At 36.4% G+C, this 144179-nt stretch overlaps 2 protein-coding genes and 1 long non-coding RNA gene across 4 annotated transcripts; 2 read left to right on the top strand and 1 right to left on the bottom strand.

The window, feature by feature from the left end:
• The first annotated feature begins 27516 nt into the window (after positions 1–27516).
• On the top strand, positions 27517–28207 carry LOC141582170 (uncharacterized). Its single transcript, XM_074389748.1, has one exon. It carries the CDS (start codon positions 27881–27883, stop codon positions 28205–28207), a length of 327 nt encoding a protein of 108 aa, XP_074245849.1. The 5' UTR covers positions 27517–27880.
• A 15478-nt stretch (positions 28208–43685) lies between these two features.
• On the bottom strand, positions 43686–48050 carry FOXG1 (forkhead box G1). The gene is made up of 2 exons (XM_010334975.3): positions 47417–48050; positions 43686–46253 (listed from the first exon to the last, which is right to left on the bottom strand). Exon 2 carries the CDS (start codon positions 46088–46090, stop codon positions 44612–44614), a length of 1479 nt encoding a protein of 492 aa, XP_010333277.3. The 5' UTR covers positions 46091–46253; positions 47417–48050; the 3' UTR covers positions 43686–44611.
• A 128-nt stretch (positions 48051–48178) lies between these two features.
• On the top strand, positions 48179–94340 carry LOC141583564 (uncharacterized). Of its 2 annotated transcripts, XR_012516220.1 has the most exons (5): positions 48179–48291; positions 76680–76715; positions 82454–87324; positions 87952–88072; positions 93163–94340. It is a non-coding gene; the product is annotated as an uncharacterized LOC141583564 (long non-coding RNA). The 2 variants fall into 2 exon arrangements; XR_012516219.1 differs by lacking the exons at positions 48179–48291; positions 76680–76715 and having other exon boundaries at positions 78143–87324.
• The last annotated feature ends 49839 nt before the right edge of the window (positions 94341–144179 follow it).

The raw sequence follows: 144179 nt of genomic DNA, 5'->3' as shown, positions 1-144179 counted from the left end.
TTCTAATTTATCCTGAAGCCTGTGTCATCGTGCCTCCCTTCTCAGAAACTTTCAATGGCTCCCAATTTTCCAAATGAATTAGGTACAAACTCTTTAGTTTGTTTGAAAATTCTTCACAGATGAAACTGGTAACTTGTATTGTCTCTGGAGGAAAACTGGTCACTTGTTGGGGAGTATGGGTAGATATTTATACCAGATTCTGTGTCTCAAACATTTTGGAAGGTTTCTAAAAAGCTTATAGGACCTACAACCTGTGCCTTATTGGGCTAATGAAGTTAAAAATACACTGCTCAACTTATTTTCAACAACCATACGTGTCTCTCACTTCTTACTATCACTCCAGTGAAATTTATCTCATTTTGGTCAGCTAAATCATTCTAGACCTCACTTTTCTTGACCTCATCATGGTTAGGCTAATTAACCTCTTATTTTCAAAATTCTCCATTGGCCTTGGAATCCATGTTTCTCCTGCCATTCCTCCTACACTCTAACTACACTTTCCTAGCCTCTTTCATAGGCTCTGCTTTCTTTGCCCACCCTGTAATTGGTACTTCTTACAGTTCCATCTTAGGTTTTCTTGTTTATTACTCTATTTTTCTTTTATATCTTAATTTGGATTCCACTATAGCAGACTCTAAGTCAACTACCTATAGGCAAACAAATTATTTTGTTAGCAATGCCAGAAAGCACAAATAAAAAATGGGAAAAGCATAACATAAAATAATATGTTTGTGAATGGGTTTCCACTGTGGGAAATTGAAGCTGAATCCATTAAAAACTCTTTAATGTATCATGTAGATTATGTCTCAGAATTGTTCAACTGATAGAGAAACTGAGCATTTATCCCATGCCTCCTGTCCTCATTGCTTAAGGTTGCCTATAAGGACATTAAATTCCTGCTACCCTGTATGATGTCTGAGCAAGCTCTTGTGGCATTGAAAAAAGCTCTTGGTCAGAGAAGCAGAGATTCAAGAGCTTGAAGTAGAAACCTGTCAGTGACAATAAAAACTATCCATTGAGACTACAAATGAATTCAGAGATGAAACTGGAGAATATGAAGTGGAGTGTTACAAAGCTTGCTACATTGAATGGTCTTATCCATACTCATAGCTTGATATACTTATTTACTAATCACTACCAAATATTCATCTTCAGCCTAGATCTCTCTTTTGAGTTCAAAGGTTCATTGGTTTTGACATCTGAATATCATAAAGTATCTCAAAATCAACCTCATAAATCTAAATTCATAATATTTTATTTATTTTCTTATCTCTAGAGACCTCTTCCTTTCCCTACCCATAATGCATAAAATCAAAATGTTACCATATCTTTTTTCTAAATTTCTTTTTAAGTGCCTTTCAATACCCCCATTGCCAGCACCTTAGTTTAGGGCCTCATGAAAAATGTTTAGCCTAGCCTACTACATAAGCTATCTAGCTTGTTTATCTGCTTTGAATCACCTCCTAGCAAATATCCACACCATTGCCAGAATTATTTCTATCGAGGATGCAAATTTGATCTTCTGACTTTGGCTCAAAATACTTTAATAGCTCATCATCTTCTCCAAGAAAAATCCAACCTTTTAAAATGTCCTCTGTGGCTTTTTGTGATGCTGCATTTGACTACTTCTCCAGCTTCATCTTCTGCCAAAAGCTCTTACATTTCTGCCACTTTGCATGTTCATCCCTATATCTGGAGCTTTCTTACTCATCTTGTCTACCTCACTAACGTCTCCTCTGATATTAACACCTAGTTCACTTCATCTTCTTTGGGAAGCATTCCCTGGTTCTACCAAGTAGTTCAAGTTTGACAAACACAAGACCAAAAACGGCATGTTAAGAAAGGCTGAATAGAAAATTTGAAATCCAAAGGAGCCTGGTTATAAAATCCAACACTTCAGTCAAGCAAAAGGAAAGGAAAACAGAAAGAAGCACGTGCCCTCAGAACCCTCCTGCTTTAACAAACTTTACTGGAAGCCTCACTCTACTGACTTTATTACTTAAATTTATTTGGCCACAACTGTGTCACAAGGTAACAGATAGCCGTAAGGGACTATGAGATTATACAGATTGTTTTTTTCTGTGTTCTTAACCATAAGAAAATCAGGACTCTGTTAATAAGAAATATGATAATAATGGATTTTTTTTACTGTTAACTCTCAGTGTCCTTAGCAATAGGTAGCATTAATACATTCTCCTTATAAATGAGTAAATTAAGATGTAAAGAGCTTAAGTAATCTGTCCAAGATCACAATTAATAATTAAAGATTAAACCTAAACAGCCTAACTCTAGTATCACTGCTCATAACACTCATATGTTTACTTATTGTAATTACTTAGGTTCTAATACTTTGGTCATTCTAATCCTTAAAACAGGGATGATATGTTTGTTCCTTAGCATCACTATATTGCCCAGAACATAATTTCACACTCAGAAAATTTTCAATACATATTTCTGAATAATGATGATGATGTTCAAAATGGTTTCATTTCTTAACATAACTGATAACTTTCATGTTAACTCATGCATGATTCCTTGATTGAATTCATGTGTGTATTTCTGCTCCCTTCAGAAACCTTATTAATGACAAGAATAATGGGATGGGAAAAGAAATAAGATAAAACATGTCAATGAAATTAGAAGTTGCAGATAGACTACGATGGTAGAAACTGACTTGCTAGACTACATGCAAGGACATCCAACAGAGCCAAAGGCAAGATGAGTTGCTGAACTAAAAAGAGAATGGTTAATTTAAACTTTGCATACCTGCTTCCTTTTCTTTGCTGACAACCCACGTTGGTCCCTTCATGTAGGAGACTGCAAGCTTTCTCCATAAAGAATACTAAAATTTGGGCATCTCCCACAGAAGTGCCCTAATTCCTACATTCTCAACTGATGTGAAACTCACTACACAGTACTCCCCAGACACAGTTTTCAAACAGCACTTTGGTGTTCGTTAGTTCTCAAATATTAATGAAAATCTTCTGATATTAAATATGAGAATTACAACAAAAAGATAAAAGATATTACTAAAAGAAAACAAAATGAAGGAGAAGAAAATTTTACTATAATTAATATCCTGAGAAAGATGAGTGAATATTTGCACCAATGAAGCAGGAATGAAACATTCAAAGACCAAGAAAGAGTTCCCCGAAATATTAAGAGTGCCAAAATAGACTATCATAAGTTAAAGTTGGGCTGTACGTGAAATAATAAAAAGTCTTTCAGAAAGCATAACAAAAAGGCAAAGAGATAGAAAATAGTTTTAAAAAAGGAATCCTAAAATTAAAGTGTCAGCTCAGGAAAGTCAAAAATCAAATACCAGGATTTCTAAAACAGGGGATAAAAAAACATGAGAGAGGAAACTCATCAGAGCAATAATACAAAAATATTTCCCAGTCCTAAAACACATGAGATTCCAGATTGAAAGTAACAACCAAGAATTCAGCAAAATTAATGAGAAAGTCCCACACCAAAGATGCATAGCATCACAGGATTTTAAAATCTAAACAATAGACAATATGGCTTACCAGAGAATGGGTGGGGAGCTGGGTTAAAAGCTACCTATAGGGTACTATGCTGATTCCTTGGGTGACACGATCTGTACTCCAAACCTCAGCATCATGCAATATTCTCATGTAACAAATGTTCACATGTACCCCTTGTATCTGAAAACGGAAAAGAAAAAATATATATACCACAAAAAAGATTAAAAAAAATCAACCCTGAGAAAGAAAAAGAGAAAAAGCAGACCATATACAAAGAATCAAGAAACATAATAGTATCTAACATCTCAATAGCACCACTCTTAAAAGAAGGTGGAAAACAATGGAGCAATAATTTTCAAATTCTGTGACAAAATTATTCCCAACCAGACTAACAGTCAAGGCTAATAGTAGAATACAGTCATTTTTAAGTAACTCCTAAAATAATTTTTATTCTATGTAGCCGTTCTCAGGAAGGTATTAAAGGATATACTCCACCAAAAGAAATAAATCAATGAATATCAAATTCAGGAAAAAGGGAATCACATTTAGGAATCAGAAAATAGCAATTTCCTGGATGATGAAAAAATGTTTGAGGAAAACAGCTACACAGTAGGCCTAAACTAAACTAAACTAAACCAAACTAAATTAAACTAAACTAAACTGCCATAAGGTAGTCTGGGTTAGAAGAATAGATATATTTAGAAAACAATAATAATAAAAGTAAATACCTATGTTATCTAATTGATTTGAGTATAAAAAACAAGATTTACGATTTTGGTAAAAAGTTTGCTCTGAAATAACAATGGTCACTTAAAAAAACTAAACAAATATAAAGTAATGTAATTATGAAACACGTTCTAGGAAAAACAAATGTTATATTAGAAAGTTAATGCAATCAAGGGGGCATACACTTGTAAGCTATACACAGTATTTATAGTCAAAACATATAACCACAGAATGTTGTTTTCAGTAGCTTTATTGAGATATAATTCATGTATCATAAAATTCATCCTTTCAAACTGTACAGTTTGCTGTTTCTAGTATACAAATAGGGTTGTGTGCAACCATCCACCACTATCTAATTTTAGAACATTTTCATCACTCCAAAAAGAAACCCACACCCACTGGCAGTCACTCCTCATTCCCTCCTCTTCCAACTCCTAGCAGCCAATAATATACTCAGTATTTCTACAGATTTATCTATGCTTGACATTTCTCATAATGGAATCATATAGTATGTGGTCATTTGTGGCTGGCTTATTTAAGCACAATGCCTTTATGTTCACACGTGTTGAACATTGAGACACTGATACATAGCTTCTATCAGTGCTTCATTTATTTTTATTGCCAAATGTTGTTTCTTTGTGTGAATATACTGTATTTTATTTATTCATTCATCTGTTGATTAACATTTGTGCTGTTTCCACCTTTTGGCTAGTATAAACAATGTTTTTGCATGAACATATATATGTATATATTTTTCACTGCAATCTAGAAGTAGAAATGCTGAGTTATATGGTAATTTGATTTTTAGTATTTTGAGACATTTTCAAGACATTTTCAAGCTGTTTTACAAAGTGGTTGTACCACATTACAATCCCACCATGGATGTGTGAGCTTCAGGCTCTACTTCCTTCTTGATACTGTTATTGTTTTATTTTAGCCATCCTTGTACTGTGAAGTGATAATTCATTATGGTTTTGATTTGCATTTCTCTAATGACCATTGATGTTGAAGACTGAGGATCTTTTTTGTGCTTATTGCCCATCTGAATATCTTGTTTGGAGAAATGTCTATTCAAATATTTTGCACATTTTAAAATTGAGTTACTTATGATTGTTGAGTTGCAAGAATTATTTACATATTATGGATGCATGTCCCATACTGTATATGTAATTTACATATCTTCTCCTGACCTGTGAGTCAGAATACACTTTTAACCTAAAAATTTGATATAATTTTAGAGTAGAGCTGTAGGAAGTGATTGTGTGTGTGTGTGTGCAATGTTTGTATGAATGTAAGGAGGATGTTTATTCATCTGGCAATTACTTGCACTTGAGAACAGAACAACAGCAAATCCAATACCTGCAATTGAGTGCTATGATGGTTCTCATATTATGCAAATAACAGGAAGTTGGTGAAAGTAAATTTTTAATGCCACTTAGTTTCTCTTGATTCTCTACTTTGTCTTCTTTACTCCTTACCCCTTACTCTACAGATGTATAATAGGTAGCTAAGAGAGAAAAAAATTGGATGTTTCTTAAAATGCTACAGTAGTGACAAAATAAAAATTTGTCTACTAAAACTGAAGAATTAAACAAGTATACTTGACAAAAAATCAGCCTTTTTCATATGAGCCTTTGGGAAAAGGATTTTTCTCAAAATGTCCTAGAAGAATACAACTTTTCATGAAAAGCATTCTCAGGCTCTTAGAAGGAAACAAGAATAAAAAAATAATTTTTTTTATGATGGAAACTACCAAAAATCTAGGCCAGTGTGATTTGGCTACTTCATGTTAACAGAATATGTTTATTAGATGATGGTTCTTGAAATCTTCTTGAGTCTTACCATTAAAGATTATAGGAAGAAATAGCATGTCTGTATGTGCTAAATAGTATGTTTTCATTTTTAGTTTTACAATGTAAAATTGCGTTTATTAAACATCCATGTATTAAGTATTTATTATGCACAAGCTCAAAATAAAAGCATGAACAAAGTAGACACAGCCCTTTTTCAAGTCCCATCCCTGGGGTCAGCCTAGCATAGTAGACACTAATGTTTGTTCACAGCTTGGGGACTAAGTTATACGATGCATATAGAAAACAGAATAACACAAACACGCTGCCTGCAATAAATTTAAAATCTCCTGTAATGACAGGCTGAAAAATAAAAAGATATTTTTACAATGTATGGTAAGTGTCAGAGTAGGTGTAAGTGTGCCACTTAACCAAGCCTGCAGTTGATGGAAGTGGTCAGAAGACTTTATTAAGAAAGCGACATCTGGGCTGAGTCTTCAAGGACAGAGGCTGAAAGTTGAAAAAGGAGTAAAAGTACACGGCACCAAGGGAAAAGTAGGTGCAAAGGTCTAGACGGGAAAGACATACTCACACATTCCTTCCAATTATGATTTCAAGTATTTTAAACAAGGAAGTTTATCACTGACAAAATAAGATTTAAAAACAAAATTATTGACATCATGGAGAAGGCATTATAGTGGGAGAGACAAAAATAAACAAGATAAATTTAAAATATATATGTTAGTTCAATGGTGAGAAGAAAAATAAAACAGGAAAGGTCATAAGGAGCATGCAGGAGTGGTTGAATATTTGATAGTGGGTCAGGGAAAGATACATTTGTATCTACATAAAGGAAAGGAGGCATGTGTGTATGTTGGTATGGCTGTAGAAGGGGAAGTGTTCCCAGCAGAGAAAACAGGAAATGCACATTTCCTGAGGCATCAACAGTTTGAGTATCCTTGAGAAACAGGAGGCAAAAGTGCCCAGACCAAGCAGTAAAGGCACAGAGTAAATGAATCCAAAGTCAGAAAGGTAAGTAGGATCTTGCCTATCTTTGCAATGAATTTGGCTTCTAGCCTGAGTGAGATGGAAAAAAAAAAATGAGAGGTCAAGCAGAAAAATGAGATTACCCATGTTAGATTTGAACATACACTTGCTACCAGTTGAAGAAAAGCTAAAGAAAGACAAGGGCAGAAAGTAGCCTGTTGTAATAAACCAGAAAACCTGAGTTGTGGCAATAATAGTGGTAAGAAGTAGACGAATTTGAAAACAGCACGAACAAAAGCTAGTGATAAAGTGGGTGTTTAAGTGAAAGTTAGCAGCCAAAGATAAGTCTAAAGAATTTTGGTGACTGGGCATGGTGGCTCATGCCTGTAATCCCAGCACTTTGGGAGGTCAGGATGGGCGGATCACGAGGTCAGGAGATTAAGACCATCACTGCCAACATGGTGAAACCCCATCTCTACTAAAATACAAAAAAAGTTAGCCAGTGTGGTGGCACCTGCCTGTAATCCCAGCTACTGGGGAGGCTGAGGCAGGGGAATCGCTTGAACCTGGGAGGTGGTGGTTGCAATGAGTCAAGATAGAGCCACTGCACTCCAGCCTAGCAACAGAGCAATATTCTGTCTCAAAATAAATAAATAAATAAAAATTTAAAAAAAAATAATAATAATATTGGTTAGAGCAGTTGGACGACAGGAATTGCCTGTCCCTGCAAAGGAAAAGACTAGGTGAAGAACAGGTTGTGGGAGAATAACAGAAAGTTAATTCTACACATGTTGAACTTAAGATGTATATTTGCTATGCAAGTAGAGATATTTTATGGGCAGCTATAAATAATGGAATTTAGAAAATAAATATGATGGGCCAGGTGCAGTAGCTCACACCTGTAATCCTAGCACTTTGGGAGGCCGAGGCAGGCAGATCATAAGGTCATGAGTGCAAGACCAGCCTGATCAACAGGGTGAAACCTGCGTTTCTACTGAAAATACAAAAAGTAGCTGGGCATGGTGGCGCTCACTGTAATCACAGCTACTCAGGACATTGAGGCAGGAGAATCACTTGAACCGGGCAGACGGAGGTTGCAGTGAGCCAAAATGTCTCCATTGCACTCCAGCCTGGGCAACAAGATTAAGACTCCATCTCGAAAAAAAAAAAAAAAAAAAAAAAAAAAAGAAAAGAAAAAAGAAAAAAAAAAAGAAATATGATGACATTTATATATGTATAGATTTATATATACTATTTTATATTTCTATATTTTATATAAGGTATGTGTATATTTTATATATTATCATGCTAAATATACTTACATATTATATCAGAAATCAGTGATAATTAAAGCCTTCAGAGGGATGAAATTCAACAAAATAATTGTTAAGCATAGAAAAAAGAATTGATGTGAGTTCTGAGCCTAGAGATACTATGACATTTAGAAGCCAAGGAAATTGGGGGAAACTACAAAAAAAAAAAAAAAAAAAAAAAAAAAAACCTAAGATAGAGCATCCAAAGAGATAGGAAAAACATACAAACACAGTAAGTTTATTGTTTTGGAGGCCAAGAAAGTGTTATAAGGAGACAGTAATCCATTTTGTCAAACGTTAACATGGGTTCAAGTAAGATGGGGACTGAGAATTGATCACTGAATTTAGCAACATGGAGTTCATGGCTAACCTGGATAAAAGCAGTTTCAGTCAAATTTTGGTGCTAAAAATTTCTTTGGAATGGATTCAAGAAAGAACAGAAGGAGAGAAATTAAAAACTGCATGTAGAAGAATCTTGTTATGGGATGGCTGTGTCCCTACTCAAATATCACCTTGAATTGTAATAATTTCCATGTGTCAAGGGTTGGGCCAGGTGGAGATAATTGAATTATGAGGGTAGTTTCCCCCATACTGTTCTTGTGGTCATGAATAAGTCTCGAGATATTGGATGGTTTTATGAATGGGAGGTACCGTGCACAAGGTCTCTTGCCTGCCACCATGTAAGATAAGACTTTGCTCCTAATTCACCTTCCACCATGATTGTGAGAGCTCTCCAGCTGTGTGATAATGAGTCAATTAAACCTGTTTCCTTTCTAAATTACCCAGTCCTGGGTATGTCTTTATTAGCCATGAAAACAAACTAATACATATCTATTTTCAATAAATGTTGTTGTAAAAGAAATTCGAGAACAGGAAAGATTGTCAAGGGAATAAGTTGGAATGGGAAGTAGAGTCAAAAGGGAGGCTTTTAGAAATGGAGGTGACTGCAACATGTTTATGTGCTACGTGTGGTGCAAGAAAGAAAAATATGTGTAGGGCAAGAAAGAGAGTTGCTGGAGCCACATCTCAAAGTAGGTGGGAAGAGAACTGAATCTAGCACAAAAATTGAGGGCTACACTTTCCTAGGAGCATGAAAATAAAAGTTCAAGTAAATTAGCACAAATACACTTAGGTCGATAGATGTTAGTAGAGAAACTCACTCAAAGTCTCTTCTGTTTACTTCAATTTTCTTAGTAAAGTGGAAATCATGGTCAACGACTTAGGATAAGAATGGGGAAATAATTGTGGGAGATTTGATGAGAGAAGATATAAAATAATCATCTAAGTTTTAGGAAGGAGCTCGAAAAATATAGTGTGATTGCTAGACAGCATAAAGGAGCCACTTGTGTGATCCTAAATTTAAGGTGAGGTCAGCATTGTTTTGTATTTTTTTTCTCCGACTGCCTTTAGTTGCAAGTGTGCAAATGCAGAGTAGGTTGAGGGTTTGGTTTAACAAAAGTTGTATTTTATCCAACTGATCATAATGAAGCAAGAGTAGAGCAAAGAGGTAGGTGGTGTTTCCAGGGAAGTGATTATCATTGACATAAGGTCTTTAGAAGGTCACATCACTTTAAAACCAAGACACGTTTTTGGTTGTCTTTGTATTTCATCAGTTGCTATGTTTTATGGTGTTCCTTAACAGCATAGGGGGAAAAACAATTTTATGTGAACCTTTTCATTTTGTGGTTCTAAAATACTTGCTTTATTCTCTGCTGAGCTTTAAATTGATTCATTTGAAAACCAGAGTCCTCCATTATCAATAAAAGTATTATGATATGGGCTGCTCTAGAATAGCAGAAAGTTAAAAAACAAACTTAAAGTCAGACAACCAGTAATATTAAATTATCTCTGAGTACACATTATTTAGTTCCTCATTAACTTAATTGTTTTCCAGTAAAAGAGAAAGGCACAATATGAAAATTAAATAACATTCCATGTCAGAGTTTAAAAGAAATATTCATTTAACATTGGAATAGTTTTTTCCCCCAAGAAATCTTGTTCATTTATTTTGTGAGAATTTTTGTTTGTCGCTATTTGTTCAAAACATAATACAATTGTGAGACCCAGTGCCTGCTGGCAAAGTTGGAATAGCTGTCAGCAGGAAATGGCAAACTAATAATAAGTGCTGGTAAAATATTTATATTATAGTTTACTGGGAAGCTGAGTGTAGTTTTTTATTTCATTAGTGCTTGAGGCAGTACATAGTAACATTTTTTTTCCTCCAAAATAAGTGGATAGAATTCTAAATGCTGTAGTAACTTATCTTTCAACTATCTGCTGGGTAAAAAATTAATAATAATAAAGTCTTTTACTTGTTGAAATTTAAGAAATTTTAAATGAGGACTATAGAGAAGTAATTAGCAGCATCTCACATTCAGTGTTATTGGACACTAGGCTGCTAGATCAGCCACTTCTGTATGCGGACTAGTAATTTAGCTCTGTTTTATAATTTTCAATAACAGAGCTATTCAAGAGGGAGGGGTGGTCTTAGACTACCAGAGGACTCAGAAGTATGGTGATGTTCAAGTACAACACTGTGTTTATGTACTCCCCAAAGTGTATCAAAGCTCAGATCCAGAGAAATAAAAGAAAAGTCAAACAAAACAAGCATTAGACTGCGTAAAATAAGGTATGGACAAGGCAAACAGGTGAGGCATTGTTTAGGTGGCTAAGGTAGATCAATATCAATTCTTACAAGCCAGGAATCCTGCCTGCTTTCCTCTGGCGCTCTGCAGATCATCTTACGGCTTGCAGACAGACTGTCGCCTAACGCCAACTGACAGACAACCTATTTCACCTCTGTACAAATCATACCCATCTTCTTTCTTTGTGGTTCACTGAGGGGAGAAAAAAATATAACTGCCAACATAAAATAATACCAGATTGGTTTTACTACCCTTTAACATCCCGTTCATTCACTTAATTTCAAAAAGACCAGTTCCCAATTTCTCTTTTATATATAATTTTAACCTACTGAGTAAAATGCAAGTATATTGCAAATATAACAATGTGTGTGTGTATGTAAAAGGTGAAGTGACCAAATTTATCCAAATAGTAAGCATATGTAAGTGTCTGGCACATATTAATCGCTAAATAAATATTAGTTTAAAAATAAAATAAATATTAAATATATCAATATTTCTATCATAATAATTTTGAAAACCTAACAGAGGAATGCACAGAGATTCAATTAGAGACGGAGGAAATAAGTGTTTATACACACCTCGTATTTCATAGAACAGGGAGCCAATATTTCAACAATTTTGAAAACATGCTTAATAAGCTCATGATAGCTAAATTTTGAATAAACATGAAAAAGTTAGATTGTTGGCCGGGCGCGGTGGCTCACGCCTGTAATCACAGCACTTTGGGAGGCCGAGGCAGGCGGATCACAATGTCAGGTGTTCGAGACCAGTCCGGCCAACATGGTGAAACCCCATCTCTACTAAAAATACAAAAATTAACCAGTTATACTGGTGGGTGACCATAATTCCAGCTACTGAGGAGGCTGAGGCAGGAGAATTGCTTGAATCTGGGAGGTGAGTTTGTGCTGAGATTGTGCCACTGCACTCCAGGCTGGGGGACAGAGTAAGACTCTGTCTTGAAAAAAAAAAAAAAAGAAAGTTGGATTGTTTATGTTTTGTGACATAGTAACATCAATATTTCTTGTTCTGATAAACTACAAATTTATGTATAACTTTTTGTATACTTTTGTTTTTCTATACAATGTTCTAATTCCAATGGGAAAATGAAATACAGAAAATTGCTCTCCAAAAATATATAATAATTTAGTTATATCAAAAATAGTCAAAACAAAAAATCTGTTTTCTAGTTCTGTCAAATTTAGATTATCCAAACTTCCATGCAAATTAATCATTATGTAAATATTTTACTTTACATATATAATTCTTATTGAGTTTTCTTTTCACTTTGCAAGTTTAAAGAGAAGAATACCTTCTACTGATGTAACAGCAATGGTAATTGATATAAAAGCAAAAGCATGTGGAAAGGAGAAATCAAAACAAAGGCCACTTATTGAAATAAAACCTATTAAAAATGTACGTTATCCTCTTGATTCTGCTTTGGCAAATGGGAGGCATTGTGTATATTTCATTCTTGAGCATAGAATTTACTGAGACAATTTTTCATATAAGTATAATAACTTGATTTCAGTGTATTCAGATTTTCGTAAAGAAACTCATCCTGTTCTTTTTTTGTCCTCTGAGATGACTAATGAAAGAAATGGCAGTTTTAACATCATAATAAAAGTACTAAAAGCCAAGACTAAGATCCTTATTTTAGTGGTTGTGAGAACTTTGGCTGCCTTGAAATTGAAAAAGGTCATATTTTGCAGAGTGGTTGCATATCATATCACTGGATAATAAGAATATGCCTTTGCACGGCTGCTACAGCTTTCTGCTTACCTTTTTATGGTGGAAGAAACGTAATTTACTTGTCAGACTGGAACCTTTGATATAAATTCTTATCCTATCTTTTGAACTAGTATTTCTGAAATACTACATTATAAACAAATATCATGTTTAATTAAACAACTACTTTACTCCTAACTGAACAAGAGAGTATGATTATATTAATTTAATAGCAAGCCTTTGGCTAGAATTTAAAGAAAACATTTCAACTCAGCAAGAAATATAATTATATTAATTTAAAATTGAGCCATATGACCAGAATGTAAACAAAATATTTTAAGTTCCTGTCTTCGGGACACAAAAAATAGTTTTCTTTTAATAGAGAAAACTAATATGATTTAGAAAGTATTCATTTGCATTAAAATTTCTTCTTCAACCTACTAATCTATATGCAAAACTAAATTTAAAATTCAATTAACAATTTGCTATGATGCTAAAACCTATTTTAAACATAAACAATTGTGATTTTACCAAGAGATTCATTATTCTTTTGTATGTGACTGATTTTTTATAGCTAAAGCTTAGCAATTTTGAAATATGTTAGCTCAATTCTAATAAGAATAAAAATAAGGTGAGGTAAATTTAAGTGAATAATTAGGCATACTATACTGTATATGATTGTGTGTGTGTTTATGTGTGTATCCATAAAAATATATTTTTAAATATACAATGTACATGATTCTTTGAATTCCAGGGATTAATTTTACCTTCGGATTTCAACATATAAAATAATAGATTTACTGTAATCAGTTAAAGGCACTTGATGCTGAAGGTCAATTCATTTTTACAAATTTGTGGGAAAAAAGAAAAACCGAAAACTGGGTTCTGACCTAATCAAAGCCATAAGTTGTTTGTTAAAACATGCATTGCTAGCATCCTAATTATCTCTATTTGTGTTTGCTTAGTTAGATAAACAAATGAAACATTTCTGATCCAGATGTGACTATCTCAGCGCTGTCATTTACCTTTCAAGGATCATAGAATTTTTGCTTTTAACACATTCCCTTGAGTACCTACATGTTTTCATTATAAACCAGTAGTTGAGAAAACATGTCAGATGCTAAATTCAAAATCCACCATGCAGGAAACGTGGAGAAATGTAACAACTGTTTTGGAAGAAAATGTCTTGAAGTCAGCTTACATAAAATCTTAAATGATTTGCCAATGAATTTTAATTAACATTTACATTACACAGCTTCAAATGCTAAAATAATTTATGCATAACTACTATAGGATTGAAATTATTTTTGTCACATATGCATAAAACCTTAAGCTAAAATGTCTATGTTCTGCAATATAAAAGTTTAATGATAAAAATGTAGAATTTATAATATCGATTTAAGATCTGAAACAAAAGGAATAAAATGGTTTAAAGTCTAGAGCATTTAAAACCTTTTAATACTTAATACATGATATGAAATCTCATACAGAACATAGAGCACTCAAAGTAATAATTTTGTAGATGAATATTTAATAACTTGTATGTCCAAGTAGACTGAAAACTTCAAAATTCTTTAACAGGCTCACATTCACTAGAGTAGATGAAAATGAAAATTTTAGAATGATTCTGTAAAGGGTAAAATAATTCAAATTGTTTTCTCAGTAAATGCCACATCTTCATCAATCAACTGTTATTCTTAAATATCAAGAAAATGATTTACATAATACAAACAATATAGTCAACAAAAAGCTATATACAAAGATAGCTGATGCAAGATGACTGAAATTAAAATGCATAAGGTCAAAAATATTTCATCCCAGTTCTTCTTGTCTGTTTGTTTCTGTTTGAGAAGAAGTCTCACTCTGTCTCCCAGGCTGGAGTGCAGTGGCGAGATCCCAGCTCACTGCAACCTCCGCCTCCCGGGTTCAAGTGATTATCCTGCCTCAGACTTCTGAGTAGCTGGGACTACAGGAGCATGCCCCCATGCCTGTCTAATTTTTTTGGGGGGGCGGGGTGGGAGTTTTTAGTAGAGTCGGGGTTTCACCATGTTAGCCAGGGTGGTCTCAATCTCCTGACCTCCTGATCCGCCGCATTTGCCTTCTAAAGTGCTGGGATTACAAGTGTGAGCCACTGTGCCTGGCCTCATCCCAGTTCTTATGTGGCTACATACTTAATATATTTCTACTTAACAAAATAGTAAAATGTCATTTTCTACTATTTAATGTATATTTGCAAACATTTTATCTCACAGAATTGTTCAATTAAAAGCTATGCATTTCTAATTGAATATCTAATGTGTTTATGAACAGTCATTTAAAGTATTTATTTATTTAATACAGGCCAAAGTTGGTTAGGCTGGCATACAAACCAAAATTATGATGTTACTTTGAACTCTCTAACTTCCTTTAATTTGCAAACAGGTAATTATATGAAAAATTATAAAATGCATGCATTAAAAAGCAGTTAGAAAACAAGTATTTTATATAAGAATTAATAGTTGTTATAATCACTAGAAACAGAAGGAAGCAGAAGTATGTCTATGACTATATAATCATCTAAGGAATGTCAATCTTTTTTTTTTATTTCAGGAGGCCATAATCCTAAACAAATTAATGCAGTAATAGAAAACCAAATACCTCACATACTCACTTCTAAATGGGAGCTGAACATTGTGCACATGTGGAAACAATAGACAAGGTGTGGATGAAAAAACTACCTATGGGTGCAATGCTCACGGACTGGATGCAAAGACTCATGTCACAAACCTGCAAATGTACCCTGTACCTAAAATTGAACTTGAAAAAGTCAGTCTTTAACTTTGCTTAATAGCTAAAATGGCCATTTACAACTGTGTCTAAATATGTATCGCAAATATGTCTTTTATTAAATATGGATAATAAAGGATATTTTGATCTCTACTAAAAATATCAAAATATAATGCCAGTTTCATATATGCATATTAACTATGAGGAAATAATTAAAATAGTGATTTTTTACAAAGTAGTATTAATATAATTGAAAAGACTCTCAGTGGAAAAAAAAATCATTAAATATACACAACCAGTTTCTAACAGATTATTGATATTAATAAATAGTTTAGAGTGCTATTTGTTATTATTTGGAATTTATTAGGTAAAATGTCAAATAAGCAGGAAATATGAATCTCTTTCTTTAACCATAATGAGTAAACACAATCATGGAAACATTAAAACTCTTTCATTTGGAAAGATCCCGAGATTTCATGTGATGAAAAGTTTTTAATATAGCGAACTTTCATCAGTAAAGTAGAACTTTAGAAAAAGTGTATTTTGGAGTATCATAGCAAAGTTTACATTGTGTGTTAAGTTTAACATCACAGCAATTCTTCATAGAAAAAAATCTGAAATCTAAGGTTTTCAATCCACTTTTTTCTGAGTATTATAGTCACTTATAAATGGCAGTTAAAATTGAAAAAAAAAAAAAACACTTAAAAGCATTGACTTTTATACTTCATGCCAACAAAACAATTCACTATTTACTTATTTCACAGTTAATCTCCATGCTAAATCTGAAAGTATGCTCTCAATAACAACTATAATAAAAGAATGTTGGGATAATGACACAAGATGATAAAAGCAAGGAAATGCTCATTTAAGGATATAATCTCTGTCATATATACGAGCTTAAAGTAGAAATGAAGTAGGATAAATGCTTCACAAAAAAAGTTATTGAGAAAATTCCTATAGAACAAAGACTTATCAAAAGGTGATAGTTTCCAATCCTGTTGACAAAGATTTTCTAATACAAGGTATATTGTTCTATAAAACTGTGTGGAAATTAATTTCATAGGTAAGAGTTTCTCATCATCTTTAAGTAACTGAAAATTTAGAGAAGAATCCTAAGATTTAGTTTTATTAGGGTCAGTGTTTGGTTGATTAGCAGAAGAGAAGTAATTGCTATGTGTTCAGGGAACTCATTTTTTTCCCTTGAGATAGGGTCTCACTCTGTCACCCAAGCTGGAGTGCAGTGGCATTATCATGGCTCACTGCAGCCTTAACCTACCGTGCTCAGGCAATCCTCTTGCCTCAGCCTCCTGAGTAGCTGGGACTACAGGTGCATGCCACCATGCCTGGCTAATTTAATTTTTATTTTTTGTAGAGACATAGTCTCCATGTGTTTCTCAGGCTGATCTCAAACTCTTGGACACAAGGTATCTTACTATCTTTGCCTCCCAAAGTGCTGGGTTTACAGGTGTGAGCCACCGTGACAGCTCATTTCTTTTTCCTCCAAAATACATAGCTAAATTACATTCACAAACCTCCTTGCAGTTATGTTGGGCCACGTGATTGACTTCAAGCCAATGAGATTAAGGGATTATCCTGCTGGTTCTCCAATAAGCTTTCTTCCCTCCTTACTCAATGTTGAGTATCCACTGGATGATACCAAAGCCCTAAAGAATGGCAGAGTCACTTTCAGGTTCCTGAATGACTAAATGAGGCTGAATGAAGCAGATTCACCCCACTTTTCCCCCAACTTGCACTGGAATGTGACATGAAAGAGTAAGAAATCTTGATAGTATTAAGCCATTGAGAGAGATTTGGGAGAGTCTACAGGATTATTCATTCATTTATTTATCTCGTCCTCAAATATTATAAATGATAAAGAATTATAAAGAAAAAATGTAAGATTTGATACTTCAGAGGATGGCAAAGGTGGGACCATACTGGATCTAAATATTAAAGTAGAAATAATTTCTAGAAACTGTATGATCTCAAGTATTCTGCAACTGGTCCCTGTCAAAATTTTGCTTCCCAAATCATATCCTGAATCAACATCATCTTATTATAATAATGTTATTACTCTTAGTGATAAATGTTAAAGCATTATTTTACATTCACGTTCATACTCTGGGCACGGTGCTAAGCATTTATGTGAATTATGTATTTTAATTTTGAAGTGACCCTGTGAGGGAGTTTTAATAATATACTCTTTACACAGAGGAAATTGATGGTATAAATGTAAAGGTGATCTCACAGCAAATAAATAGGGAATCTAGGATTCCAAAGGTGTTTTTTGACTCTGTGGCCACTCTTTTAAGGTAGACAATTGCATTGTGGGTGATATTTGGTACCAATAAATTATTGCTTGAACTATGGTAACTTACTTCAATGATTCCCCTGCCCATGTAGTTGTATGTGCACTTTTCATATCACAAGAAAGGCTAACAGGAAAACCTGAAGTTGACAAATTTATTATACTCCTGGATTTGCCCCTCATAATGGATACTTTACACCCTGATTTTATCAACATGCCAAAAAAAAAAAAAATACCCTTCTATTAAAGTGGATACACAGCAAGGAAATCATAGGCTGGGTTCCATGGCTCATGCCTGTAGTTCTAGCACTTTGGGAAGCCAAAGGTGGCTGATTGTTTGAGCCCAGGAGTTCAAGGCCAGCCTGGGCAACAGGACACAACCCAATCGCAACAAAAAAATACAAAACTTAGCCAAGTGTGGTGGGGCATATCTGTAGTTCCAGCTACTCAAGCGTCTGAGGCTGGAGGATCACTTGAGACTGGGAAGTGGAGGTTGCAGTGAGCCATGATGATGCCACTGCACTTTAGCCTGGGCGACAAAATGAGAATCTGTCTCAAAAAAAAAAAAAAAAAAAAAAATGGAAAACAAAAGAAAAAGAAAGAAAAGAAGAAAAATGTTTTACCCAGAAATTAAATTATTCATTCATGACAAATAACTGTATGAGTAAAATCTCACTAAAGGCCTAGAACATTGCTCACTAAAATAGTATATTTGAAATTTGTGTGATTAGCATATTTTCTTTTAATCTTTTCTTTTCTGAGACAGGGTTTCCTTCTGTTACATGAGCCAGAGTGCAATAGTGTGATCAGCTCACTCCTACCTGAACTTCTAGGCTCAAGCAATCTTCCTTCCACAGCCTCCCAAGTAGCTAGTACTACAGGCACATGCTACTATGTCTGGCTAATTTTTGGGGGGGGGTGGCAGAGTGGGGTAGAGACAGGGTCTTGATACATTGACTAAGTTGGTCTTGAACTCCTGGCCTCATGTGATCCTCCTATCTTGGCCTCCCTAAGCGCTAGGATTACAGGCAGTAGCCACTGTACCCATCCCTGATTAATGTATTTTCTAAGCGCATAGCTACTTTGACAGCTAAATAATAATCCAGAATATTTCTTGAAAAACATGAATTCAGAATGAAAATATTTTTATGAATAGAAAATTTAATAGCATCAAGTTTAAATAGCCTGATAGGAATTCACAATCATAGTGGCCTTGTGATTCGGACTGAAGTCCAATGGAATAAAGTCCCCACCCTAGACTGTGAACCATATTTGAGCAGGGTTTTCTTATGCTGTTTCTGGCTTTCCTTTAATAGCTTTCATGGTTAAACTTCTCTGTTTCTGTAAATATGTAATACCTTCCATTAGTTTTAGTCAAAGCCTGACGGATAGGAATTAACCTGATAAAATAACTTTGCACATATTGTGCTGATTTATTTTTTGTTGATCTGCAATTTTAACAATCTAAGGGCAATCTCATTTGATGTTCTTTATTTCAAATTTCTTGCTGGTGACTTTCTCATTATAATCTATAAGGACCAACAAGAATTGAAAATAATTCCAGGATACAAGAATGTACACTGAAAAATCCTGGCTATCCACAAGAAATGAGTGAAGATAAATAACAGCAGCTGTTCTCTTTCTTTCACTTCAGGTAGAAACAGTGTGTTCACAGAATTCAGTTAATTATTACAACACACATCTTGATTACCATAGCAAAACTCTCCAAACTCTTCCTATAAGAGGTACTGTGTTTCTTTATAATGGTATCAAACTGGTACCAATGATAGGCGAGGACTGCTGCATTGGAATGAAGTAGTTCAGAATAACTAAAAGCTGATATATGGTGTTGGAGAAAGATGATGCTATATCAGTTGCACTCCATCAATAAAAAAGCTAACTTTGTTGATGCTTTATGCTGCCACAGTGCCATGAACTTCAAGAGCATTATCCAGTGGCTACAGTTTTAGTGTTCCTTTTTCCAACTAGGCAAATGCCAAGAGGAGTGCCTTCCCACAAACAAGTGTGTAGGAGATAGTAAATGCAATAAGACTAATTAATCCACTGGGTGCTTCAAAAGTGGAATGAGTCAGCCAGACAGAAACACATAATTTTATTCCTTTATTATTACTTCTTCTTTACCTGTGAAGCCAGAGGCAAGGAAGATGACCAAGAATTCAGACATGGGAGAGATCTGGATAAACTTAGGAACCTGTCTAGTAGTTTAGAGCCTGGAAGACACTGTAGGGGAATGTTGTTTTTTGTTGTTGTTGTTTGTTTGTTTTTTAATGCTGAAGTAACTTTCTCTGGAGACATGATGAGCACTGTAAAGAATGTTCCAGCTGAGTGCAGTGGCTCACGCCTATAATCCCAGCACTTTGGGAAATGATCCAAGGTGGGCAGATGAACTGAGGTCAGAAGTGTGAGACCATCCTGACCAACATGGAAAACCCCATCTCTACTAAAAATACAAAACTAGCTGGATGTGGTGGCACATGCCTGTAATCCCAGCTACTCAAGAGGCTGAGGCAGGAAAATTGTTTGAACCCAGAAGGCAGAGGTTGTGGTGAGCCAAGATCTCACCTTTGCACTCCAGCCTGGGCAACAAGAGCGAAATTCAGCCTCAAAAATAAATAAATAAAATAAAATAAAATAAAATAAAATAAAATAAAATAAAGAATGTTGTTCCTCTCCAAATGCCTTTCTTCCAGGATCCAGCTACTTTTCTTTGAGTTGGAGAACTCACACTTGAAAATCTCTGATTGATAACAGCACACTGATGAGTAGATATTAATTGATGCGAAGCTGATGATCATGCCAGCCTTCACTGTATTGACTAATGAAAAACCTCTGAAAATAACAACATGAAAAAAACAGGGAAAAAGATTATCAATTTAGAAAAGGCAAATTTTCTTAATAAGATAAACAAAGATAAAAACCAGATTACCAAAGCAAAAACAATTTTAAAGTATATTAATACTGTGTTTGTAATTTTAAAATTGTTATGGTGATTTACTATGTTGTTAAGTTCACCAAGTTTTACTTTTTTATTATAGAGTTAATTTAATTGATAGTAACATGTAGGAAATTCCATTAAAATAAGTATTGTCTATCATGTCATCCTAAAAACTTGGTAAGATATGAATAATCAAGCTATTTCAGTAAAGCAAAGAAAGGTGAACAACTCGGGCATATGTGAGCAATACGCAATGTTATCCTACAAAAAGTATGACTAAAGAAATAAAAAGGGCCCAGCGCAGTGGCTCACATCTTTGGGAGACTGAGGCAGGTGGATCCCCTGATGTTAGGAGTTTTGAGACCAGCCTGGCCAACCATGGTGACACTGACACACACACACACACACACACACACACACACACACACACACACACACATACACACAATTAGCCAGGCATGATGATGGCGGGTGCCTATAATCGCAGCTACTTGGGAGGCTGAGGCAAGAGAATAACTTGAGCCCAGGAGGTTGAGGTTGCAGTGAGCCAAGATTGCGCCACTGCTCTCCTTCCTGAAAGACAGAGCCAAACTCGAAAGAAAGAAAGAAGGAAGGAAGGAAGGAAGGGAGGGAGGGAGGAAGGGAAGGAATTTGAAAAAGAAAATTCCAAGTGAGTTTTGAAAAAAAAAAAAATCTTACAGATCCTAAACATCTAAAATTGTATTACTCTATTCAATTCTTAGCAACTGTACGACTATAAAATTTTGGAAACCAAATTCAGCAACTATATGGTTTCACTTGATTCTGCTTAATAAGTTTCCATAGTCAGCAACAAGATGAACCATAGTAATGGAGACAACTCAAAAGAAACATAAAATTCTAAAATAAAAAATATGTACACTCCAAAAACACTGAAGAAATACCTGATAAAACACTTGAAATAAGAAATCTTTGCTATCTGGCAGAACTAATGAATGGGAAATAACTCAAAGAAAAATGAAAACTTCATTTTTGTCTCCACTACTAATGAACAATATTATCTAAAAACTGTACCTTTTTTTTTTTTTTTTTTTTTTTTTTTTTTTGAGACAGGGTCTCTGTTACCTAGGCTGCAGTGGAGTGGCACAATGATAGCTCATTGCAACCTTGATTTCCAGGGCTCAAGTGATCCTCCCACCTCAGCCTCTGGAGTAGCTGGGATTACAGGAGCATGTCACCTCAAAATACTGTACTTTTGGACAGTGACTTTTCGTTAGTGGTTTTTTGAACTCTGTAACTTAACAGTATGTACGTAATAAATAAATAAGTAATGGGCCATTAAACTTTTCCTGATTACTTTCAAGAAAGAATCTCAAGCGTGATTATAATGGTGAAGAAAGCTTCCATTTTAGAGAATAATTTGTTAGTCCTATGTAATTATATTCTGAGAGACAATATTTGACTTTCAAGTCTTAAAAAGTCATTATCATGATGCTGTACTTTAGTCATGTAACTGCAAATTTGTAAGGGTTTTCTTTTCTAAAAGCATGAAATCAAAAGGAATAAAGCACTAGCCAAATTGACAATGTTTTCTTTAAATTTACGGGAAATACAGTGCCAGTAGTGCATTATTTCAGTGAGATATTTTATTAAATGGGGGTAATATGTAAAGATGAAGAAGCATTTAAGCTTTTTCAATCAGTAAAAGAAAGTGCATATATCCTGTAAATCACCTGTACTGTTTCATGCATAGCACCTGTTTTACTGCCACACATCTGTGGAAGCACAATATCAGCCAACTGTTAATCAAGGATCACTTCCCTTCAAAGTGGCTGATGATCCACTGTTAAAACAGTTTATAAAAATAACTTCTTTGAAAAGGTGCTTCAGGGTTTTCAGACACATCTTACCAGTCCTGCTAGTTTAATGCATGTTTGAAAGTTAATTTCTCATTAATATTTAAAAAAGAAATGGCTTCAGAAAAAAATTTTTAAATCCATTTTATTTTAGAAATACATTATTGGCATTATTTTCAATACAAGGAATGATAATGTCCAGGATTGGCTTTTAAAACTGTTAATGAGCCCTGGCAATGTGAAAAAGATATGGATTAGGTAGATGTAATGAGATATGATTAAAGGGTGCAGGCACTGAAGGGTGTTGGAGAAATTCTATTCAGAAAGCATATAATTAGTGTCTGATAAAAGTACTTAGTAGATAAGATTTTTGAAGAAGAAAGGTTAAGATAAACACATACTTTATGACAAACCTGCTTAATTTTTCCCCTTTGGTTCTCTTACATACTCAATATTATGTTGAAGTTTCATACATAAATAATGTTTGTCGAGTACTTGATGCAATTCTACCAGACAATTAGAGTGTTTTAATTGCCAGACAGGAGAGAAGAAAATGTGTTGAAACATCTTGTTCCGTTTTCAGTGTACATTTCTTTGTTGATTTATGTAATGTAGCTAATAATATGCAACCTACCCAGGTTTTAAACAAACAAATGAACTTCTAAAAAGCAAGCTTCCCATAAGTTGCTAAGCAACTCCAAAGGCACATCTTATTAATTTAATAAATAACATTTAGATGATGACAAATCCTTAAGGAAGATTTCTAACTTCGTTTTATAAAAAGAGAATCCAAACAGGTACCCTTCTGATTTTTCTTGTTTCTAAGGCCTCAGGGGTTGGCAAAGCTACTGGCATATTCAGAATTATATTAGTCTCACTAAGCAAAACACTTCTTTGACTGAAATTGTTGCCATAATAGAAGTTAAGACCTGGGACTCAGTGCAGCTCTCTAGACTTGGAGTTCATGCTGCGTTCCCATAACTGAGGGTTTTTCAAGCTCCAAACAACTGACATTTTGGACATGATAATTTGTCATCGTAGAGGTCTGTCCTGTGAATTTTAAGATGTTCAGCAATATACCTGTCCTGTCCTCTATCTACTAGATGTCAATAGTGGCCCCACAGGTGCTGTAACTAAAAAATGTCTCCAGACATTGTGAAAAGTCTTCCGAGGGACGGAAGGGACAAAATCATCCCAGTTGAGAACCACTGCAACTACATAATGGGTAGATATGCTAAATGCAAAAAACATATCTAGAGGTTAACTGGTGATGATATTTTGTGGTTACTCTCCATCTCTCAATGTCTAACATCCCCTGTCACTAACAATAATGAAGAATAAGGGGGCAGTACTGATTCCAGGAGTACTCTGGCTTTTGTTCTATTCAAGATTCATTCTTGATTTCATCATTTCAATATAATTTCAATTGTATAAAAATTGTGGAGAACGGACCTAATGATAGCCCAGACTATAGCCATTTTCTAGCACTATCACATTCCAGAACTGCACCAAAATCTTTTCTCCTTTTCTCTTGAAGTTTTCCCTATATTCAGTGGCTGGTTAGAATGTTCTTCTTCTTTTCTTCTTTTCTTCTTCTTTCTTCTTTCTTCTTTCTTCTTTCTTCTTTCTTCTTTCTTTCTTCTTTCTTCTTTCTTCTTTCTTCTTTCTTCTTTCTTCTTTCTTCTTTCTTCTTTCTTCTTTCTTCTTTCTTCTTTTTCTTTTTTTTTTTTTTTTTTTTTTTTTTTTTTTTTGAGATGGAGTCTGGCTCTGTCACCCAGGCTGGAGTACAGTTGCAGGATCTCGGCTCATTGTAGCCTCTGCCTCCTGGGTTCCAGCGATTCTCCTGCCTCAGCCTCCTGGGTAGCTGGGATTACAGGTGTATGCCACCAATCCTGGCTAATTTTTGTATTTTTAGTAGAGTTGAGGTTTCACCATGTTGGTCAGGCTGTCTTGAACTCCTGACCTCAGGGGATCCACTCGCCTTGGCCTCCCAAAGTGCTGGGATTACAGCCGTAAATGACCATGCCTGGCCTAGAATAATTTTTAAAATAAAACTCAATTTTAATCATGTCTTCCTCTGCTCATAGGGCCACCATGAGTCGTTATCATCTCTACTATCAAATGGAAACTCCTCTGGTCTTTAAGTTTTTGTACAATTTACCACCAAACTCCATCTCAGCAAATAGCTTTCTCATCTTATGTCCCCTTTACTCGCTCACACACAAACAGCTTGCATATTCCAATCTCCATGTGTGATATATACAGGACAAATTCGTTTCCTATAGTTTTACTAATTATTTCTTCTTCTTATCAATGTCATATTCTAGTTTAAGAATGGCAGGACTGCAATTATTGTGAGGTAATTATTTACTGAATGCCTTTAATATGCCAGACACTGAATATTGTTTAGTAGCTGTTTCTGTCAAGTTACATTTCATTATTTTGCCCAATCAGATTGTAAGTTCCCAGAGGACAGGAGCAGGTCTTATTTGTGTCCCTCTGAAATCTCTTAATAATGATGCTAATAAACACACTAGACCAGGTGCTGTGACTCATACCTATAATCCTGGCACTTTGTGAGGCTGAGGTGGGCAGATTGCCTGAGCTCAGGAATTAGAGACCAGCCTGGACAACACAGTGAAACCCCATCTCTACTAAAATACCAAAAAAAAAAAAAAAAAAAAAAAAAAAAAAAAAAAATTAGCTGGCATGGCAGGTTGTGCCTGTAATCTCAGCTACTCAGGAAGCTGAGATAGGAGAATTACTTGAACCCAGGAGGTGGAAGTTGCAGTGAGCCGAGATCCTGCCAGGGTGACAGAGTGAGACTCTGTCTCAAAAAAAAAAAAAAAAAAAAATTACTTTATATTGACTTGCAGCTATAACATTTCAAATTACTGTCATAATTACTAGCTCACTGACTATGTTTTCAGTATTTTACCGTCAATGAACATGGGTCATCAAATGCTCTAGGAACCAGACTGCTGGTTACAGAACTGGTACTCAGTAGATAATGCATTTAATACATGATGAATGACTGAATTCAGTCTCACAACTTCACAACTTTTAACTGGTTACAAAAAATTATTTTGGCATATAAAAACAGAAGTTATTGTAGAGGGCAAAAACTGAGAAATGATGCAGAAGACACAACACAGAAGTGAATTAAAGTTCACAATGGTTAAACTATAATAGAGCAGGAGCAAAAGCAAAAGAGGAATCTCAGTTTCTCCCTCAAATGCACTATGAGAATTTAAATTCATTTCAAAAGGTCTTGACCTCTTATCAAATAAAACTGTTTTAAAAGCAAAATATTGGGCAGGGTTGCTCATGCCTATAATTTTAGCACTTTGGGAGGAGGAGGCGGGAGAATTACCTGAGCTCAGGAGTTTGAGACCAGCCTGGGCAACACAGTGAAACCCTGTCTCTACTAAAATACAAAAAATTAGCCGGGCATGGTGGCACACATGTATAATCCCAGCTGCTAGGGAGGATGAGGCAGGAGAATCACTTGAACCTTTGAGGCAGAGGTTGCAGTAAGCCAAGATGGCACCACTGTATTCCAGCCTGAGTGACAGTTGATAAAACCCAGTATCTAAAAATCACAGCATTTTACCTCATATGTATAAAGAAGTTCAAGAAAATATTTTCAGGCTGGGTGCGGGTGGCTCAGGCCTGTAATTCCAACACTTTGGGAGCCCCAGGCAGGCAAATCACCTGAGGTCAGGAATTCCAGGCCAGCCTGGGCAACATAGTGAGAACCTCTTTGACAAAAAACTAGTTGGATGTGGTGGTGGGCACCTGTAACCTCAGCTACTCGGTAAGCCGAGGTAGGAGAATTACTTGAGCCTGGGAGGTGGAGGTTGAAGTGAGCCGAGATCGCACCACTGCATTCCAGCCTGGGCAACAGGGCAAGACAAACAAACAAAATAAATTCTAAAAACCTATATATATATATATGTTTTTAAAATTATATATATATATAGGAGCAGCCGGTCTGCAAGGCCTCCACCCAGATTTGCATCACTGACATGTTCTGTCTGGTTACCAGCCTGATGAAAGGAAAGGAGGGGATGCCTGTGAAGGTGACAATGGTGCGGTGGGGGGGGGGGTTGCGGGGTGGAGAGGGACCGTTTGTCATGAAGAACCCCTTTCACAACCACTGGTATCAAATGGGCACTGTCTCTTGGATTAAAAGCTGTGACCGGGATGGGAAATATGGCTTCTACACACATGTGTTCCACTTAAAGAAGTGGATAAAGAAGGTCACTGACCAGTTTGGAGAATAGAGGGGCCACTCATATTCTGGGCTCCTGGAACCAATCTAGTGAAAGAATTATTTTTGTGTTTCTAAAATTAAGGTTCCCAATAAAAGTGACTCTCAACGAGCAATATACATATTTCAACAGTCTTTAGAGATCCCCAACACCTGTTTGGGGGAGTCCCTAAATAAATAATACTTAAGTCCCTGTAAAAACCCATGTATTTATCAACTTTTCAACTAATTCAGCAAAAAACAGAAGTCAGCTGATTTGAGGACTCCTACTAACCCTAAGCACAATATGCCTGAAGACAGAATATCATTTATCCAGTAATTCCTACAACATACATTGCATGCCTACTAAGTGCAGACACTGGCCTCACCCTGGAGGAGAACAAAGAGGCCTAAATCTCAGTTGCTGTATGAATTTGTACAGTGAATTCAGAAAGGCACAAGTGATCTGAAAATCCAAAAAATAATTGTCGTCAATGGCCCTTTTCTCTCCACTTCCGGCTTTCTGCACCCTCAAATTTAAGGAAGCAAAAAAAAAAACCCTCAAGGACATTCAAGATAAAGAGAAATGAAAGAAACAAGTTAGGATCTAACCAGTCACCTGGAAGATACAGAAAACAGCTCCCAACGCTCTCCGTCATCCATGTGACTGGGCGGAAGTGCAGGAGAGCAAGGGGGCCGGAAACGCAGGGCCCGGCGCGGGGGAGGGGAAGAGTCACGGCCGCGAGGGTTGGAGACCGGAAGTACAGGCTCCCCTTGCGCGGGAGAATGTCCCCGGGCAGGGCGTGCCTCTGAAATCTCAGGCCGCACGAGGTCTCTCCGAGGTTCCTCCCACCGCAAAGCCCCATCATGATACAGAAGGCTTTTTTGCAAAATAGGGATTTCTCAGCTTTTCCGAAGAGGCTCCTAAATGTGGCTGTAACTTTGACAGGAGGTTTGTCGTGAAGGGGCGCGCTCTTTTCCCAGGGTTTTCTTAGGTGAATTGGCGTCGCCCAGACCGGACGGGGAAGAGCACGGACCCCGGGTCCTGGAGCCACGCGGGCGGGGTCGGGGCTGCTGAGCTGCCCGGAAATGCGGAGCGGCACCCCCTCCCTGAAGACTGACGGGGAAAGGGAAACGGGGTTCCGGCGGACGCGACCGCACAAAGAGGTCACTCGGGGGCACCGGAGCTCCGGTGGGGGCGCCGAAAGTGTGTCGTTGGGGCTGGCAGTGGCGTTTTTGGAAAGAGGGGCGCTTTCTGTTCGCCTCCCTCCTCCCCCGAGGCCGGGGCGGCTGGCGGCGCTCCGGGCCTCTGCGGACGCCCGAGGCTCCCGTGGCGCTCGGTCAGCGGCCGCCGGGGCAAAACGGGTGCGGGCACGGACGCAGCGGCCTCTTTTCAAATTGAGTCGCTCGGAATAAGGTGGTCTTCCGTTTTTCATCCGAGGCATAGAAAAGAAACTAGAAACTCGGAGTCTCTCTGTCTCTGCCCCAAATTAATGGTGAAATTGTCAGCCCGTCCTGAAAATGCGCTTCTCTTTCTATCTCTGTCTTTTCCTCCCTCCTCTCCCCGCAGCCTCGCCCTTCCTCTGCCTTCATCCCACACACTTCAGGAGTCCCCTACGTATTCCACAAAACCCGAAACAACCCTTTGGGCCACTTCACTCCTTCTCAGCTTTAGGTGACTGACATACATCCGAATAAAACTAGAGTTTTTTGCTGTAATTAAAACGTACCATCCCTATGTCTTCCCAAAGTGTTTGGACAGGGGACTGGTAGTCAGTAGGTCTTCACGACGTGGTTGATAAGATCACTTTTAAGCTCTCCTCCACCTGGTTGTCACTTGAGAATTCGGTTTGAGAGGAAATGGTTTTCTAGATGATTTTTTGTCTAGATGATTTTTCATCATATTAAACTTAAGAGTTTTTCTTATCCTCTAGCTCTGTGAATGTCCAAAGATGTAATACAAACTCTGCATTGATTTCCAAAGGTCTGATTTCCACAGTAGCCCTAACTCTCCGGTCCTGCCTGCAGTGCCTGCCCTCTGACATCCTGGGAATGGGAAGAAACACTGGGATCCGTGATGGCAGAACTGCGGACCCTGACAACTTCTGATTGTTGAAAGGGAGAGGGGAGAGTGGAAGAGAGGAATGGAAAGGCAAAAGAAAAAACATTTGTGTTCATTTACACATTTCCTGTGCAGAACAAAAAAGTCCCACCATCAGCAAAAGAAGTCTCTTCCTCCAAAATAGCAGCCAAAGAGGGAAAATTAGAATATGCATAAAGTCTTTCATTTTCATTCGCACAGAGCACGATTTCCAATTTCCGGCAGATTTGTATTTAAACTGCTCGATTAATCCCAATTTCAGAACAGCATTTTACTTAGCATTTTCCCAAAACTTACCTAAAGAGTTATTACTCCCTTCCCATCACCCTGTTTTGGAGCCTTCTTTTTCCCTATTCTCCAACTGCCGATAAGAATTTCATTGATAAGACTGTAACTTTATTTTTCCGGTCCATTATTTTCCTTTTAAAACTAAACTGATGCATTGGACCACACTTGAATGCAAGCTGGCTGCTGTCTGTGAAGCCGCAACTGCAAATGAGAGCCCACTGGAAAGGATGTGTTTTTGAAATGTGTATCTAAGAGAGAATAAACATGATAGGGCCAATAAACTCTTGCAGATCCTCTCCTGTCATCAAAACCTTTCCTGTTCTCCCCAGGTCATATCTTTTCACGACTAGCAATAGCTGAGATGCTTGGACAAAATCTACCCTCCAAACCTTTCCTTCCCTCACCCCTTTTAAGGAGTTTTATAGAAAATCATACAATCCTCTTCAAAGGAATATTACTCTTCTTAAATATTCAGAGTGTCAGTCCATTAAATTCCCCTACAGCCCATTACTAAAATATTTTGCTTTGCCACTTGTGCAACAGATCTGGCTGTATCTGAAATTTCCTTTGTTGGAAAAAATGTTAGTGAGCATCATTTGAATATCTTCTCTGAAATATTGTCTCTTGACTTGAGCTTACGGCTCCTACTTTTGAAACTGTGTATGTTTATTTTACTTAGTAGTAGAATGTTAAAAGAATAAAATTACTACATCTTGACTTACAGGAAAAATATATATCCTAATTCCATCCACTCCTAAATTCATCACTCTTGCACATCCCAAGACAGAAAGAACCTTTTATTTGATTCGTAATGTAATCTAAGCAAAATGTAGTGGTTCTGGCTTTCCTTCAGTGTTTATAGATCCCATGTAAACCCCAATTATGAGTAGTAAAAATTTGGAAAATACTAACATTTGTTTAGCTTTCAGTTTCTGTAAAAAAAAAAAAAAATACGTATTTGAACCATATGCAGCATGGTGTGTAATATAGGTGCATAAGCATTTAAATATGTGGGTTAAATATCTGGTTAGATAAACAGTCATTAAGATATTGGGATATAGATGCATATTAATTTTGTTAAATGGGTGCATAAACTGCATTTGTGATAGGGTCTGCATGACTTACTACCTTGAAGTAACTGCTTTTATTGTTTTCTTTCTGTCATGACAAAAGTATTACACAACTTTAGTTATGCGTTTTTCTGTTGACTTGGAGGTTCTCAGTTAAATACTATTAAAACCAAAATGTTGGGAAATAAATTCTCAAAAGCCATTCGGGAGTAAAGGTAACAGGATTGAAAGCCACTTTTACTAGCAGTGCTGATTTCTTTTCATTTTCTTATTGAAATAAATGATTGTTTCTTAACCAAAGGGACCATTTAAACAAATAAGAAACAATCACAATAACCGAGTATATTTCTTAAAATTTTATTTTAATTAGAATTTCCTTATATATGGAAAACTTCTGTTTGATTTCAAGTTGCAGAACTACTTCCAGAAGAGTTTGAGGGAATTTAATAGTTATGATTAGTGCAGTGAGAAAGCCTGAGGTACCATTGAAGAGTAGATTGATATACAGTTACAGCCAGAGCTGCATTTCTCTCGTTGCAGTCTTAGGCAAGATAAGACTGAACATCACCTCAGAGAATTTATCATCAGAAATGAAATCTCCTCATTCTTTGCTGATCTTTAGTGAAATAATATTCTCATGAACTGGAATTTTTTCATACTTTTTACAATGAAAAGACTAGAAAGAAATGAAAAAAAAAGATCATGCAGCCTCCCTGCAGTGAAAGGTTAAGAGACAGAAGCATGGTACTACAGCAGGGAAGTTGCATCCTTTTTTTTTTTTTTTTTTTTTAATCCCTCCCTTTCTTCCATCAATTACTGTTTGGTTTTGTGATAGTGTGTATATGTGAGTTTGACGACAATATCTTTAAAATTTTCTAAAGGTTAAAACTTGATATTTATGTCTTTCTTTTTGTTATTTTTAAGGTGTACAGCTCTTGCTTTTACATGCATTACTAGGGCTATATTACTTTGCAAGAAAGCAGAACAAAGAAAATATGTTTAACGGTTAATCTTCCTTGATCTAAAATTGTCCTTCTATAGCTAAGATCCTTTTCCATTTGGCCCTAGCTGCTGGACTGCCAAAGAATTTCTGTCATGTTCTCTGTTCTCTTCTGTAATCATGCTTCCTTTCCTAAACAGCTTTCTTTTCCCCTTCACAAAAGAAGGCAGTTATAAAACAACTTGCTTTCACCTCAATATCTGCCTGATAAATATTGAGTCTAATTTTCTCCCAATTCACTTTTTAATTTTCATTCATTTTCTTTATGGGGGGATAATGGTGCCTGGGGGTTCCTAAGATGTGAAGAACATGGGGCTGAGAGGAGAGTTGGATTACTGCAGACACAGACTCGCTGGCAGATACTTTCAAGCTTAGTCCAAGGAACTAGGGCTGGTCTTTCACCTAAACAATAAACCTTGGGAAGTTTTCAGTTCATAAAAGCATTTTTCTCTTCTTCTGAGGCAATGGGCTTAGCTTTACTTGCCAGACTACCACCAGTTACTAATATCTTTAACCTGCTCTCTTCCCTCCAGGTATACTCCCTTCACTTCATTATCCTCTTTGTGTCTTTCTATCTCTAAAGGAATCAAAAGAGTTCATCTTGGGGAGCCTAATTCCTACTTCTTGTTTCTTGACCTATGGGCTGGCTTCCTTAGGGCCAGTGAACTCTTTTGAACTCTTAGGAACCTCAGTGACTCAGCCCTTCTCAAACTCCTCAGCTTTGTGAACTTGCATCTCAAATAGGACAACTTACCCACTCACCAGCAGAGCTCCATCCGGAAGGCACCTGAGAATCCTTTCTACCCAAGAATTCCTTTACATACCTGCCTCTGAACCCAGTATTTTTTTCCCCAGGTGGGTTTATTTGGGATTGTCATCTGCAGGGCTGCATGTCCATAGCAATAAAGGGGAGTGGATACAAAAATACTCGGTGCCATTAAAAAGACCTACGATATTAGACCAAGGGAGTCTCTATTAGGAAACTTGGGTTGGAATAGATCATCCAAATAACCAGTGAAACGAGAAATCAGAGAAATGCCTGACTGCAGCTGTGAAACACAAATTTCAAACTGAAATGGATTCCATCATCCTGTCAGCCAGATAAATTATTTTAAAATTGTTTCTGCTATTGTTTGCATTATTATTATTAACAGTTTATTTTTGTCATTATTGTAATTTTTGTTATTTATTTTTGTTGTTGTTGCAGCTATTATACTATTCAACAGAAGTTTAGAAAGATTAGTCAGATTAATTAGTTTATTGGTAATTTAAAGCTGAAAGCTAGTAATTAAGCCAAAAACTAAAAATGATCAGGGATGATTCATACTAATGTAGGATTTGGGAGAAAGAGAACCTAAATTTTGGACATAAAATTTGGCAGCTGTGAAATAAATAGGACTTGGGGATAAAAAATATGATAACTGAAATTTTCTGTCATTCAACCACTTCCCCTCCCCCAAATTCAAATAAGATTATTCTGTGATTTGCTTGGTAGAGGGAAAAAATATCTATTTGTTTTTGTTGACAGGGAACAAAGATCCCATGTATATTCTTCTTGTGATTTGCATTTTCTTGTGGATACCCTCTGCTCAGGACCAACCAAACATTTAAGATCACTTCCCTCCAAGTTTGACTATTTCATCTCTTTGCTCTTATTATGCACCTCTCTGAAGAGGGTGCATCATGTAAGACAGGTATAGAATTTCAGCCCTCTCAGACAAATTCTGTGGAATGTAAATTCAATAATGCAATTCTCCTCACAACAGGCTCTGTTCTCTTTCAAATATAATTAATGTTTTGATAGTGTAGTTCTTTAACTACATATATACACACAAAAACAGACATACCCTCTAGCTTTGCTGTTTGTGTATCTAAAGCAGAAATGGATGCAGTTCTTTGAGTGACTCCTAAAATTCCTCAACTCAGCCCATAGAGAAGAGATCTGTTTAGGTAAAAACTGCAGTCTGTTGCATGCCCAAAAATATTTAAAACAATTAAAAAATGAAAGTTTCTGGTTTTTAATACTAATTTTTCTGTTAAATTTCATAGAAAATAAAGGATATTCTGAATTGATATTCTGATACAGACATTTACTAGAGAACAGTTAAAATAAACAAAAACACTGTCCTAAAACCCTGGTTGTCTTTTCCAAGTTTTGATGATGGAAATTGAATTTCAATCTCTTCCATTTTACCTAATTGGTGCTAAATTGACACAGATGTATAAAAACTAGCAACCATAATAACATAAGTACAATGACTTACATAAGAAATTGCTTACTCTATCAAATACCTCAGCTGTATGTTTTAGATGAATTAACTCTCTTAATTGCTATCAGTTGAATATAGACATATTTGTATGTGAAATAGATGGTCACAACAGACAGACACAGATATGTAGGCAACATTATGGCCAATAGGAGGTAAGTGAGCAGATGCTGAGCTTCCACATTCAAGTGTCTTACACCCCCAATATTTCATTTCTCCAAATGGATTACAATTATAAGAGATAAAATAACCTTGCAGATTGTAGGACATCATATATGTTCTGTCTTTCCTATAGAAAATACATAATACATAATAATCCAATAAAAATATCAACCTTGTTCTCCCTATATTGTTACTGAGTTGAAGAAGCTAGATCTGTGGCACTAGGACACTGATTTCCAAGCGTCATGGTCATTTTGTTTGAATTGTGAATATATAAAATATGTTGGTAGGGGAAATATTTTACACATTTCTCCTTTCCACAGGTTTTTTTAGAGGTAATGTGTAAAAGATTAAAAAAAATTTTTTTGAAGTTTTTTCTTAATCTTCATGTGATATTTAATGTTTGGAATTGTGAAAGAAGATAAAAGAATCAACAAAGAAGGGAGAACATGTGACTGATTTCAAATAGGCCTTCTTGCTAGATGAGAAATAAACAAAATATTTTCCAGTGCAGTTTTGCAAAAAAGGGGGAGGGTATAATTTGTGAAAATCTCATTTGAAATTTTTTGTTATGATTTTAGATAATAGCCAGCTAGGGTTCTTTTTCCATTACTTTCCTCCAAACTGTTTTCCTTGAAAGCATAAATGTGCAAACGACTTATGCCTTCATTCTCTCACAGGCTATTATACAAACAACAAATATTTTCGTTAAATTTTTGATAGTAAAATCCTTTACAGGTCTACAAATTCAATCTTAGTGCAAGACTAAATTACCAGTCCAGTTGTTTACATACAAGTAAGCTAATATTTGTCTTCAGTGAGCGAAGTAATCTATAAAAGGATGATTTTTACAACATTGATCAGCAATGATGTGTGAGCTACCAAGAAGAAATTATCCCTCAGACATTTTATATTTGTTCTGATTTCTTTCTCCTTATTCCTTTCTTCCGATTTGTTCTTTGAGACAGACACGACTAATTCTCTGATTCTCCAAATGAAGTTTGGTTTGGCTCAGATTAATATTAAAGAAGATCACATACACGGTCGAAAAATATTGTTATTTTTCTTTAATGGGGAAAATTGGACTCCCGCGTGTCAGATCTGTGGATTTCCGAAAGGCAATGGAAATGGTACTGACATCACTTTGCACTTTAACAATCGGATTTGGTCAGGGTACAAGTTGTTTGTTTAACCCGACAGCTCGGTGCACCCCGTCGCACGCTTTGCACACTCATTAAAACGATTATTCACGACCTGTCGAGTGTTTTCTGGTTCATTCACAGGAAAGGCTTGGAGCGAGGGAGAGCAATTCAAGTCAACACTGTCCACTACCCTGATGCACGTGAGGACGAGTTGCTGTGTGCGTAAAAGGACTGAGGGAGGGGTGGGTGAGTACGCGTTAGCTATAAGTCCCCTTCATCCGATGCTCTGGAACCACAATCTCGACACAATGCCAAGAATGCTTGGTCCTACAAGGACCACGTCGCTGCTAGGATAACTTCAAGGGCTTGGCATAAGACAAAAAAAAAAAAAAAAAAAAAAAAGGAAAATAAAATAAAATAAAATAAAATAAAACTCTCCCTCTGCTCCTCTTTTCAACCTTCTGCAAAACTTGTTAAGTCCCAGGACTCGCCCACTTTCTGCCTGCAGCCAGCTGCGGGACTGAGTGGTTCCACCTCTCACAGTGCGGATGCTAAGGAAAACTCGCCAGGGTGAGACGATTAATTCCTTTTCCATCTCCCAAGGCCCTATCATTCTTAAAAAAAAAAAAAATGGTTATGGTTATATTCCTTGCACAGACTGGGGGCGGGGGTTGGCGCAAAAGATGAAGAATAATAGAGTTGTTAACAGTATTTGGTAAATGTATTCCAAACTGTTAACAAGGAAGAATTAATCCTCCAAACTTTAATAAAAGTCCTATGAAATGAGGATTAAATAGCCCTCAATAAATTAGGTCACTTTTTTCTCTCAATTTTCAAGTAATCTTTCAATATTTTGTAATGATGATAACAGAAGTACAGATACTAACACATCTCAATATCCCACTGTTGCTCTGTACTTATAAAAGGCACACTACCAGGTCTTTAGTTTTCCTATTTGTTCAAATGAACTCTGATATGTAACATTCCTGTGAGATATTAGTTCAAGAGAAATGTCTATCTTTGTAAGTTATCATCACACATAATGCTAAGTAATACAAAATATGAGTACATAAACTATATACTAAAGAACTCCAGATTGTATCATTCAGCCTAAGTACTCCTGGCATAATTTAGAATTAATAGATGTTTTAAAACACAAGTATTATGTCTATATTCAAATGATTGCTACTTGATTTTTCATAAACAGCAGTAATAAACCCAATGGCCAGCTTATTGTTATGAGGGTAACTTCATCATGCCAATGAAAAAAGACAACAAAGCTCTTTAACAGTTTCATTCTATTATATCTGACATCACAAATCATCTATTTTTCTATTTTATTGAAACACATCAATACAAAGTATGAAGAAAAGAATGGACGTTTTCAAGCAGCATGAGGTTTTAATCAGAAACATATTCCTAATTGCTAAAAAGCAAGTATGAATAAGTAATTTCATAATCTCCTTGGGTTGCCATAATTCACTATCAGGTTTACTTAAAATGGATCTGTCAAGTGTGTTTCAATTCCTATATAAGCTCTTTCATTAAAAGCAACCTACGATAATAATCAAGAGGCAGATGCTGAAATATGTAAGTAAATAACTGAAAGCCTCTGCATAAATAAACACAAATCAATGTAGTAATAAACAACACTATTGATGTAGGAATGATCGATTTTAGTTTTCTAACCTGCAATCAGAGCTTGCAATGTATAATTAAAAGTATATTTTTCAACTTCCCTAATACTACTACTACTGGAATAAATAAATAAATAAATAAACAATTCTTTCTACCAGTTCTACCTAATCTACTTTATTCCTTCTAGAGTATTTCTGATGGGATGGGAGAAGTACTCTGTTTTTTTCTAAGAAAGCTTTGCCAAACTTTAAAATGACATTATTAATTATAGAAATTATAAAAGTATCAAATAATAAAATTACCACCTAATTCTTCCTCTGAATTTTTCAACCTTTATCCCAGCCTCTAATTATTCATTCAGTACATTTTAATAGGAAAAACACACAATGGTGCTTATTAATTTTAAAGATCTTTTTCAACGGCTGTAGTACATTTTGGTTTAAAGATTATTTGGGCCTTTTATTAAAACAATAAGATGTCATTTCCTCAATACACTTCGGAAGCTCTCACACCTATACTTGCATATGGAGGCACCATGAAATAGGCAAGGAGAAAAAAAACCTGCATTGTGTTAATATTATTTCATATAATGATTGCAAAACAAACTAGTATCTGACTCAAAGAAATAAATATACTTTGGATTTCTAGAAATTCACATCTAAAACAATGTTTTAGATTTTGCTAAAAGTTAAATTTTCTTCTTGAGAATATGTATCCCTGGAAGGCCGAATTGATTTAGATTAGCAAGCACCAGTATGTGATGAGTTTGAATATTTAGATTCTGGAGAGTAATGAAAATACAGTGTTCATATTTTTTCTTCATCAACAAAGATGCTTATTTACATTCATTCTTGAATCCAGGCTTCTCAAGCACAAGCCTTTAAAAGAATGTCTTCTTTATGAAATTCAACTACTTTGAAAGGGATTTTTTTTCCTGTGTGATATCACTGGCACACAAATATTGATTTTGATTATCTTTATAATATCGTATCACAAAACACTCTCTCAGACTTCTCTCCTATCCAGGGCCAAGAATTCAAGGGCAACCAAATCCAAAAGGAAAATATCAGTTATTATTTAGGGCTAATTTAACAGATAATTTAACTTCAAACAACAATGATCAGGTCATTAAATTTCACAGCAATGAGAAAATGAAAGAACTGAGAGACAACTCTCCATAACCCCATTACAGTTTTTAATCTTCGTGCTCAATCAACGGAATCAAAAACGTCTACGCAGGAAGATATGTTTGCACCTTAAACGCATTGATTCAAAGAATGACACAATAGGAAGAGGTGAAGAGGAATAAAATTGAAGACGACGACTACAGTTTCTGGGAGTGACAGTGCAGTAGGCAAATTCAACCAGAGCCGAAAATGAATACCCAAATATGTTTGGTAACTAAACACTCCCTTTCATTCCAACACGAATCTCAAATCTGTAAACGTCCAACATGCTTTCCCCCTATGGGGCTTTTCTGCAAGATAGGGAAGATACGACCGAAGATAGGGAAAAAGGTTTTGTGCTAAGCAACAGACCACGAAAAAGACGTGGGGCATTTTATCTTAACCCGCACCCTCACAAACATAATTTGTGAGTTATTTGTTATCATTGTAAATGCCTGTTGTGATCACAACACTTTCAGAATGTCTGCCTACCTCAAGATTTGATAGAAGAGCGGGTGAAGACGGTGTTGAATTATAGAAATTGAGTCGACTTGCAGGGGAGGGCGGGTGAGGGGGAGTCGGAAGTGAACCACCTCTGTTCTGCGTTGCCCTTCCTTCCCATCACCTTTCCTAGACTGAAGATTACCGCCTGAAATCTACGCATTGGCGGAGTACTCTGCCTTGCGGAGCCCCTACCTCTCGGCAACGAGGGTCCGCCCTCAGTGCTATGGGAATTCTCACCAGAGGCTACTTCTTTTCCTGTAAGACCCCTCCACCTTGGACCACAGCCTTGGTCAGAGAGAAGCAAAATGGGGTAGGAAGCGAAGGGGGAGTCGGGTAGCAAGTGGAGAGGAGAAGAGATGTCCATTACAGAGCAAATAGTTTTATCCACTAGCCAAGAAGTGCCGAGATCTGAAACTGCACCGGGTAAACAAAAGGAAACAACTTTGGGAGGGGAAAAAAGTGGTGGAGGTGGTGGTGGGGGGGGGGGGGGGAGGATGGCACACAGAAAATGAAGAAGAAAGGGAAAAGGTAGGGAAGTGCGCCAGTCAAGGCTCTGAAGTTTCTCTTCCTGGCATCAGCCAATGTGAGCTACCAAACGTTCAGCTCTGCTTGTCCTGGGCAAGAGCGCCCTCACGTTGCTGCTCCTTGCACAGCGCCCGGCTTCGCCTTCTGCGGGGATCTCTGCCGACGCGTCCAGACAGCGCCTCTCCTTCCCGGCCACCGCGCCGCCAGCGAGGCCCCAACTCAGCAGCCTAAGTTACTTCTCCACATCGGTCCAAAACCCGAGAAAACAACGCCGCCGGGTCCCTACCCCAACGACTTCAAGTCCCACTATTAAGCCACCTCTCCATCTTCGCCCAGGAGTCCCTTAGGCTCCGGGAAGGCCAATTAATTGGACACCGCGACGAGAGTCCCAAATTCGCTTCGGGCCGAGCCAACCTGTATCTGGCGCGTGCTCTCAGCCACTCTGGGACAGCGAGGCTCTCGAGCGTACACTGACGTCTCCTAAGTGTGCATTAAGAATCAATTATTTGCCTGAGATTTCCAAAGCCAGGAACTGGGATACTCCCAGCAGGGACAAAGTCAAGCCCAGAACGGTGTTCATTTCCCTAGTCTTTCGAAGAGACAGAAGAGAAGACTCCCACACGCGCCCACTGCCTCTCCCGACCCAGAGAAGCCGGGCTAAATCCGACTGGGAGCCTGCTGTGACCCATGCCAAGGAGCTGGGGGCCAGGGCGAGCTCTAGGGAAGGTTGGCCTTGTTAGTGCAAATAGAGATAAGGGCTATCCAAAGAAGAACTTTAGAGAGAAGCAGGTTCCTGGCTCTGGAGCAAAGAGCTTTAACTGAAATAGGGGTAACTAATGACTCTGTGTTTGATCGCTAAGAACGTCCCGGAGTTCCTGCAGCAACCATAAGAATTAGAAATCATATTTCCACACAATGAATTAATTTACAGTTTGGGACCTATTTCAGTCTCCCAGTACCCTTTCTCCGTACAAGGGTGTCTCGTTTTCTCTCCATATTCCTTTGCCGTGTCTACATCCTTTTGACCTGGGGATTCACTGTGATTTCTGTCAACGTGGAAAACATTATGCATCCTTTCAGCTACATCTGTTGGTAGCGCGCCTGCTAACAAACATTTTCCAAGAAAAGGTGAACACTTAAGCCCAGGACCCCAAAGTCACGCGTTAAAACTCAGTCAAAGCAGTCAGTTACACATACTCCCTACTCCACCCCTTCCCTTCGGAAAAGCACTTTCACTTACTGATCCTGTGGTTAAGAGCGCTTCCAGTCCTGATATCCTTTTCCTCGGCATCCTTCAGACAACCTCAGGCAGAGCCTTGGGTGGAGGGGAAAAAAACAAAAACAAAACACGGTAGAAATCGGGAGGGAGACAAGAGACACAAAACCTAACAATACATCGTCTATTTGCCAGCCTGGAGCCCGCTTGGCCTACATCCTCAGAATAAGGTCCCTAGAACTGACCGCTAGGGAGGGTAATGGGTGCCTTTGGGAGCCAAAGTCTGAGGTGGATTATTTTAACTGCTGGTGATTGAGGGGAAAGGGCCCTGAAGGGAGAATAAAAATGGGGGCATGATTGGGATAGAGAAAATAAATCCTTTTTAAAAAATGCACGCAAATGAAAATCTAGCACGAAGTACTAACTGGAAAAGATCTCCAGTGCCTTTTAACTATTACAGGTAGGTAGCCTGAGGAAGAATGCAGACGTGTGTGCCTGAAAGAGAGAATCTAAATGACCTCTATTATTCCATATCTCCAGGATCTGGCCTTAAGTAGAAAAATAAATAGGGGAGAAATTTAATTCAAGTTTCACCTACCCTGCTTGTTGGAATGGCTGCGCAGATTTTCATGCTGGAGAGTTCCATCTGTCTGGCAGAAGCTGAAGTGGTGTTGGGGGCAGGTTATCTGGTGAAGTAGGAATGTACAGGAACCCCGCCCTCTAGGCACAGTTACACAACCCCAGCAACCCATCTCAGCCAGCTCTAAAACCTCTAATGATCTTCACCTTCACCCTTTGTTAGCCTAATTCTCCAACAGGCTTTTAGTCTCAAACACAACCAGCCATTTTAGCTATTTATAAAATTAATTTCCCAAAAGCAAAGTTTTCCCAATGCATGCAAATTCCTCAACAATTATGTAGAAAACACATTTTAAAAACCACACTTCTATAGACTTCAAAATATATTAAATTTATCTACGTGTTTGGGTGAAATATGCACCAACTTAAATATATGTTAATCAATACACTGCAAGACTAAATTTTTGCCTCTCTGCTTTTGATTTTATGCAAGTCACAGAAACTATATGAAGGCTGCCATGACCATAAGTATATTTGTATTAAACCTTGTTCTAGACTTTATGTTCACTTGGTTCCCAATTTTGTAACAGGCTGAAGAAACAAATTTGAAATAATACTTTTAACTCCTCTAGTTCAATTACATAATTTTTCTGTGTTTTACATATTAGTATTTTTTTTTGTTAACTTTACAACAGACAAATTCAAGTAAAATACTTTAAACCTGGAAATAAACTTTAATTTGGGATTTCAAGTTTTAAGTTTTGATCAGTTTCAGTTCCAAAATCTCACAAAGGAGAACCTTAATCTTATTAAAAACAATTATAAGTATGAAAAAAAATATCCTCAAAAAGTTTTGAAGTGTATTTCTGACATTAACTAATTTTAACCGTCAAAGGTTGGAGACAACAAGTAACACAACATTACAACCAGTTCGATGCAATAATGTATTACATGCCATTCCAGACTGTCATGTGTTTTTTGAGAAGGTAAGTTGAGGGATGATAGGATAGATCAAGGGAAATGAGATGTTCATACTGGGCTTCAGGAAGCCTTTACGAGATTCTCTCTCCATATATCTGCCTTCGTGTCTAGTATACCTAACAAACTTCCAGGCATATCCATTATATGTAATTTGGACATGGGTCCAAGCAGAACTTTTACTCCAGCACTTCGTTTCTATGAATCAAAGAAATCAGTTTTACTCTTGATTTCAAAGGATGATGTTTGCTATTAAAATTCTATTTATCTGTCAGCCAAATGGACACTTATAATCACAAATAACTATAGTTATTTAAGGTGGCCAAAAAAAATTCATGCAGGAAAACTTTCTTCTATACCTATATCCCTTTACCTCGCCACAAAAGTTCAACTTTCTTTTTAATATTTAGTAAGCAAAATTCTGTATTTCCCCTGTATTAATACATTCTTATTCCACAAATAAAATCCATGGCAAAAGCAAGCAATAAATCATCACCATTTTTCAGCTTGGACACACGCCTCTCTTTGAGCTATTTCAGTTAAAAATGTATAATGGGGATTTCCTTTGCCTAAAACCATTCACTTGGACTTTATTGCTATTTTTAATATCGGCCATAAATTTGGCTTTTAAAACAATAATTTGTTTGGGAGATGTTTTTATGCTTCATTCTGAATAACTTAAATTTCAAGGAAACTTGAACCTCTGGTTAAACTGTTGTTATACTAAGAAAATAAAATCATGTCTAATTGCTTAAAGGAGATAATTAAACTAACTGTCTTGGTCTATTTTTGTCCATTCCCCGTTTGTGTATATTTGGTTCCAACTCTTAATTTTCCTGGCCTTTATATTCTTTCTTAGGCCTCTCTCTCTCTCTCTTTATCACTCACCTTATCTCTCTCTCTCTCTCATTCACTCTTTTTGGTGGTAATTATTTTTTCACCACAAAGATCCTCTCTCCTTCTCTCTCTTTTCCTGTCTCCTCTCCACAATCCACCCCCTTCTATTTTCCAGTATTAAGTATTCAGCATTTCAATTTCAAATCTATTCCAGTAAGCTTGCTTCTCCCTTAGGTGTTCTTTTTTTTTTTTTTTTTTTTTTTTTTTTTTTTTTTTTTCCTCCTCCTGAGCAACTCTTTAAGTGTTTGCTGATAACATCTTAGGGACAGATTATTTTTCATTGGGCCCATTGTAAGAAGTAACCAGCTTATTGCAGTACTGCAGAACACATATCAGACTATACAATTGTAACAAATGAACAACTTGTCCTCCACAGATTCACCACAGGATCCAATTAGTTACTAAACCTTTTACTAGGGTTTTCTAATTATTTTCTGCAATTATAGCTATCGGGCTGCCTGAAACAATTCAAAAAATGTTTTCATTTTGTCTCACATATATACACATATACAGTATATGCATACATATGCATATGGCAAGTTAAAACAAAATTATGACTAAGCAAAAGGAACAAACTTCTAGATTGAATTACACAGACATTTAAAAGGGAATCAAAGAAATACCTCTACATTGTGAAAATTAAGAACAGAGGCATTTTACTTCTGAATGTCTAGAATTCTAAATTGTTATAATTTCAAAATAAAATATAAACATTGATCTGCAAGTCATTACAACAGGTGATCACTTCAGCAAAATCTATATTGCAACTTCAGCACATCTTTATTAGAACTCTTTCATTGTGGGTAAACAGCCACAAAAATAAATGCTGACTTCGAAAGTATAAATACAAATATTTAAACAAAAATGTTTGCAGCATTCATAGCGCAAATTGTACCTGAACTGAAGGGCTCTGTGTGTCTATACATATTACATATGTGTGCATTATATTCACTTCTATCTAACCATATACATATATTTATTTATAATTTGCCAAGCTCTATTAACAATATACCTGAAACAAAATATATAAAAAGCATTCTATTAACTGATTTGAAAATAAACACAGGGTAAACAACTATGCACATAAAAATTAAATTATATCTTTTTGCTGTATATCCACAGAAACTTACAGGTATCAGCTGAAAAGCCTATACTTTGTTTAAAGCTAGTGTTTAAATAGGCTGCTCCTTGTAAAATTCCTTCACAAAGGGAAAAATACTATTTTCATTTTTAGAGTCAGTTCAAATTAAAGGAGCAGTTTAAATTTTAGTTTGGCTGAAAAAGCCTTTGAATTCCCTATAACTTGATAGGTCTTTAAAAAATTAGCTCTACTTAATAAAAGAGACAAAAGTATCAAGATATATATGAATTTAGCCTATTTTTTATTTCTGTGTGTTCATAGTAAACATTTTTGTAAGTGACAAACACGGGCATATGACCACAGTATCACAATCAAGAAATTTTAAGACAACATTAACAATCACTCAAATTTATGCGGCATTTGCGCAACACAGGTTACATATTTGCAAGGTTTACCTATAAGTACAATAGGTATTAACATTTCACTACATTTAGAAAAAATAAAAGTGACCTGTTAGTGACCACATACATCAAAATATACACAACACAAACTGAAGGCAATCGTTAATTTTGTCCCCTTCTGATTCAATTGAATGGGCAGTGTTGCCAACTGAAACAACTTTCCTTTTTGTTTGTTTTAATACTTAGTATACCAAGTGCATTTTCTAGAACCCAATCTTTGGTCTAAAAGTAAACAAAAGAAAAAAAAAAAAAACAGTTCTTTAAAGAAAAGGACAAAACAGTAAATGGCCAAAATAATTTCTTGGGCACCTTTACTACGAATGCTTCTTAAATACAAATTACAGTTTAACATTTTAAAACTCTCCCCATAATTTAGGTTGTTATCAAGGTCTGCGTCCACCATGTAAATCCATGATAACTTATAATACTGCACACATGGAAATCTGGCGGCTCTTAGAGATAGACTTGTCAGGTTTGAATGAAATGGCAAAGCAGTCACTATTTAGATACACATTCTACTATAATTTTGACTTCCAAACCTTATATTCTACAATGTATTCTCCCCACATTGCACCTCGCTGACACTCCACACCTTGTTAGAATAATAAACAACCCTAGAGACTGAACAAACGTACAGAAATGGGAGGGGGGGGCTTAATAAAAAATACCTGGACTTATTTTTTTAATTATCATTTACAATGCAAATGTGTGTAAAACGTTCACTTACAGTCTGGTCCCAGGGATGTTAATGTATTAAAGGGTTGGAAGAAGACCCCTGATTTTGATGTGTGAAATAATCAGACAGTCCCCCGGACAGTCCCGTCGTAAAACTTGGCAAAGAGGGTCTTAAAGACTCACAGGGCAGGGTCGAGGGGGCCTGCGGCGACGTGGAGGAGGACGCGGCCCTGGCGCTCATGGACGTGCTGCTCTGCGAAGTCATTGACGGGTGCGGGACGTGGGGGAAAAAGTAACTGGTCTGGCCCGCGAGCAGGTTGACGGAGCAGGGGTTGAGGGAGTAGGTCCCGGAGCAGGGCACCGACAGGCCGCAGGGCACGGAGGCGGCGAGCGCGGCGGCCGTCAGGTGGTGCGTGGCGTACGGGATCTCCCCGTTGACCAGCCGGTCCACGCTCAGGCCGTTGGCCGTGGAGAAGGAGTGGTTGTTGCCCAGCGAGTTCTGAGTCAACACGGAGCTGTAGGGCATGGGGTGGCTGGGGTAGGCCGACGTGGTGCCGTTGTAACTCAAAGTGCTGCTGGCGCGGGGGTGGTGCAGGGACAGGAAGGGCGACATGGGCCAGTAGAGGGAGCCGGCGCGGTCCATGAAGGTGAGGCCGGTGGAGGTGAGGCGCGCGCCGCGCTTGAAGGCCAGCTTGGCCCGCGACGTGGTGGAGCGCCGCCGCAGCTTGCCCGTGGTGCCGCCGATGAACACGTCGTCGCTCGACGGGTCCAGCATCCAGTAGTTGCCCTTGCCCGGGTCGTCGTAGTGGCGCGGCACCTTCACGAAGCACTTGTTGAGGGACAGGTTGTGGCGGATGGAGTTCTGCCAGCCCTGCTTGTTCTCGCGGTAGTAGGGGAAGTTCTTCATGATGAACTCGTAGATGCCGTTGAGCGTCAGCCGCTTCTCGGGGCTCTGCCGGATGGCCATCATGATGAGCGCGTTGTAGCTGAACGGCGGCTTCTCGTACTTGCCGTTCTTCTTCTCGCCCTCCTTGCCCCCCTCCCCGTCCTTGCCGCCCTCGCCCGCCCCCTTCTTCTCCTCCCCCCCGGCGCCGGCGCCCTTCTCCTTCTCGTCCGGCCCGACGGGCGCCAGCTCCCCGGGCCCGCCGCCCGGCTCGCCCTTGCCGCCCAGCCCGTCCGCTTTGGCCCCGTCCAGGGCGGCGGTCGGCGGCGGCGGCGGCGGCGGCGGCGGCAGCAGCAGCTGCTGGGGGCCCTTGTCGTCGTCGGCGGCCGGGGCGCCCCGCGCCTGAGGGGGCTGCGGGGCCGGGGGCGGCGGCGGCGGCGGCGGCGGCTGCTGCTGCGGCGGCGGCGGCGGCGGCTGCGGGGCGGGCGGCGGCGGGTGGTGGTGGTGGTGGTGGTGGTGGTGGTGGTGCTGGGGGTGGTGGCTGTTGTGGTGGCCGTGGCTCGCGTGGTGGTTGTCGTTCTGGACCGCCTCGGGCACCAGGCTGTTGATGCTGAACGAGGACTTGGGGATCATTTTCACCTCTTTCCTATCTCCCATGTCCAGCATCACCCAGTCGTCGGGGGGAAACGGCGGCGGCGGCGCGGGAGCGGGACGGCGGCGCGGCGGGCGGCGGCGACCGGCGGGTGCCGAGCGGGGCGCGGGGGGCGCGGGCGGCAGCGGCGGCACTGAGCGCTCCGGAAGCAGCGCAGTTGGACCGCAGGCTCGGGCGCTGGCAAGTCATGTAGCAAAAGCAGCAACCACCCCTCAGGAATTAGAAAAAAAAAAAAAAAAAAAAAAAAAAAAAGGAAAAGAAAAAAAGAAAGAAAGAAAAAAGAAACAACCACCGCCCCGGGGGTGAAGCTCCCTCGCTCCCAACTGTACTTCTTGGTCTCCCCCCCACCCCCCGCTCCCCCCCCCCGCTGCTTCCTCCTCCTCCTCCTCCTCTCGCAGCAGCAGTCACAGCAGCAGCAGCAGCAGCCCAAAGGGGGGGAGAGCCGGGCGGCGGGCGGGCGCGTCCCGGAGCGGCCGCGGCGAGGCTGGGGAGACAGCGATCGAGGCGGCTATAGCCACAATTAATTTTCCGAGCTACAGGCGCACACTAGGGCTGTAAAAAAATTTTTGGTTTAACCTTTCCTACCGCTGGGCCAATCAGAGCCGGCGGCGTGCGGGAGCGTCTCTTTCGCCGTCGACCAATCGGAGGGGCCGGGCCCACCCACCCCCGCCCCGCCCGCCGGCTGCCGCCCCCTCGGGCGCTCGCCTCCCCCTCTCCGCGGGCCTCGGACCCCGCGGCCGCGCCGAGCCGCGTAGGGATACGCCGGCAGGAGCACGCGGTGCCGCAGCCCTTCCCTGCGCCCCTGCGCCCCTGCGCCCCCGCCACCCCCTCCAGCCCGCCGGCTCCGCTCCACCGAAGTCCCCTCCTAGGGCCAATAGCTCACATTTCCGGCTTCCTCCTCATTGTACTGGGTCATTTTCGTTTGAGCGTCAATATTTGTCCTTAGCGATTAAAGTTTGTATCCAATTTTATTTTTGAAAGCAGGGGTGGTGGTGGTGGCGGCGGCAGTGGGAAGAGTGGGCGTGCAGGGAGAGGATGCAAGGAGAGGGCAGGAAATGGAGGAGGTAGAGAGGAGAGGCACTACTTTTCCGAGTCGGCCCTGCAGGCCCGGGTCTGGCATTTCTGGGCCCTTAGGAAAATTGTGCCCTTTGTAGGTAATACTCTGGCGCAGCTTTGGATAAGGAGGGATTCGAGGCCCACCGCTGGCTCGTGTGTGTGTGTCTGTGGGGGGGGGGGTGTCCTTTACCTCGGGGGAGGAGAGTGTGGGAGAGCTTTCAGAGCGATGGGATGAGGAGGAGGAAGTCGGCAGAGGAGCGCGGGGCCAAACAGGGGTTACTTACTCGATTCCTGAGGCCTGGGAGGTGGCGAGCTCGGGTCTCCGGCGCCGCGAGGAAGCCCGGCCTGGGGCTCCCGGTGCTACTGCGGCGGGCGGGGGCCGCTCAGTAGTGGGCGCCTCTGATGGCCTTCCGAAATGAGAGGTGCCCAGAGAGAAAACAGTACCAAACAATCTCGAAATAAATCAGGTAACACATGCTATATACGTGTGTCTCTTCCTTTCCCTTCTCTCCTGCTCCAGAACGTCGCTCACGCGCGGGGTGACTCGATGTCGTTTTCTCCTTGCTGCTCCAGTCTCAGCTTCTAATCCGAATTGGAAGCGGGTAGCTGCGAGCGATCACCCTGGAAATATTTTCGTTTTGCTTGTTGACAATGGAGGGAAAATAAGGGTGGGCGTCTTATTTCTTTCCGGGTTTTTTTTTGTTTTTTTTTTTTTTAAGCTTTCCTATTTTCACTCCTTCTTTTTTTCTTTCCGTTTCTCAAATGCTTTTATATTGTGCGGGCCTCATTCCTGAAATAACAGTATACTGAAGCCAGCGCTTGCCCACCCTGAGTGCTGCTGGAAAGCACCAGGGAGTCTTGGGAACGTCGATCCCGCAGTCTCAGCTTCTTGGGCTTTGGAACTGGGAAGGTTCGGTTGAAGGTTGAAGTGAATGGGGAAATTGCGAATCGGGGGCTTTAAAAGGATCCCGTGGCCAGGGGCAGGGCTAAGGCCCAGCATTTCCCAGGGATTGGAATTTAGTGGGGAGCACATTGATCAAAGGCTGTTTCATCCCACTTGGGCACGAACCATACCACATTTTACGGAGGATGTAGCCCCAGAGAAGAGGGAGGTGGAGAAGAAGCATAAATGAAAAGCACTTTTCCCTTCCTCTGTAAGGTAAATAATTATCAAACGTAAGCATTTCTTCACTTTGATAAATTCTCAGTTAAGATATCTGGCAGATTTGGTATTTAAGCAAACGAAGGAAGGAAAATTGGTGCTTATGCTTGATATTAAAGTTAAATTGTAACATAAAGAATGCAATTGATGAATGCTTAGGATAATAGGGGGTTATTCCGTCCTCCCCACCCCCAGTCTTGAGAAAGAGAGAGAGAGAGAGAAGGCGGGGGAGGAAACTTTGGAGAGAATAATAGATAATTACAAATAGCTAGTGAATTTTAAATATACATCTATTAGGAGTGCCACAAAGGGGCTTTGAATATTGGTCTAACCTCAAATGTCCTTCCATTGTATGTATGTATCTTTTCCTATGCCTACATATCTTCTCACTTTAAAACAAACTGTATTTACATGTGGAAAAATTCAAGGTTTCCAACAATCAGTGCTAATAGTGACATGGCCCCAAACATTGATTTCCACCCTCTGGATTTCTCGCAGAGTCGGGTGAGCTAATGGGCTTTGCCTGCCGGCTGGAGAGATCTGTGGGCCTTCCCCTTCCTGCTCATTTTTCCTCCTCCCACTCTACTCCCCTCCTCAGGCCCGTTCTTCCTACTTTTCCTCAACTCTCCTTCCTCCCTCCTCCCCTCCTTCTCCCTCCTTCCCCCTTAACTCCCCCCACCCCTTCCCCCCTCCCTCCATTCCTCTCTCCATTCCTCCACCTACTCCTCCCAATTTCTCCCCCTATAGCCCCCCTTCTCACCACCACTTATAATGGCACACAGGGCTCCCTCTGAGGTGGACGGCCCGGTACGTTTTCGTAGTCGGTCTAGCGTGAAATGATTCGGTGTAACCGGATTCTTGGGAAAGGACAGGTTACGTAAACATTTACTGATGTGGAGTAACTATACTATTTGTACTCTGATATGCAGGAAGGAAAGTGTTGATTAACACAGAAGAAAAAAAAACGAAATTAGCTGATTGCATGCTCATAAGTGCAAGCTGTCATTGAACTGCTTTTAAAATAGACACAGCTGGGTGTTTGTGTTGAAAAATTTCTTGTGTTTTTGCTAATACTGAAATAAGCATGATTTTGTATACCAAACATTTTCAGATCATTAAAATTTGTAATCTGTGCTGGTTTTAAACACAAAGAAAAGAAACAGAATCATTTCGATGTAAAATTTGCTGATATTATATTAACTCAATCAGGTCTGTACAAATTGTGCATTGTGCCTCCTAAAATCTGTTTGATCAATTTAATACACAAAGTGCCAAACGTGGGTATTGTTTGTTAACATTGGACATTTTATTCAAATCCGAGCTCAGCAGCAAACTGGAGGAGCATTCCTTCAATACAACACCAACTCTGACTGATGAATTTTTAATGTTTTAAGGTGTTTCTTAGGTCAAAGCTGAGCGTGCATTGTTTTGTAATCCTTATAGAATTTTAGCAGGTGAAAATAAGTTTTTCTTCTGTTTACTTTCAAATAGCAAAAACTGGGGTTTGCTAATGAGCACTGTAATAATCTGATTTTACATACCAGGAGCTCATATTAACTGGGAAAATGTTTTGCATTCAAATTAAGAATGTGTTATATAGTGTAAGGATTGCATGAATACAAGTCTCTCAAAAAAGGATATTATTATAGGAATAAATAGTACATGGTTTAATATTTTAAAATTTGTTCTTTCTAATGACAAATTTGTAATCTGGCAAGAAGTGAGTTTTAATTCCTTTTAATAATTTCAATTGCACTTTATGTTGAGATAGGGTGATAAATATATATGTATATATACACATATGTGTATATCTATATATGTATATATAGCTTATTCAACAAAACATGCACTGTTTACTCAGCAGCCCCTGTTTACCTTTTTAAAAGAACTGCTACTAGCTGACATGGAGGGGGAGGGGGGTCCTGGACATAGTATTGTGCAAGTTGAAAGTCTCTGGATGTATATCCTACCTGTCAATTTGGGTGCAAATTGGATTTGAAGGCCTGCCTCTGTCCAACTTGGGCCTCTTCCCAAAGCACTTGAAACCAGCCCCCTTCTGTCCCTGTGATTACCTTCAGAAGACAGAGGGAATCAGTTGTCTGAGACCTGAAACAAATTCTTTATCATTCTAATTTTTTTTCTCATGATCAATCTAATCTTGATCCCTCACACAGGCATCTACAAATGTGTATGTGTAGTATTAATGAATAAAAACAGAAGTCAGAGTAAATGTAATTTTCTGGTATATGTCACAGTAAACTTCTCTTGCTCTGTCTGCAGTCCCCCATCTCCCCCAAAGAGGTCAGGCCCTGTAAAGAGTGAGCAGCTCCAAGGGAAGAATTGCTTAGGAAATGAATTAGATTATTCCTTCTGGAGTTTTAATTAATAACCAAGGCTCCACAGCATACTTCATTTGAGTAGGGAGCAGAACATTTCATTTTTCCTTTTGGCGGTGTCATTTAAGTCTTCCTTAGGGCCTGTTTCCCATTTTTGGTCAGTGATTTGCCTCTTTTCTTCTTGCTACCTGCTGGTTAAAGGAGGGTGGGCCCCACTTACCCAAAATCCACCCTGCTGTCCACTCCCTGGACAGGGTGTCCTTGGAGTGGCACCCAGCACCAAACTCTAGCTAAAGCTCTCTTCCTGCAGATGCACAGAGAATTTCTGACCTTGTGACGTTTGGGAGTGAGGGGATCCTATGCAGAGGCATCAAGGTATTTCCAGAGATCCTGTGGTAAGCAAGGTCTGCCCTCTCTGGAGCCAACTCGTCTGTAATATCTTCCTAACAGCAGGTAATGGTGCTAACATTTAGTGATTAGAAGTTACTCTTTAGCGTGTTGTATCCTTGTTCCGTGGGTTTTGGTTACAGGTTATACGATTAGGTTTGCGAGAACAGTAGTGAACTAAACTTCTCAGTAAGAGGTCTTCACACCAGGGAAGTGTTACTTTCCTGCAGCAGCCCTGCCTCATCACTCATTAGGGAGCTGCAGGTTGTCAGCGGCTGCTCTCAGCGCGCGCGCACCCTCAACGTCCCCGGGGGCGCGCACATTTTCAAGTGTGTGTACACACACACTCACACACACACAGCACTAAAACTAAATTAAGAAGCCGATGATTAAGACAAGCGTCTACTAGGCCTGTCATTTCAGCATCCTTCCATCATAACATTGTGGCACCGGCAATTTTGCTTGAGAACTTCGAGTAAAAAATATCTATGGGAGAGCCTCGTATATGAGAGTGGAAATGTTTAGCTTGTATAAGCTAGGGAGCCACTTCAAAAGCGAGAAAGTCCAAGGTGAAGAAGAGGAGCAGGAGGAGGAAGAGGACCAGGATGAGGAGAAGGCCTTGACAGAGACCCCTAAGATTCTCCAGGAAAGTCTCTGTGAGCTGCCAGGTGTTCCAGGCTCTCTGAAGCCAAGTACTTCCGCAGCCAAGAGAAAAGTCCCCGTGATCATCAGCAAAATGTGCATGGGAGAAGCTTTGTCCCGACATTACCCAAAGAAGAATCAGGCGCGGAAAGATCCGCGGTTAAACACCACCAGAGGCCCAAGGGACCTTTAGTCTCTGGAAAAACTTCTCAGTCGAATACTCTGTACAGCGTCTTGTAAACATTGTAAACATAATGTCCACTACCCTTTCACTTGTTTCTCATTACTTGCCAGTGCCCTCCAGAGGGTAAGTGATTTGCTGAAGGACTTGAGTCCCTGATAGTGTGTGGACAGATCTGTTTCATTTTTAGATCTGATCTAGTTGTGAGAAATGGTCCTACACTGGGGAAGTGCCCCTGAGAGGCCAATTCCTATTTTTCCTCTAGTTGCCAAAGGAAATGGTGCAGTCAGTGCTTCAAAGGAGACAAGGGAAGCTCAACAAACAAACAAACAATAATAACAAAACAAAGAGTTGAACGGGTGTTGGTGAACTAGAATGAAGGAGGCTAGAGCTCAGGTCCTTAGTTTTAACCCCCAGCTCTATCCCATAAGGGAGAAAGTGAGACTTGGCAAAAGCCAGTCCACGAAACAATACTACCTTGAATTGTCCATCAGTGGGGCACTGAAAGAGAAAAAGGAAAACAGCTTTATAAATACATATCGAGCTGAAAGAAAAACTTATAGGGCTAAAAATGCTGACCTCTTAAGAGTCGGAGCTCCTAAGTATCCCCTAACTGTTCTTAATTAGTTGGTGCTTCAATGCGATTTCTAATAGAAGCCTCAATCTACTTCGGGAAGTGTTATAGAACCTTTCTGAGAACCTGTGTGCCTGTGTGTGGGTGGGGGAGGGGAGCGGTGAACCAAGACTTCTGTTTTGAAGCACACCTCCAAATGGTCCCCCAGATACGAGTTGTGTGAGAAAAGATGGAAAGGTGTGACTCCCCCGCAATTATTAGCTGGTCACCTTTGAACTAGTCACCGCTCAATAGTTTAATGTACACGAAAAACACTCCGAACAGTTCAATGTCCTTGTAAGAGATTAATAAGTATCTTATAGGAAATGCTTGCACCCACTGAAGGTCTGAAAAAATGAGAGGAGGGAAAACTTCCTAAGTGTGTAAGCAAGCCAAGGAGGCACGCAGAGAACCCTTCACCCCAAAGTCTCCCTTCGCGTGGGGAAAGTCATATCTACTAATCAAATTTATCTGCTTTCTTTCAAAAAACCTGAGTGGACAAACCAATGGGCAAATTTTTACTTTGTGCTCATCTTACACCCACTTGGCTCTCACTCTCCGGTGTCGGTTCCGGTAGGTCTTCCCACCCCACCAGCACCCCCCGCCCCCGCCGCACCCAAGCCAGGGAAAATCTGTTGGAGCAGCGTTACTCAAAAGGTCCAGCCCTTCTCCCTCCGCTGCCCACCCCCTTGAGGTTTTAACTGCGAGGGTTTCCTTTGAGGAGCATCGCGGAGCTGGGGCTCCCAGGTCTGCGCGCTGGCTGCTCCCTACGCTTACCCGCGAGCTCGCCCTGCGCTCCTTTGTTGCAGAGGCTTGCCGAGCGCAATCGAGCCAGAGGCCTTGATTCTAGGCGTCATCTCTCCAGAGGTCCCCCACCCCTTAAAGTTAGCTTTTCAGCCTAAGTATCTCGTTTTTTGGCACATCAGACCAGATACACATACATATCAATAATTTTGGGCTAAGAGGTCATCTGCCACGGTAAACGCGGGGAAATAGAAAACAGTTAAAGGTTTGGAGCTTGTATTTCTATAAGGCTCGAAACATCTCAGAGTTAAAAGACTGAGGTGCATGCAGGTGATGTGAATTCAAATATTCAATTGCACATAATGGGTATTGAACCCAGTCGGGGAGAACAGTCATACCCGTATTTCTCTCCCGCTCTTTGGAAGGAGTCGTATGCGGGGAGGAGAGCGGAGGACAGACTAAGCTACTGGTAGAGCGGTATCAGGAGCGAGTTACCGTTATCTTGTGTAAACAAAACAACTCCACTCCTTCCACTCCTTTGTGTCAGAATCAACAACATCAAAGGTGTGGGTATTGGGGGGAGGGTTACTTTTATTTTTAAAACAACCCTATATTCTTCTTCACCAATTTTAGTATCTTCCTTCTGGATTTGTCCTAAGGCACGCAGGAGAGAAAGTAACGTTCGAGAAAAAAGCTGGGTCGGCAAGTTTGGCTCCCGAGCCTGTGAACTATGAATCACCGCGGTGAAGAGTTTTTCTTTTTCTTTTTCCTTTTTTTTTTTTTTTTTTTTTTCTCACCCTCTTCTTTTCTCCCGGAGCCTGAGCTTGTTAGATAAGATAGAGGAGGCTACAAGGAAATAGAAACGCTGAAAAAGCCCAGCTCCTTTGGAGAGCAGCCTGTGGGTCTGGCAGGCGGCTGCCGCGCGCTCTCCCCCAGCTGAGGGGCACCGAGCTCGCTCCGGAGCTGTCCCAACTTGGGCCTCCTCGGCTGCCCGCAGTGCAAGACACCAAGCTCACACCGCTGCCTTGTCCGTCTTTCCTTGTGGCCTTAGAATAAACACTACGAAAGAAGAGAGAACAGCCTCTATTTGAGCTGAGTGTCCTGTTCTCCCGCTCGAAACACAAAACAGGGCCCGCAAGTTTTCCTAGAAGAAGTCCCAATCACAAAACAGTTGGAGGGTGGGAAACACTAGAGAAGTCTGGAATTACACATGAAACATTATTTTCCTAATTAGTTAAAAATAATTCTCTTTTCCTATTTATATGCATATGCACGCTACTGATTACACGTCCCTATTTACTTGAAAAAAATACTTGGAGTATCTTTAGTACACACTGCTTATTCTTTGTCCCCTTGAACATTTACAGCTGATAGTTTGGCTGGTTGGTATCAATTAGCACTGGATTTTGCCCCAGGATTGCTCCCCAGGGCGGACAAGTGGAATCAACTCATCTCCAGCGACTTTTTCCCTGCTCACGTGCATATCCACGCCAGGGCTTCAGAAGCAGTTCAAAATCTCCATCCTTGGTTTCATTTGATTTTGTTGTTGTTATTGATAAATACTGGGTCATACACCAGCCACTTGTCAGAGCCTTTGGCTCCATCTCGCAGCTGCAGCTCCTATCGGGACGTTTGAGTCCTGTTCTAGGAACTGGAAGTACTTACTGGGAAAAGAATTACACATTCTCTGCTCCTTCAGTTTTGGAGATGATCCCTTAAGATCATAACGTCTGTCTGCTTGCTGTCACATTTATTTCTTGATTGTTCTGCTATGTGAACAATGGGAAGATGTGTGCATCTTTCCCCCTATCTTTTAAAAACAATGATGGAAATCATTTTAAAAAAGAGGTGAGGGGGACGAAGTATTGATCCCAGTCCTTTCCGTATATTTGGAACCAAAAGAACATAGGCAAACAGATAATTGTTTTAATTGGCAAGGGGTGGGTGGCTTGGTAGGTAGGCCCTTTGGGGCTTGTGTAATTGGAGTAATATATACAGTTTATCTTTTAGCTGCGCCGCATATATTCTTTCCCTTGATACATATTGCACATGAACTGAATCCGTAGTCTACTTGTCTTAGCACGTTTGAAGCCCCAGACACCCAACAGTATCATTACAGGAAAGAGACAAAGACTTAAGGCAGGGAGGTGACTACCTTTGGGGCCAATGGGGAATTTATCTTGACGTTGAACTTTTTTAGGAAGCGCACTCACTGGCTCAGACTCCCTTGCTGCGCAGAGTTCAGGTCTTCTCCAAGCTGAAGTGCAGGGAGGGGGTGTGGAAGAAAAACAACTGATTTTTGACATTTCGAAGGGACTCTTTCTATTTATCAGTGTTACCGAAGTGTACGTTACTGGAGAAACAACAAAACAAGCATAGAGCTGCAATTTTCAAGAAAATAAGATCCCCAAATATAAAAATAAAAAAGTAGCAGATAAGATGTATAATTCAATCAAATTACACAAAATTGCTTGAAAATCTAGAACAGTAGCGATCCATTATGCCTCTGTTTTATTAGTGACAAGTACAATTACTCTAAAATAAAGAACACTGGTGAATATATAATTGGCTGTAATCATGTTAGTGTTTGAATAAAAATGACGGGAACATTTAACACTTTGACAACAAAATGTTCAGAAATAACTTATTTATTCAAACAGTTTTTATTTTCCACCAAGTGAAGGAGAAACACAGTTTGCTTAGGAAAATCAATGACTTTTCCCTGCAATAAATAAATATCCAAAAGGGGAAAAAAGCAGCCCCACAACTCTATATTATTACTGTTATTATTTTTAACCAGCAAGAAGCTTAATCCTGTGTTTGAAGTCAGCGCTCATCTAGCCGCGGTTTGGTGCCAAAGTCCGCCACCTAGAGGAAGAGCTCTGAAGCTCAGAACCCCTTTTTCCGCGGTGACCCGGGAATCAAAGTCAATATTCCTGTGGAAATTGCTCTCCTAACTAACTCCCCCTCCCTTACCGCTCTCGTCCCCTTCTACCCTACAACCTCGTCACAATATTTTCTTAGTAATTGCTCTGTGCAATTGACAGAAGCGCCGCGTCTCCAGCAGCGCCGTGCTCTCCCAGGAAAGCGTGAGGGCGCTGGGGAAGCTGATCAGGGAATATTTGGTTCTGGAGAGACAATCCACTTTCATCCACAGTGGTCTAGAGCAGCCTGACTTGGGGGCTCACAAAGTGACGGCTGGTGGAGGCATCGCCACATTCCAGTGCTTCCCCTCGCCCCGGCCTCCGGCCACCAGTTGGTATCGCGGGGGCTACTCCCGACTTTTCCCCAGCGCCCCTACTCCCCACCCCAAGCGCGAAGATCTGAGGTCCCGGCTTTATTTAATCATCTACTCAGTTCTTGGAGCCCAGTGAGTCCTTTCATTCTCCTAGGTGGGTTGCTTGAAGAACTGAGTTACAAAGGTATTAAAGAGGAGGCCATGTTTGCAGGGGTCCCCCTGTGGTTACGGAGACCGACCCAGGAGAAACCCCAAGTTTTTACACTGAGCTGAGTCTCCGAGTTTCAAGAAACTTGGGCAGTGTGCCAGAGAATTTGAGGTTGTACTCGGAAGCACCGGGAGCCTACTTTGGATTTTAGTCTTGGTGGATCCTATCGGCTCTTCACGCGGAAAAGCCAACCATTGCCGAGTTCATCCTCTCAAGTAATTCTTGGAGAAGGGAGATGCTAAACAAGGGAATGTGGGGCTTTGAGAAGAAATTTACCAACAGAATTCGAGCGCTCAAAGTCTCCTTAACACCAGTACTGCAGACTCTGCTGTGAGCCCCGCGCCTGCCCTCCAGGAATGTCTCCCCGCCCTATTCATCCAAAGTTTTGTTTTTATTGCCTTGGGGCACTTAGAATATTGTTCAAGCTGAAGATTTCCTAGAAAGGCTAGGAAGGTACCAGAGAGTTGATTTAGTTTTGGGGAAAAAAAAAAAAAGGTGTTAATAATAGGACTTCAATTGGGTTTCATTTCTTCTAATTTTCCTTACAGTCCCCTCCCTCCTTCCTTCCCTCCCTTTCTTCCTTGCTTTTCCTTCCCTTTTCTCTTTCCTCTCTCTCCCTCTCCCTTTCCCCATCTCCTTTACTCTCTCTGTGTGACATAACTATATCTCATCTACCTCCCCAAGTGTGAGAGAAATGAAGCAGAGTGAGGGTGGTGGAGGTGACCATTTTCATTCTGACTTCCAGAACCTCCTTAATTGTCAGTTCTTAATCCCAATGCTGGAGTTCGAAAGAGACATCTCAGAGATGATTCTTCTCCCTCCCAGAGACGACCTCAGAACCACGGTCTAAGAAGCGATTTTTCAGACTGTGAAATTACTTCTAAGGCAGCTGAAATAAACATATATTTTAAAAACAAGCCTCTGAAACTGATGCCCCATGCATGCTTCCTCTATGGATGGAGGCGTTCCCCAAATTGTCACTCCACCCAACGCCCTAGGAGCTTAAGTCCTCAGAAATGTATTTTTTTGGTTTTGTTTTATGTAAAACTAGCGCTTCCACTCTCAACTCCCAGGTCTATCATTCCTCTCCCGCATTATATTAACGGCGATGTTAGCCTTCCCCTACGTGTTTAGGCTGCTAATGCCGGCCACTTAACGCAACAAAAAATGCTCATCTGTGGAGATTTTCCCAAGGCTGGCCGCAATGTTGGCTCATTTTTCTTTTCTTTTCAGGGCACGTCCATTCCTCCCTGCCCCCTTCTTCTTTTCTTGAGATGGGGACTGGAAAAGGGGTCCAACAACTTTGAGCCCAGTGTGTGAAGTTTCCCCCTTTCTCTTGCCTGCCAATCCATCAAGCAGGGTGGTGAATTTCTGGTGTTCCCTGGACAGCAGAACTATCTGGAAGCTTCAGCGTAGCTTAGTTGCCTGTCTCAGTTAACTTGCCTTTTTTCTTTCTTTCTTTCTTTCTTTCTTTCTTTCTTTCTTTCTTTTCTTTCTTTTCTTTTTTTTTTTTTCCTGGTCATGTCTTTCTTTCTCCTCTCCTTGGTCGGTGGAAGCAGTTGAGGATTGCCCTCACAGTCCGTCTGTGCCTTTGTACCTCCAGGCTTCTGAAGAAAACTCCACTGGCTTTCTTTCTATTAACAGGGAAAGCTGTATTGGAGATGCCCTCTGTATTGGATTATGTGTGGGTGCTGTGTATGTTTGCTTAGTTTTAGTAACTTTATGGGGGGAGACTCTCCTGAGCTTGTTGACATTTTTTCCCTCGGGGGAGATTCTCTGCAGCAAGGAATAACCTTAACTTGGATGATGAACTTCTGTTAGCCTTCTTACTCTATCTAGTAAATCTAGCTTGGGAAAGTCACCTGCCCTCAAGATTCATGTGTACCTACTGTCCGAGGAGAAGACCATCAGGGGCAATGCAAAGTGAAACTGACTTAAAGTGTGATAAATATTATCCAGTGGGTTTTGATTTAAAAAGGTGAATGGCTTAATTGTTCAAAGCTGGAACGTGTTTGCTTCTTAAAAGCTGGTGAAGTGTAGACATGTGAACTGTTTTCCTGACTCTGGCTCTAGCATTCTTTTCTATGGATCCTTAGGCAACTTACTTCATCTTTCCAGTTTTTTCTTAATCTGAAAAATAAGTGATCTGAAATTATTAATATATACAATAGCATTCATTCATCAAATTCCCAGCACCACCATCATCACCACCAAAATATAACTTTAAAAACCATAACAATCTTTAGAAAAAATTTTGGGGGTGAAGCAGGAAGAAAATCTCATTCAAACGGCAGCAGCGACATCTAGTGATCATAAGGCTCAACAGTAGCAATGAAGCTGTGGAAGAGTTTACTGAGCAGTGGGTTTTTGGAGGAGAGAGCCATGGAGGTTTTTCTAATAAATCTTGATTGTCTGTCTGGCAAACAACAGACTTTTGATAATAAAAAATCTAAGCTTCGATTGTTATAAGAAGACGTAGAAAGACAAAGGTTTTTACATTGAATCTGTACACAGGGCAAACAAAGTTTATTATGAGTATTCTTCCAGTGCCTTAAATTCCATGTCAAGAAACTGTTCTAAAAAGTTTCCTTTTTTAAGGGGGGGGGGGCTGCAATTTATTTGTCTAATTTTCCAGGTTATCACCAAATATGTTTCTACACAAACACTTAACAAAACTGAAAAAAAGAAATTTTTGAGATATATATATATATTTTTTTTTCTGAACTAATCACTTTGATTTGAGATCAGGGAACATACTAAAAATAACGTGTTTTAAGTAATCACATATATGCTCTTTCTATTTTCCTTGGCTGAAAATATTTTGGAATTCAAAGAAGTGAAATTCCTATGTCTAGATGGACTGTCTTCTTCTTACAGCAAAGATAAAATGAACTATCTGGGCACAGGAAAAATTTTAGCAATGGCAGACTGCGGAGCCCAAAAATTTTCAGAATAACAATTTTAGCATTTGCTTGGCATTTAACATGCTAGAGAAAGATAGTAGAACTCATCTCATTCCATGTGACTGTAAGCTGGCCATGTGCGTGGGTGCAGTTTGTCCATGCACTTGCTGAAGTATGTGTTTAATTTTCTAATGGCAAAGCAGCTGATGACTAATGGATATGGATTCATGCTTTGTGACTTCAAGTGAAACTAATTTTGTTTATTCTATTTTATTTTTTCACCAATATTTTCTAAATTTTACTATAAAATTTGGTCACTGACATGCTGTCTAGCTAGTTCTAGAATAATAAGATAAATGTACAAGTTGTTAACACTTGGGGGAATTTGAGCTAGTCACAACACTTCTCCTGGACTTTAGATTTCTTATGCACAAAATGAGAAAGTTAAATTTGCTATCCCTTATAACTCAAAAGATTTTTAAGTCAATAAATCATCAACCTTCATTTGGGAAGACTCCCTTCTGGTGCCTTCATTGTTATTTGCAACTCTTCTGTATTGCTCCTGAGTTCTCTAGTTAGGCATCTCATCAGAAGTGCGAATTGATGAGCCTTCCATCTTCTCTATCTTCCTGTCTTGCTGATCTTCCCCTTTTTCTGCTTTTAAAAATGACAAAAATCTCAGCCACTCTAGTCACCATTTACTAACTCATTGGCATGCACTCAGCTCTCCTTTGCTGTCTATCCAGAAAAATCATAATGTGAGATAGGACCAAATCGAACACAAAGCTGAGGCAGCTGTATTCAAGTTTTGTAACATGTTCCTATATCTGCATGGTGATGATTAATTATTATTATTATTATTATTTTTAGGAACCAGAGCCAAAGTATTCTGGCTGCAAATAGCCCACATTTTCTTTCTGCTTCTGTGTCTCTGTGAATAAATTTCTTCAGGAGGATGCAATAAAATGTCTCCAAATTCTGACTAGGAACATCATTATATACTTTTAGCAAGAAGAGTGTTCACAGAAGGCAAATATCACTCCATAATGCAAATATGCTCAGCATTTAATACAGACCTCAGGTTAGCTGAAGACACACACGTATACTCATGTACACACACACATGAGTATGTGTGTGTTTATGTGTGTGTATATATATATGCACACACATGCATGTGTATACGTATATACACATATGTGTATATATGTATGTATATGGAGAATCATATCTACATTGACCTGGGTTGATAGAAAAAAACAAGTTCATTACAGGGGAAATTCTAAATATATCAAAAGTTTCTTTCATAGATGCCTTTTTGTTGTTCCCTAGATAACTTTTTACTCTTCCTACTACTTGGACTTGTAGTTAAAATTCCTTATGCGTGCATAAAGTTCACAAGACATGTTTTCTTCTGTAGATTTTTCACAGGCCTCATAAACACAGGTATTATTCTATTTTAGAAATGAGGAGGCTGACCCAGAGAGGCAAAATGACTTGCTTAAGATCACACCACTAGGAAGACACAGGAAAGGAGTATGAATTCTGGCTTTGGACAGGCTGCAACTTGCACTTGGCCATTTTTAGGGTTGAAACCTTCACACTGGGAACCAAGGGGACTGGCTGGGGCTTTTCTTTAAACCTCACCAGGATTTCACCACATATATTTGAGAAATTTCAACTTTTAAAGAATTTTTGGACCCCTAGTCTGTGTTTGCTTCTCCTCATTCATGTATGATTCTCCCTTCTTAACACTGAAAATTTTATATTCTTTCTACAGGAAGGATAATCCTTGTAAGAAGATTGTACTCTAAACATCTTTGTTAATTATCTTGGAAACTAATATTTTAGAGTTGGAGGGAATTTAAGACATTTTGTGATTCAGTGGCTCTGGAGTAAGATGACTGTCTGAATCAATGGCTCTTGATAACTGTGTGAAATGGGAGTCCAGATTATTCTGAATTCCCTGGTGTTGCTTCCTACCCATCTCCCTGGATTTTTGGCTTTCTGCATTTATAGATTTAGTTACTTCATTCTTGCTGGCCACCCTGTGCACTAGTTTTCCAAGGGGCTGCATTTTTAGCAGCCCACTGTGGACCTGGCCAAGCACTTTACTCTCAGCTGAGAGCTGTTAAGTCTTCTTGGATCTATTTTCTTTCAAGTAGCTCTCTGCTGCCCTCAACTGGTGTTCAGCCACCAGAGCTAGCATTAATCCACTGTACCCTGGCTTCTATGGGAGCATCATTAACCACAGTTTATGCCTTTTATAGCACGGAAACATAGAAGTCAGGCCCATCACATTCACTTATACCCCAGGTTCTCACTTTCTACAAGTTTGCAGATGGCCCATGAAGAAGAGTATCTCATTTTCACATATCTGTGCTAGAGTATTTGGAAGGGCTTACATGAAAATGTAAACTTTTTATTTAATTATCAAATTGAGATACTCTTCAGCTGATAGACCAAATTTTTGAACATGTTTTAGTTAGTCTTAAGAAATATGAGGCCGGGCGCGGTGGCTCAAGCCTGTAATCCCAGCACTTTGGGAGGCCGAGGTGGGTGGATCACAAGGTCGAGAGATCGAGACCAACCTGGTCAACATGGTGAAACCCCGTCTCTACTAAAAAAAATACAAAAAATTAGCTGGGCATGGTGGCGTGTGCCTATAATCCCAGCTACTCAGGAGGCTGAGGCAGGAGAATTGCCTGAACCCAGGAGGCGGAGGTTGCGGTGAGCCGAGATCGCGCCATTGCACTCCAGCGTGGGTAACAAGAGCGAAACTCCATCTCAAAAAAAAAGAAATATGAAACATTTTATCTTTGATGTAAATAAAATATAGAGTATTTTATGAGATCCATGAATTACTTGTAAACTTTCTCATTTATTCAACAAATACATATTGGACGCATACTGTATGCTAGACATTATTATTGGTGCTGAGACTATAGCATTGAATAATGGAGGCAAAAATCTCTCTGCCTTCATTAAGCTAACTTCCCGGTTAAGGAAAATGGACATTAAACAAATAAGCAATATACATTTTTTAAGGGAATGTAACATTCTCATATCTGTTTCCTACCCCAAGTACTGTAGTAATTCCATTTTTAAGAACATTTGTAGTAAAGTTAAAGAAGCATAACTAGAGGTTATAAAGGGACTATGCATGCTATAAATATTGGATGTGTTATTTGTTTGTGAATTCATACGTTTATTGTGAATATAGGATTGACATATAAAAGTGTTTGATGCAGATGAGTGTTTGAACCTTTCAGCTGAAGACATGTTTTTCTTTTTAATCTATACCAATCTGTCCTGTTTAATTGCCTTGTGATTGGAATATCACTCTGTCATCCCCTGTAATAGCTGCCACTAAAATTCCTGCTGTTGCTGCCATTGATGATGGTATCTGTAATTCTCTTTACTTTTCTCTTTGTTTTTATGCTGTTCTCTTACCATGTCTTTTGATCTTTCCACAGATAAACTCTGATAGGTATCACTGACCAAATAGAACAAATTTTCTCTTTTTTATATGTTGGAACTACCTATTATAACTAGGGAAGTTTAATCACCTGGTTTTCTTTTCATTGTCAGGTCTATTTGAAATGGGTGTTTGTCCTAGGTGAAATGCAGCTGATTTGGAAGAAACCAAAATATTAATCAAATAATAAGCAAGTGGTAGTGGCAATTACAGATACACAGCTTCTAAGTAGCATGTTTGTATTCAAAGAAAAAAATAGTTCAAATTCTGAAAAAAAAATCCCTGTAGTGTCAAAGTGATTTTGGGTTGCTGGGTGACAAGCTTCATCCTTCCCAGGAATAATTTTTCTGTGTGGAACTTTCCAGTTTTGTTTTTATGATGTAGATGCCTTCTGCTAGACAGACTTAACACTATCTCATGGAACCAGTGGGTCAGTGCAGGGTTAAGAATATGATGCATCTATCCTTATATGAGTTAGAAATGTTTACACTTATTAACATGTTTCTTGAAATATCTTTAATTTTTGTTTACTTCTGATTGTATGTATATCACAGACTTGCTGTAAAAAATTTCTAGTATATAAAGAAGTTAATAAATATAAATAATCTATTAAAATAAAACTTATATTTTAAATAATTTGGATCATCCTGTGGATATACTTTATGTTCAGCCTTTTGTTCATTAGTGTTATAATGTGAGCATTTCCACATAACTATTTTGATATTTAAAAACTATAGTTACAAATATCCAAATTATTTTATAGCTAATGATAAACAATTTAACCACTGACCATTAGCCATTGCTTCACATTTAGGAGGTTTCTAATTTTTCATTATTAAAATTACTTGAAATATATATCTTTGCACATAAACTTTTTCTCCAACTCTGATTATTTCCTTATAATAGATTTTTTAATGGCAAAGCTTTTTCTTTTTTTATTACATAGTGTGAATCTGTAATAAACAGTTACCACATATTGGCGAATTGTAATACAAATTTAATTTGTATTACAAATTATCACAATTGTTTCATTAAGATTGTATTAATGTGGCCAGGCATGGTGGCTTACACCTGTGATCCCAGGACTGCGAGGCTGAGGCAGGTGGATCATCTGATATCAGGAGTTTAAGACCAGCTTCGCCAACATGACAAAACACCAACTCTACTAAAAATATAAAAATTAGCTGGGTGCGGGGGTGCATGTCTGTAATCCCAGGTACTCAGGAAGCTGAGGCAAGAGGATCCCGTGAACCGAGGAGGTGGAGGTTGCAGTGAGCTGATATTGTACCACTGCACTCCATTCTGGACAACAGAGTGAGACTCAGTCTCCAAAAAAAAAAAAAGAAAAAAAAATTATATTGATGTACATTTGCATTGATTGTAAAAGCGTCTCTGTCCTGGCCGGGCACGGTGGCTCATGTCTGGAATCCCAGCACTTTGGGAGGCCAAGGTGGGTGGATCACGAGGTCAGAAGTTTAAGACCATCCTGGCTTACATGGTGAAACCCCATCTCTACTAAAAACACAAAAAATTAGCTGGGTGTGGTGGCATGCACCTGTAGTCCAGATTCTTGGGAGACTGAGGCAGGAGGATCGCTTGAACCTGGGAGCAGGAGGTGGAGGTTGCAGTGAGCCAAGATCATGCCACTGCACTCCAGCCTGGGTGACAAGAGTTAGACTCTGTCTCGAAAAAAAAAAAAAAAGTCTCTGTCTTAATGAAACATCACCAAGTATAAAATTTTCTTTTGCCAGTTTAAAAGGAAAAATATAATACCTATAACTAGCTTTGATGCACTTTTCTTTATTTACAAGCAGGATTGAAAGAAATTTCTACAAATACTTATGACATTTTAAATTTCATCTTTTATAATATTTCTGTTGTCTTCTGTCCATTGTTTATTTGAATTGCATGCCTTATTAATTTTAAGGGCTTTTCTAGATAAAAATATTAACACTTTGTTATCTGGCTCAAATATTTTTTATAGTTTTTATTAGTCTTTTTAGCCTATTTACAATATTAGTTATACACAAATATAAGTTTTATGCATATTCAAATATTGAAACTATAATAAAGTTAAAACCTAAAAGTTCAAAACATAGGGGCTAAAAAGCTTAAGCTCTGGAGTTACATTGCCTGGGTTTGAATCTGATTCTATCACTTTTTGTCTATTTACTCAATGAATTTGAGTTAAATTATTAAACCTCCATACTTTAGTTTCATTTGGTATAAGGTGAGGTTAATAATGCTAATTCTTTCATAATGTTTTCTGAGGATAAAATGAGTTAAATTCATAAGGAGTATACTTTGAAGTGTACCAGGCAAATAGTAAGCCCAAAATTAAGATAGACTACTTCTATTATTGTTTACAGTATTCAAATTTATAAATGCAAAATAATTTTTATTACTTTAATATTAGTACTTTAAATATCTAAAAATGAGCTAAATATTAAAGTTTTATTAACTAAACATCAAATAAAGCTAAGAATTTTGGATACCTAGTTTCATAAATTACATAAATGATTAACTTGAGTATTCTGAGGGAAAATATTATTATATCTTTTATTCATACACCTGATACTAGTTTTATTCATTTGTTTAAGAGATATTTGTTGCATATTTACTACATGCCAGGAACTGTAGTTGAACAGGACAGTGAACAAGATAGATAAACACCTTTGCTCTTCTGCAATTTGTGGAGAAACTCTAACACAATAAATTAGTATCATGAAAAATACAATAGAGAAGAATAAAGGAGACAGGAAGTGCAAAAAAAATAGTGCTTGCAATTTCACATATGTTAGCCAGGGCGACCACTGAGTATATTAGTTTTCTATTGCTGCCTAACAAATTACCACACATTTAAAGCTTAAAACAACACAAATTTATTACTTTACAGTTTCTGTGGGTCAGGTCAAGAGTCTAGACACAAACTACCTGGGTCCTTTGTTCAAAGACTTACAAAACTGAAATCAAGGTGTTGACTGGGCTCTAGTTCTCATGTGGAGCTCAGGGTCATCTCCATGGTTATTCAGGTTGTTGCAATTTAGATCATGTGGTTGTAGGACTGTGGTCTCTGTTTTCTTGCTGCATCTCAACTGAGGTCAGTCTCAGCTCCTACAGGACAAATTCATTCATCATAATCTGAATAATCATCCTTTTGACTAGCTAAAGAATGAAATGTTGTTGATCAATGGCATCAAATGTTGCTGATAGGTCAAGTATAAAATAAGAAGAGAAAATTGACTGGATTTAGCAAATGAAGGTCATTGGTAACCATGAGGAGAAGAGATTTGTTAGAATAGTAGAGATGAAAGTCTCTTGGATGATGATTAAAAATGAATGGGAAGAAAAATTTGAGATAGTATCTAGACAGTTTATTGAGCAGTTTTCCTGGAAGGGAAACAAGAGAAGACACATTAGCTATAGAGGAGGTGGTGTCAAGAGAGGGTTTTTAATGGGAGAAAAGTATGTTTAATTGGTGATGGAAATGATACAGTAAAGAGGTAAAAGTAAAATCTGATGCTATAGAAGAGAAGGAAGAATTGCTGGAGGCATATCCTTGAGTAGGGAAGTGAGATAGCATCAAATGCACGAGGTTGAAGGGGTTGGACTTAGATGGGAATACTGATAACCATCTTTCATTTCAGGAGGTACAGCAAAGTACATGGATTCAGTAGGTTGTGGGTATTCTCTTCTGATTACTTCAGTTTTCTCAGTGGACTAGGAAGCAAGGTCAGCTAAAACTGAGCATGATAATGGAAGTGTTTGAAATATGAGAGGGAAGATTAGGCATGAAAATGTCATCAAGAAGAGTGGGAGAGTAAAAGAACAGACAAATGTACTATGATTGCCAGGCAGTGTTGTGGACCTACCTGAAACACACGGTTATGAATTTAAATCAAACCAGTTTACCTGCTGCATGTTTTCCTAAACCACGTTAATTGTAGGGCTTCCAGAACTAACAAGACAGAAGATAATATATAACCAGGGTTGTGATTCAGACAAATGACTCTGAACAAGATAGGTGAGGGAATTAGGGATGCAAAAAAGAGTAATTGCAATGATTGCTCATGGAATTTAAGCTGGGAAAAGGGAGATAAGTGGGAGAGAGAAAACTGAAAAGCATAAACTGAAGACCTACCAAGCACTATGGTAAATTCTCAGAATAAATTAATACAAGCTTTTCTTTAAAATTGGCCTTCTGATGACTAAGGTTGTACTGTATAAAGTAGGGAGATCAAGTGATCCCAAGCTTTAGCTCCTCATGGGATGCAGGTAACTCCCATCACAATGAATTATTTTGACAAACTCAAAGCACTTTCATAGCTCCTCTCCTTTGGTACATTTATGAGGGAGGCAAGGGCAGGAACTAATATCTTTGTTTTATATGTAGAGGTAATACATTTGTTTTATATCTAGATATGCAGAGGTAAGCATAAAAAGAGGATCCCTGGACACAGTTTTATAGTACACAAAGTTGAAATGATTGCTAACTCAAGTCACTGTTTCTCTGTGTGACTGCTTTTAGTTTCCTCAGTTCTAGTGATCAGCAACTCATGTTGCTGATCATGGTCATTCCACATTCCCCATGGGTCTTCTTCTCAAGGTTTTAGGCAGCAGCCGTGCACTGTAGTTTTCTCTTTTCTCAGGCATCCTTCATTGAAAACTTCCTGTGAGGTTCTCAGTCCTTCTGAGTAACTCACTAACAACTTCGGTAAATTAATTCCAACTTGACTTAAGTTCTTAATCTTGTTTTCTGTCTTAGAGTGGTGGTTTTCAGTGTGCTCTTCCCTCAACCTACAGTGAGAAACACAGGTTGTATCATGACCTAGGTCACAAATACATGTATCTACATATACACATATGTAGACACATACAATTGAAACCAGAGTTTTCCAAAATACCCTTATTACTTGTGATACACTCTGATAGTTTCATTTCTTTTCTATTCTATTCTATTCTATTCTATTCTATTCTATTCTATTCTATTCTATTCTATTCTATTCTATTTAAAAACCTACTGGTTGGGACTCAACTAAGCTATTTACCAACTACTAATGGATGATGGACTGCAGTTTGACAATAAAAGGGGCTTTTGATGCTTATAATACAGGTAGGTTATAATCATAACTCATAATAGATTTAAGTATTTTACAAAATAACTCCTAATTGAGACCTGGTAGGATATGTGAATTTTAGTAGCTTAAAAGAGCTGGGAACCAGCAGTTAGTAGAAAGATTATGGAACATCAGAAGCCCCAAATCCTAGACTCATTCTAATACTTAATAACTTTGACATTGGTTTCTTATTCTACCCTCTCTTGTGTTCTATCTGAAATGGAGTTCAAACCACCTGCCAGGTCTAACTCTGAAATGTATTCTCAAGAGCAAGAGAAATGTAAGCGATGGAGGTTTATAAATAGCAAATGTAAGACTCTCTAATTTTATTTCTGGATTGAGTTTATGTTGGGACTCTGAAAGTCAGACAAATGCTCCAAAAGATAAGAATATTCCCTGTCATCAACTGCTTTGATTGATCTTAAGTTGCTATATATTATTCAAATATGTTGAATTATTTGAATATTATATTCTTATGTCTTCAAATAAAATTTATCAGAAAAATCTTTTAAGCTTAAAAATTATATACTTGATATAATGTGGTGTATCAACTTTTCATGCACTTTAATAAAAATTGAGTCATGGTTTTTTATTAAGTTTTGGTATAAAGCCACACACTAACTTGGAAGGCATAGTTCTAATACAGCTGCTGTACATTTTCTTCACAGCTTATTTGTAATGTCATTAGTCATTGTTAGGTCTATTAGTCAGAAGTTTCAAATCTATAATGAGACTCACTTGTGGTCATCATTTTTAGTAATTATTTTTTTAAATGTTGACATAAAATTTAGTATGTTGAAATTCAGTTTTATTCACAGATTTCTCCTTCTGTTCTTTTGCAAATCAACACGGATAATCTCAAAATAGCAGTGCTTCTCTACAATCTAAGCATTTTGGATGTGTCATCATATTAATATTTTGCCCTTTTACTATTTTCATTAATTAATTTTGCCCTTTAACTTTTACTGATCAAGGTGGACTAAATTGTAATTGCAACATTGCTATGAAATAATACCAAATTAAAGCTGATAGTGTCATGCTGTGAGCTAGTGAGGGATATTAACATTTTTAAACACGACAAATTGATTGAAAACCAGAAATACGTGTAACTGACTTCAGATTAATGTTCGAAATCTAGTTGTGAAAAATTTTGAATATTATATTAATTGTTCGAGTTTCTTTGGGGTGTCTGATAAAATTCAGGTGGTGTGGAAACTTGTAGCTTTACATTATCTCTATCCCGTTCTACTGTTATTAGAAAGTTAAGTTATGTAGTGATGTAAAGAAGGAATTCAGTAGTGTATCTGATAAATGTCTATATTAGTTCCCATAAGGGATTTAAATATTAATTTTAATATAGATTGCCCAATATGGTTATTTACTCATTAACTAAGCATTTTATCATTATCTACTCTGTACCAGATACTATACCAGATGATGAAGATAGAGTAATGAATAAAATGTAGTTCCTATTCCAGTGAGACTCAGAGTCTCGTAGAGGAGATGAACACATAGTCATATGTATAGCATAAAATTAGTGCGACACTGGAGGTGTGTCTGGGTTCTGTGAAAGTACAGAAGAAAGCCACTTGGGTCTTCAGATTGCTTCAAGGGAGAAATGTCATTCAATCTCTGTCTTCAAAAATTATCTTAAAAACATCAATATAATACATGAAAATGTAGTAAGTATCAACTAATTTAGAAGAACTTATGATAAAATAACAGAACCATTTCTCTTCAACAGCTATTTGGATTCCTGGCTGTGAACTCTTTTAAGCACTTTTTTTTTTTTTTTTTTTTTTTTTTCTGAGACAGGATCTCATTCTATCACCCAGGCTGCAGTGCAGTGGTACTATCACAGCTCACTGCAGGCTCGACCTCATGGGTCAATTGGTCCTCCCACCTCAGCCTCCCAATTAGCTGGGACGACAGGTGCAGGCCACCATACCTGGCTGATTAAAACAAAAAATTGTGGAGTTAGGGTTTTGCCATGTTCCCAGGCTAGATTTTAAATACTTCATTTGTATTTCTTTTTGTGATTCCTCTGTGATACTAAATTATATTATTATACTTACTTTGGGTGGTTTAGAGTTATTTATAATTCATTACTTCCACAGGTTACTTTAGTGACAATAGTAATATCCTGATACATTATTATGAGGTATCATCCCCATTCTTTCCTTACCTTTTACCTCCCTTAGTTCCCACCATTTATTAACTAACCTATTTTTATTTTATTAAGACTGTTATAATTTGTACTTTGAAATTAAACAGTAACCAAATCTTTCACTCTTTGTCGATGAATTAAGTTTGGAAATTTACATTTTTATGACTATGCTGAGTCATGCATTGTGCTATGATAGAATACATTCTCTTTTCTCATTATCAATTGCTGAAAACGATGCCAGAGATTTAATTTTTTTCCATTTGTATCATGGCTTTTTATACAACTTTCTTCTTTTATTTTCTTTGGGTTAGCAATTGCAATGGACTTTTACTTCTTTCTCTGCGTGTGTGTGTGTGTGTGTTTGTGTGTGTGTGTGTGTGTGTGGCTTCACTATATTACCACATTTTTTTGTTTTAAAGAGGTAACATATGTCTTTATTGTGTTTTTCATACATTCTCCCAGTGATTCTCAAATGGAGGTATTTTCTCACATGCCTTCCTCCTAACACCATCCATCCTTCTACTGTAATAGGAGTCAGTTACTCTCTAGAACTGCCATACAGAAATGTCCTGCATTGCTTTCCTGGGTGGAACCCACCCTTTTAGAATCCTGTCTCTCCTCTTCTTTCTCATCTTTCTTCTCTTTATTATCTTACTCTTTTTATTTCTTTAGTTTCTTATTTTTCTAGTGAACTCTTTCTTTAAAGGGTATGTGGTAAAAACATACTGTATTAGCAGATGCTTTTATTCTGTTGTGTGTGTATATATGCATGTGTATCTATATATGTGTAATTGAACTGGATGTATCATTTTTGAGTCAAAAATATTTTCTCAAAAACTGTAAGGTGTTGGTCTATTTTTCTTCTTAGCATTCAATGTTGGTGATATCTTTGATCAATTATCATCTTTTTTTTTCTTTTTTTTTTTTTTAAGAATTGGGGTCTCACCCTGTCCCATAGGCTGGAATGCAGTGGTGTGGTCACAGCTCACTGCAGCCTTGAACTCCTGGACTCCAGTGATCCTCCCACCTCAGCCTCCCAAGTACCTGGAACTACAGGTGTGAGCCACACCTGGCCAACTCACTGTTTTTAGATAACCTGTTTTTAATCTTGGAAGTTTTTATGATTAATTCTAGGTATAGGTCTTTACTGTAACCATTCCACTTGACATTTTTTCACTTTAGATACTTGTATCTTTCAACTTGGAAGAATTTGATTTGATCAGTTCTCTGTTGATTTATTCTTCTCCATTTTTCTGATATTCACGTTGTTTTTGGATTTCTATTACTCAGATGTGAGGCCTCCATACGACTTCTTTAGATCTTTTATCTGTTCCCTCATGCTTTCTGACTCTGCATTTCTGCTTTACACTGTATCAGAGTTCTCTATTTTCTAGATCTTTACTGTTAGTTCCATTTAATACTTTGTTCTGCATTTTCCAGCTGTTAGAGATCTGTTATTATCCTTTATTTTGTGAAACTCCTTTCCTACATTCTTCTTAGTTATGTATTTATTCTATTTTTTGTGCATTTATGTTTTTATTTTAGTGCTGTCTCAGAAGAGATGAGAAGATGTATCACTAAGACCTAGTATGAATCTGAGTCGGAAGTATAAGAAGCAACAGGTTATTTTAGGGTTAAAGTAACAAACTAGAAACAGCAGGGAACATTTAGCTGAATTTTTTTTTTTTTTTTTTTTTTGAGATGGAGTCTCAAATCTTGCTCTGTCACCCAGGCTGGAGTATAGTGTGGCTATTTTAGCTCACTGCAACCTCCGCATCCTGAATTCAAGTGATTCTCCTGCTCAGTCCCCAGAGTAGCTAGGAGTACAGGCACAAACCACCATGCCCAGCTAATTTTTAATTTTTGTATTTTTAGTGGAGATGGGCTTTTGCCATATTGTCCAGGCTAGTCTGGAACGCCTGCCCTCAAGTTATCCATCTGCCTTGGCCTTCCAAACTGTTGGGATTATAGGCATGAACCACCACGACCAACCTGCTGAAACAATTTCTAGGTGTCGTATTATGGAGGGCCTTGTAGATACTCTCTACTAAGGACACTGGACTTTTTATCTTACAAGCACTGAGTGTTTTAATTGTGAAAGTAGTAGGACCTTGTAAAGAAGATATATTTAAGCGCTATAAGGATTAGAGGCCAGAAGGACAGTTAGAATCCTGTTGAAAGAATTTATATTAGTGACAAGGATCTGATCCAAAGCAGAAAGATCAGAGAGAAGATGAGGCAGAAACAATAAAGAGAGAGTACAGAAGAAATTTCCAAAATTGACTAAAAATATGAAGACAGTAAATGCTAAGAACCCCAACTAGGATAAATGCAGAGAAAACTACATGTAGTCACATCAGAATAAAACTTCCAAAAACTGAAGGTGAAAAAAAAAAAAAAAAAAAGAAACCTTGAAAACAGCCAACAGATAATAATAATTAAAAAAATACCTTCAAAGGAGCAAATAAAGGCAAAATAGGAATTTTATCTTTCTTCTCAAAATGAATAATAAAATCCAGAAACTAATGGAATGATAATCTTAAAAATGCTAAAATAAAATATGGCACAGCATATAATTAAAATCTAGTCTACATCTACTTTTGCCTAATGTTCTATGTCCCTGTTCATTAAGACAGTATTTTGTCTTAAGGAAATGTCCCTGTTCATTAAGAAAATATTTTATTCTTTTATATTTTTGTGGTGCCGATGTCCATAAAATACATCATTTGAATAGTTAATTTTGTAAGATGATGGGCTTGGTACAGTAACGGAGATTTAAATCCTCGCTATTTAATCTGTTCTAATTGGTTAAGGGTAATGCTCAATTTAGAAGCAAAAAGTGAAATTGCAGATTTGTTTTTAAATCCCTTCAGCTCTAAAGTTTAATAGTTGTAAAAGCATTTCCTTTATTAGACTAACCATAAGAAAGTTGACTCTTAGATTAACTGTGGCAATATTTTATAAACATAATAAGGCCAATATTTTGAAGAAATGAAAATAATTGTCAATAGAAAGCTATGTATAGTAAGGGGATTATAAAGATGTAGGTTCAGAGCAGACCGCTATTTATTTACGTAATAGGTGAGATCTTGTTGTATTGTCCAGTCTAGAGTGCAGTGGCTATTCACAGGCATGACCATAGTGCACTACAGGCTCATTCCTGAATACTGGGACTATAGGTGGGTACCACCACACCAAGCTGTAGAATGGATCTTTTCAAGAACTGTGAGATAGCAAATACAGAAATAGGACTGTGCAATTTTATGTCCAGACAGACTATTATGAAAATAAGATTGAGCTTCGTGAGCTCTGGAGTTAGATTGCCTATGTAAAAACTTCAGCTCTTCAATTTACCAGCTGTCTGACCTTGGGCATGTTTCTTAATCAATCTGCATTTCACTTTCTGCATCTGTAAAACCTTTTAAAGATTGTGGCATAAAGTTGAAAGCATACTTTAAATGTTAGCCTTTATTATAATAAATGAAAAGTCGGCAAAGCAAAGCTGATGCATTCACAGTAATTGTGTAATATATGAAAATTTTGCTGGATTCTGGTATTTGGCTTAGGCAAGGGAAGTTTCTGAAAATCTTTACATTTTATATAATGTTAAAAGAGTGAAAAGAAAGACAAACGAAAAAATATTTTTCAAAGTATGCTAGGAATTTTGTTGACACTCCACATACATGATTTTTTTAACCCTAAAGTGAATTTATAATGTAGGTCTTATTTTTTGTTATTTTATAGATGGGAAAACTGGCTTGGAGATGTTAAATATACTGGATTATTGTCAGTTTATGAAAAGAATTTCAGTTATCAATGAGTAAGTGGGATAAATTTCAGAGGAAGAAATTGAGCTCCTTACATACATGGTAGAAAAAACATAAAAGGTGGTTAACTGCCTCCATATAAAACTAATTCTTAAAAAAAATGTTATTTTAGGTTCAGGGGTACATGTGTAGAGTTGTTACACAGATAATTTGTGTATCGGGGGGGTTTAGTGTGCTAATTATTTCATCAGCTTGGTAATAATCATGGGACCTGATAGGTAATTTTCCGACCTTATTCCTCTTCCCACCTCTACTCTCAAGTAGGCACTGGTGTCTGTTGTTTCCTTCTTTGTGTCCATGTGTACTTAATGTTTAGCTAATTATAGCCTGCAGACTTAATCACAAATCTCCTGTTAACAATGCTGTGTTGCTTCTTACTTTGGTTATTTCAACCATCTGCTGATTTTTTGTCTTTTTACTACTATTTCATTTGCAGCGGAGCCAACCAATCCTAGAAAAATTGAATGGTAGATTAATTACACCATTTCATCTGAAGAAATATCTGTCTCATTTTTACATTTTTTACTAAAAACTGTTTCAATCAATCATTCATAACTGAAATCAATCATTTATAACTGGATATAAATTTAAATGGTTTTTACTTCTCAGAATATTATCTCAAGCTAACTTGAAGTGGGTAATAAAAGACATTTTCCTCTATTACAGAAAAGCCGAGCATTTTTGTGTAAATAAGGGAGACTCTGTGATGTTGAAAAGTGATGTTTTCAGGAATTCCTGAAATATCAACTATTTTGGAAGTAATTCACCTATACGTCATGCAAACCCTAAAATAAAAAATCTAGAGTGATTATGGAAATTTGCCAGTTGAAAAGATCTAGATTTTTTTAAATGCTAAATGTTACTTTCTAATATTTTTAAAAACATTGGTCACCAGACTGCCTCTAAGTAATATGAGAGTTCCAAATTTTTATATGAAGTGCAATTATAAAATCTGATTATGTACAACTGCAGCTCTACTATGTTTGGGGTATATTGATAGGAATACTTGTTAGCTGCGCATTCTCAAAGATTGCTTATACTTGGAGATATGAATGTTTCACTCCCAATTGGAGCCAGGTCTATATTGATCAAGGATAATGGAAGCAAGTACTGATGTTGGTATTTCTTTGACAGTTTCAGTTAACAGGAAATATTGGTCTGAATTAGGGTGTAACAAAGAGAACAATGATTCCGTAAGGTTAAGAAGATAGAACTTGATTTGTCCTTTACATAACAATCCAAATTGAGTGGTTCAACTCTGCTCTATGAAGTTATTCAGGAATTAAGGTTCTTTCCATTGATTGCAGTATTATCCTGCAGGACTGTCATCTTTTGCATAGCAGAGACAAGGTCAGCTGCCATCCCAGCTGATGAAAAGGGGAAGGATAACATGGAACTATACACATGATCCTAAGACTTAGGGCCATCAGGGACACAGATCACATTAAATTCTGTGGAGAAACGAAGTCCACTATGAAAAGGAGGCTGGAATTCTCCATTTAGTCTTGCATGCAGGAATAAAAGGACAGTATCTTTTGGTAGACAACTAATAGTCTCCACTTTATGGTTTGCGGTGTTTGTTGATCCTATTGAAGTTTTCTGATGATGTGCAATTTTTTCTTTGTGAAAAGAATAAAGATGATATGGTTCTGAATGGAACCTTAAACTGGAATAATACTATCTTTATTTTTCTGTAGACTGTGTTTTACACCTGCCTATACTGGTGAAAAATAATAATCTTTTATTGGACATGAGTTTCATACTCTTATTTTTTTCAACTTATGTGGTCTTGGGAAAATAGGACCAATATTAAACCTCTTTGGTGATTTACCTATGTCTTGTGAGTCTGTTTCCAGTCATTTTCATTTAGAAGATTCTACCTCTAACTCTGCAAAGAAAAATACATTCTTAGTAGATCAAAATACATTTAAATCTCTTTTTTTCCCTAAATTAAGTTCTAAAAGCTTTGCTTACTAAATAGCTTATAAAGTGCCCTCTTTTGAAATAACCTGCAGAGATAACTTTGATGGGAAGTTGACTAGGGAAATAAAACAAAGCCCCCTTTATTGTTAGTGAATAATTCTTCAACTACAATTTAATATTAGAGATTCTGTAGTTAAAAGAAAGAGAATAATGTTCATTTATGTGGGATTGTGATTATTTTCTAATTTCCTATTAGGATCAAGCTTAAGTTTTGATATAATATTGCGTTTTGTATGCCACAAGTCTCTAGTAGATCCCAAAGCCCCGTTTTATCTATCATTATGCTCATTTACTAGATGATGTCTAAGTTTCTCAATTAGAAATTATTTCTCTTGGCTTAAGGCTTTACCTTGCTAAAACTCAACTATCTGTGAAAAAATCAATCCTTTAAACTTTACAATCATTTTACATTTTGTCTGGTTGAATTTGTTGTTGAGTTTTTTTAGTATGAGTTAGCAGAATGCTTGAGGCAGCTGTTTGAGGGTCCACTGACTATGGAAATGAATACAGAAAGATTTTTGTTTAAAAGATGAATTTAATTTGTGAATTTTCTTTCCATTGTAGGTCACTTCGAGCTCTGGCTGATTTACAAAGAAAAATGTGAGCTGATTATGACCACTATAAAAATTTATAATGGGCAAAGGATGTACATCATTCCCTGAATATTTTGTTTTTTATTTTAAATTAGAAAATTACCGTTGTTGATTTAAGTAAAGGACAGCATCAGTGACAAAATCCACATGAATTGAAAATAGTGAAATTTAATTTTTATAAATCTGTGGTAAACATTCTAATGAAAATATATTTTTTCATTCATGGCACTTTAATGAAAAAGTGTATTGGTGATAAATTCAAACAATAAGTAAAATAGGATTTAGGTTACATGTGGTAGTAAAGATATTGATCTACTGTTGACATTCTGAAGCTATTAGCAATCAAATGTTATCGCTTATTTTCAGCCCTTGAGCTACTACTTAGTTTTCTACTCACCAGTTCCATCTTTTTTAAAAATTGCAAACAGCATGGCTGGATGATGAGGGAAGAGCTCTACCCCTAATTGGATAAAAAAAAACAGGCTCTGCTTGCAAGATTAGTTGAATGTTTAGGTCCTTGTACATTGTAAAGAATGAGGTTTAAAAATTTGTGTTAGGTAAGTCTTTTTTTCTTTAAATTAGCTTTAGGGCATTATCATGGCTGCCAATAACACTATTGCTGTGAATCCTTGAAATTTAGATAGATTTAAATAGATAACTATCTTGTCAACTCTGTAAATGCTTGGCCATTTTATTAATCTATTTCCCAGTGCTTGCATATAGTATACAGTAAATAAATATCGAATGGATGTCCAATAATTCTTTAATAGACTTATTTGTCACTTTAACTTGTAAGTAATTATTGATTCTTTTTCTTTAGGCTAAGGGTAAGCCAAATGAACTGGAGAACAGAGGAGAGATTAGACAAGGGCAAGTATGTACAAGTGTAGTAAAGGAGAACCCTGAGATAAATGTGAACAGTGTGCAATACAGGTTTAAAGGATAGAGTTTGTACACAGTTAGCAATTCAGGAGTGCCTCCAAGAGGATATGGCATTTGAGGCTGAACCTTGAAGGGTCTGTGTGGCTGAGTGGTGAATTGTGAGGATAGTCATGGCAGAGAGCACATTCCATGTAGATCAGAGCAAATTCGAATATTTTCCGTCTCTGAACATTTATAGTTATTTTACAGCACTTGCTTCACACTACGTTTTAATTATTTTATACTATTTATACTTCTCATGCCATCCACTTAAGTATAAACTTCTTGAGGGTTATGTGTTAGTAAGTCTTGTATTTTCTGCTAAGTCTATGAGTGTGCTGTATACATGCCTGGTTGCTTTAAGTCATCATTCTATGAAGAATTATTTTCTATTTTTTCTTTTCTTCCTTCCCTCCTTCTCTCCCTCCCCTACTCTTTCTCTCCTTTTTCTCTCTCTCTCTGTCTCTTTCTCTCTTTCATCTTTCTTTCTCTTTTCTTTCTTTTTTTTTTTTTTTTTTTTTTTTTTTTTTTTTTTTTTTGAGACGGAGTTTCGCTCTTGTTACCCAGGCTGGAGTGCAATAGCGCGATCTCGGCTCACTGCAACCTCCGCCTCCTGGGTTCAGGCAATTCTCCTGCCTCAGCCTCCTGAGTAGCTGGGATTACAGTCACGCGCCACCGTGCCAAGCTAATTTTTTTTGTATTTTTAGTAGAGACGGGGTTTCACCATGTTGACCAGGATGGTCTCGATCTCTTGACCTCGTGATCCACCTGCCTTGGCCTCCCAAAGTGCTGGGATTACAGGCTTGAGCCACCGCGCCCAGCTCTTTCTCTTTCTTTCAGAGTCTTTGCTCTGTTTCCCAGGATGGAGTACACTGAGGTGATCTCAGCTCACTGCAACCTCCACTCCTGAGTTCAGGCAGTTTTCCTGCCTCAGCCTCCCAAGTAGCTGGGGCTACAGGAATGCACCATCACGCCCGTCTAATTATTGCATTTTTAGTAAAGACTGGATTTCACCATGTTGTCCAGGTTTGTCTCGACCTCCTGATCTTGTTATCTGCCCCCATCGGCCTCCCAGAGTGCTGGGATTACAGAGGTGAGCCAGAATTCTTCTCTTTCTCTGACTAAGAATTAAATAAGTTTTTCTTCTTCAGGTGCTTTCTCTTTTTTTTTTTTTTTTTTTTTTTCTTGGCCTTAATGGCTTCTCATGTCACTCTATATTGCCCATCTGAACAGTCCATCTGACTGATCTTCACTACTTCCTTCATTTTAATAACCATAATTTGTTAATGAGTTCCAAATATCTACCTTTAGACCAACTTATTTCTGAATTTCAGATGTTAACATTCAACGGCTTACTGAAAATTCCCATCTAAATGTCCCACAGGCATCTCCAGACCAACATAGTCAAAACTGAAGCCCTCAGCTCCTCATCCCTTCCCCTCAAATTTCCTTTTTATTTTTGTTCACTATCCATTATTTGTGTAAGTCAAAACCTAGGTTTTCAACAAGAAATCTGTCTTAACATCACAAATCACATTGGCATGTTCATTAAAATAGGATCTGGTCTACAGGTGGTGATTGAAAAGTTTAAGGCTTTCATAATGTAGCTTATGTATCATGAAACTGAACTGTGTTTTATGAAGCAACAATACCTATAAATAACACAGAAAGTTTTATAACATGCCTGATATTTGGGATATATTAAGCAAACTACAAAAGTTTGGCTCATCTTGGGATTTAAGCCTTTTCTATCTATTATTTTTCGTGCTCTAGCTTATCGAAACTTTTGAAAATAGCATTCCCATAAATTTTAATTTGAATATATCTAACAGCCTTCTAGATTTAATGTGTTTGTATGTTTCTTAATACTTTGAAACCCTGTGCAATAATCAAGCCCATTGCTTTTTTTAGTTGGCACATAGCACCTTTTGTCTTCTCTCCATAGCATTGTCAAGAAGGATGTTTTATTCTACACTAGCCATTTATGTCCAGTCCCACAAGTACCCCAAATCCTAATACTTTAAATTAAATTTAATCAGGTTCTCGTACTGAATTATTTCCACTATCCTAATGTCATTTTGCTTCATATCATTTAAATTTATGTTTTAGTAAAATTTTTGTTTGTAATTTTTGGTGCTCTGATCTTTAATATGCAGAAACAATTTTAGCAAAAATTTACGTGGTTTACATTTGGGAAATGCTTTATCTTTCTGTTGAAGTTTCACCATATATGCTAACATACTTAAACTATGAAAAGTAAAGGCTTGTGGAAAATGATACTTGTTTAGCTTGTTTAATCCAGCAGTTCCCATAGAACTTAAAAAAATGCATAACATTTGTTATACTATTTAGTTTGAGAGACCTACAACTTTAAAATTCATACTTAGCTTCATGAATACCTTTTCTATTTCAGAGACTACATAAGAGAGGAAATATTTCATTTGTAAACATTTTACTTTGTAGACAATATAGGAGTCTTTTTTCCTTTTCTGAAATGGCTTCCTTCGTTGCTCACCATTGCTTCAGATGATTTCCAAAATTCCTTGCCAAAGTAGTTTTAGGCAAGCTTGCTTTCTGAAGGTGAGTTTCTCTCTTTCCCCTGTCCCCATCCTTACATTGCCAAGTCTGTGTGTCCTATTTCTTCTACCTTTTTGCTTTCTTCCTTTCCTTTCTTACATTCTGGTTTTTGTCTTGCTGATGTTCCTTCAGCTTTATAGAATATTATTATTTTTGTGCTGTCGCAATGACTTTACAAGAAAATATACATTACAGGATAGTTGTTTGCCTTAGAATGCTTCAGTTAACAAAGTATTTTGCAGGCCGGGCATGGTGGCTCACGTCTGTAATACCAACACTTTGGAAGGCCGAGACGGGTGGATCACGAGGTCAAGACATCGAGACCATCCTGGTCAACATGGTGAAACCCCGTCTCTACTAAAAATACGAAAATTAGCTGGGCATGGTGGCGCGTGCCTGTAATCCCAGCTACTCAGGAGGCTAAGGCAGGAGAATTGCCTGAACCCAGGAGGCGGAGGCTGCGGTGAGCCGAGATCGCGCCATTGCACTCCAGCCTGGGTAACAGGAGCGAAACTCCGTCTCAAAAAAACAAACAAAAAAAAAAACACCAAAGTATTTTGCATAGATTTCCTTTAGTCTGAAATCTCCGTACCTTAGATGAGTTCCATCACCTGACTTTTCAAAAACACGTCAGTTATATTAAAACGAAGCATATCTGTAACATGCTTATAAGCATGTGCTAATGTAATAGCACTAAGGGAAGAACAGTGTTTTGGCAGATACATTTTTAATTAATTGCTTTAATAAAAATAGCTAAAACTCTATCTTCTGCACAGCATAGAACATGTACTTCAGTATTTAGGTCAGCTCATACAAGACAATTAACTGGCAGGGAAGTCAGTGCTCTTTGTTACATGGATACAACAATATCAGAGAACTGTTAAAATAACTTAAACTTCTCTAATGAGCTTCAGGGCTTTAATGAGAAGATTTTCTATTCTTATGTGATCAATATCGCTCTGTGCTAGAAAGAGAACTTTTTTTTTTTTTCTGAAGGAAATGTAGAGCAATATAGTTCAAGATAAATGATTAAGAGGAAGTTAAGAAGTGGTTAATCCCTTATAGCCCAAAGAGGATTAATTATTGATAACAAGTAACTGCCACCAGTATAGGTAGGCTCTCCAAATAATCATTATAGCTTAGAATAAAGTAGCAAAAACTATTTTTAAACTACCAGCATTTTAACCATTTATTTTCTGCATTCAGTCAATCAAGCAATTAGCATAGACTGGCCATAAAATTGTGTTATAAGTTTAGAGACACTCATATAATTCACAGTTGGTCTTGAGTATTTTTTCTATAAAAATAGTCACAGCAAATCACTACATCAAAATAGACAAACTGGTTTGATGTGTGTTTATATGTATGTCTAGGTACACACCTGTGTGTGTTTGTGTGTGTAGGTATGTAGCTGTGTGTGTGCGTACACAAATTTGGAAAATCAATAGGTTAGAAGAAACAGGATGATGAAGGAGAATGAGAAAAAGATAGTTATAAAGGGTCACTGATAATAAGCAAAACATTATTAAGTTATGTGGGCATATATAATCAGTGGCCTTTTTGTACAAATACATCTGTTTTGAGATATTATATTCTACTGACATCAACTGAAGCAGATTTCAGGATGTCAAGGAGAAGTAGTGAGAAGTAGAAGTGACTGTAAAAGTAGTAGAAGTAGAAGCAGTGAAGATGTCAAGAAGTTTGTGAAAGAAGTAAAATAGAGGTAGATGGTCATCACATTTAAATAAAGGTTAACAGACTCTGGATATATGGTTAAAGATATTTAGGAAAATAGAATGAATTTTAAATTTTAATTGGGGAAACTGATTGTAAAGAAGAAGGAGTTAAAGCAAATACTAGAATAAAAGCACTGGACAGGGAAACTATTTTGTTATTGGTTTAAGCTATCTCCGAATGCGTGTTTAGGTTTTACCTTCAGCGGGAGACATCACATTTATTTAAAAGAAGAGCTACATTGATGATGTCATAATCCAGCTATGCTTTTTAAAGCTTATGGGGAAAGGCAATCTCTTGTGTGCAGATCTTTCACTCCCACTGGGACACATAAACATTGGCTTGGAACCCTTCCTTACCCATAGGTAAGGGGGCCCACAGGCTGAACTGGGCTTATGGCCTTATGTAGGAATAACTTTTGCTGTTTCAGACTCAATGTATATTTCTTTGTTCTGCTTAAGTGTGTGTCTGAATAGTCCTCAGACATGTCCTCTCCCCATAATTTTTTTCCAGATACCATAGAAGGGAGATCGAGGTTCTTTCACTGCAGCACCAAGTGGAGTATATGAAGCCACACTGCCCACGAGGGCTGCGGCGTGAGTCTACTGGCTGTGGAAAGACAGATGCATTACAAGGGGATGGATTTAATGCACTTTTCCTCTCTTACTGTGGATAGATGCTGCACTTCTTGAGCCTGGAATGTGTGTTGTCTGTTCTCAATGACCTTGAATCATACACTGTCTTTTTTTTTTCCCCCTTGGGTGGCATTTACCTGCCTTTTAACATTGGCTACACTCCTGATATTCTATCCTGCAGCACAGCCTGAACACCCTAGTGAACGATGAAACAAAACTTCTTCCCAAACTTCAGTGAGGATTGTGCCATGGTTTGGAGGTAGGAGAATTTCAAGCCATTAATCATCTATCAATACTGAATGTGACTGAGAATGGCTCCTTCAGGTCTATCAGCTTATTACTGTCTCTGTGTCATTCTTAGACCAAACAACAATGGTAATCAACTCAGTTTGGCTGATTTGTGCTTTTAGTTCAACCTTCTCAGTTGGATCGCACAGCCATTCTTCTCTTCAGTCTCATGGTCTTTCCTTCAAGAATTCTGCCAGGAATAAGCAACAAGTTTCCTACTGCTCTGGGTCCCCAGTAGATCTCTCTTATTTCATGTTCAGATGAATGAACTGCACATACTATCTTAAACTCCACCTTTCTTCTGTTATTTTTTTTTTCACATTTGACATTAATACTCATTAAAACTAGAATCTGAATAATCACCACCAATGATATTGTTTACCCTTTTTTTTTTTTTTTGCACCAGAGAGCTTAATCTTTAAAATGTTCTGTGAGAGATGAGAATGGTAGGTATACTGTCTTTCTAGTGTGGCAAAAGTAAGGAGAATAACAAAATAATTGTGTTCATATTAAGATTATTGGAATATAAATATTTTGCCAAATTTGTTTTTAAGTGTGCATGTTATTTTTAATAATTAGAGTGATATATATACTGTATGTATATATAGATAGATAGATAATAAGAAATAGCAAAAAAAAATCATTTTAATCAAATTGGAGTCAAGGAGGCATGGAAATTCTTTTCATTTTAAGTGCTCCTAAATTCCTGCTTATTCTGTGGTTAAAATTATATCATAAAAGATAATTTGAGATTAAGGTAATTAATCAAATTTTAATTAAAAAAGAAATTGAAAAAATAAGTAAAATTTCCTGTGGAATTCTAGGGTTTGACATCTACATAGATAATATTCACTAGGTAGAATAGTTAAGTCTTTTCTTTTCTCTTATGAAAAGATTTTTCTCTAATTGTCATTGACTATAAAGTAAAATGAAGCTAAATTATAAAAATATTCTTCTTGATTAAAATTTAAAATTGCCAGTCTCCCAAGAAATATGCCTGAATTCAAGGATATCTGTGGCAAAGAATATCTTCTTGCAGTTTTTTTCCTACTGTAAATAAAGGGTCAACCAACATCTAATAACTCACAACTGCATCTTTTCTTGTTAGAACATGTCGCCCAGCACTTTTTGATTAGATGTTCTCAGATAATAGCTGGGGCAGATTGACCAAAGGAGAGCAATTTTTTTTTTAATCAGGATAACATAATGATTCTATCACAAACTTTAGATAGGGCTATGGATATCACCTTTTTTTTTTTTTTCTATTAATAGTGCTGTATCTTTAGTGGAATTAAAGATGGGACCTTCTCCAGGTTTCAATACAACTTTATAAAAGGGCATAACAATGCCTTTAAAATCAAATCTATTAACTGTTCTACAGGGAAGCCAATTTTCTAGTAACTTGGCCATAACTTGAGGACAGGGACCCTGAAAACTCCAAGCATCTGCCCGAAATCTGAATTATCTGCCGACTAAAGTCAGTAATCTTGGCTCTTCTCTGCATAAGTTATTTTGTGGACATCAATTTCATCACCTATGAAAGAAGAGAGTTGTCCAACATGTTCTGAGGTCTTTCAGTTCTAAGTTCTTTGGATAATTTGATTGGAACCCAAGAAATATCCTAAATCTGACTGGCATGCAGTAAATGTTTGTTGATTATGAAAAAAATTTGACTTCCAAATGGGTAGTAAAATATCTTGTGTGGGCATACTATGGCAACTTAACACTTATAATTTTGGGAGCAGAATAAATGTAATTAAGTCACAAATGCAATAAATTCTTTCTTTACTTAAGTCAAAGAGAAATAGTTGTCAAAAAAAATCTGAATTAAGAGAAAAAAAAAACACCCCATATACTGGTTGAAAAGAGTAAACATTTTTTTTTTTTTATGAAGTGCCAACTGGGTGGTTCACATATATTAACTGTAATGATGTATTAAAAATGATTTTCACCTAGTTTAACTGCATTTATGCTTTATGAATATCACCAGTGTAATTATTATTTTAAAAATATATAGCTGGAGAAATAAACATTTAGACAGGTAAGAAAACAGACTGAAGTTTAAAATTTTATTTTTAACAGTCATTCTAAAAGAATTATTTATCATTATATATTTGTATGACTGTTACAAGTTGAAATAAAAAACATGAAAGTGTGCTTTTAATTAACCATTGTTATATATAGACAGTAAATTTAAAAATTTTATGCATATGAAGTTACTAATTTTTTTTGAGCACATAGAGTGTTCTACATACTTACCTATATTTACTTTTTAATTCTTGTAACAGCCCCATGAACTATCTACTGTTATTCTCACTATTCCCATTGGGCAGGTGAGGAAACTGAGGTCTAGAGAAGTTCATTAATTTGGCTAAAGGCACACAGTCAATAAGTGGTAGAGACAAGGTTTGAACCCCGGCATTCTGGTTTTATGCTTTTAATCAAATGCTTATTACTGGTATCTTATTGTGATGACTTTGGAAAACACTATTTATTTATTTGAAACGTATTAATAGTCCTTATTTATCTACAAGTTTAGTAAAGAAAAATTTAACCTTTCCATATATTCAAACAAGAAGCATAATTTTCTCATTTATCATCTGCAATTTCTGTTTGTCTATGCTTTGTGAAATGATAAGCTGTAATATCAACATTTAATTTTGTTTTAATCATTTGTATGATTTGCTAGCCTTTGTGCTATTAAATAGAATGTATCAATGCTTTTTCTGCATTTAATATTTAATATGTAGGGAACCCATTTCTGATTAATTGCCATGAATTGAGAAACACTCTGTATGTACTCCATGAAATTATAAGTAGCCAATACATGTCTCTACACATTCCTTTAGGAGGCCTTATTTAGGTCTGTTAGAATTATTTTAACCCAAAATATATTTCATTTAGAAATGACTGGATCACCTGTTTTACCCAAGCGATTGATATTGAATCATATTAATATTACTTCATTTTTTATTCAGAGGTTTAAAACATCTATTCCTTTTACTGTTTTTAAAAACTTAACACTGACAATTTTTATGTCTTGTGATATGAAATATAATAAATTATAAACAAATCAAGAATAATAATGAAATTAAAGGAAGAAAGTTGAGGAAAAATCAGTCAAATAGTATACAACAGTTTTTTTTTTTCCGGTAAGGGAAATAACTGGTTATTTGCAATAGAATCTATCTATTCCAAGATCTTTTAAGGATAATTTCTGTTGCAAAGTGAGAACATTTGTAGTTCTATTTGAAAAATGCAGTACTTCCGCCCTGGTGAGAATAGATAAGCTTTCAAGTTTCTTCTTATGGAAAACATAAGCCCACTGCTACTGCTGCTGCTGCAAAAAGGAAAAAAAAGGTCTTAAAAATATGTTAGTAAACACATGTTAGCAGAAAAACAGTTCCCTAGGGCTGGAAAAACAAACATCTGCCATTGATTTTGTACTCAGTTGAACTTTAGAGAGTCATATTGATGCATTATTAGATGAGGAATTACACAGGTTTCAGTGAGTTCCTAATGAAACCAATATTTTTAAAATTAAAATATTTTTATTTGCTTAACCTTAAACGTAAGTTGTATCGTGTCTTATTCAAACTCATTCAAAATGTTTACAGGATTTTTTTTTTCGTGAACTTTGATAATTTTTTTTGAAAAGTTTGCATTTCAGTGTTGTAAATATAGCTTATTTGAACTCTAGAAGTCATATTGGTCAGGGTTTCTGGAAGTAATGAGAAAAGTGATCTAGAGTATGTACTTATCAGTTAGAACGCTTTGTGAAGCAAGCGACTGAAAATGCATTGTCTTCCAGGGATGACATCAAGGTGAGCTGGTTTTTAGCAGCTTAGCCTTGTCATTAAGCATTCCAGTATTCCAGTTCTTTCAGCCTCTCTACTCTGCTGACTGCAACAAAAGTTTATACAAAGGCTGATTTCTTTGTGATGTGAGATGGCTTTGTGTTTGCCCAGTGTGTGTGTGTGGTGGGGGAGGGGGACTTTTGATGTGTATACGTGAATTAAGTTGGAATTATTTACGAAAGGGAGAGCAAAAAGGAAGAAAGAATACTGGATGATCATCACAGTATTTCCAACACAGGAAAGCATGTAAGTAAAGGAAACCACTGTCTTTTAATGATAAATTTTGTGTGTAGCATGTTCTAGTAAAGTTTGGCTCCACTGGACTTGTATTACTTTGTAAAGTATTCAAAACCATATTGAAAAAATTCAAATGCTCTCTGTTTATTACTTCCCTTTTGGAATTCAGTTATGACCCCCTAACATAGAGGCTCTAAATTCTTAGTTATATAGCTGTGAAATTGACTTTTAAACAGAATGTAATTTTATATATTTGTGAGTTTTTATTGTATTCATTTCTTATGGCAGATATTGCTCCTTATTCTCACAATCTTTATTTGGGCCAAGGATGTCCTGCATAAAGACTGCTTGACAGCCTCCCTTGCAGGTAGGTGCAGCCATATGATTAAGGTCTGTTCATGGGAATATAAATGAAAGTGATGTGTACAACTTTCAGCTAATGCTTTCAAAGGAAAGGTGTGATACTTTAGGAGTGGTAGAAAGAAACAGCAATAAGGAGCCTAGATACCTGGTCATTTTTTTTTTTTTTTTTTAAATGAGACGGAGTTTCGCTCTTGTTACCCAGGCTGGAGTGCAATGGCGCGATCTCGGCTCACCGTAACCTCCACTTCCTGGGTTCCGGCAATTCTCCTGCCTCAACCTCCTGAGTAGCGGGGATTACAGGCACATGCCGCCATGCCCAGCTAATTTTTTGTATTTTTAGTAGAGGCGGGGTTTCACCATGTTGACCAGGATGGTCTTGATCTCTTGACCTCGTGATCCACCCACCTCGGCCTCCCAAAGTGCTGGGATTACAGGCTTGAGCCACCGTGCCCGGCCTATACCTGGTCATTTTTAAACAGAAGATCTAATGTGTCAGCCTAGATAATTATGTCTACTTTGTATAAGCCATTTTAAATTCAGGCTGAACTTATATCCTAATGAAGTAAATAATATTAATAAACTATCTAGAAATTAAATATGATTTTCTATTGTTTTTTTTATTTTCTTTTAGATGAAGTCTTGCTCTGTCATCCAGTCTGGAGTGCAGTAGTATGACCATAACTCACTGCAGTCTCAAATTCCTGGGCTCAAGCAATCCTCTCACTTAACCTCCCAAGTGGCTGGGACAACAGGTGCATACGACTATGCATTGCTATTAAAAAAAAAAATCTGTAGAGACAGGGTCTCACTATGTTGCCCAGGTTAGTCTTGAACTCCTGGCCTCAAGCAATTTTTCCATTTTGGCCTCCAAAAGTACTGGGATTACAGGTGCGAGACACCACCAGGCCTGATTTTTTTTTTTTTTTTTTTTTTTTTTACTAGAAATTGGATTACAATCATTCTCAGTACAATATGAAATACATTGCTTCTTGTTGAATATTTTTAGGAAGGGAGTAGCATCATATGGAGCTTCCAATATTCTTATTTTGATTTTGTAGTTTTTTTAATGCACACAGAAAACTTAACTGTTTTGAATGAATTTACCCATTTCAAGCAATTAACATCCAATCACTTTACTTAAAATAATCAAACCATTTGTATATATATATACAGCGTACATTTCTACTGTTTACTGTCTCAAACCATTTCAACAAGTTATTGTGCTGGCAGAATTAATTAGATCTGAAAAGTGGTATAATAAAAACAATAAAAAGCTATAAGAATGCATTAAAATAGAATACAAAAATAATAGAACCTAAGGTTTCTAAAGTTCTATCTGACTAGTCAAATGTTCCCTAATAACTGGATGCATCAGAATACATTGTTCATTGTAATATTAAAGGAATGTAATGAAATGAAAATTGAAGCAATAGAGAATTCAGTATGCACAATTATTTTAAATTCAAAATCTTACCGATAATGAACAGAGCTAAAAACATAAAAGACAAATGATAGAGAAATTAAAAGCAATTATCAAAGGAATTCTCAGCAGAAATTTCTGATTTAAATTAAAGCCTATGATTAAAAATCTGCCTCTTTGTCCTTCTCCATGCTTCCCATAATTCCTTACTGCTTTAGCAACTTGTAACTTAATTTCTTTTCTTTAAAGACAGTCATGCTATGCTTGATCCATGGCAAGAATGAATGTATCAACTTCACATTTTATCAGCTTCACATAGTTCTGGTTCCTGTATCTGTAAGTCCTAATGTGTAACTTGTAAAATAACAAAGATGGAAATACTATTGAATAGGGAACATGAAAAGTGGCATTATTTTTCATCCACATGACTGTTAATTTTGTACATAAAAAAGAGGACTATTTTAGGTTTAGGTTTTTTTTTTTTTTTTTTTTTTTCAATTGAGGTTTGAAGTGGAGTTTAGTCTGTTTTTGTGGTGAGGCCTGTATTGCGATTATCTAGGTATCCTAAGTAGTTAGAAGATGATGGTGCCTCATCCCCAGGTGTGATACATTTATTCATTCAATCAAAAATTGCTTTTGAATATTTGCTTAGGTACTCTTCTAGACACTGATGATACAACAGTTAACAAAATGATTTGTTCTTATTATTTTCACATTCTAATGATTTAAATCAGTACTAATGATAAAACAAACTTGTGCAATTCAAAAAAGTCGTATTTTGGTTGATAAATCCTTCTTGCTTTTTTGGGAAATATCAAATTATTTTACAGAATTTCTGCTCTTCTTTCACTCCTACATTGTGCATATACTTAAATTTCATGTTGGCTATTAAACACTGATACCATTTATTTTCTTAGTATTTTTGTTTATTTTTCAGATGTCACTGGTAATTAGTTATTTTTTTTTATAATAAAAACTCTTCAGCTAATATATTTGTTTTCCCTTTTTGAAGAAACCATAAATTCATAAGCTCTAAACTGAGCAACTTGAACAAAAAACTAGGGAAGCTTCAAGTGGTTTTAAAAGTTAAAACCATTAATTGTGTTTTACTGGAGCTGTTGCCAATTAATTTTGTTTGAGATTCTCTATTTTTATGTTTATATAATGCAGTATGTATTTTAGGAGGACATATCCCAGATATTTTTTCAATGTGTGATACCTGATGCATACAAAATAATATATATAAAATATAGTCAAATTATTAATCATAACAATAAAATGAACAACAATGCATCATATTAGCCTGAACACTAGATCATTAACAATATTTTTATTTGAATTATTTTAAGAAAAAATAATCTTTTTGTCAAAGACAATTTTCCAGGTTATATGACCCGCCCCAACTTTTTTTTTTTTTTTTTTTTTTGAGACACTATCTCACTCTGTTGCCCAGCTGGAGTGCACTTGCATGATCATATCTCACTGCAGCTTTGACCTCCCTGGCTCAAGTGATCATCCCACCTCAGCCTCCCAAGTAGCTGGGACTACAGGGGCATGTACTATTTTTGGCTAACGTTTTAAAATTTTTGTAAAATTTCTCGCTGTGTTGCCTCTTTCTTATATTTTATCTGACATCTATACAATATTAAAGTAGGCTAGAGTGTTGCCTTAAGGAATATTTCATTTTCTACTTTTTAAAATGCTAAAAGTAAGTTTTATTCTGAAATAAGTCTGAGTGTATAGAAAAATTGCAAGACCAAGATAATGACGTTTTACCTAAACCACTTAAAGTGAGTTATCTATACATTGCCCCATTATTCCCAACTACTTCATTCTGTAATCCTTACAAAGACATTCTCCTACCAATACAGTAATCAAAATAAAAAAAAAATTGAAACATTACTATCATTTAATTTGTAGTTCGAATTTTTTTTTTGCCAATGTCAGTAACAAAAGATTCAATGACAGATCCTATGTTTCATTTAGCTTTCTCTTAAAAAATTAGTTTATTTTTTAGAGTTGTTTTAGCTTCACAACAAAATTGAACATAATGTACAGAAATCCAAATACCTTCATCCTCCCCCAATAATCTCCCACGCTGCAACTGTTGAGATCCTATAACAAAGTGGTGCATTTGTTATAATCGATAAACCTGCATTAACACATCATTATTGCTCCAAGTCCATAGTTCACCTTAAAGTTTATTCTTGGTATTGCGAAATCTGTTATATTTGACAAATGTGTAATGACATGTATTCACCTTTGTAATATCATACAGAATAGCTTCACTGTCCTCAAAAATCTGTTCCACCTCCTTCCCTCCCACCTAACCCCTAGCAACCACTGATCTTTTTACAGTCTCCACAGTTTTGGGGTTGTCCAGAAAGTTACTGAGTTTGAATTATACAGTATGTAGCCATTTCAGAGTGGCTTTTTTTCCCCTTGGTAATATATATTTAAGTATCCTCCCTGTCTTTTCATGGTTTGATAGCTCATTTATTTTTAGTGTTGAATAATATTTCATTGTCTGCATACACTATAGTTTATGTATTGATTCACTCTCTAAAGGACATCTTGGTTGCCTCCTAGTTTTGCCAATTATGAATGAAGATGCTGTAATCTGTGTTCAAGATTTTGTGAATGCATGCATTTCCAACTCATTTGGATAGACACAAAGAAGTGCAATTGATGAATCATATGGTGAAAGTATGTTTAATTTTGTGAGAAACTGCTTATATGTCTTCCAAAGTGGCTGTATGATTTTACATTCCCATCAGGAACAAATGAGAATTCCTGTTGCTTCTTGTTCTCACCAACATTTATGTGGTTGGTATTTTGAATTTTCACCATTCTAATAAGTGTGTAGTGCTATATCACTGGTGTTTTAAGTTGCAATTCCCTAATAATTTATCATTTTATGTGATGAATTTCCACCTGTATCTTCTTTGGTGAAGTGTCTGTTCAGATCTTTTGCCCATTTTTTTTTTTTAATTAGTTTTTTGTTTTCTTAGTATTGAGCTTTGGGTAACAGCCCTATATCAAATAAGTCTTTTGCAAATATTTTCTCCCAGTCTGTGGCTTGTCTTCTCACTCTGCTGACATTGTTTTCTGCACAAAAGATTCTTTTAATTTTTATGAGGTCCAGTTTATTTATTATTTCCTTCATGAAATCACATTCTTGATTTTGTATCTAAAAAGTCACCACCACACCCAAAGTCATCTGGATAGTCTTCTAAGTTTTCTTCTAGGGTATTATAGTTTCACATTTTATAATTTAGATCTGTGATCCTTTTGGAGTTAACATTTGTGAAAAGTATAATGTCTGTGTTTAGTTTCATGTGTTTTGATATGTGAATGTCCAGTTTGTGCTCATACCGTTTGTTGAAAATCTTTTTTTTTTCATGGTATTACCTTTGCTTCTTTGTCAAAGATCAATTTACTGTATTTATGTGGGCCTATTTGGGTTTTCTATTCTATTCTCTTGGTCTGCGTGCCTCTTTTTCCCAATACCATATTGTCTTGATCACATTGATCATATAGTAAGTCTGGAAGTTAGGTAGTGTTAATCCTCCAGCTTTTTTTTTTTTTTTCTACGTTGTGTTGGCTCTTCTGGAGCCTTTATCTCACCATATAAATGTTAGAATCACTTTGTTGATATTCACAAAATACTATTTTGGTATTTCAATTAAGATTGCATTTAATGTATAGATAATTTTGAGAACTGGCATCTTGACAATATTGATGTTTCTATACATAAACATGAAACATCTCCAGATTTATTTAGTTCTTCTTTGATTTCTTTCATCAGAGCTTCATAGTTTCTCTTTATATATACTGAACAACCTTTGTTGGATTTGCCAAAGTATTTCATTTTTTGGTGCTAATATAAATGATATTGCATTTCTAATTTCCAATTCAATTTGTTCATTGCTGGTATCATATGTTATTTTTTAATCTTCTTCAAACTCAAACAGTCTCTCAGTCTTTCCTAGACTTTCATAACTTCTACATGAAAATTTTTTATTTAATTTGCAAATTATTTAATAGAATGTCTCTAAATTTAGGTTTGTCTGATTTTTCAATATAATTGGATTCAGGTTATGCAGTTTTGATAGATATATCTTTGAGTGGTACTGTGTTCTTATTGCATCCTATCAGGTGGTGCACGGTTTAAACTTGTCCCATTACTGATGATACTAACTTTGACCACTTTACTAAGCAGTGATTGCCAGGTTCCTCCACTGTAATGTCACTCTTTTTATCTTTTAAATAATAAATATTTTATGTGAAGGCATTTAATGGCTATACTACTATCCCATATATTATTAAACTGTTATGAGTTAATTTTTTCAATTATTGACTGCTATGCAACAAAACATTCAAAAATATAATGGCTTAAGATAACTATTTTATCTTTCACAGGTCTGTTGGTTTGAGTGGGCTCAGTTACCTCATTCCTTTTTGGCCTCTTATAATACTGAAGTCAAATGACAGTCCCCAGAAGGCTTGTGTTGGCTGGATGTACAAGGTGCTCACTGACATATAGATCTAAAGTTGAGTCTGACTGTCGGCTGGAACCTCAGCTGGGGCTGCCAAAGGTCTCCAACCATAGCCTCTCCACATAATTTAAGCTTATTGTCACATGATGACAAATTCTGAGACAGAAGAAGAGAGGAAGGAAGGGAGTTACGAGTGTCCATTCCAGGAGACCTAGGTGGAAACTGCAAGACTTTTTATAATCTAGACTTGGAAGTACCAGAACATTACTTCCAGTGTGTGCTATCTGTAAAGCAAATTATATTTAGTTCATGTCTTGATGTGAGAAATAGTATTGTGTACAGGGAAAAAAGAACTTCATAGCTATTTTTGTAGACTGATAAAGTTGTTTCTGGGCTGAGTTAATAATGCTATGTTAGCCATTTATTTCTGATTTTCTAGTTCTGTCATTTGTTCTACATTTATTATTAGTATTTGGTGTTAGTTGGGATTCCCTAGGAAAACAGAACCAGTAGGACATTTCTATAACTGTTTTCCATAAAGACAGACACACGTATGCACACACACCCACACACACACACACAATCCACACACACATGCACATTCAATCTGTTGGTGGCCTGACTAGAACAATAGGCAAAGGCAAGGGGAAATTTGTTTCTCTCCCTGACTGCTTCACCTGAAATATCAGTCAGTCTTTTCCTGCTCTACACAGGAAAAGCCCTCTGGTTCTCAGAACTGTAACACTAGTTTTCTTGGGTCTCCAGCTTTTAGAAGGTAGAATCATGAGACCTCTCAGCCTCCATAATCGTGTGAACCAATGCCTTTTAACAAATCTCCTACAAACATATGTATAAATGTACATATAAAATATAATATCATACAAATATAGATACATATATTTATGTATATATATGTAATTACATTTAAGGCTATTTACATGTAAAGAAAGGAAAAGCAATGTAAATGTGTGTTTTCATCTTAAATAAATTTCAGATTTTGTCTTTGTTTAAAATTTGGGCAATGCTGCTGATTACATTAACTTACAATATAATTTCACTTGCACCACCAGAGTAAAATCTTAGTGTGTTTTATTTATCTAATAATTTTATGACATCTGCATGGCTTTATTATGATGTTATTTCAACTTAAAATGTAATTCCAAAATTCATAGTTAATTTTAAGTTGGACTAATTCTAAGCTGAAATAATCAATAAATAATCTTTGGTTATTTGAAATTTATCTTCTTAGAAATTAAAATGAGTATTGACAGAAAAAGCAGAAATACATGGTTACCACACAATCGTTTTTACTTATGTATTCTTGGCTTCATGTACTTGTTCTTCATTCAAATTATGATGGTAAAATCATTCCTGCGTAAACAGTATTTTAATATATGCATTGTAAGTTTGATTACATATGTATTTTAGAATTAGGGAAAATTATTATGGCATATATTAAAGAGTCCTTGGAAAGAGTAGCTCCAGCCATCTCCAGGGTTGGCTAATTACTTGTATCAAAAATATCATCAAGTATCTAGACACTTTCTCCCATTTAACTCTCTTGTCTTTGGATGTAACTACATTTCTCAAACGTGTTTCCCTTAGGATGGTAGGATGGTTTCCACAGTACCAAGTATCACATCTAGACATGACAATTTTTTTTTTTTTTTTTTTTTTTTTTGAGATGGAATCTTGCTCTGTTGCCCAGGCTAGAGTGCAGTGGCGTGATCTCGGCTCACTGCAATTTCCGCCTCCTGGGTTCAAGCGATTCTCCTGCCTCAGCGTCCCAAGTAGCCGGGATTACAGACACCCACCACTGTACCCAGCTTATTTTTGTATTTTTAGTAGAGACGGTGTTTCATCATCTAGGCCAGGCTGGTCTCGAACTCCTCGTGATCCACATGCCTTGGCCTTCCAAAGTGCTGGAATTATAGGTGTGAGACACTGTGCCTGGCCTTCTTTGTATTTTTTTATTTAAGTTACCATCTTCAGATGTACTGTAATTTTATCTATACTCTCATACAAAGCACAACCAAAGTCTAGATGTAGAATATTTTCATCATTCCAAAAGGATTAACTTTGTTGTTAATCATTTTCCCAAAATGTAAAGGCCTGGCAACTGCTGTAATTATGTCCCTATACTTTTCTTTTCCAGAATGTAATATAATGGAATCATGATGCATGTGGTCTTTAGTTTGCATCTTTTAAGGATTCCATTTCTTCTACAAAATCAAATTTACCTGTATTTATGTCTCATCTTTCATTGCTACTATTGGTCACTTGCTTTCTCTCTCTCTATTTTCCTCTCCATCTTGAGTGGCTAGGTCTTTATCAATTGTATCAATTTATTCAAAGATTGGGTTTTTTTGTTCATTTTTTCATATTGTTTTATCTATTCTACTTAATTGATTTCTGATCATGCTGATAGTGTTCCATTCCACCTACGCTGAATTTAATTTGTTCTTATTTTATTGTTTTTACAGGGAGACACTTTATTGATTTGAAATTCGTATTTTCTTATAAAATCATTTAGCACTATAAAACTTTCCCTAAACATTGGCTTAAATTCATCACACAAATATTGATATGTTTTATTTTCATTTCCACATATTTAAAAATATTTTTTTCTTGTCATTTTGTGGATTATTTCAAAATGCTATTTAATTTCCAAATATGTGAATATTTAATGGTATACTTTTGTTATTTATCTTTATTTTTGTGAATTTAGAACATATATTTTGTAAGTTTTAAATTCTATTAAATTTGTTGAGACTTGTTTCATAGTCCACAATATATTCTACCTTAGTAGAGCTTCATGTGCACTTAGTAGAGTTCCATGTGCACTTGAAAAGAAAATGAGTTCCATGTGCACTTGAACCTTAATTAAATCAAGATTCTAATGTTGTTCCAGTCTTCTGTATCCTATTAATTTTCTATCTGCTTATGTTATCTAGAGGAGTATTGAGGTTTTCTTGTTGATTTTTCTATTCTTTCAGTTTTATAGCCCTCTTTTAAAAAACGTATATAGAATCTCTGCTTTGTGTGCATACAGTTAAATTTGTCATTTTTTGTTGACTTAATCCCTTTATCATCATATAAGGTCTTTATTTATCCCATAAAATATTATGTGTTCAGAAATCTACATTTTCTGATAAAATTTAGTGACTATAAGTTTTCTGCCGTTATTTTATTAAATATGTTTTCCTTAACTTTTTCCTTCTCTTCTGCTTCTGGAATGCCCATAACACAAATGTCTGTTTGCTTAATGATGTCTCATAAAGTCTGTAAAACTTCTTCATTCTTTTTAATTTTTTTTTGTCTGCATGTGTTATTTCAAAAGACTAATCTTCAAGTTCAGAAATTCTTTCTTTTGCTTGATCTAATCTGTTGTTGAATCTCTCAACAGATTCTTTTTTTTAACTTTAAATACTGAATTTTTTAGATCTAGGATTTCTGTTCATTTTTAAAAAATGATATCTATCCCTCTGTTGAATCATTAAGTCATGAGTTATTTTCCTGATTTATCTATATGTATTCTCTTATATCACACTGAATTTTCTTAGACTGTTATTTTGGATTCTTTTTCTGGCATTTCAGATATTTCCTTATGATTAGTATCCCTTACTGGAGAATTATTGTTTTTCTTTGAAGGTGATATGTTTTCTTGCTTTTTCATGCTTGATGTGTGCATACAGTGGGTTAGCCAACTTGAGATTTGGCTTGTGGACTTGGAACCATGGGGCTGTTACTCTGGCTAAGAGCACAGACACAGGTTCTTCAGCCAGCATGGGTGGATACATGTCAGGAGCAGCCTGTGGGACCGCTTCTTAGGCCTGGAGGCAGGCACATAGCTGCCTGACCAGCCAAAAGTGTGTGTCTGCCAGGGTGGCCTGCAGGGCTGTTTCTCAGGCCTGAGACGCAGACACAAGGCTTGCTCAGCCAGCTTGGTGGTATGTCTTCTGGGTTCAACCAATGGAGCTATATTCCATGTGACTCCCTAAGGGGCAGAGTTTTAAGTCTAATCTTGCTGCACAGAGTTTTCCTGAGTTTCTAACATTGTGCTTACCTTATAGTCAACAGAAAATTCTGGTTTCCCAGTCTTTTGTTGAGAATTCTGAATTCATGTTCTCACCAGGCATATTGGCGTGGGATATTTCATATATATATATATATATAATCCCAAGCCAATATATATATTATATACTATATATAATATGCAAAATATATATTATATATTATGTATTATATACATATTATATACATTATATACTATATATTATATAGTATATTATATACTATTATATATTATAACCTATATAATATACATAATATATGTTATATATAACATATAACATATATATGTTATAATATATAATATATTATATAGAATATATATTCTGTATAATATAATATCCCAGACTGATATACATATATTAAAATAAGATATATTATCTTATTTTATTTATTTTTTGAGATGGAGTCTCACTCTTGTCATCCAGGCTGGAATGTAGTGGCATGATCTCAGCTCACTGCCACCTGTGCCTCCTGGGTTCAAGCAATTCTCTTGCCTCAGTCTCCTGAGTAGCTGCTCCACCATGCCTGGCTAATTTTTGTATTTTTATTAGAGGCAGAATTTCACCATGTCGGCCAGGCAGGTCTAGAACTCCTGACCTCCAGTGACCTACTTGCCTCAGCCTCCCAAAACACTTGAATTACAGACATGAGCCACTGCACCCAGCCTCTGCCTATATATTTCTAAATAATTTGTCTTCCAGTTCACATTTTCTTTTTTCTCCTTGATCAAATTTGCTATTGGTGATCTCTGTTGCATTTTTTCATTTTGTGCATTGTATTTTTGAGCTCTAACATGTTTAAAATTATTATTCTTTCTGTTGAATTTCTTGATAAATTTCTGAATTGTTTCTTGGTGTTTTTTTTTTTTTTTGATGTTTGCTAAGCTTTTAAAAAACGGCTATTTTGAATTGTCAAGAATTTTCCTCATCTTTGTAATTTTAGGGTCAGTAACTACTGGTAACTTATTTTTTCCATTTGGTGACATTAAGTTTCCCTGCTTGTTCTTGCTCCTTGTGGTTGTTTGTTGATGTTTGCTGTTGAAAAATTAGGTGTTTATTCCAGTTTTTGCAATTGGGTTTTGCCTAGAAATGTCTCTCAACAGTAAGCCTGCTCAGAAATTCTGAGCAGTTCATCTAGTGCAGTCTCTAAGTCCAGGACTGCTGCAGCTGGTGCTGACTGGGCAAACATCCTTTGATTTTCCATGGCTGGAGCAGTTGCTGACTGGGATGAACATGGGAAAGACTCAATGAGAGCAGTTAGGTTGTTCAGAGAAGCTGGCCAAGATTTTGAGCCTGGAAGACCTGTAGTCTATGTTTCTTACCATATAATATTGTTGGCTAGTTTCCTTGGTATGGTGTTTCCATTGGCCAGAATGCAAGGCAAACACTGAGATCTGCACACTTTTGCTGTGAGCCCCATAGTACTACTCTTGGTTTCTAATTGACCTCTGGTGGTCTAGCCTTGTCAGTACTTTCAAAGATTCTCATGGAATGAGATAGGAGTGAGCCTCCTGCAATAGGTCCCAGAATAATGGAAATGCTGAATGTCTGCCTCCAACTCACTTTTCCCACTGTAGAAATTGTGGGTCCAGAAAAATTCTCTGTGTGTAATGCTTTGCTAGCTGGGTGGAACAGTAATACAGTTAAATATTATTGTTCCCTTTATTGTTTAGCTGGGACTTTTCTTGGTTTTGTTGTACAAGCAAGTTTCTTAGTCTCCTCTTGTGTTCTGAGATATTCAGGGTAGTATTCTTGCCTATGATTGGTTGCTAGTTGAATTTTTGTGGAAGAAGAGAATAAAGTTGGAGAACTTCTATTCCACTGTCTTGCTGACACCACTATGCTACTGCTTTATTCTTGATTCTTTAAGAAATTTTAATTCAACCTGACAGTGTATTTTTTTTATTTCAGTGATTAAACTTTTAGTGTAATTATTAGTTAGGTTTAAATCTGCTATTTTTAAAGATGTCCCCCTCTTAGTTCTTTTTATATTTTGTTCTTTTTTCCTTCTTTACTGCATCTTTGGATTAATTAATTTGTTTGTAATTTCATGTTTCTGCTGTTGGCTCGTTAGTTACACCTCTGCTTCAGTTTTAGTAGTTGCTCTGAAGTTTACAATATGTATCTTTATCACATTCTACCTCAAAATAATATCAAAAACTTTATGTGCAGCGTAAAAATCTTACACTGATATATTTTTGTTTTCTCCTTTCTGCTACTATTCTATTTTTGTGATGCATTTTACATTGACATATATAATAAAGTTTACACTAATTTACTTCTGCTTTACAGGAGGAGTTGGCAAACATTTTTTGTAATGGGTCATATAGCACATATTTTAGGCTTTGCAGGCTAAACAGTCTTTTGTTACAACTGCTCAACTCTGTAGCTCAAAAGCAACCACGGAATATCTATAAATAAATATTCAGATTTATGTTCTAATAAAACTTTATTTACAAAAACAGGTGATGAGCTGCATTTGCATGGCCAGCCTTAGTTTTCTAAGTCCTGTGTTACATCACAATTCCATGAGTAATCATAGTGCAGAAATGCAATGAGTCAAACCTTACCAGAACAATAGAGATTATTAATGGTAGTCTAGATCAAAAAGAACTGCTAAAGAAAAAAAATCCAAATGTGGTCTACGATAAAACCTGCTTGTATGCTATAATCAATAACATACTTTTAGTAAAATGTTAGAATTCCTAATAAAAATGCTTATATTCTTTAATGTCATTAATCTTTAGTAAGATTGGAACTTTTTTCTTGGGAAGCCATTTTCTTAGTCAAGTGACTAAAAGTTGAGTCTAGTGACTTTTAGCTGAACATATATTTTCTTTTGTATTTGTTATGCCATGAGGTGGCTAAGAATTGAGGCAAGCTTCCCCTCACTGCATGCATCTTATACAATTGGTTGTTTGAGATGGAAGCTCTCAGAGGATCATTGCTATGCAACACAAAGGTCTGTACATTTTGTGTCCATTCTCTTAGGTCCATCCACATGCTGCTTCTCCAATCCTCTTTGTCTCTGATCTTTTAATCTTGATTTTTTCTAAGCCTGTAAACAACCAGATAAGCCATTTGTCATATTCCAGGAGTTCATATATATCTTTACCTCAGGTTACTTCGTCCTTCTCACCAAACTGATGATCAATTTTACCCTTTAAAGCTCTTCCCAATGGGAAAATTTCTCTTCAATGTTGTATTTCAGGATCACTTTTGAGTGTGACTGCCGTGTGGGAGGAGTATATTTTTAGTCTGCACAAGCATATTGAGCTGATTGATCCATGAATCAGGCCTGAGTTGTTTCTTCATTTGTCAGCCAGTTGTTGGAAATTTCACATGAAGTCATAGGTGTGAGATGAGGTGGGCACTGGTTAGAAACAAATTGGTAAAATGGGTGTCCAGGACAATTCATTTAAATTATATGTGTCCTTTTGACCTGGTCAGGCTAAACTCTGGAAAGACAATTTCTTGTGGTGTGATGAATTGATGCTTTGCTTGCTCATCATTATGAATTGGTGGATTTTTAATGTGCTTCTGATTCATCACTCTGTCTGCCTATTTACTTGTTATTCCATGTTAGTGCTTAGTTTGTACTAAGATCCGGTACATTTTAAAAGTTTCTTTTTGAACTGTGAATAATTCTTTACCGTAGAAAACAGCCTTGCTCCAGAATTGTAGGGGACTTTGCTGTGACTTCCTTATTGTTGCTCAGCACAAACTCCATCCAACACTCTTATTTTCACAGGTTAACTTTAACATCATGCATCCTACTAGTTAGACCACTAGAATTCGGGGAGGTTTATACCGCATTTTGAATTTTTGCTGAGCCTTTTCTTGTTGTGAGTCCCACTAATAGCCTGTTTCTTTAAAATAACAAAATAATTGAAGTAGTATTCTCAGGTAAAAGTGTTGTCTCTGAAGTACAAGGAAGCCTACCAGGAGCGTTGGCTCTTTCTTTGTGAAGGGAGGTACAAATGTGCAATAAATGTGTTCTTTATCCAACATGTTCCAGACAACTGAACCCCTGAAGTTTATTGATGTGGCTGATCTCTAAGTATTGGTTGCGCTTATCTTCCATCTTCTAGTGTGTATATGTCCAGGTCTTCCAGATGTCATGCTACTTTCTCCTCATCAGGCCTAATAATATAATTAATATTGTGTACCAGAGTGAAGTTTCACAGAATGTCTGTACGATCAATGTGTCTACTATAATAGAGAGCTAAAGAGTCAATGTAACTCTCAGGCAAAACTGATAATGTATGTTGCTGTCTATCCCAAATTAATGGGAATAGTTCTTGGTCCCTCTTTCTGTTGGGGATTGAAGAGAATGTAGTTGATAATTAATAGTCACATATTATGTATTAGAGGCTGAGATGATCTGTTCAAATAGAGATATCACATCTGGAATAGTACATTATTTATTTATTAAATGTACCATAATTTATTTATTTTCTGTATTTGAGATATTTGTTTTTTCCAGTTTTGGGCAATTATAAATAGAGCTGTTGTAAACATTCAGGTAGAGGTTTTATTGTGATCAGAGGTTTCCATATCTCTAGGACAGAGTTTCATAAGTAGGATTGCTGAATCATATGGCAAGTGTATGTTCAACTTGATAAGAAATTGACAGCTTTCTAGTGTGGCTGTACAATTTTACATTCCCACCAGTGATGTTCCAGTTGTTCTGCATTCTTGCCAGCACTTGGTATCATTAATACTTTTCTTTCTTTCTAATTAGTGTGTGGTTATGGCTTTAATTTGAATTTCCCTGATAATAATGTTGAATATATTTTCCTGTGCTTATTTGCCATCGATGTTTGTTCAAATATTGTGCCCATTTAAAAAGTTGAGTTGCTTTTATTTAGATTTTGAGAATTATTTACACATTCTTGGTACAAATTCTTCATCAGATATGTGATTTATAAATATTTTCTGCCATTCAAAGGCTTGTACTTTCAAAGGCTTGTACTTTCTTAGCAATTTCAAAGATCAAAAGTTCTTTCTTCTTCTTTTTTTTTGAGACAGAATATGGAGTGCAGTGGTGTGATCATAGCTTGTTGCAGCCTCGAACTCCTGGGCTCAAATCATCCTCCTATCTCCACCTCCCAAGTAGCTGGGACTACAGGCATGTGCCACCATGGCTGAGTTTCTTGTTTATTTTTACTTTTTGGGACAAAGGTCTCGATATGTTGCCCAGGCTGGTCTTGAACTCCTGACCTCAAGTGATGTTCCTGCCTCTACCTCCCAAAAGTGCCAGGATTGTAGTATAACCCATGACAGTCAGCCCAAAAGCTCTTAATTTTGATGAAGTTTAATATCTTTTTTTTCTTTAAGGATTGGGCTTTAAGTGTCATATCTAAAAAAGATCTGCTTAATCCAATGTCACAAGAATTTTTATCTTATATTTTATAGTTTTAGATTTTACAGCTATGAACCATTTGAATTAATTTTTGTATATAATGTGAGACATGGGTTAAAGTATACAGTATTACCCCTTATTCACTGTTTTGCTTTCTGTGGTTTCAGTTACCTGGAGTACCGTGCAATAATACATTTTGAGAGAGAGAGGGCAAGTGTAGGCATATTCACATAACTTTTATTGTAGTATTTTGTAATAATTGTTCTCTTATTAGTTATTATTATTAATTTCTTACTATGCCTATTTTATAAATCATACTTTATTTTAGGTCAGTAGGTATAGTTAAAAAGATAATACATAGAGAGTTCAGTACGATCTGCAGTTCATGTATCCACTGGGGGTCTTGAAACATATCCCCTGTGGATAACTACTACATATTATGCAGTAATATAGCATATTTTATATAGACATATATATATATTCTATTATGTATTCTTTTACATATGTCAAAACTTTGGATATCTAAATTTTTCTGTATATTGTTGAAAAGGCTATCCTTTCTTATTTGGATTACCTTTACAGTTTAGTAAACATATCAATTGGTTATATATGCATAGATCTGTGTCTGGACTCTGTTCTATGATTTATATGCATGTCTTTTCTCCAATACTGTACTGTCTTGATTATTGCAGCTTTTTAGTATGTCTTTTTTCTTTGTTTTTCTGAGGGGATAGAGTCTTGCTTGGTCACTCAGGCTGAAGTGCAGTGGCAAGATCGTGGCTTATTGCAACCTCCCCCCACCACAGGCTCAAGCAGTTCTCCTGCCTCAGTCTCCTGAGTAGCTGAGACTACAGGTGTGTACCAAAACACCTGGCTAATTTTTTGTATTTGTGGTATAGACAGGGTTTCATTCACCATGTTGCCCAGGTTGGTCTCAAACTCTTGACCTTAGGTGGTCCACCTGCCTTGGCCTCTCAAAGTGCTGGGATTACAGGTATGAGCCACCACGCCAGCCACTTTGTAGTATGTCTTGAAACCAGGTAGTGTATGTCCCCCAACTTTGTCTTCCCTTGCATCTTGTTTTAGATGGTTAAATACTGTTACATTGATTTTAAAATTCTATATTTCTATTGACTCTACGGAGCTCAGTTCTGTAGCAGATTCCCCTATAATTATCTTGGGTTTACAGAGGACAGCTACTTATGACCTTCCCTTCTCTAGTACATTTCTTACAGTTTTAGTGAAAGAGTATTTTGGGCCTTCCTAGGGGAATGTAGTAAGCTGGAAGATTCTCGGATCTTAAGTTTCACATTCACTTCCACATGTCCACCTCTCTGGGTCTTTTCATCCTTCACTATTCTGCCAACATAGTTTTTGCATCTTCATTTATCGTTAGTCATGTTTTTTTCTTTGAAGCTTTAAGGAGCTTTCTCAGCTCAGCTGTGTTTGCCCAGACATTATATCTGAGTCACAGGAGAGTGCCAACATATTAGTAAATGCTTTCATTTATTCTCTCCCATTTCTCACTTTGTTCAGTATTCTTTAGATCCATTTCCAATTGTGTTTTCCACCTCAGTTGGATCTATTTTCAACTCAGTTTCTGCTAGCATTTATTAGCCAGACCTGAATATTTGGGGGAAACAATCATTTTTTCTTTTCCCCACAGCAGAGATTGTATTTCATCTCTGAGTCACTTGGAGATGTGTCCCTAGCTATTTTCTAGAAGTAAAATGGTTCGGGAAGTACGGCATTTGATGAGATGAGAGAGCATAATGTTTTCAGGCATCCTCTTCAAGGCAGGCTATGTATTTCCCAAGGCAAGAAGAATGGGCACTTCTTGTCTAGACATTTAAAGCCAAGGTGTTTGATTTTCATGTGTATCCACCCAAATATTCCCACTTTGGTTCTCAGAGTCCCTCTCTTTCTATATTATTCGTTTCTGTTTTTTTCCCTGTGAATTTCCTGAGGTTAGCATAAGATACTTGCTTTGGTTGTAAATTCGTCATCTTTGTAATTCTACCACTTTTATGATCAGTTCCTTAGGTTGGATTTTCAGTACAGTTAGCGTTTTGGCCATAGGAAGTGAAGATGTACTTAAATGCTGTTATGGAGGCCTGTTGACTTGTACCCTGGACCCTGAGTTGGTGAGTGGCTCCATCTGTATCTGTCATTTTCTTCTTTCTGGCTTCAATGCCAGTTGACAATAGTCAATCAACTCTGCAATCCTAATAAACATCATTGCTTTCATCCTGTATCTTATCCCAATTCAATATAGATATAACACTTAGACATTTTGTTACTACAACTCACCATGAGTTGCTACAACCTTGCTTCCTATTGGCAATGGGATCATTTTAGCCATCTAGCCAGAATGATCGAATTTCCAGAATTTAATTCATAGAGTTCAGCTGTCTTTTATTATTTGTATTAGATCATATTTTCCCAGAATTAGACCAAGAAATGATAATTTGAGTATAAATAGGTTATTTGGGAGTTGATCCCAGGAAGTGCTGATAGGGGAAGGAAGAAGTGGGACAGGGAAGAAAAAGAAGCTAATACAGGGTGTGCTTTTGAGCCTGTTATTAGTGTGGGCAATTCAGAGTCAATCTTGTTGAAAATTCTGGAAAGCAGTGCATAAAATACTGCAGGTATCCTACTAGAGGAATGTGAAGCTAGGCTATTTATATTCCAACTGCCATCTATCATTTCCTGAGTTTCAGGAGTGTTAACTTCCTGGCCCTTTTAGGCTGTGTTATAGATGGGTATTTGGAAACCACTACCATGTACTAGAATAGCAAACCTTGACACAAGGGAGAAACACTAACAGTATCTATGATAATTCCATAAATGGCTGTTTTTAGTATTTGTAATATGTATTACAGTTTTTCTTAGCATTTCTTTTTTAAGAGGTTATATTCATTTCCTGGCTTTCTAAAGGTATAAATAGTAAAATCCACAAATAATGATTATTGTAAAACTTTGATGCCTATATTAAAAAAACACTTTCTATTTTCCTTTATTTCAACATTAATTAAGTCCTCAAAGAAAACTCTTGAATAGTATTGATAATTGTGGCCTCCTGCTGTTAGCCTTGAATTTAATCAAAGTCTCAAATATTTTATTAAGAACAATGTTTTTTATATGCTTTTGAAATATTAAGACAATATCATTGTATTTCTAATTTCATGTGAGATTTATTTATTACTATTATTTTATGATTTGAGAAATGTTTTCATTCCTGTAGTTGTGTATGTATCTTCTCTCTCTTCTCTCTTAATCAAGTTCAACAAATGTTTGTCTCTTTTACTGATTTCTCAAAGAAATCAGACCCTGGTTTTTATTTTATAGTTCTATTGCTTTATTGGTTTCTAATCACTGTAGTATATTTTTAAATTTTATCAAGTTTTTCTCCTGGTTTATTTCACTTTTCAAACTTTTTGAGTTAAGTCCTGAGTTAATTTGTTTGTAATTATACGTTCTTTATTAATAGAAATGTAGCTGTCCTCTTCTTTCTCAATTTCACACATATTTAGTGCATGACCAACAAAGACAGTCTCTGTTCATCAAAATTTTAGTCAGTCTCTTCTGAGTCCTCTGCTTGGTGAGGTCTAAAATTGGGCTTTCCTCTCTGTTCTTCTAGAACCCAGTTTGGGCAAGAATCCCACTTAGCCAGTTCAGTAATTACCTATGTGGAAATGGTAATCATATAGATTTGGATATGAAAATCTTTCACCTACAGTATCTGACCACCCTCAATATCTTATCAACCTCTCCTGTCTTCAGCAATAAGCCTATCAAGTCAGCTTAGCCAGAAACCAGTTATCCTTGATGTTTCAGCAATTCTGCATCCACTGATCCCATCTTACTTCTTCGTTATAAATTCCCACTTTCCTCGTCAGAGGTAGAGTTGAGTCCAGTCTCTCTCCTCCACTGCAAGACACTGTTCCTGTGGTCCCTACACCTACTGCCATTACCCTCCTTGAATAGTCTGCCTTACCATCTTTAACAAGTGTCATCAATATTTTTTTTTTCTTTAACATTACTATGCTACTTGTTATACAGGAAAGCAAAATTCTGAGTTTCTTCTATATCTGGGATTGTCCATGATTGAATACATTGAGGTTACCTTAGAATTTAGTTCTGAATTCAAACATTAGAAGAACTAGTTCTTTGAGTAAAAAATGCAAGAAGCATTTACAGAAAATAAAAAATAAACCCTATCAGATTACCAGAGGTACCAAATTTTATTAGGTTGTTCATGATGGAAAATAAAACAATTTTATCATATGATTACCATTTGCACATAGGTAATTACATATCTTCAGACATTAGCATTATAACAGTCAGGGATATTGTTGTTCTCATAGGAGGTCAGGAACTTGTAGAAAGTGCTGAAGATCCCATTTATTCTAAAAACTAGTAAGTATACTTACTATTTTTAGTTTGTCTCAAAGTATGGTGTTCAGCTGCCCACCCCATTCTCCTGTTGGCTGTGGGATGATTGCACATATTTATTTATAGTGACAGCAAGGTAAAGTGTCAGTTTTGCTGCCACTGAGAGCAGGAACAAGGTAAATTACCTCCAAGTTCATTAAAATCTTTAGAATAGTACCTTTTATATTGTAGGCTATCAGTGACTATTGTATATGAAGTGTAGCCTAAGAAAAGAGTTACAGTGTACCTATGCAACAATCTTGCATGTTCATCACATGTACCCCAAAACCTAAAATGCAATAAAAAAAAAAGAAAAGAAAAAAAAAAAAAGAAAAGAGTTACAGTGTAACTTACCACATTTGAACCCCTACACTTATGAAACGCTTAGAACAGAAAAGTGTATTTCTGACGACAAAGTTTTAAAAAAGTAATGATGTATTGGAGGTATGGCAAATGTATTAGAGAATATGCATTTATTACAACTAAGGAAGTACAAGGATGCTTGCCTTACTTTAAAGGTAATTATGGAAAAAAGGGGATATTCAAAAGGTATAAAAATCTCTTTCCCACATTTGTAGTATATAATTAACAAACTTCTCTACATTTATTTAGGAAAGAAAGTAATAAACCACTTGAAAATAATGGTAGTCTTGCATTCTGTATACTTAAATGTCAATAATCTGAGCATAAATTTTCTCCTGTTCTTAGTTACACAAGTATGTTTTTGAGATAATTCAGAGACAGGTATTATTATCATTGTTGCAGTTCCATTTTCTATAACTGTAAATGTATTAATGTAAAACATGGAGGATAAATGAAGAGTTCCATCACCACTGAAACTGTAGTGCATGAAAGTTAAATCAGTATGTGGCTTTTAAAAACACAACATGTGGATAGCAAAGAAGTGAAATCTGACTGCATTCAAGAAAAGCGACAAAAGTAGTAGGTGTCTATTAAAATAACAATCACAGGGAGGAGAAATAAGAACATATCTTTTCCACATTTTGATTGCATGATGTTCTTTCTGCCTTTTGATTTCTCAAGATTAATAACCTCAGTAAGGAGGAGGCTTTTATAAACATGTGTGAATAATGAAAGATTTTAAGAAAATATAGAGAGGGATTTTTTCTTCATCATTTGAAATGGACTGGCTTTTACACTGTTAATTTTTTGGCAGCTTGGATAGCGTGCTCATATGTCACCTAGGCTAATTCAGTTCTCAGTAACTAATGCCAATGATAGTAACTTCCTTTTGAAGCAATTTAGGTATTTAATTATGCTATTGATCAATCATGAAACAAAATACATATCCAGGCATTAAACAGTAAAGTGTAAATTCAGCCCTTAATATTCAGAAGTTCAGGTAACATCAGCAGTTATCTTACCAGGAAACATCCCGATGGACAACTTAAAAGCTGTAGTAGATGATGAGAGACTGAGAAAAAAAATCAGAGAACAATATTTTTACTATAAGGTAAAGGATAATAGTAAACAAAAATAGCAAAGTACCATCGGTCTAAATATGGCCTCTAACTGAATTGTATTCTTAACAGTGCTGATTTCAAGGGAGTGGCAATAAAAAGGGAAATCTAGGAATCATATAATAAAAATTATGGACAGGTTATGCAAAGTTAATATGCTTTTAAGATATACTATGCATACTTTTAAGGTGTTATAAGTTTATATACATGTCTTATGCATACTAAGATACAAAGTAGATCCCAAAATACATTTGATTATATTTTGGAAAATTGATGTTGAATTGGTTGTGTGAAATTCACAACTTATTTTTCAAATAAACCTTTTTATAATTAAGATTGTTGTCTTTCAGCCCAATTCACAAAATAGTTTGGTCTACAATGCAGGTTAAATCTTGTTAAACAGATAATAGATGAAAACAACTTAAGTCAGATATAGATTAAAATTAAAGCCTAACCTTGGATAAGGAATTATTTCATTTCCTTTTTTGCAATTTAATGCTCAATAGGAAGTGAACTTGTTTACAGAATTAAATAGAGACATCTGTACAGTTTTTAAAAGAAACTTTTGAACATTTTAATAGATATTACATATTGAAGACAGATATGATCTCTTTATACATATATGTTATGTCATTTTCTAACATAACTCTCATATTCCTTAAAACATGTGGATTATTAGAATCCTTCTAGCCTGTACTAGTTTATTAGGGCTGCAAAGCAAAATATTACAGACTGGGTGTCTTAAACAACAAAACTTTGTTTTCTCAAGGTTCTGGTGTATAGAATTCCAAAATCAAGGTGTAGGCAGAGCTTGCAGATGGTCACCTTCTCACTGTGTCTTCTTAAAGTCTTTCCTTTGTATGGACACATGTTTATGTCCTAATCTCTTCTTATAAGAACATCAGTCATGCTGGTGACCTCATTTTACTTGAATTATCTCTTAAAACTGTACTTGTAGCTTTTAAATTTATACAATTTTTTAAAAAGACTCTATCTCCAAATGAGGTCACGATCTGTAATACTGGGGGCTAGGGGTTCAACTTATGAATGGGGGATACAATTCAGCCATAACATAACCCTAATTGGACCATGGTTAACTTGGATGGTTAGAATTCTATTAGCCCTGGTTACATGCTTGTCAACTTAAGAAGGAAGAACAAGCATTTGAAAAGAAATGGAGGTCAGGGGATCCATGAAAAGATATTCTTTTTATTTGGCCACACACAAAAAAATATTTGGAAAGAAAGAGTGTGCATGCATGGAATTGAGCACAGGATGGCTCTCAGCAGGGAATAAAGAGATGTTAGGGATACCATTGGATCAGTTTCCTTTTGCTGGTAGGTTGCTGTACAAAGAGAACAGATATGAGATGGGCTGAGAAGCTGGGTTAGGGTCCAGAGGGGAAAGAAGTGTGCAACCTGCTGTTTGCATTCACAGGCATTTCACAGGTTCAACATCAAAATTTAGGAGTTGCTGTAGATTACTTACATCAAGGGATCATTCATTTGATAAAAGAGAAAACTTTACAGAACTGAGGTTTTGGAGAATGATGGCCCTGTGTTTGAAACTTGATTTTATTACTTATTAGTTGTGGAAATTTGGGCAAGTTATTTTTAAATCCCATTACTGGGTATATATCCAAAGGATTATAAATCATTCTATTATAAAGATATAGGCACATGTATGTTCACTGCAGCACTGTTTACAATAGCAAAGACCTGGAACCAACACAAATGCCCACTGATGATAGACTGGACAAGGAAAACGTGGCACATATACAGCATGGAATACTATGCAGCCATAAAAAATGATGAGTTCGTGTCCTTTGTAGGGACGTGAATGAATCTGGAAACATTATTCTCAGCAAACTGACACAAGAACAGAAAATCAAACACTGCATGTTCTCACTCATAGGTGAGTGTTGAACAATGAGAACACATGTATACAGAGAGGGGATCATCACACACCGGGGTCTGTTGCAGGGGATTAGGGAAGGGACAGAGGGGTGCAGGGAGGTTGGGGAGAGATAACATGGGGAGAAGTGCCAGATATTGGTGACAAGGGAATGGAGGCAGCAAACCACCTTGCCATGTATGTACCTGTGCAACAATCCTGCATGATCTACACATGTACCCCAAAACCTAAAGTACAATAAAAAATCCACACACAAAAAAGAAATTTGATTTTATTACTTAGAAGTTGTGGAAATTTGGGCTGTTATTTTTATCTCTCCAAGTCTGTTCTCTTATCTGTAAAATGTGGATAATATCGTATATATTATATATTAATTATGAGAATTAAGGAAATTAAGCATGCATAGAGTATCTGCATTATGGTTAGTCTTTGTATAATGTAGCTATAACAACAATAACAATAATAATTCACTTGTTTGCTTCATTAAAGTACATAATAAATTCAGAGATAGGGTAGATTAAAAAATCTGACCCTTAGAAATAAACAGATATACACTTAATGATATGAATTTAATGTATTCATTTTCTAGGTCTACTGTAACAAATTCCCACAAACTTGGTGTGGTTTAGAACAACAGAAAATATATTCTCTCATAATTTTGGAAGCTGAAGTCTGAAATCAAGGTATTGGTAGTGCTAATTCTTTCTGGAAGCTCTGAAGGAGAATTTGTTCCATGTTTCTCCGCTGTGCTGCTGGTAGCTGCTGGCAATCCTTGATATTTGTTGGTTTGGAGGTTCATTAGTCTAATCTTTGTCTCTATCTCCACATCACCTTCTCTTTTCCTCTGAGGAAATCTGTCATTGGATTTAGGGCCCATCCTAATTCAGAATGATCACATCTCAACATCCTTGATCTAATTACCTCTGCAAAGATCCTTTATCCAAATAAGGTACCATTCACAGGTGGATGTATCTAAAGATATATTAAATTATATTATTTCTCTCTTGCAGATTGAACCACCATTCAATCTACAAGAGAGAAATAATATAATTTAATGAATCTTTCTGGATAATTTAGCTAATACTATTATACATTTGATGTATGTTTTATAAATTAGATCTTTAGCTCATTTAAGGCTTGATATTTAAAACAAAGCATAAAATACAAGTATATTTTGTTTTATAAAATATCTAATCAATATTAAAGTAGATATACATTATAATAGATGGAATCTGACAAAGCAAATAAAGTAGGATTGGGATAATAACTTGTAGTAACAACTAATATATATATATATATGTATATATATTTGCATGCTAGGGCATATTTAACACACATTCCTTTAAGTGTACTACCTTAAATAATCCTCATAAAACCATAGGAAACACAATAATGAGCCTAAAAATAACTTGCCAAGGTTTACACATTTGAAAATTGTAATGACATTGGCATGTGGACCAAATTTACAATGATTTATAAATATTTTAAACTTGAAATTTTATTGAATAGGTAACGAGTCATAGTAAAGGCTTTTTACAACTATGGTATGCCAAATGATCACATGAAAGAAGGTAACAAGATGGTTTTTTTCTAAAGGAACTTGCTAGTTTCCCGAACATGAAAACAATGAATTAAGATGAAGTCTGTTCATTCATCATTTAACAAGAGAGCGTTTCAAAGATTGAGGATTTATTCTAAATAGTGGCACATAAGTTGTTCCTTGTCCAATACCTTTTGAATGTGATAAAACCTCATTATCTGGGGGAAATGTGACTCTGAAAGGGTAATGCTATTATTGCAGGTGCCAAATAAAAATGAGGCAATATCTCTCAATATATGACAAGAACCATTTTATTTAAGAAGAAATTTCTTTTAGAGACATGGAGGGATTGTGACTCTTAGTGGTTAACACTAAGCATTTGAAGTGATGGTGGTGAGGGCCGCCACAGTAGAGAAGTGTCCTCAGAAGAGCAGTGGGATTAGGACCTGGCAAGGCTTAGCTAGAGCCTGTAGAAGTGGTAGAAGTTGGTGAGGGGTAGCAAAGTGCTAATTGACAGCAGCAGTATTGAGAGCCAAACTAGAGAAGGATGTTAATTAGACAAACTCTGCGTCTGCACTGCCCTCTTCAAATAGAATAAAATTGTGACTTGAAAATTATAGAATTGATCTTGGCAGAAAACTAGGTGTCATTTGAGCTGAAGCTCTTTTGATGTTTACATGTACTCTTGATTGTACACATTTTCTCCTAGCTCAAGGGACCAGTAGAAATAAGTCTTCAGAAGTTTTTTGTTTTGTTTTCTTTTGTTCTTTTCTCATGCAAGAAATACTTTCTTTCTGAAGACTAGAAGTTGGAATTCTTGACATATCTATGACATCATATTATTAAAATAAATTAAAAGCAATCAGGTAGAATGACTAAAATTTGTAGAAAGCATAATCTTTGTTATTTGATTAGCCTGTAACCAATTAAAAATGTACAGAGCACTATATTCATCACATTATAAACCCTCTTACTAGATAAAATAATATGACTTTGGGATAGAGTGCTCTTTCTTTCTCTCTCTCCTTTTATCCAAAATATAATGAATTTAAAAATTAGAAAAAGCAAAATTAATATGATCATAAAAATTTTTATCTGGGTCAAAAGTGGACCATAACAAAGATCACAGCAAATACTAATTTGGAAATTTAAAGAAAAGTTTTACTTGCTCTTAAACCTTTATTGAATTATAAGACAACTAATAATTAGGATTTGTAGCAGAGAACAGTTATAAAGGATAATTGTTGAAGTTATTTTAGAGTAGAATAATCAACTGCTGACCCCAACACACACTTATTTTTAATGTTAGTGCTTAGGTAATCTGCAGAAAGCATTAAAACACCCACAAATGCTTTTTGTAGTTTAGTAGGAAGAATAATATATAAGAAAAAACTCATAGTTATATAATCTACCTATCTATTTTCTTTCATTTATTTTTTCATGTTACATCTGAGTTACATTTAATGCTCCTAATTCCCAACCCATACCTAAATGTGGAAGAGAAAGACATGGGAAATAATATTTTTTGAATTCTCTCTTTTTTTCTTTCCTTTCCATAGCAATGTTCCACCATAAGCTCATTAAGGTGACTAATCTAGGGTATTCAAGGAAAACTGCTTGTTCATGACATCTACATAGTTGTGAACATAAAATATATGACAAGGGCAGCTTGCAGAGAGGGCTACTTAGAGCTCTTCTATGAGCCTTGAAATTAGTGTGAAGGAAATTAACAGATTTAGGAATGATTTTGAGATCTTACTTCTATGACTGATGACTTTTCAGTTCTAATTTCTATTTTACATGTATCCTTATCATAAATCCTTTTTGTGTTTCTGCTAGCTTGAATCTTTATACCTTGTAACTATGTTCTGTTAAGAATACAAACCTAGCTGGGTGTGGTGGCTCATGCCTGTAATCCTTGGACTTTGGGAGGTGAAGTGGGAAGATCACTTTAAGAGTTCAAGACCAGCCTGGGCAACATGGAGACCCTGTCCCTACAAGAAACAAAAATAAATTAGCTGATGTGATAGCACTTGCCTATAGTCTCAGCTACTCAGAAAGCTGAGGTGGGAGGATTGCTTGAGCCTGGAAAGTTGGGGCTGTGGTGAGCAGTGACTGCACTACAGCACTCCAGCCTGAACAACAACGGGAGACCCTGCCTCCAAAACATAAATACATAAGAAAAAAGGACTCAAAAGGAAAACAAACCTAACACTATTGTGGTTTAACATGTAAGAGTTAATTTCTCTCTTACATAGGAGCTGCCACTATCTAAAATGGTTCCCTTCTAAAGGCAAACCTAGAACTGAAGGCTGTTTTAATTTTGTGACTTTGCCTTCTCAATAAATGTATTTCACTGTTGTCACAGCGGGGAAAGAGAGAGCAGAAGGGCTATACATTGGCTTTTAAATGCTTCAGTCTGGAATGGACACACATCATTTTTATGCACAGTCTGTTGTCCAGAGTTAGTCCAATAGTATTGACTAACTTCATAAGGGCTCTGAAATGTGGGAAGTGCATAGATAGGCCATGTATAGTAAATGTTTCTGCCACACAACTGAATGAGCCTAAATGAAACAACCCTATTAACACAGATTATAATTAGCATTAACTGTGTAATGTGGAGATGGATTATAGTCCTTTGTCAATTGTGTTGAAAGATTCTGGCTCCTGAACTTGGTCAGGTTGAACATTCTTATAGAAATATAATCTCTTTCTCTATGACTGAGATAATGAAGGGAAGATTACTTGTGGATATGGGTAAGAAATTAAAGAAATTTTCTCTTATACAGGAAGTGACATGGTAACAGTTCTAGTAATAAAGGTGAAATAAGCGGTTAAGCAACATGAAAGAGATGAATTAAGAGAGGATCAGTCTTATAGACTTCATTGTCTATTTACTCATAAATTTATTTTCTTCTACTAGAAGCATACCAGTGAAACACTATAATTTCATACTCAATACATTTGTGTATTTACTTTCTGCTTTTTCTTTCCACAGAGGAATTGAAGGATGTTTGTTATAATTGCTATCATAAATATTTTATTCATTGGATGTGCATCCCTGATCTAAATAAAGATACAGAATGTTTAAAGTAGTTAGATTAATATATTGGAAGATACAGTAAATAAGTGAATGTTTCAAATGATTTTTATAAAACTAAGCATTTGGGTTATTAAAACTCTTAGTGAGGCTGGATGCAGTGGCTCATGCCTGTAATCCCAGAACTTTGGGAGGCCAAGGTGGGTGGATCACCTGAGGTCAGGAGTTTGAGACCAGCCTGACCAACACAGCAAAACCCTGTCTCTAACTAAAAATACAAAATCAGCCAGGCGTGGTGGCACATGCCTGTGATCCACCTACTCAGGAGGCTGATGCAGGAGAATTGCTTGAATCTGGGAATCAGAGGTTGCAATGAACTGAGATTGCACCATTGCCCTCCAGCCTGGGCAACAAGAGCAAAACTCCATCTCAAAACAACAACAACAACAGCAAACCAAACAACAACAACAACAACAAAACTCTTAATGATATAACACTAATAGTGAGGATGATGGAGATGATGACGGTGATGCTGATGATGAGGATGATATTAATGATCACAGCCAACATTGACTAAGTGCTTGTTATATGCCAAACCTTGTTCCAAGCACTTTCTACCTATTATCTCCTAATTTTACACTAATCCTTCTAGGCAAGTTGGCCAGTGTTTTAAAGATAAAGAACTTGAGGCACAGCCATGTTAACTGACTTGTTCAGGTAGCTTGACAAATATTTTATGTCTGGAAGGGAACTAAAGTTACCTGTTCTTTTGCTTCTTCTTCTTTCCCAAATCAGGTCAAGACCCGAATCAGGTCAGGTTTCTAAACTAGAAATCCAGTTATGACATACGTCTCCTGACTCCTAGATCAGCATAAAAATAAGCATGCTTTAAAGCCAAAAAGCTGTTATTTAATCTATCTAAAGTGTTTCAATTCCCTTTTCATCTTTGGATGTAAACCTATTGTTTTCTGGGGTTACAGTACTGCTATGGAATAAGGAGTATATAAGGAGTACATATAGGGTAAGGTAGAATTTGGTGAGGTATGGGCACTGAAGGCAAATTGTCAGCCAAAAGGTATGCTGACTTTAGTGCAGCATTTTATTTAGAAATAATGGAGGAATAAAAGAAACCTATGATAGCCTAAACTGTTGTGAAGGCATATTTTTGAAGTTAAAATAATATGTCAAGTTTTGATTTGCTGGCTCTCTATGTAAATGCTTTGTGCATCATATAGAGTGTCTTAAATAGAAATGTAAGTAGTGTGTTAATGTAAGTGCTAGAGAAGAGTTTCTATAAATGGGCTTATTAAAATTTCTATCACCTTTTAACATTCCTTAAGGCAGTACCTTGGAAATATATTAATTGGTATTAGTAGCTGGTAATTTGAATGAGTACACCAAACAGTCATTTTTTTTAATAGTCCCATTAGCTTTCAAAATTATCTTATCATATTTAAAAAGTTAAATATTTAAAAAATACAGAATATACAAGAAAAAATATAACCCATACCTCTTTACTATCAGTGAGAATTAATGCAGGTAATGTCTCCATTATTTTTTTTATTAATTTATAAAACTTTACTGACAGATGTGAAGTTCTCTTTCTACTTCTTTTCAATATTATATTTTTTTATGTCCTCCTGAGAGTCAACCTCTATTATAAATTTGGAGTTAGGTTCCTCCACTCTTTGATATTAAACCTTAACATCTTATGTTTGTACACATAAACAATATACACTTAAAAATGTATAAATGGAAACATAGCTTTCTCCAACTTATTTTTCACACTTATGTTTTAAATCTCTTTGCTTTCATGCATTTAGATATATTTCATTCATTTTAATTGATATTTCTTTGTATTTGTCTCCCTGGAAGAAATGGAATTATGGGGTTGTATGATTGTGCTTTTAAAAAACTTTATTAGATAATGCTAAATTGTTCTTTAAAGTGGCTGTAAAAATACATATTTTCCACCAGCATATAGAAAGGTCTTATGATTTTCCCATATTCTTAGCAATATGTGATAGCAATAGATTTTTAAAATTTCTACTTCCCTCAATGTTTAGTTGCTCTTCATTTAAAAAAAAAATCAAATTACTGTAAATCTTTAATTTTCTTGGTAACCATATAACATTGTCTACTTATTGGGCAGCATTTTTGTTATGATAAATGTACATCAAATATGTTGAAGAAAACTATTTTAAACATGCTATATTATCAGTTAATAGAATTACAGTTGACAACTATTTCATAAATAAAATCACTATATCTGCTTAGAGTAACTTACTCAAATTAATTCAATGACCTGCATTCAGTACCAGCTATAGTCTAAATAAATTATATGATTGCATATTATAAATAAGCATATAAATATGTTATTTTTATACTTACACATATTATCTATCTGTCTTTAATTTATAGTGAAAAACATAAAAGCAATATAGGCAGGTCTCACCTCCAGAGTATCTACTTTGTCCTGCTTGTATACTTTGTCACTCACAGCCGCTCTTCAAATCATTGCATTTAGCCCTGAAGATAAGTTCACAGCTTGAACTTTTCATTTAGCTAATTGGCACTTGTTTTTTACCACTGAGTTGTTCTCATTCAACTGGGTAATGCAACTGGAAATTACTTCCTCTAAGAATCTCATTTAAATGAAGACAAACCATAAACATAGAAACACTTTGCTTGAAAGCAGCAACACAAATATAAGATAGCCCTTGACTTTAGATTAAAATGTCATCTCTAAGGTGGAACTTTTAGTATGGCACAAGAAGGAGGCATACTAAAAGTTCCATCTCAGATAAAGAAAGATCAGTAAATTCTGATATTTTCAAATTCTCTCTTCAAAAAGTAACTATATAATTGAGCAGATTGTCAAAAACAACCATTTCATAACCAGAAATCTACCAAAAGTAGGCAACAAAATGAGAAGTGTGAATTCATAAAAAATTACTGACCATTGTGTAAATACAGTGAGAATCAGTCTCATTCTTGCCAGAGGCTATTCTCTTTCAGCTCAGTTTAGATGGTGCGGTAATTTTACCATTATGAGAAAGGCCAGAAAACCTGAAGTTTCACCACTAGAGGTGCCTCTCCTTTTTGAAAGGAAGGTGAAAAATCCAATGCTCAGCAGTGTTGTCAGTAAAATTAGTGATCGTGATGACAAGGCACCAGTTGCCTTGTCTGAGATCTGTTAGTCTGAGATCATCATCCTGGTTGCAGCAAGCAGAAGACAAGTGAAGTCGGCAGATATTTAGCAGTGAGATTCAAAATGTTATACTGTTTTGCATCTTTAACTAACTGGAAGTCTGTAAATGTGCATGGGAGACTGAACAAAGTCTAGACTTCTCATGTATCTGAACTACATGCACAGATAAAAAGCAAGAGCCCCTGGTGGAAAGTAAAACCTGGAGTGTACCTGAAAACTTCTGAAGTTTTAATGTGCTCTCCAGCCAGCACTCACATACTTGGAAAAAAGGTGAAAGCCTTTCTTGAATAAAAGTGTTTGAGCACAGCTATGACATATAACTACCTGACCATTAATCTATGCAAACATGGAGCCAGTGCAAGGAAGTGAATCTTAAAAATTAAAACAGAATTAAAACAAACAAGCAAAAAAACCTTGAATGTAAGCATTAGTAGTCACACACTGCAAGCGAAATATATTTCCCAGATTCAGTCCAGGAAAGTTACTAAACCAAGAAACAGCAATAACTACAGCCCTCAGGATGGAAATATTTGAATCTGGGGTCTTTATGATAGAAATATTTTTGAAATATTCACTTTCAACAAAATTATGAGAAAGGAAAAGGAATGGAAAAATACAACCATAATCAGAAAAAAGAAAGCAATTAGAAACTGTTTGTGAGTTTACCTATATGATGCATTTAGAAGACAAATGTTTCAAAGGAGCTATGATATTATGTTCAAAGAATTAAAGAAAAACAAGTTTAAGGAATTAAAGAATTGAATGACAGCATGGTGGCACTTGTTCAATAACTAGATCTTGATAAAGAGATTTAAGCTATTTAAAAAATGGAAATTTTGCCTTTGAAGAGCATAATATCTAAAATGAAAACTTTACTAGAGGAGCTCAACGGCAGCTCTAAGATGGTAGAAGAAAGAGTAAATTAACTGAAGGATATATCAATAGAAATCATTGAATCTAAGGAATAAAAGAAAAATTACCATTTCAGAAAAATAAGCAGTTTAAAGGAGTGGCGGGAAATCATTAAGTGTATAAGAATATTGGTAATGAGAATATTGGTATGAGAGGAGAGGGGAAAAAAAGCGAGAAAAATATTAGAAGATTCAATGGTCAGAAACTTTCTAAATTTGATTAAAAGTATTAGCACACAGTTTTAAGCAGCTCAACAGTCTCCAAGTAGGATAAACACAAAGAAATCTTCCCTCCCACCCTCCCTCCCTCCCTCCTTCCTTCCTTCCTTCCTTCCTTTCTTCATTTTGCTCTGGTTGCCCAAGCTAAAGTGTAATGATGCAATTGCAACTCACTGCAACCTCTGCCTCCTGGGTTCAGGTGATTCTCCTGCCTCAGCCTCCCAGGTAACTGTAATTACAGGAGCCTGCCACCACGCTTATCAAATTTTTTGTAATCTTAGTAGAGATGGGGTTTTACCATGTTGACCAGGCTGGTCTTGAACTCCTGACCTCAGGTGATCCACCCACCTTGGCCTCCCAATGTGATGGGATTACAGGTGTGAGCCACTGTGCCCATCCAGGAACACATGTTTTAAAATAAAACATTTGAAAAACAAAGAGAAAGTCTTGTATACAATGGGAAAAAAATAATAGATGTAACAGTAAACTTAATGGCTGGTTTTCCATCACAAACAAGAAAGCCAGAGGGCAGAGACATCGCATATTTAAAATGCAAAGAAAAAACAAAACAAGGACTTTTAGTATGGCAGAAGGAATTACTAATAATAATTCTAAATCCAGCAAAATTAATCTTAAAAATGAAGGCAAAATAAAGACATTACTAGGTAAACAAGAACAGAAATAATTTGTTACTAGTAGACCTGTCTTACAAGAAGTATTAAAGGATGTTACTTAGACTGAAAGGAAATGACATTACAGAACAACCAAATCCACAGGGATAAAAATGCCAGTGTGAGTGTGCACAGGAATGTCACAGCCCTACTCCTGGAAGACCCTCACCACAGGCAATGTACATGGCACTGATGACACATATTAGTGGGCATGGATCACAGGGCACTGCCCTGATGAAGCACTTTAGCCAGCATCACCCATTGTACTGTTGTGGTCAGAGAACTGGGAACACCTTGGCATCTCTAGTGAAGCAGGTTTCTAACCTCAAGGGGACAGAGGACAAAGCTGGTAGCCCAGTACCAACCTCCCCAGAGTTAGAGCATGCAGCCCAGGAGTGCTAAAGTGAGTAGTGGCCTCTGAAAATCTTTCAGAAATGAAGCCAGTCAACTAAAACCACCTTATAATACAATCAAACTCCCAAGGGCATCAAAGAAGATAAAAGCAAAAAGTCCCATCCAAAGGACATTAACCTCAAAGATTAAAGGAATATCAGCCCACAAAGATGAGATAAAATAACACAAGAGCTCTGGCAACTCAAAATGACAAGAGTGTTTTCTCACCTCCAAATGACCAACCTTCTTAACTAGGCTGAAATGGTTGAAATGATAGAATTCAGAGCATGCAGAGGAATGAAGATCATACATTTTCAGGAGAAAGTTGAAAATTAATCCAAAGAATATAAGGAATATAAGAAAATACTGCAGGAGATGAAAGGCAAAATGACCAAGTAAGAAAGAACCAAATTGATCTAATAAAGCTGAAAAACTCTCTTGGATCATTTAATAAAACAATTGTAAGTGTTAACAGCAGAAACAATGCAGCTGAGGAAAAAAACCTCAGAGTTCAAAGACCTGTTCTTTGAAATAAATCAGTCAGACAATAAAATAGAAAAAGTAATAAAGAAGAATGAACAAAACCCTGAGAAATATGGGATTATGTAAAGAGACTAAATGTATGACTCATTGGTATCTCTGAAAGAGAGGGAGATAAAGCAAGCAACTTGGAAAACATATTTGAAGATATCATCCATGGAATATTCCCCAAAAGGTCAACATTCAAATTCAGGAAATGTAGATAATCCCTGAGAGATACTATATAAGATACTATATAAGATGACCCTCCTAGCCTACATCTTTCTCCTGTGCTGGATGCTTTCTGCCCTCGAATATCAGGCTCTTAAGTTCTTCAGTTTTAGAACTCAAACTGGCTCTCCTTGCACCTCAGCCTGCAGATGGCCTATCATGGAAACTTGTGATCATGTGAGTTAATACTTAATTCCTACACACACACACACACACACACACACACACACACACATACACACCTATATATATTCAATTAGTTCTGTTCCTCTAGAGAACCTTGACTAATATAATGACCATCCCGAAGGCACAAAGTCATCAGATTTCCCATGGTCAAAATAATATTTTAAAATGTTAAAGTTAGCTAGAGAGAAGGGGCAAGCCATCTACAAAGGGAACCCCGTCTGCTCACAAATCCTATAATCCAGAAGCGATTGGGGGCCTATATTCAACATTTTTAAATAAAATAAATTCTAACTAAGAATTTTTTATCTGCTTAAACTAAGCTTCATAAATGAAAGAGAAATATGATCCTTTTTCAGACAAGCAAATGCTAAGAGAATTTGTTACCAAAAGACCTGACTTAAAAGATATCCTTAAAACAATGCTAAATATAGAAAGGAGAGACCCTTACTGGTCACCACAAAAACACACAGGCACACATAACACAACAAAGCAACAGCAAAATCAAGTCTGCATAATAAGTAGCTAACAACATGATGACAGGATCAAATCTGCCCATATCAGTATTGACCTTGAATGCAAATGGGCTCAATTCCCAATTAAAAGACACAGAGTGGAAAGTTGGTTAAAGAAGCAAGACTCAACTTGCTTAAAATAAAGGCACGGTAGAAAATCTACCAAGCAAATGGAAAAATATAACAAGGCAGGAGTTGCTATTCTAACTTCAGAAAACAGAAAAAAAAGAAAGAAAGAAAGAAAACAGATCTTCAACCAACAAAAATTAAAAAATAAAAATAAAAAAAAGACAAAGAAGGCATTACATAATGGTAAATGGCTCAATTCAAATACACAAGAGGACCTAACCTTAATATATATGTACCAAACACAGAAGCACCCAGATTCATAAAACAAGTTCCTAGAGACCTAAGAAGATACTTAGATAATCACACAATAGTAGTGGGAGACTTCAACACCACACTGATGGAATTAGACAGATCATTGAGGCAGAAAACTAGCAAAGATATTCAGGCTCTGAAGTTAACACTTACCCAAATGGACCTAGCAGACATCTGCAAAATTCATTACCCAAATATAAGAGAATATACATTCTTCTCATCTGCACATGGTACATACTCAAAATTGACCAATTAGCCATAAAACAATCCTCAGCAAATGCAAAAGAATTGAAATCATGCCAAATACACTCTCAGACCACAGTGCAATAAAAGTAGAAATCAGTACTAAGAAAATCAGTCAATACCATACGATTACATGGGAAGTAAACAATCTGCTCTGGAATGACTTTTGGGTGAATGATAAAATTAAGTCAAATAGAATTCTTTGAAATTAATGAGAATTAAGTTACAGCATGCCAGATTCTCTGGAACATGGCTAAAGCAGTGTAAAGCGGTAAGTTTATAGCACTAAACACCTACATTAAAAAGTTACAAAGATCTTAAATTAGCTTCCCAACGTTACGTCTAGAGGTACTAGAAAACTAAGAACAAACCAACACCAAAGCTAGCAGAAGACAAGATAACCATAATTCTAGCTGAACTGAAGGAAACTGAGACATGAAAAACCATAAAGAATAGCAAATCCAGACACTGGTTATTTGATAGACCATTAGCTGGACTAACAAAGAAAAAAAAAGAGAGAGGGTTCAAATAAACACAATCAGAAATGACAAAGAGGACATTATCACTGACTCTACAGAAATGCAAAAAACCATCAGACCTACTGCAGGAACACCTCTATGAACACAGTCCAGAAAACCTAGAAAAAAATGAGTAAATTCCTATAAACTTACAACCTCCAAAGATTGAATCAGAGATAAAATGAATCCCCTAGTAGACCAATAACAAGTTCTAAAATTGAATCAGTAACTAAATCCTAACAACCAGAAAAAGCCCAGGATCAGATGTATTGACTGCTAAATTTTACCAGATGCATAAGGAAAAGCTGGTACCATTCCTATTGAAAGTATTCCAAAAAATTGAGGATGAGGGATTCTTCCCTAACTCATTCTCAGACGCCAGCATCATTCTGATACCAAAACATGGCAGAGACACTACAGAAAAAGAAAACTGCAGGCCAATATACCTGATAAACAGATGCAAAAATTCCTGAACAAAATACTAACAAACCAAATCCAGCAGCATATCAAAAATCTAATCCACCATAATCAAGTAGGCTTTATGCAAGATGGTTTTAACATATGCTAATCAATAAAAGTGATTCATCACATAAACAGAACTAAAAACAAAAAACACATGATCATCTCAATAGATGTAGAAGAAACTTTCAGTAAAATTAAGCATTAATTGATATTAAAACCTCTTAACAAACTAGGCATTGAAGAAACATACCTTGAAAGAATAAGAGCCATCTATGACAAACCCAGAGCCAATATTCTACAGAATGTGCAAAAACTGGAAGCAGTCCCCTTGAAAACTGGAGCAAGACAAGAATGCTCACTCTTACTACTCCTGTTCAACATAGTACTAAAAGTCCTAGCCAGAGCAATAAGGCAAGATAAAAAAATAAAAGGCATTCAAATAAGAAAAGGAGATGTCAAAATATTTCTGTTTGCAGACAATATGATTTTATACCTAGAAAACCCCATAATCTCTTCCCAAAAGCTCCTAAATCTGATAAACAACTTCAGCAAAGTTTCAGAATACAAAATCAATGTATAAAAATCAGCAGCAATTCTACACACAAACAATATCCAAGCTGACTGGTAAATCAAGAATGCAATCCCATTCACAATAGCCACACACACAAAATAAAATACCTCGGAATACAGCTAACTATGAAAAATCTCCACAAGGAGAAGAGAAAACATTGCTGAAAGAAATCAGAGTTGACACAAACAAATGGAAAAACATTCTATGCTCATGGATAGGAAGAATCAATATTGTTTGTTAAAATGGCCATACTGTCTAACACAATTTACAGACTCAATGCTATTCCTATCAAACTCTCAATGACACTTTTCACAGAATTAGGAAAAAAAACTATTCTAACATTTTTCTACAATCAAAAAAGAGCCTTAATAGACAAAGCAATCTAAGGCAAAAGTACAAAGCTGGAGGCATAACATTACCTAACCTCAAAGTATAATACAGAGTAACAATAACCAAAACAGGATAGTTCTGGTACAAAAACAGACACATAAACTAATGGAATGGAAGAGAGAGCCCATAAATAAAGGCCCACATCTCTGGCCATGTGATCTTTAACAAAGTTGACAAAAATGAGCAATGAAGAAAGGACTCCCTATTCAATAAGCAGTGCTAGGATAACTGGCTAGTCATATGCAGAAGATTGAAACTGGACCCCTTTATTACATCATATACAAAAATCAACTTAAGATGGAATGAGTTCTTAAATGTAAAACCCCAAACTATAAAAACCCTGGAAGATAACTTAGAAAATATTATTGTGGACATAGAACCTGGCAAAGATTCCACGATGAAGATGCCAAAGGCAAATGCAACAAAAACAAAAATTGATAAATGGGATCTAATTAAACTAAAGAGCTTCTGCATTGCAAAATAAACTATCAAGAGAGTAAACAGATAACCTGCAGAATGGGAGAAAATATTTGCAAACTAGACATCTGTATTAGTCTGTTTTCATGCACTGATAAAGATATAACTGAGACTGGGAAGAAAAAGAGGTTTAATTAGACTTACAGTTCCACATGGCTTGGGAAGCCTCAGAATCATGGCAGGAGGTGAAAGGCACTTCTTACATGATGGTGGCAAAAAAAAAAAAAAAAAAAAAAGGAAACCCGTGATAAACCCATCAGATCTCATGAGACTTAATCACTGTCACTGGAATAGCATGGGAAAGACCACCCCTCATGATTCAGTTACCTCCTCCTGGATCCCTCCCACAATATGCGGAAATTCTGGGAGAAACAATTCAAGTTGAGATTTGAGTGGGGACACAGCCAAACCATATCATTCCACTTTTGGTCTCTCCAAATCTCATGTCTTCACATTTCAAAACCAGTCATGCCTTCGCAACAGTCTCCCAAAGTCTTAACTCATTTCAGCATTAACCCGAAAGTCCACAGTCCAAAGTCTCATCTGAGACAAGGCAAGTCCCTTCCTCCTGTGAGCCTGTAAGTCAAATTCAAGCTAGTTACTTCTTAGATACAATGAGGGTACAGGTATTGGGTAAATACAGCCATTCCAAATTGGAGAAATTGGCCAAAACAAAGAGATTAGAGGGCCCATGCAAGTTTGAAATCCAGTGGAGCAGTAACATTTTAAGGCTCCAAAATGATCTTCTTGACTGCATATCTGCTATCTAGACTATGCTGATGCAAAAGGTGTGTTCCCATGGTCTTGGGCAGCTCTGCCCTTGTGGATTTGCAGGGTTCAGCCTTCCTCCTGGCTGCTTTCACAGTCTGGCATTCAGTGTCTGTACCTTTTCCAGGTGCACAGTGCAAGCTGCCAGTGGATCTAGCATTCTGGTCAGTCACTGTTTTTGTAAGTATTACTTTGTATCTTGGTTAAACCCTTTTTTTTACACAGTGGCTTTTGCAATATAGCAGCTGAGTTGAACAGCAGCATAGTTGTGATAGAGAATGTATGGTCTGCAAAACTCAAAATATTTACTGCCTGACCCTTTATATAAAAAATTGACTGACTCATAAAGTTCAAATATATTTTAAAGAAGTGCAGTCCCAAGAGATTCTTTTGAAATATAAAAACTAGCCAAATAGGTAGTACTGAAGTTCTTTTTTCTTTTCTTTTCTTTTTCTTTTTTTTTTTTTTACCATTTACAATGTAGAATTATGTAAGAAATACTATTAAAGAAAAGATAAACTGCTTCAAACCAAGCATTAATGATGTCTATTCCAATTATTGCAGGAAATATGTAATGCTTTTATTAAAATTTAATGAGATTTAAAATTACTTTAATTTTAACATTTGCTTCTTGGATTGCACATCAGTTTTCTTGTTTATGACTACTCCTTAGTTAATTTAGCAACTCTTAAGCATATAGGAAGTAACATTTGAGGTTGGTACTAAACATATTGAAAGTAAGAAATAAAACTATCTTTATTCTCAGATGACGTGATGCCTTATGTAGAAAACTGCTCAAATAATAACTATAACTGATTAACATGTTTAGCAGGGTCTTGGGATACAAGATCAATAACTCAAATAATTGAGTTCATTTTGTTCAAAGAAATGATAGAAGTTTCCTGAGAACGTTAATGTTCCACACTTTGGTGTCATCCCCCATCTTCTAATGGCAGCTCCTGTAACTCATGCAGCCTCAGCTCTTGCAATGGCTGTGCAAACCCCTGATTCCTAAATTAAATCCTTACAGGATATATTTATAGAGTGGTTCTCATTCCGCCAAGTGCATCCTGATAGATACATCAAAAAATTTGAATTTTATTCTAGGTACAATGGGGAGATTTTGAATAATTTAAGAATAGCCTGATTCATGGTTTTATAATATTACTCTTTTTATATGCAGTCAGGATTCTTGCTTTTGAAGCCTTACTGGTATGCAGACTCTATTTTTAAGTAGGTGTTTGCACTGTCTGTATCTTTGGATGTTGGTTCTGATTCATTGATTTAGCATCTTGGGTGTTATCTGTATCTTGGCTTGATACTTTGGATTTCAGACACATTTCAAGCAATCATTTTGTATTTGATTTTAGATCTACCTTTTCTGGTCTAGCTCCTCAATGAGTTTTGCCTACTATTGTTGATGACCAAATTTTAATATATACAGAATTATGAAGTAATTTTTTCTTATGCAAATCTTAGTCCTTTGGATCTGGTAAAAAGTTTGTTCCCTGGAGAATATATTATTTCTTAAGGTCAAGAACTTTTATGATGATATGCTATTTCATATTAGATATTATTACATATGTGACTATTTTCTGCCACTAATCATACAAACACAACAAAAATGATGGTTTTAAAATATGATTATTTTTTAGCCATTTTGATAAGTCAAAGGATCTCTGAGTCATGATAGACCTTGAGTTTATCTAATAATTTTTCAGAAAAAAATTATTTCTGTAATTAGAAAGGAGAAAGATAGTAATAAAACAGTAAGATTTATTTTCATTTCAGGAGTAAACTAGAAATTCTTGCAATAAACAAAGCATTAATATCACAGAGATCTGGATAACCATTATTGTAGTTTTCATTTACAGATAGCACTTAGTGGAAAGGTATAGTTGTAGGCTCTATTTACAGTAATCAATTAGTTTATACTGTTCTAAATCTATATACAGTAACATTTGTCATAAGGAGTCATATTGAATATCTACAAAATGCTTAGAAAACCATTGAGCTAGCAAATAAGAGTTCAAGCTTTAGCCTAGTTGTAGCCATACATTGGCAAAACAATGAATTGCTAAATCTGGGTTTAAATTACAAAGGTGAAAACTGTTATGTGTAAAAATTTTAATATATCCCCAACGGATGATATATATATATCTATATCTCCAACTAAAAAGCAATTTAAAAATCACCAGAATAAAAAACAACCCAAATAAAATTCCAATCTCTAATACTTGATAGAAGTGTATGTTTTAACTAGGCATTAACAGGGTATATAAGGAATTATCTTATGAATAATTTGGTATAAATACCAGAATGCAGAAGATATATTAAAATTTCATTTTTATATAACACCATTGGTGATAAGCAGGAGTCTAAGAAGGCCCCTGGTGCAGACACACCTTCTCCCAGTTACTCAATCAAATAGTAATCTAGGTACTGTCATAAAGAAACTTTGCAGGTGCAATTAAAGCCCCAACTCAGTTGACCCTAAAATGGGGAAATTACTCATGTAGGTCAGGTTTAATCAATTTTTTTTTGAACCCTTTAAAAGCAGAGCCTTTTCTTTGGCTAGTCATAGAAGATGAAATTAGAAATATAAAGCATGAAAGAATTTGATCCATAGCTGCTGACTGGGAAGTGAAAGAGTTTATGTGGCAAGGAATGTTGGCAGGTTCAGAGAGCTGAGAATGGCCTTAGCTGACAGCAAGCAGGAAAATGGGTCCTGACTCTTACAACAGCAAGGGGGTGAATTTTGTCTACACAAATAATGACCATGAAATGAGATTCTTCCCAGATCCTCAGAGAAGAACTCAGTCTGGCTGATACTTTGATTTCAGCCTTGTGATATTTTGAGCAGAGAACCTAGTCATGCTGAGCTGGACCTCTGACTTACAGAACTGTGAACTAATAAATGGGTGCTGTTATAAGTCTCTAAGTTTCTGACAATTTGTTACGCAGCATAAAAACTAACACCTTGTATAAATATAAATGACAATTACCATTTCATTTTACTTCTTTCAGAGCTAGGTATGAAATAATTTCACGATATTTATGAACCTTGTATGAACTTTGATCATTAAATTAAAATGTTCTGTACTGCAGTTTGTTAATCAAGGGCAAATGGGGAAATGTAAACACATTTAATATCTCAACCTTTTCTTCAGGGAAGTACACTGACATTCTGTTCTCCTGGGAAATCTATTTTAATGAAATGACCTTGAAATCAATCCTGAAAAATATGTATTTCAGTCAAAGTTTAATATATAGACTCAGAGTTTGGTCATTTATCTATTAGAGAATAATTATGACTATCAGAATAGAAAATACTCTCCCTATTAGGCCTAAAAGTAATTCTAAGAGCTCAACTGTTCTGATGGATATGACAACATCAATCTCATTAACCTCTGCAACTTACCCCATTAGGGTGCATAGCATTGATTTTTCAGTTATGGGCTGTGTTGGTGACTTTGACAGGCATTACTCATGATGACTGATATGAGTCACAGAACTAAGACTGATAGAGAACACTCCCAGAAAGTTTCTGAATGGATCCATAAAGTCTGTAGTTCTTGCCAAACACGTTTTCAATTTAAATTTGGAGGTGATTCATTTGAATTAGTGCATAAATGCCAAAGATCTCAGAGAAGAGAACACTAGCATGGGAAAGCATGGGCCTGCCTATAATATAATTCTGTCTCAATCAAAATAACAGTTCAAATTCAGTCTCAATCAAGACAACCTTCAATGATGAGAACTTATTTCCAGGACCGTGAAGTCTTGGTTTCTAGGGCTGATTTTTACAGAAGATTGCTTTGTGACCTTGAGCAACTTTTAAGTCTCTTTTCTTTTTCTAAAATAGTAACAACAAAATTGGAATGTCCGAAGCCGTCTCCTGAAGTGTTCAGGGAATATTCTTTTTTGAAAACAGCACTGAGAGACTCAGAGTGATGGGACAAAAAGCCAAATCTCATAAACAGCAAGATAAACAGCTCATCAAATATTTTTAACTTATAGTTTTAAATAAGAACCGAAAAAGAAAATTCTTGGCAATAAATGGTAAAGGTATTTCTTAGAATAAAGTGCCAAGAGAATACCTAACAGGAATCACAGCCCATTTAAAATTTTAAAGGCTTTTATAAAAATGTTCAAGCATAAATTTATAGAGTAGAGGAATGATATAATAAACCTCAAGCACCAATAAATTGCATTAATAATTATCAACGTATTTCAAATCTTGTTGGAGTTAAAATTCTCAAATAGAGAGATGGTATAATAAACCTCAAGTACCCATGAACCACATTAATAATTACCAACTTATTTCAGATCTTTTTGTAGTTATGTTATTTTGAAGAAAATCCCTGCATCATATTATTTCACATTAGAGTCTAAGCATTCAGATAAAATACAATCCATTTTCAAAGATATTTCAAAAAAGTTCGAATATATTTCTAAGAAGTGCAGTCCCAAGAGATTCTTTTGAAATATAAAAACTAGCCAAATAGGCAGTACTGAAGTTTTCTTTATCATTTACAATGTAGAATTATGTAAGAAATACTATTAAAGAAAAGATAAACTGTTTCAAACCAAGAATTAATGATGCCTATTCCAATTATTTAAGGAAACATGTCATGCTTTTATTAAAATTTAACAAGAGTCTTTTAATTACTTTCAAGTTTAATTTTAGCATCTGCTTCTTGGATCACACATCAGTTTTCTTGTTTATGACTGCTCCTTACTTAATTTAGCAACTCTAAGCATTAAGATCTTTAAAAATCATCATAGTCTTAAAGTAAATTCATCTCGTGTATGTTGATAGTAGAAGCTGTCCACTTTTTACATTGCATTCAAAATGATCATAGCCCATGTTTGGGTGATTTTTCCATCCTTAATATAGCATATTTTAAAATGATTTTAACTTAAACAATTAGTTACTGAATTTCTACGCATTTAAATATGCTCTTTGTCTCTTGATGTCAGTTTAAGTCTTTTTCTTACATGTGGGGACATTATTAAGATTTCCAAAATATAAATTCAAATCAATATAATAAAAAATACCCAGAAGTTTTTTGGAAAGTAGACTACCGTAGGGGAGTTTTCTGTCTCATGAAATAATGCCAAAATAACATTTAAACTAGAGGACAGATCATTGCCAAGACTAAACTAGCAAAATCACATGAAAGGGGAATAAAATTTGGGTTAGCGCAGGAATTAAACATCTTTTAAGTCTTCTACAACAGTTCCACTTACTGCTTGGGGGAGAGTTAGAACAGCTGGCCTGCAATCTATTTTGCACAGGTGCAAAGAAGAAAATCTTATGGGGAAAAGAACAGGAACAGTTGACCTGACCTAATCCAATTGGACCTACGAATAAATATACAAATGCATGTTTTTTTATCTCTTAAATGCCCTTAACAGGATGTTCTTGGTTAAAGATCACAGCAAGTAGAACCCAGGATGTAAGACATGGCTTCCTGGATAATAGCACAAAGGCTCCTTAACACTCTGGAGTGAAAAAAACTGACAGATTTTATGATATAAACACTTTGGCTGTGTCAGGTACTCCCTGAATCTCATGTATTCTGGGCCGGTGGCATGCTCTAGATGGGAAGGAAAAACCTGGGGAGCTGCTTTTCAATATTCGCATTTCTATTTGCTTTGCCTGACCCTTTTGACTTCATATGCTTAAAATTATTTACTAAAGCATGCTACTGGGTACATTTGATTAGCGTGAGTTTGTCTTGGCAATCCAATATTACGGATTAGTTCATTCTTCTCCAGAATGAGGCAAGATGTGTCAGTGTGTGCAAAAGAATTCAACACACATATTCAAATCATTTACTTACTTAAAATGCCACTACTTTCAGGTTAACTCAACTTCCTTTTTGTTAAATTCTCGGGCTTTCAGGAATTATTTTTTTCCCCTAGTTTTTCTCCCTGGACAACATCAACATGTCTCTCCTGCCAGTGTTTCTTACAGCTTCAATCATGCATTCTGCTCAGTCCTCAGGTAAAAGCCAAAGCCCAGTCTGTGGCTGGTTCTCATGTTCTGCTCTCATTTTATGATTGAACCATGGCGATTTTTCTTACCCCACTTCAACCATAGCAGCTTGGTTGACAAAAGGTGAATAGGAACAATTCCCAGAACATCGTATTATGTGGTTGTTATGGGCTGAATGTTTTGGACCCTTCAAAACTAAAGTTGAAACTTAATCCCCAATGCAACCGTGTTGGGAGGCGGGGCCTAATGGGAGGTGTTTTTATCCTGAGATTCCTCAGGATATAACATATAAACCATGTATGTACAACGTAACCTGAAAATCAATTCAGTTTAAAAAATACTTGGTTCCCTGTAACCGCACTCTTGCATCCCCACGTGCGTGCGCCTGATCTCAGCGGGTCCGCCAGACTTGCTGAGGATCATCCTAGTTCTCCACCTAGACCCTTATGGACTCTGACAAGATGAAAGACGCTATCATGAACCAGGAAAAACTCGCTAAACTGCAGGCATCAGTGCATATTGGTGGGAAAGGAATGGTAGAAAGAAGATGGTTCATAGAACAGCCACAATAGATGATAAAAAAAAAAAAAAAAAAAAAAAACCTTTAGCTCTCCTTAAAGAAGTTAGGAATAAACAATATCTATGGTATTGAAGAGGTGAATGTGTTTACAAACCAAGGAACAGTGATCCACTTTAACAACCCTAAAGTTTAGGCATCTCTTGCAGGGAACGCTTTCACCATTACAAGCCATGCTGAAGCAAAGCAGCTGACAGAAATGCCACCCAGCATCTTCAACCAGCTAGGTACAGACAGACTGACTAGTTAAGGGAGACGGGCTGGAGCTCTGCCCAAGCAACCTGTGGAAGGAAAAGCAACACTTGCTACTGGAGAGGATGATAATGATGAAGTTTCAGGTTCTCGTGGGGAATTTTGATAAGGCTTCCGAAAAGGAGGCAAACTGAATTGAGTCAACTTCTGAAGCAGATAAAACTTGAAAAAGTTACTGGGAGCTGCTATTTTATTATGACTGCATTTATTTATTTATTTATTTATTTATTTATTTATTTATTTATGAGATGGAGAATTGCTCCATCACCAGGCTGGAGTGCAGTGGCAGTGGCACGATCTCGGCTCACTGCAACCTCTTCCTCCTGGGTTCAAGAGATTCTCCTGCCTCAGCTTCCAGAGTAGCTGCGATGACAAGCGCACACCACCATGGTCAGCTCATTTTTGTATTTTTAGTAGAAACATGGTTTCACCATGTTGGCTAGGATGGTCTCAATCTCTTGACCTCGTGATCCACCCACCTCAGCCTCCCAAAGTGCTGGATAATAGGCGTGAGTCACCGTGCCCAACCAACTGCTTTTTAAAAAAATTTGTTTATAGATCCGATAAAATCTAGACCTCTAGTATTTTTAAATCCGAGCCCCTTGGACACTGAAGCTTTTTAAATTTTTGCTTATAGACAATTCATTCTTTGCAGCTAGTGAAGAAAAAGAAGCCTGGGAATAAAGTTTGAAATAAGGAAGAAAAAATTATTTGCTGGAGCATAGCCAGATTCAGACATTTCTCCTTTAACCGATAGAAATGATTTTTAGAAAAATAACACCACACATTTGAAATTTCAAACAAAAGTGAATAGTATGAGATAAAATTATGTTGAAAATTAGTATTTAAGTCAGATGTTACACTCCTACTTGCAGTGCTTATACTTCAAAACCATGGAAAGTAGACTCATGAAGGGGAGCTTGCTGTCTCAGGAAATAACACCAAAATAGCATTTAAATGAGAAGACAGATCATTGTCAAGATTAAACCAGCAAAATCACAGAAAATGGGAGTCAAATCCAAGTTGGTGCAATTTAGTTTTGCCCGCTAATCCCCTCTCAATTGTTTTGGTAATAGTTTTCTATCTAGATGTTTTCTATCTAGCTATTTTAGAACAGTATTTTATTTCTGCCCTTGTGACCTCAATGTTTTGGCTCCTCTGATTTCTTCTTGGGAATTGCAGAAAGAGGAAAGACTAATCCTCTTATTTGTTTGGATTTAGATAATCAATTGTTAAAGCTATACTGCCCTTGTGAAAAATTCCTATAACTGAATTTTACCTTTTTCTTAAACTCTCTCTTCCCATAATATATGCATCCGAATGGATTGAGTGCTGTTTAGCCTGTATTGTTTATTCCAGAATCCACTTGTAGATATCATACCACACTATGCTTTCTCGTCTCCTACTTGGATTTTTTGCTATTTCTGCCAAACACACCCTTCTCCTATTATTGAGCTCTGTTGCTGTTGGGCTTTTTCTTTCTCTGTGTTCTTATCCTCTACACTAAAAGCTATTTTTACTCTTTGTTTTGCTATTCTACAGTTGGGGCCTAAAGGCCTTTAAGAATAAGAAAGCCAGTTTTTCACAGATGATCTAAGAAAACCACAATCCTTGGTTTTACAGCATTTTGCCTTTAATCCATTTTTTTCATCTGAAGTGAGTTATAGAAACTCACATTCTTTAATATCAGATGGATTCAATAGGAAGGAACTATCTCCTCCAATCAGGTTTTGTTTTCAGATCATCCATTAATGGTATGAAATGCATTCCTATTGTACTTTCTGCCTCCATCTCTGTCCTCATCAATCTGGAGTACTGCTAGATTAATTTTTCTATAAATTGGATATGATTTTCCCTTTCATGCTCAGAAACAAAGCAGCTTCTATACACTGAGAGAATAAGATTCATATCTTCTGGCTTGCCATTCAGAGCTCTATATTTGCCTTACACTGACCTTAACCATATCTGCCCTACCAGTGTTACTTTTCCCTTCTCTCTTTCATGTACCCATTCCCTGCATTGCTTGCTTTTATTTGTACATAAGATGCACTCTTTAACACAAGGGACTTAGATTACAGTGTTGGATTAAAATAAATCTGAAGGATTTATTTTAGGTATCCCTATCTTCCTAAGCTTGGAATACTCACCTCTACTATCTGCAGACTCTGAAAATAAACTGTCCTCATTCTGAAAATTGGTGGCACTTCGTAAATTCTATCTTAAGCTTAATCACTTGTGTTGATTAATTAAAAATTATTGAGACTCTAACCTGCATTAAACACAGTTTTAGACTCTAGGAATATAGCAGTGAACAAAGCAGGTAACAACAAACTCTGCCTTCATAGAGTTTATCTTATAGTGTTATTGCTTCCTAGGACAGTTTTAAAACATTGATTTATAATTACTCATACTGGTAAGTGAAGAGAGAAAAACAAGTATCAGAATATTTATGTACTCAATGTTTTACAAAAGCAAAAATAAATTAGTTCTTATTAAGAAATGCTGACTGAAAACGTGATAGCTCTGGGTAGCAGTCTATTTTGATGAAATAAGAAATACAGTTGCACTTGGGATGTTGAGAAACAGTGGTGCTTTAGGAGAGATGAATTAGTGAAGCACAAGTTCTCATTCGTGAAGACAGGAACTAGAGAGAAATACCATAAAAAGACTTCCAAACTCAACAGGAAGATTTACCATGTGTGGCACACATCCTGCTGTTTCAGGTTATTCTGTGAGGCTTGACTCATTTCCTCAGCTTCCCTTCATCAAGCAGTTGAGAGGAAGGCCCAGTAGTGTTTTTACCATGACCCAAGTGGAGTCATGATGTTGTCTTTGTTGCCAAACCACTTCTTTTCTTATCCTAGTACCAATGAAAAAGCTACTGAATGCTGCTACTTTTCTCTTGTTGACAGCAAGCCCAACATACACATATCTTTCTCAAGAACTTGTATGAGTATTGAAATAAACTCTCCCTTCTGCTTTTCCCTTAAGAGACCATCAGGATCATCTATTTTTTCAGATCTTACCATGAGGTTATATTAATAATAAAAGTCAATACTTCACTTGGCTCATGCAGAATCTCATATTGTTTGAAAAGACTCATCTCCATGTATAATTTCCTGAGGGTTCCCAGTAAAAATGTCTTCTATATTTTCATTGACAGATTGTCCGGATGATCACATGTTACCGAGTGGGCAGTCTTGTTGTGTCTACTAAATTGTACTGTATGTTCTGGATCCTGCTGTTCTCTTTGGAAACACTTTTGCTTCTTTTTTTTTTTTTTTTTTTTTTGAGACAGAGTTTCGCTCTTGTTACCCAGGCTGGAGTGCAATGGCACGATCTCGGCTCACCGCAACCTCCGCCTCCTGGGTTCAGGCAATTCTCCTGCCTCAGCCTCCTGAGTAGCTGGGATTACAGGCACGTGCCACCATGCCCAGCTAGTTTTTTGTATTTTTAGTAGAGACGGGGTTTCACCATGTTGACCAGGATGGTCTCGATCTCTTGACTTCGTGATCCACTGGCCTCGGCCTCCCTAAGTGCTGGGATTACAGGCTTGAGCCACCGCGCCCGGCCACTTTTGCTTCTTCTGAGTAACAAAAGGCCCACCAGGCACTGCTGTTGATGACTGTTGCATTCTTGTATACCACCAAACACTCCAGGCAGTATGTCCCTCTCAGGCCAGCTGCTGTTTTCTACTGGGCACCAAAGACTTCTTTCAGGCAATATTACCATTTTTGTCTTTTGCCACTGGGTACCAAAAAGATTAAACTGGAGTCTTCACGCCACCCAATATACTCAGTGGTCTATGGAGAAATGAGAGAAATATTATCTCTTCTTTCACTGTTCCATTCTGTTGCAGGCAGGGAGTGGTGAAGAGCAAAGTTTTCTGCTCTTGTACATTTCCAGAATAATTTAGTTATATTATTATTATTTTTTACTTTTTTCAGTTTTCCCATTTGTTTCCCTTCCTTCCTCCATTCCTTCCTTTATTCACTTTCTTTTTTTCTCTCCCTCTCTTTCTCTCTCTTTAAATCATTCACCCTCTCTTTTCCTATGAGCTAAATATTAGTCTTCTGGATGTAAACAGAGTTTGTTAAGTCTTCTTTCTCTTCTTATAGCATAAGTAATTTTGCAGAGACTTCTATCTCAAGTAAAAAGATTATGGAGGTCAAACTCAATTCAACAGAAAAGCTGTGAAAGTTCCTATAGTATAAAAAGCACTCAGAAAGTATTGAATGAAATAATAAAATCTATTTTATTACTTACACAAATCTCAGTTTAAATGCAGTCTGAAGTAACTGTACAGTTATTTTGGTACATGTTTTATTTCCTCTCAAGTCCTTAGAAATAAATGTTTGCTTTAATTTATCTTTGCATCTTCTGAGGCTATTTTAATATTTTATGTGTAATTGCTTAAACATGTTTTGAAGTAATGAATATTTCCTACATAGTTGCATGAATATATATAGGTGTGGTGTGTATCCTTTAGTAAAATATAATTAATAACTGGTATGTAGGCTAAAGCATCACATTTGGGTAGCCTTAGTTTTGCCTGCATATTGTAATTTAAGTTTTGCTAAATAGTTATCTTCAATCTTAAGGGCTAAGAACCTGTCCTTTCTAGTATTATAGTTAAAAATGTTCTTCTTGAATTAACTACTAGGAGTAGAAATTTTGCAAAATGTGTTTATGTCTTTCTTAAAAAACAAATGAAACAAGAAATTAGGTAGTGTCACAAAAGTCAATGTAACACAAAGCAATAATCACAGAATATTATCAGTGTTTTAAGGAAAAAATAAATTTGTTCTGGTCTCATGCTAAATATTATTTATGTCCTGTCTTTGGTATGATTAATTCTTTATATGCTGCAAAGGTGTATTTTAATATTTTTTTCTCCCCTTAGCAATAGGTCATTGCTTGGCATAATATTTCATCTAATAACATATGAATGCTTTTAGCATAGGCTGTAAGATCAGCAATAAAGATGCTTTAAGGAAGGTGTTCACTTAGTGACAGAAGACGCTAAAAGCAATTTAAAAATGTAGAAGAAATGAGACCCAGAAAAAGACTGAGTGTATACCTGAAGCTGCAGTTATACTGGTAATTTAGGATGAAAAAATTTGAGATAAGACAGGAGTAACAATATTAACATAATTGTTCATAGTAATAATGTAAATGGTATAATGATGGAGTAATAGACAACTGGAGTACCTTGGTTAGTCTTTGTATCTAGACAGGATATACATGCTAATGTTAAGATCAGAGGTTTTAAATGTAGAAACTAATTTTCTCTCAAGGCTTACACACTTACCAAGTAGGCATTAATAAAAAAATTAGTAAAGATATTATGTGCAAGTTCCTTCTTAGTTCAAAAAATAGTACTGTCATGTGGCCAGAAGAAAGCACTTTTTAAAAATCCTGAATGTCAATTCATCAATAGGGTCACTTTATTTAATTCCTCAATATTTTATAAATCTTTCTACTTCTTTCATCAAAATCACTGTACCCTAGTTTTCATCTGAACTGCAGAATAGTCATTAAACTCATTTTCCTCAATACCCTTTCTTTCTACTCCAATCAGGTTTTTCTTTGCAGTGCAGTTAGTGAACTTTTAAAAGGGAAAACCTCATAATGTCGACTCCTTGCATATAATCTGTCAATGGTTTCCATTGCTCTTAGAATAAAGAGAAAATTATTTTAATTCTCTCACAAGGACCAACAGAATATGATCACTGTTTCTTCAGTATTATCTAGCTATTGATAACACCCAAAATCTATAACTACAGTTTAACTTGTCTCATAAACTCCAGACTCATATCCAAGTGCTTAAATAGTTAAAACTGATTCATTCTCCTCTGCACAGATGTTGGAGACTTTGATAAATTGTGTCTTTCATGGTATTTTGCAATTTTGTAGGGTTTTTTTTTTTCAGCATTGCATTGCTCATAATACTTTTTTTTTTTTTACTATCTCTAGTTTTGATATAATATGAAATTCATTCTCAGAAATTACTTCAGAATACTTTTCAAGAATGTTATGGTTAAAAATTACTTATCCAATGTAGTAATCTCCTTGCAGAGATAATAGTCTATAAAATATTATCAATGCTTACCTGGAGATAGATTACAAGTAATTCTAACTTTCTTCTCATTGCGTATCTACGTTTTTGAAATTCACTATAATTAACATGCTTTGTTTCTGTAATTATAATTTTAAAAAATGAGGGCTTGCAGGCCAGTCATGGTGGCTCATGCCTGTAATACTAGCAGTTTGGGAGGCCAAGGCAGGTGGATTACCTGAGGTTAGGAGTTCAGGACCAGCCTGGCTAATGTGGCAAAACCCTGTCTCTACTGAAAATACAAAAATTAGCTGGGAGTGTTTGGAAGCACCTGTAATCCTAGTTACTTGAAAGATTGAGGCAGGAGAATCGCTTGAACCCGGGGAGCGGAGGTTTCAGTGAGCTGATATCACAACACTGCACTCCAGCCTAGGCAACAAAAGTGAAACTCCGTCTCAAAAGAAAAAAAAAAAAGGGCTCTTTTGAAAAAGTCAAGGTCTGAATTAAATACAGTATTAGCAGTAAAATGAACTTGTTAATATAGTAACAATGGCAAAATCTTTATAAAATGTGAAAAAATATAAAGGCACTGGAAGACATCCTATGTTAGATAGAAGCTAGAGATTATGCTCTTGAAAAACTAACTGTACAGGATAAAAGTAATGAATTTGAGCTGTTTTTCTTATAGTTTATCTTCAACCATCATGTCTAAGACAGCAGAAAACTAGTCTTACTAGCTAGAGATGACCAACACGCAAATAAAAACAAAACAAAACAAAAACTCAAGGCTGAAACAATAACTGGAACTTTTAGTGGGAAATACTGTGAGACTACAGAATTATTGAGAACAAAATTGAGTATGTTGCTTGAATCCCTAATTGACAGCTAAACTATATGTGTACAGAACAAACCTAGAGACTTTCCAAAATCAGGCAAATATAAGAGAGGAAAATCACCTTGAAAGACAGAACTACATTTGTTAAGATTTCTGTTTTGACTTAGTTATTTTCCAAACTATGCCATCTGCTGTTGCCAAATGCAGAGTATACAGAGTTAACACTTTGAGTCCAGTCTAGGGAATTGGCTAATAGAACAACAACAACAAGAAACACAGAAAACAAAAAAGAAAACAACAATTTAAAAAGTGCTCAGAAGAAAAGACAGATTGCAATATCCATAATGTCTAGTTTTCAGTGAAAAATCACTAGACCTGCCAAGAAACAGCAAAGTGTGACCTACACTTAGAAAAAGAAAAAAAAAAAAAGAAAAAAAAAAAGAATGATCAATAGAAAGTGACTTTGAGTGGGTTCAGAAACTGAATTTCTGATTTTCTGGATTTCTGATTTTCAAGTGGATGAAAAGCAAGAACAAGAAGCAGATGGAAATATCAAAATTTTTATTATAAATGTGCTGAACATCTAAAGGCAGCTAAGTTCAAATAATTAAAGAAAATTTGGTCTCCTGGGTAAAAAGCTGGAGGAAATTAGAAGAGAAATTGAAACTACTGAAAAAAAGTTGTTAGAGCTGAAAAGTACAATACCTAAAAGGAAACATTTATAGAATAGGCTCAATGATATATTTGGAGTGGAAAAATTATACCCTTGAAATTAGATCATTATAATTTACCTAATATAAGTAACAAATAGAGAAATGTTAAAAAAAATAAACAAAGGTTCAAGACCTGTGGCACAATATCAATTAGTCCAACATATATGTAGTTTATTTCTCAGAAGGGATGGAAAGAAAGATACATTAAAAATGTGAAATTATAATGGTTAAAATTTTCCCAAATTTGGTGGGAAAGTAAGTTCAGATTCAAGAATTTTTAATGAAAAGTGAAGTAAGATGAAAACAAAGAAAAGCACACATACATATTTTAGTAAAACTATTAACAGTCAAAAAATTGAGAGAAATCTCGAAAGCAGCCAGAAAAGAATAATAAATTACACGCATGGTAATAGTAGTACAATTAGTGATTGACTTGTTATGTATACTAGAGTCCAGAAGATATTAGAATGACATATTCAAATTGTGGGAAAATCCTTCTTCTGCAAAGAATACTTTATTCAATGACTCTAGCATATCTTTTCTACAAAATTCTAAAGAAAGTTCTTAAGGTTTAGTAAAGAAAAAATACAGATTAACTCATATCCAAAAGAAGAAATGAAGTATACAGGAAGAAACTCTATATCCATACTTTCAACAACTTAGATGAAATAATAAAATTCTTTGAAAGACTCCCGATGCTCTAATTTTTTTGTTTAAAGCTCACATCTTGTGTAGGACAATAGAGACTGAGGTAAATCGATTTTATGCCTGGAAATCAGTAAGTGGGCACATATTTTCTTTTGCTAGTCCTCTGATGTGGAGGCCTGAGTCAACAAGTTAGAAATTAAATGGTGCTTGGGCTATTTTGTTGTTATGGTAAACCCCTGTGTACCACAGACTTAGAATTCCTCTGGCATTACCTTATGTTTAAGGCGGGGCTGATTTCCTGCAAGGATTTTCTCAATATTTGATTTATCTTCAGCTCTAGATCTTTCTTTTGAACCTGTCCCAGAGAGGGTATTTCTTCACTCCTTTGTCCCTTTCCAAGCAGAAGCCCTCTGTCACTTGGTGCTGCTGTAGTGGTGGTACAGGCTGGAAGAGAAAGACATCCTCTATTGTTCTAGTTCAACCTCCATCTTAAGTAGACACCATGTCCCTGGATTCTGATGGGTGGGCTTTCTTAGGGTTTCTTCCCTCCTCACCCTGTAGGTTTCAGCATGGAATTTATTTTTCTTCTCCCTCAGGGGTAAAAGGCATTTTTTGTTTTCTTCAAACCAACAGTGAACAAGGATTCCCTTTTCATTCTTGCCACCATTTAACGTCTTTTGACTTTTTGGTAATAGCCATACTAACAAGTGTGAGACAATACCTCATTTGGGTTTTGCATTTCCCTGGTGATTAGTGATATTGATTTCATATACCTGTTGGCCTTTTGTGTGTCTCCTTTGGAAATATATCTGATCAGATCTTTTGCTCATTTTAAAACCAGGTTATTATTTTTTCTACTGAGTTGTATATGTTCTGTGTATAGTCTGTTCATGATCATTGTTGAAGAGAATTCCATTTATTAATATACTGCTATATACTTATTCATTCTATTACTACGGGTTATTTGGGATGTTTCCAGTTTGTGTCTATTACAAATAGTACTTCTGTGTGAGTTTTTACCTATGAGTTTTGGTATTTTCTTTTTCTGTTGGGTTTGTTTGTATCTATAAAGCAAATTGTTGAATCGTAAGATGTATATAATCAGCTTTAAAAATCCTTGCCAACATTTTTATACTGCTTATACAACTACATAGTCCCACTAGTAATGTAAGGTGGTTTCATTTCTACCAAATCCTGTCCAATACTTTTATTGTCTCTCCTTTGCATTTTTGCCACTCTGGAGAATATTGAATGTTTTAACTTTTATGTCTCTGATAACTAATGAAGTTGGTGAATTTTGCACCTGTTTATTGGCCATGTGAATAGCCTCTTTTGTGAAGTGCCTGAGCAAGATATTCCTTCATATTTCTATTATGGGTATTTTGTTCATATTTCTATTACTGGTACAGAATACAAATACCAGATTTGGATTGCAAGTATACATCAACTGATTTAGGATTTTGCAGTGTGGTGAGGAGGGTGGCCTTTAACAGATGTGGGTGATAGGATTACAGGTTGTGGATGGCTTTATTTCCTGTCTTTATCTATTTTTCTAGATGTTTCACAATGAATATGTGTACATAAATAACTAATTAGTGAAAAGCTTTGAAAACTAAAAATTATGTTCTATGATGTAAATATTGTCTGTTGATATGTATAGACACTTACATACTATCATTTTGACTCATGAGTGGACCAAATAGCAAAATGGTAAAGTCTGGTTAGAGATTTTGAACTTTTTAAGTGGTAAGAGGAAGGACTGTGTCTGCTTTGTTCAGCATGCTTTCTACAGTATTTATAATAGTATGAATAAATGAATACATGGATTAATAAATAAACGACTCACATCTTCTTTCATAATTGACAATTAATGTCTATATTTACTATCCATAGGTGCTACTGAAATTTGGTTTTTCCATGTACAGGTTCTCCTTACTTACAATGGAGTTATGTCCCATAAAACCCATCATAAGTTGAAAATGTCGTATGTCAACAATGCATTTAACACAGCTAACTTATAGAATAGCATAGCTTAACCTAGGCTATCTTAAATGTACTCAGAACACTAACATTAGCCTATAGTTGGACAAATTGATCAATCACAAAGCCTGTTTTATAATAAAGTGTTGAATATGTCATATAATTTATTGAACACTGTGCAGAAAATGAAAAACAGATCTGTTGTGTGGGTACTCAAAGTACAGTTTCTGTTGAATGCATATTGCTTTTGCACCATTGTAAAGATGAAAAATCCTAAAATGAACCATCGTAATTTGGGGACCAACTGAACTGCTAAATTATTAGCCTCAAAACTCTGTTGGTTTAATCATAAAGGCTAAATATATAGGTTTCATAATTTTCAGGGTATTAATGGAAATGATGGTTGACTTGTTGAAAATGAGTTATATTCTTAGCCAGTTTTTACAAATGTTATATTCAGTAAGTACAACATTTTTCAAAAAAGAGCCTGATTTGTTATTTCTAACCATGTCTCACCATTTTTATTATCTTTGGTTTCACATTTTACCCTTTTTTTGCCTTATTTGAAATAGAATTTAAACAGGTTCATGGTAGATATTCTGTGGAGTTTAAAAATAGTAAACATTGAATGTCAATTTTACAAAATCTGAAATCTCTTTAAAACATTGTTATTAGGGGAAGGACTTACAATTTTATGTAGACTGTGATACGAATATTATATAGTTTTAAAGACAATAGTTGATATGTAATAGGAGATATATTTTCTATGATGCTCTTCCTAAAACCAATTAAAAAACCATTCAGCTTTAAAATTAGAATGTGAAAGGTCATTGGAAAGTTGTTGGATTTATCACTTATACATTATCTAAATAGAACACATTTGTACCAACCTACTGAAACAATTTCATCTGATTTAGTCACTGTTAGCATAGCTTAAAAGGTAATTCACTAGGAATATGTCTGCAAACCCATTGATTGTAGATATTGTACTATGCAAAACATAAAGCTAACAGTAAGTAAAGCTTTTTAGAGGTAAGGTAGCCTTTGCAAATTGTTTGGAATTAATTCGTTTTGAGTAAAAGGAAATTAGTCTGTTAAATGAAGCTTATAAAAAAAAAAGAATTACAAAGAAGTAGGAGACCATCTCATCAGGATAGCCTAAAACCCACACATTTGTATGAGTCAGGAGAAGCACTGTCCTTTAAAAATGATCGTATTCTTTCCAATTGCCTGAGTTTTGTGCCTCCTGATGTGATCTGGAGATCTGGCAAAGTATCTAACATATTTAGAATCTTATTCATTAGAATACTGAACTCATCCATCAGCAGGATTGACAAGGTCTGAGACAAAGCATTTTGCC

This window comes from Saimiri boliviensis, chromosome 2 (assembly GCF_048565385.1).
Source record: "Saimiri boliviensis isolate mSaiBol1 chromosome 2, mSaiBol1.pri, whole genome shotgun sequence".
In the NCBI taxonomy this organism is placed as follows: domain Eukaryota; kingdom Metazoa; phylum Chordata; class Mammalia; order Primates; family Cebidae; genus Saimiri; species Saimiri boliviensis.
The sequence above is the reverse complement of the archived record's forward strand: the minus strand, read 5'-3'. Positions and strand labels throughout refer to the sequence as shown.

Bases quoted from the DNA above. Each gene is read 5' to 3' on its own strand.
- FOXG1 (XM_010334975.3), bottom strand. From the start codon at position 46,090: ATGCTGGACATGGGAGATAGGAAAGAGGTGAAAATGATCCCCAAGTCC.
- LOC141582170 (XM_074389748.1), top strand. From the start codon at position 27,881: ATGCGGAGCGGCACCCCCTCCCTGAAGACTGACGGGGAAAGGGAAACG.